Genomic DNA, 144,179 nt, shown 5'->3' with positions numbered 1-144,179 from the left:
GTTTCCAGACCACAGCAAATAGTCCAACTTTGTTCTGCACTTAAGTCTCCCAAAAAGGGAATTCCTGTTCAGAGCATCAGAATGGAAGAAGGATCGGGAGAACTTGAACAGGTTTAGAAAGGTGAGTGAGGATGATCAAGAGATGAGAAACTAAGTCCTACGCAGGGGTATCTATGGGGGAAGTCTCTCATCCTACAAAGGGGGATTGAAGGAGGTGGGCACATTTAGCCTTGAGAAAAGAGCCCACATGAAGACAGGAGGAGGTTCTTCAGACATATCACACTGGAGATTGCCAAGAGCCTCTATCCTTGTTCCAGAATGCAGATATGGAATACAGCCATTAAATTATAGGAAGGAAGAGGCCAAGAGAAAACTTCACCTACAGTAAGTACAGTTTGACTCTGGGGTTCTAAATCCATGATGTTTGTTTATGTGAATCAGATTTATATCCTACTACAGTCATCAAAGTCTGGGAGGCTTGCAATAATAGGCAAAGCACAATAATCGAGCCAGAAAATACATTCCAAAACATCCCACAAATATGGCAAGTCCTTTGCAAATCTGTTGCATGTCTTTTGCTGCTACTCTTTTGCTGGTTACCCATCCCTAACCCTAGAGCGGTGTTTCTCAACCTTAGCAGCCTGAAGATGTGTGGACTTCAACTCTCAGAATTCTGGGAGTTGAAATCCACAGATCTTCAAGTTGCTAAGGATGAGAAACACTGCACTAGAGTATAGCTGTTTGCACTGGCAAGGCTGGATCAGTCTTGAAAGAGGAAGGCCTTAAGGATCAATTATGAAGACTTTTCTGATCTCCTCCTTTCACAATTTGCAGTAGCATTCACTGCATTTCCATTTCATCCTGTAACGATCTGTGAACCAGCACAAATGCATCTGGGGCCAAAACATGAGTGTGCCTGTGTGTGTGTGTGTGTGTGCATGCAGATACAGTATATTACATTGTACAATCTGGGCTTCGAGCCCAAACTGAACACAGCACATCTGAGAATAGATCAAACGTCATCCGTCCCAATCTGACCAACGACGGGTGTGGTTCCCTTCTTCTTTTTGAAGTCGTGCCAGACCCTGATTGTGGCTGTTTATCAGAGAAGTGGAAGTCTGGGTTAATTACAAGCCCTCCCTGTGCCTCCCCACACCCCATGGCCTTGGTGGGGTTTGTAGTGGGTGAACCGACAGAGAAAAGTCCTTTGGTGAGAGAGACGGGTTTCAGGAGCATAATATAACCCAGAGTTTCAGTGTAGATAAGGCACGGGACTTATTTCAGATCTTGTGGTAGGGGTGTTCCCCAAGAAGGGGGAATCAAAAAGCATTGCACATGCACATAGAAAAAGAAGCAAGGGTTCTCTTGCATGGTCCCAGTTGTCACGATGACTTTTTTGACCACTGCCCATCCCCCACCCCCTGCAGATGGCCCTCTCTTGTGGGTTTGGCAAGTGCCTGTGGAGGAGATGGTCAACCTAGAAATGAGAAAGGGGTGGTAGGAGAGCCTTGAAGTGACATGGGCCATCTCACTATGGATGGCAGAGAGGGAGATGCCATTGTTGGAAAAGCCACTGTAATGGTTGCCTGTTCTAAAAAACTATCAGACTCGTGAGCAGGAATTCAAAGATATCTGATTTATTAAAGAATAGTATGCAGGATCACAGAGAAAGCTGAGAATGATGAATGCGTGCCAAATTCAAACTAAAAAACCCCGGTGCAAGTGAAATCCCCCCCGCCTGTAGAATCTTCCCAAGTTCACAATCCCAGGTGTTCCTAACGGCTTCTGATGGTCTGTGGGAAAAGTCCTTGAACAGAGAACATAACCCAAACACATTCCATTGTAATGAACACAGATACAGAGCTTGGTACAAGGTCTCACAGCAGCTCCCTTCCAAACAGAAACGCACGTCAGTGCCATGGCACGTGAAACGTTACGATGTATAAACTACATTGAAACAGTGAACATGACATACTGCCCCCCCAAAAGAAAAACACATTAAGCAGCAGGCTTCAAAGGGTAAGCAAGGTGGAAACAGCGAACTAAATCAGGAGCATTAACATGGGCAGACACCCATTCAGGATGAGGAAAGTGTTTCCATTGGACCAGATACTGAAAGGTGCCTTGAAGCTTGCGAGAATCAACAATATCCTTGACCTCAAAGTGTTGTTGGCCGTCAATCATGATTGGAGCAGGAGGAGGAGGTTGAGGATGCCAGCGTGAGGAGTGGTGCATAGGCTTGAGCAAGCTGCAATGGAAAACAGGGTGCAAGCGTTTCAAATTGTGAGGCAGGTCCAATTTAACAGTAACTGGATTGATAAGATCAACAATAGGGAAAGGACCAATGAACTTGGGAGCAAGTTTTTTAGAGGGTTGTGGTGACTTGATAAATTTAGTAGATAGATACACCTGATCCCCAATCTTGAAGTCGTGTTGTAAGGAACAATGCTTATTGGCTTGGAATTTGTAAGCAGCTTGGGCATCAGCCAAAGCTTGTTGAATCACTGGCCAGCAATCAGACAGCTTAACAGCCCAGTCAGATGCAGAACATGTTTGGGAAGCGAGCTGTGGCAGTTCAGGGATGGGCACAAAGTCGTGACCAGAAACCACACGAAAAGGGGTTTGTCCGGTACTTTGATGGACAGCATTGTTCTAAGCCACTTCAGCAAAAGGTAGTAACTCCACCCAATCGTCCTGATGGTAGTTAATGTATGCTCTAAGAAATTGTTCAAGAGTGGAGTTCAAAATCTCAGTAGAACCGTCAGTCTCAGGATGGGAAGAAGTGGACAGCGCTTGTTTGGTGCCAATCAATTTTAAAAATGATTTCCAAAACTGGGAAGTAAACTGTGTCCCGTGGTCACTGACCAAACAGGAGGGGCTACCGTGGAGGCGGTAGATGAGGAGAAATAGGCGCGCCAATTGTGGGGCTGACAGGATGGATGCACATGGAATGAAATGCGCTTGTTTGGAGAAAAAATCTTTTACAACCCAAATGACAGTTTTCTTCTGACTGGGAGGAAGATCCACAACAAAATCCATAGAAATCTCGTCCCAGGGACGGGACAGGCTGGCCACTGGCTGTAGAAGCCCCTGTGGCTTCCCCCCCTTTCGTTTCGACATGGCACAAACAGGACAGGAAGCAACATAGTCTTTCACATCACGTCTCAAGGTTGGCCACCAAAATTGACGACGAACCAAATGCAAGGTTTTGACAAAACCGAAGTGTCCAGCAAGTTTATCATCATGGGAACGCTGCAAATCATCAGCTCTTAAAGTTTCAGGCACATAAAGGCGGTGTTCCACCCACACCAGACTGTTTTCAAAAGAAACATTGTCTCTATTAGCTAGCAACCAAGTGTCAGATTTCAGTGCCTGGAGAAAGTCCTTCTGTAACTGACAAGGAACTTGCACTTTCTGCTTCCCAGACTGGGCTGGGGGCGGGGTTGCCTGCGCATGGGTCTGGCTCTGAGTGACAGCAACCAAGCCCAGTTGTGGTTCAGTGAGAACAGTCCTAACCACATCTGCCACCTGGTCAAGGTCCTGAGGTAAACGTGACAAAGCATCAGCCAGAAAGTTTTTCTTTCCTGGGATAAATTTTAACTGGAAGTTAAAGCGACTGAAAAATTGAGCCCAGCAAATTTGTTTAGGACTGAGACGGCGGGGTGTGTGGAGGGCTTCCAAATTCCTGTGATCGGCCCAAACCTGAAAAGGGCATTTAGCGCCTTCAAGGAGGTGATGCCAGGCTTCCAAAGCAGCTTTTACAGCAAGCGCCTCCTTTTCCCAAACATGCCAATGGTGTTCGGTTTCAGAAAATTTCATGGACAGATAAGCACAGGGTTTTAAGTGATTTTCAGAATCTCTCTGTAACAAAATAGCCCCAAGTGAGGAGTCAGAAGCATCAACTTGGACCACAAAGGGGCGTTCGGGATCGGGATGCTGTAGAATAGGCTCAGCAGTGAAAAGGGATTTCAGTTTCTCGAACTCTGCCTGGCATTCAGGCATCCAATTCAACACTGCTCCAGGGTGTTTTACCTTGCATGTCTCCCCCAAGCCCTTGGTATGGAGTAAATCAGTGAGGGGCAAGGCAATCTCAGTGAACCCATGGATAAATTGGCGATAATAATTACTGAACCCGAGGAAACTTTGCAATTGCCTCCGGGTGCGGGGACGTTCCCAACTTAAAATTGCCTGAATTTTTCCAGGGTCCATTTCAATGCCCTTGTCAGACACCCGATAGCCCAGATAGTCAAGTTTGGTCTTGTGAAATTCACATTTGGAAAGTTTGGCATAGAGTTCAGCATCTCTAAGCTTGCGTAATACCTGTTTGAGGAGGCGTTTGTGTTCCTCCTCGGTTTCAATATAAATGAGGACATCATCTAAGTAAACCAGGACCCCTTTAAACAAATGAGCATGCAAAACTTCATTAATCAACTGCATGAAGACCCCGGGTGCCCCTGCTAACCCAAAAGGAAGGACTTTGTACTGAAATGAACCCAGTGGGCAATTAAAAGCAGTTTTCCACTCAACCCCAGCTCGTATGCAGATGCGGAAATAGGCTTCGCGAAGATCGAGCTTGGAGAAAATCTTGCCCTTTGACAAATGAGCTAACATGTCCTTCATGAGCGGAAGAGGGTACTTGTTGAAAATTGAGATGGAATTTAACCCTCAATAGTCTGTACAGAGGCGAAGCATGCCATCTTTCTTTTCCCAGAATAGCACAGGGGCCCCAACTGGGGAATTAGCAGGTTCAATAAATCCCCTTGACAGATTTTTGTCAATAAAGTCCCGTAATGCCTCAAGCTCCTTCTGAGTCATTGGATAAATTTTTGGCTTGGGCAATTGAGCATTGGGAACCAACTCTATTGCACAGTCAGTTTTCCGGTGGGGGGCAGCTGATCTGCTTCCATTTCCCCAAATACGTCTGCAAAGTCTTGGTATCGATCGGGCAAGCCTTCTAAATGTGCCAAGTTAGGGCGCGGCATGGTGATCGCAGCCCTTCCAACCCCTGGACGTGCAGCGCTCTCTGCTGTAGGAGCTTGGTAAAACCCATCTTTAAAAGTCACAGTTCTGTGTTCCCAGTTTATATAGGGGCTTCGATAGGTCAACCAGGGGATCCCCAGAATTACCAAGGGATTGCCAACAGGTGCTACAATGAATTTCAAAGTCTCACGGTGGCTGCCCATTTGCATTGCGACAATTCCAGTGAAATGGGTTCCCCCCCCCCCACTGTTGAACCATCCAACTGTGTGAAGATCAAAGGCTGCTGGAGGGGAAAGCTAGGCAGGTCCAAAGCAGCAACCAGATCAGGGCGAATTAAACACCTGGAACACCCACAGTCAACTAAAGCCCAGACCTCTGCAGTTTTCATGCAGGAGCCCAATTTCACTTTTACTGCTAAAGTGGGACAGTCAGCACTCACCATAGCATCTTTGCGCCCATCCTCCTCCACCTGCCCGCAGGCGCTCTTCATGGCAGGTGGCTGGCGTTTCCTGCCGGCTCTTTAGAGTCGTCTTCAGCCTCTCCCTAGAAGTAGAATACTTCCTCAGCATTGGCTGCACCCTTGGCTGCTGTCATCCACTGCAAGGGGTGTGTGTGTGATTTGGCCGGTGGCTTGCCCGCTCGATCTCCAGCCTTGGCTTTTGGGCAGTCAGCTGCTCGATGCGCTTCCTTTCCACATCGGAGACACTGACCCCTCGCGTAGCGCCGATCTCTCTCCTCATCCCAGGCTCTACAGCCTGGCCGGGCAGCAGTCGCAGCACTTCGGGGTCCCTTCATGGTGGTGAATGGTCTTTCAGATCTTCTAGCTTGCATGAAGGTATGCTGAGCATGCTCAGCCTTGCCTGCCAGACAGATCCATTCGTACAATGACTCTGGGTCGTCTCTACACAATGCCCACCGTAGGACGTCCCAGTTGAGTCCCTCTTTAAACCATTCTATTAAGGTTGACTGAGACCAGTCGGGGATTTTCCCAGCTAGTGCCTTAAACTCCAGGGCGTAATCAGCTACAGACAGTTGGCCCTGGGTAAGATCCTTCAGCGCCTTCTTAGCTCTTGCCTTGGCCAGAGGATCCTCAAAATGCAGCTTTAACACCCACATGAAATCATTGAAATAATCAAATGCAGGGGAGTCAGCATCACTTAATTGAACATACCAGTCAGCCACTCGACCCTTCAGCTTGGTGGCAATGGCAGTTATCTTAGCCTCTTCGGAAGGGAAGCATGCTCCAAACTGTCTCATGTAACTTTTGGCATTAGTTAAAAAGAAAGATAACTTGGTTGGATCCCCATCAAACTTGACAGAAAAGTCTCTCACCCCTACTCCAGTTGGAGCGGAATCGGCAGCTACTTGAGTGGTTGGGCCCCAGGTTACAGTAGCTCTCCCTCTTCGGGGTGGGGACACTGGTGTTCGAGCCCTGCAGGGTGGAGATTCATCTCGGAGCCGTCTCCGGCCCCGCTCCGCCAGTGGTCTGGATGGGAGGATGGGGGATGGTTGCGGGAAGCTGGGATCTCCTCCGCGCCTCCCCTGCCCCCCCAATGACAGAGACAGGTTTCTTAGCATGTACTCCATTGATTCTATTTTGGCCTCCATCACTCTTAACCTTTCAGGGGTTTGAGATTCCTCCCTCCCTCACGTGTTCGACTGTCTCTCTGTTGATACCATAGTAGATTCTATGTCTGGGGTCAGTGGGAACTGATACTTCCAGGACACCCGGGACGTCCCTGGCTGGGGTTCTCCCACTTCATCCCAGGTGAATAACTCTGCGGGCGATTCGCTGGGTGCTGGTTGCTCTGGTTCTCCCCCATCGTCAGATTCCTCCACCTCAGGACTGGAACTCGATTCATCCCAGAAATCTGAAGGTTCTGGGGTGAGGTTCAGTTCTCCGCTCTTGACCGTCAACTCGGGCATCAAGCTAGCCGTTTCCTCAAGTCCCCCGGTCGTGAGCTTGGACTCGGCCATCGTTAACTATTTTCCCTCACAAGAAACTAATCTTGGTAGGAGCTAACGGTACAACTTTGGTGATTCTCAGCTTTATGTAATGGTTGCCTATTCTAAAAAAATATCAGACTCATGAGCAGGAATTCAAAGATATGTGATTTATTAAAGAATAGTATGCAGGATCACAGAGAAAGTTGAGAATGATGAAAGCGCACCAAATTCAAACTAAAACCCCTCGGTGCAAATGAAATCCCTCCCCCCATAGAATCTTCTCAAGTTCACAATCCCAGGTGCTCCTAACGGTTTCTGATGGTCTGCGGGAAAAGTCCTTGGACAGATAACATAACCCAAACACATTCCATTGTAATGAATTCAGATACAGAGCTTGGTACAAGGTTTCACAGCAGCTCCCTCCCAAACAGAAACGCGCGTCAGCGCCATGCCATGTGAAACATTACGACGTATAAACTACACTGAAACAGTGAACATGACAGCCACTCCGTGGCTTATGCGCTTAAAAACAAGGGGTGTTTGTGCATCTGGTTGTCAGGGAAGTAGAAGAGATTTGAGCTAATTGGACAAAGGATCTTGGATAGCTAGGAAGTGATGTGGAACCAGAGACTACAGTATGTTCAAATCTTGTGCTAAATCGTTAACCTTGAATTGTGGAATAAATCACAATGTCTAAGCTGTAGTTGTGGCTTATGTACCCCAGTGGCTGGGTTCATGTGATAGGCTGAGCCCAAACCAAGCAAACCACATTACAGGTAGTCCTCGACTTACGACCACAATTGAGACCAGAACTTCCATCGCTAAGCAAGGTGGTTAAGTGAGACATGCCATTTTTTGCTGTGAACATTAAGCAAATCACTGTGGTCGTTAATTAAGTGAATCATGTGGTCATTAGGCGAATCCAGCTTCCCCTATTGTCTTTTCTTGTTCGAAGCTGGCTGGAAAGGTCACAAAGGATGCTGCAACCATCATAAATACAGGCCACTTGCCAAGCGCCTGAATTTTGATCATGTGACTGCAGGGATGCTGCAACGGTTGTTGAGGATTGGTTGTAAGTCACTTTTTTCAGCGCCATCGTAACTTTGAACGGTCGCTAAATGAATGGTCATAAGTTGAGGACTACCTATATGTGAACCAGGTCCAGGACAGCAAACTGCAGCAAACCTGGAAGTAGGGCAGGTGATTCTGGATGTGGGCAAGAACAGGCAGACCAAATGCAGTTTGGACTCTGCAATCAGAGCCAGATGCTTTGCGGAGTGAGGTAGAATGCCAGCAGCTCCCCCTTTCTTATCTCGACTTCTTGGCAATGCAGTAGTGGAATGGAGTTGTTCCCCCTTGCATACTGCAGAGAGGAAAGAGCTTGCATCTTGTGACTAGCTCCACTTCTTTGAAGGTACCAGGAGAGCAAATGCTCCACGATAGAACTTGAGCCAATGCATGGGAACTGCAAGAACATCCATTTGGGCTGTACATTAGGGGAAACATCCGAGGGTAAGATCTCTCAGACAGTGGAACAGAAGACCATTAATATAGTTAGGCACTCCTTTGAGGAGGTTTTCAAGCAAAAGCTGGACAGCTTCCGGTAATGGTGCTGTAACAGATCGTGCACACAGCAGAGGACTGGACCAGATGTCTGGTCTTCCTTTCAGTTCAGTCTAGCTAAGAGAAGCCCAGCGCTAGCTGTGAACAGATCAAGAACAGATCAAGAACCTTACTAGATCAGAGCTAATCCAGGGTTAGAGAACCTCCACGTTTTGCTTACCTACAGCTTCAAGCATCAGCCAGCCTTGCCCAAGCTGGCTGACATTGGTAGGAATTGCAGTGGGACAACTTCTGGAGGATTATGGGTACCCCTTGCTTGATCTAATTTATTGGCCTGTTTCCACTGGGACCCTAGTTGGGTACTTCTGGGAAATCAGTCAAGATACAGTCCTTCGTACTGCTTGCCTGAATAGACCTCAGAGATAGACTGTCTCTAAACGTAGGTGTTCCATGTTGTTGTAATGACTAATAACTGTCAATAGACCTTTTTCACTATGGAAGTCAAAACAGAAGGGGAAGGGTGTTTTAAGCCCTTCCCCTTCCTTTTCCCCTTCCCCTTCCCCTTCTCTTTTCCCTTCCCTTCTCTTCCATTCCCCTTCCCCTTCATCTTTTTCCCTTTTCCCCTCCTTCTCCTCCTCTTTCTTCACCCCTTCCTTTCCCTTCCCTGCCCTGCCCTGCCCTGCCCTGCCCTTCCTCATGTTCCTCTTCCTCTTCCTCTTCCCTTTCCCCTTCCTCTCCTCCTTCTCCTTCTCCTTCTCTCCTTTGTTGCCTTTATATCCTAGTGCATTCAAAAACGACTTTTGGCGGTTTGGACTACGTTCCATAGAAAATCCCCTCCTTTGGGAGGGGGACAAACGATAACTTTGGGAATGGGAGAAGGTGATTTTCCAAGGGTCAAAAAGCAGCAAGCAGGAAGGAATAAATCCCCTCCCCAAATCCCGGTCTAGAACATAGCTTCCCGCTTGTCTATTATCATTAAAAGCCAGCAAGAAACAAATCTTAGTGCGATTTACTAAGTAAGACAAGCATGAATGAATCATAAAATTATACAGTTGGAAACAGACATTTAGGCCACTCAACCCAGCCTCCTGTTTCGTGCAGAAGCTTAAGGTCACCCCCATTCAACAGCTTTTCCAGTATCCTGGGAGTTCCCAGTGTGAGCAGAGCCAGCCACAGAAATGGACAGAGAACTAGGAAAGGTGATCCTCGCGCCTAAGTCACCCCTTGCATTATCAGAGAATTCTGAGCTTTATAGAAATAGGGGAAATGTGTTTCAAAAACTAAGCAGTGGTCATAGAAGTGAGTTTTGATGGCCTGAAAATAACAAAACTGGGGAGAATGGGGACCCTTGAAAAAAGTTCATATGAAGTTCTCTAGGGCAGGATTTTAAAGCCATCTTGAGATGATTCTGTGTTTAACACTAGATGGCACCGTGCCCCAACCTCACTCGAAAATGACATCTCAATTCCCCTCCAGAGACGCAGAGAGGCTGCTGGGTCACTGAACCACAGCTTCATAATTCCATCTACCCCAATTCCCCTTAATTACAAAATTCCCCTTAATTACAAAACAGTTACCAGTCAGCAAAATAAAAAAGAGGTGATTTCCTTTCACAATCTCCAAAACATGAGGCTTTGCGATATTTAACTCATCTATGAAAAAATGCACTTTTTTGGTAAATTAAGAAGAATGACCTGATTACAGACATCAGATTACTTTTAGTGAACCTCCGAAGATCCCCAAATTCCGTTTTGGCCTGTATTACAACTGAGGAGACTTTTAATGCAATTCAAAAGTAAGTTTGGGATGAAAAAAACTGCATTTCCCATTCTGCGTTTTGGGGATGAACCGACCTTCCAAATACCACTGATTGACCTCCATTGCCTTTTCCCAGAATGCCCTCATCCGTGGAGACTTCTGGGAAAACAGAGGTGGCAATTTTGATACCTATATCCTTGCTCCCAAATACACAAACCAATACATACCTTTTGTATATTTTTTTACACGAGCATGTTTACATATATTTTTTTGTTGTGGCTGAAATCTTTGAACTTTTAGAATGGGAAATATTGCTTGTGTAACATGCCAGTTTGAAAAAGTGAGTTTGGTAAGTTCTTATAGAAATGGAAACTGCATGAAATTCTCCCCCTCCTTAATTCTAACTGAGTTCCCCCACTCTCTTCCGAATCAGCCGTACATATAACACAGTTCATTAGTTTATACTTGCAAGGGGTTCAAAGCTGTAAAGTGCTAGCGGTCATGTGATTTGCTTCCTCCGACCCAGTGTTTCTCAACCTGGGCCACTTTAAGATGGGTGGACTTCAACTCCCAGAATTCCCCAGCTGGCTGGGGAATTCTGGGAGTTGAAGTCCACCCATCTTAAAGTGGCCCAGGTTGAGAAACACTGCTCTAACCCCCAGACACTCCCAAGCATGAACGGTCTTCAACTACCATTAGCAGATGAACACGTGGACTTCTCTTCAATTGTGCCTTATGGTGGTACAAAGCAAACAAGCAAAGCAGACAACATCACTACCCCAGTTTGTTTTAATGCCTGCCCACTGCAATTCATCCCAAGGTCCAGGGCTCCACCACCCTTCATATGTCCCATTCCCACAGGGGGGCCCTGTTTTTCTTTTCCTCTAGCGCATCCTCCCACTTTCTCAGCCATTTGATATTATTTGGGCAGTTTCTGAGTCAGCTTGACTTATGGCTTGTCATAAGAGCCTCGCTGGCCAGCATGGAGAGGGCTGTTCTGAGTCCGTGTATTTCTGGGATGACGCTGGCTCCCTCGTCCTCTCAGCTCAAAGCTCCCCTCTTCACCCCAGGGAGCTGTTTCTCCTTCTGAAAAGAGGTGTTGGCAAAATCAGGCAAGAAAGGCAAGGGCCCTGCAGAGGCTGTGATACGATCTATGGATTAGTTAACCCGCTTGCTTCTTGGCAAAAGAATGAGAAGGAGGATTGGGTAAAGCCAGGGTGTACTTTTTATTATAGTATCTCATTGCCCTACATTACCTAATTCTTAAAACTACTTTTGATGGGTTTTCCTAGTGCCACAGTGGTATAACTTCTCATATTCCTTAATCTGCGTGCCACTTTAAAAGAAGTACAAGATGATGGGTTCAAACCTCAAGATCTTACAACCTGAATTTGTCCAAGACCTTGGAGGCTGTTCTCTCTTGTCAGCCCCACTAGGGACACCAGGCCAGGAAATCAACTCCACAGGAAAGCTAAGATGAACAGCTCTAAGAACAGAATCTTGGAAGTCTGATTTTGCTGGACCACCTCCTCCTCCTCCTTATTGTTCAGTGAATTAGGGAGGTGTCTGTCTGAGCCTCTCCTGAATATTATTTGTTGTGGACTTAAAAAAATGCTTCAACCTCTCATTACCCTGGCAATGGCACTTCTATAGTTCCATCAAGGTCATCTTCCTTCTCCCTACAATTTCCTGGTCTGATCTACCTAGTGGGGCTGATATCAATCTTGCAAGGCTGATTGTGCTGTCCCTCCTCCCCCTTCTTATACTCCTGTGAATTCGGGAAGTGTTTGTCTCAGCCTCTTCTGAATGTTTTCTGTCTGTGTGGACTTATGGTATGTTTTACTTCTTGTCACTTTGGTAACAGAGCTTGCATATCTCCATCAAGGTCATCTTCCTTACTCTTTACATCCAGGTCCTAATCTGCCCAGGGGTTGTTCTTGGTCCATTGCCCTCAGAGATAAGAAAGGTGTTGATTTGGACACCCCAGGGCCTTCTCTGGGGTGGCCCCCAGCTTAGTAATGTCTTCCTTCACAAAGCCTATATAAGCTGGCTGGTATACTAGCTGCTTGGTTGGGATGCTGAATAGAAAATATTTCACTAAGCCATTTTGGTATGGATTTCTTGCTTTCGTGGGGTGGTGGTGATGGTGCTGGCAGCTTCCATGGAACCAATAGTAGTGAAACACAAATTGCAATCTGTGTTTCTGTAGTTCAGTTGCCCACCTATCAATCAGAGGAACATATACTGCGGTCTCTTTCTGGTTGTCTTATCACATAGCCGTCCATCAAGGAATTCTTTTTTGAAAAATGCACAACACTTCAGGCATTACCTTTACTCCCTCCACTTTCTGAAGTAGCTCTCCCAGACTGCTCTGACATCCAGCTGCCTCTTTTCAAACTTGACTATCTATGTCACCTATGCTGGTTCCACCTGGTGGAGGAGCAGACTTTGAGAACCTTCATTCTTTTGCCCATGTCTGCATGGGTGCCAGCAAATGGAGTGGTCCACTTTGCATCATGGCTGCCGTGCACAGGACACCATTGTTCTTCTGCAAAGGTGATAAAAAGAGTCAGGATGGGGGCCCCCACCAACTGATTGAAACTCCACCCACAGTCAAGGTCATGGCCATAATCTTGACTTTTCCCCCCTTTTCCCCCAGAGTAGTGTTTCTCAACCTGGGCCACTTTAAGATGTGTGGACTTCAACTCCCAGAATTTCCCAGCCAGCCATGCTGGCTGGGGAATTCTGGGAGTTGAAGTCCACACATCTTAAAGTGGCCCAGGTTGAGAAACACTCTAGGTCATTTCACTGTAAGAGGGCTTTTTTTGTTTTGCTTGTTCTGCTTTTAAAGAGCCTTTGCTGCACAATTGTCCCCCCTTATTCTTGGGATTTCATTTAGGATTGAGACATCCCTGGCTAGCAATGTATCCATTTTTTAAAAAAATTCCTTCTTCCGTCAGTGTATCTTTTTAAAGACAAATCTCTTCCGGAGGAAATAAGATAGAATAATTGCCTAGTTCCTTTGGATATAGGAGTGATATTTTCTGCCTGGAAGCACTCTCCATTGAGCTGATATTTATTTATTTAAATGGTTGCTTGTTTAAATTTCAGGAATATATTTTTAAACATCGAATTAGTTTTGCTGCATGCCCCCTTGAATATGATTTCCCATACAAAGGTGGGTTATGATTGCCAAAAGAAGTAAGCAAACTTTCACAGAATCGTAAAGTTGGAAAGGCAGTTTAGGGTCCAGCTCTCTGCCTACTGCAGGAATCTAAATTAGAGTACATATTCCCAGTAGACTGCTATCTAGTCTTATTTGATTTTGTTTAGGTTTCCATTTAAATGTTATGAAAAGATGGTATGGTGCCCACAGAACTCATTGCCAGATCTTAAATCAGGAATATTTTCATACTTTTAAAATGCTTTGCAAAATCATTTTGGCCCAAACTGGCAAAGAATGAAAGCAGAAATAGTCAAACAAATACGAATTCACACTAACCATAAATTATATAGGATTTAAATTATTGACAGTTCACAGGCAGGGAACATAGTTTTCCTTAAACATATTTTTGGACACCTGATTGATCGTTTGTTTTTTGTATTTGCCTTTTTATTGTCTTCTTTTATTTTATTGCAGTTGCTCCTTCTATTCCCTATAGCTGCTAAGAAGATTAGCATCTTAACAGTGGCCTAAAAGTATGTTTAAATATTAAATCAAGGTCATTTTGGCCAGCCACACCTAAAGGAGGACTGAAATACAAAGCTCTGATAACCTCATCCGAAAGATGATAGGGAGGGGAACAAATAAATATTTGGAGGGAAGGGAATTTCGAAAACCAGACAGCTACAGCAGAAAATAAAGGCCCCATCCCTGGAGCTTGCTAGCACCACTGTTTGCAAAGGTGAGCAGGTGAAAGTGTTGTTCCTTCAGAGTCAACAGGCTGAGTCCATGGTCATTTCATCCAAAAACTTTGGCAGGCCTTCCAGCCTGAATCATCTTCCCTGGTTACTGGAACAGGTGGGAAAGTCCACCCTGGGTCCATTCTCAGCCTTCCAGCTTAGCAAGGTAAAGAAGCCATCCATCGGCAGCCCCTTGCATGGCTATTAGGAGAGGCTCTAGCAAAATCCAGTTGGAGACCAGTCCAACTGATCCTTGTCCCCTGATCAGTCCAACTGATCCTTGTCCAACTGATCCTTGTCCCCTGATCAGTCCAACTGATCCTTGTCCCCTGATCAACTGATTCTTGTCCCCTTTCCCCTGATCCTTGTCCAGGGACAGGGAGAGCTGGCCACCAGGAAACCAGGACCTCCTTCTCTTGGGAATGGGGCCGCAGGGTTGGGGGAGGACCAGACCCTTTCTCTGCTGGGAAATGTGTGAGATTCAACTTATTTCCCCCTCCCCTCCCGCTTTTCTGGACTTTCTCTGGGTTTTTTTTTCACTCCCCCCTCAAGCGGAACTGTTCTCAGAGAAGCATTCCATTTCACAAGGGCTAACGACTTTCTCCTGTGCCCTTGCATTAATGAGTCCGGGGCCCGGCTCTCGTCAGAGAGAAGCCATGCACGAAATTGCTTGAATTTTTAATTCAGGAGGGTTGTGATAGGAGAATCAAAGTCACACACTACAGTCGCCGAAACTGGGGCCGACACGGGCCATTGGCTCGGCCAATTTTCTTTGATTTTCTCCAAATATTTCTTCATTACCACCTCCCCAATCCGCTGCTTCCTTGCCTGTCCTTCCCTTTGGCAGCGTTATGCACCTCGTTTCTTATTTTTAAAAAAACGAGACACCCTCCCAGCCTAGACACAGTGGTTATCCTATCTCTCCCCACCTCCCAGCCCCACCGAGTTTATTCTGCACCTGGACCTGCTGCTGGGTTCTGGGAGACTGCCTCCACTGGTCCACTCCCTCCCTCGGATTCACTTCTATCACCAAGAAGGTGGACGCGCCCAATAGGAAACGGGCCCGAAAAAGGGGACAATTTTCCCTGTGCCTCCCCCGGTGGGGTAGGGGTGGCCTCCTTGGGAAAGAGGAGAACAGAACATCAAGTGAGAAGCCTGTCTGTTTGAAGGGTCACTGGTTGGATCAACGGCCACCACTCTGGTTTGTGGGAAAGGACGTGGAAGGCATGCCAAAGGAGGCGTTGCAAACAACAACAGCAGCAACACCCAGGCATCTTGAACTCACTTGGGGTGCTAGAGCGAAGCGCTTCGGGTCCCAAATTCAGCTGACAGAGCAAACCTGGGAGATTTTCTTGCTGGGAATAGCTTTCCCAAAGGAATCTGAATAATAGGTATATTTTCTTTGTAAGAACTCTAGAATTGAGGCCGCTTAGGATGTTGAGTCCAACGCTGCTCACTGCAGGAATCCACGCTCAGGCATCCCAGGCGGATGGCTATGTAGTCCAGCGATGGCGCACCCAGGACACGCGTGTCAAAGGTGACACACCATGACATTTTGGGTGACACGCCGGCATTCACCAACACCCAGCAACAGCTATTCTCCCTGTTTGAGTTACCAAAGAAACTGAACGAACAAAATACACTGCAACTCCCCCCCATCTCGTCCCCCATCTCTGCCCTTTTGGCCGGCCAAAATTGGATTGTATTTTTTAAAATAAATGAGTACGTAAAGAATTGTTCCTCTTTTGTTCAGGGCATGTGTGAAGTACCAGCAGAGTCAGGTTAGGCATTTTCTGAATTTTTGACACACCGAGCCCAAAAGGTTTGCCATCGCTGATCTAGTCTCTGCTTGACAGAGTAGGGAAAGCAATGGATCCTGCGGTCAAACTGCTGTCACTGTTGGATTTTTTTTTTCTAATGTTCAGTCAAATACTGTCCATCCATTGTTTCATGTCCTGGAGCAACAGTGTCTGGGTAACATCCTTCCGGGGTCCTAATGTATCCATTCAGCATTCTCTCAAGAGTGCACATACCCAACTCTTAAGGTTTAGTTTATACAGGTAGTCCTCACTTAATGACCATTCGTTTAGCGACGGTTCAAACTTATGACAGTGTTGAAAAAACTGACTTGTGACTGGTCCTTGCACTTATGACTGTTGCAGCATCCCCACAGTCATGTAATCGCAATTTGGGCACTTGGCAACTGGTTTGCATTTATGACCATCACAGTGTCCTGCAGTCATGTGATCACCATTTTCAACCTTCCCAGCTGGCTTCCAGCTAGCAAAATCAATGGGAAACCACGTGATTCACTTAGCAACCATGTGGTTTGCTTAATGACTGAGGTGATTCACTTAACAACTGCTGCAAAAAAGGTTGTAAAATTGGGTCAGATTCGCTTAATGACTGCTTCACTTAGCAACCAAAGTTCTGGTCCCAATTGTGGTCGTTAAGTGAGGACTACCTGTAGACCCTTGATCTTCTTAGCTACCCTTCTCTGAAATTGTTCAATTTCTCTAAATCCTTCTAAAATTATGGTGCCCACTTTTCTTGGTGCCACCTAAAAATTCATTTCCCTTTTTTTTTTTTGCAGCCTTGTCACACTGCTCATATCTGGCTTGCAATCACCCACCCAGAGTTTGCACAAGGGTTCAGAATAGATTGCAGAATGATGGTCCTTTAGACAAACAACTCCACTAAGCAGAAGATCCCAATTTTCCTTGGCTGACTGTGTTTCATTTTCAAGGCTTAATTAGAAGTAAATATAGCTGATATGATTTCCTTCCAGCAGTTTATTCCTCACTGGTCACGTGAAATTATAACATCGGTGGTCACTTTGGCAGGTTTCTGAGTCCTAGACTTGTGCGATCAAAGCTTTGCAGAACTGCCATGTTTTTCATCAAAAGAAACCTGAAACATAAATTGGGCAGCTAATAACAAGAACCGCATTGATTTCTTAAACTGCCCTGGTTTATCTAGTCTAGGAACAAATGACCACCAATTAGCCAGGGGTATCCAGGGGGGGACTCGAAAAAGTCAGAATGGCGCTTGTGAGCACATGCTCAGAACTCTGCCCCTTTTTACATGTGTGTCATGACACAGGTAAAAAGGGGGCATGACTTCAGTGTGCAGGTGTGACCTCCATCTTGACTTTTTAAACACCTCCTTCCCCACAGACAATCCTGCACACAAGGATTACAGATAGAAGGCGATGTTGCCTGAGCTGTAGCCACATGAAACTAATAGATTACAACAGAGCCTCAGAAACCTGGAGTTGGAAAGAGGCGTCTAGGGTAACCAGTTCAGGAAATCCAAATTAAAGCATTCTCTGAGAGAGGGACAGGAAGTGCTTTATTCAGACCAGCAGAAGTGTGGGAGCGGGGTTCATTAAAGGAGCCGGAAAAAAATCAGGTCATCCGGCACGACAGAGAAACCATCGTATCTTCTCCTTGCCATCAGCCAAATCTTGGACCCAGATTGCCTTTCAGACTCAACGTATTTGTTACAAACCGCTTTTGCTGGAATAGTCTCTGGATCTGGAAGCCTGCCCACCGTGCCAGGTTGGACATAATTGCCCAGCCGCCACCTCCCATCTGCCCCCAGTTGCTTTCTGCTGATCCCTTCATGCTCCATTACTAATGTTTGGGTGGGAACATTAGCAATGGAGGGGTCTACATCAGCTTCTCAGAGGTGGTTCCTGGGGTTGGAAGTGCCTCGGGCTAGCAATTATATGTTACTCCACCTAGCGACTACTCATCATCCATTTTTCTTTCCTGTTTCCTGATATGACACATCAGTATAATTCCTTCCTTTCTGTAATCTTCTTAAGGTCTGGACCCCAGGCACATTCCTCTGTTCTCTTTTTATTCTGACTCACATAAAGAAAAAAAAATCCATAAGACCAATCTTGCCAAGGACCTTTCCTCTATTTGAAGAGTTGTCTGCTGTCAAAGCCCATTTTAAGATGGACAGACAGACAGACAAGCATTGCCTTCTTCCATCTGTCAGACTACAACTTGATTGGGAATTTGGAGAACTGGAATCTCAGTCTACCTAGGGAGGAATAGGTTAGGGAAGACTGAATTAGCCTATGCAGATTTTATGCAAATCCCCACTAGTTGTCCTCCTTCAGGTACATTTATTTATTTAACAATATTAATAGTCTGCCCCAATCCTGCAGACTGTGGACAGGGTACAATAAAGTCCAAGTCAACAAATAAAACAACATGGTTACGATAATGGCATCAATCATGTTTACATATCATCAGAAGTGCTCACTAATTAAACTAAGGGCCAAAAGCAGGGTTCCTGCTAGTATACAAGGCACCCTGGTGCAGAATTCCACTTTGCACCTCCCAAATATTTTTTAAAATATTCAATATTTATTAAATATAATTATGTGAGGGCTTACTGGGTTGTGAGTACAGGCAGTCCTCACTTACAGTTCAGCAACTTTTTGAGTTATGACAGCACTGACTGAGGGGAACTTACGATAGTTCCTCCTAGTTACAGCCATCACAGCGTCCTGCGGTCACGATTGCCATTTGCACGCTTCATGGCTGGCTTCCGACAAGCAAAGTCAACGGGGAAGCCAGCAGGAAGTCACAAGTCGTGGTGATGATTCGCTTAACAACCACAGCTGGAACTCATGAACTGACATCATAAGTCAGGCACGGTCATGAGACATTCCACTTTATGCTACCACAAGCCAAACCAGAGATGCTGTAGAAGATGCAGCATCTGGAGCTGGGTAGATGCCCGCCAGATGCCCGCCAGCCATGGCACCCTGCTGCTTCTTGAGCAAGAGCAGAGAGTCCAGGAGGACCCTCAAGTCACTTTGGGGGGAATATGACACATTGACCAGATATCTCTTGACAACCAGCAACTCTGTCTTGGCAGGACTTCATCTGGGCTTGATCTGCCCCATCCAGATGCTCCCAGCTTCCAGATCCTGGTTCAGAACTTCTACAGCATCCCTGGTTTGGATTGTGGTAGCGATGGGTGCTGTCAACATATTAATGATACCTCACCCTGAGCCACCAAATGGCCTCCCCCAGCAGTTTCACTGGAGGTTTACATAAAGAAAAGAGTGCCTCTGAACATGGCAAGGCTGCCCAATTCAATTGATTTGCCTCTTCTCTCCATGAAGCTTGGAATAACATTCATTCCTCATTTTCTCTTCATGGCAACTTTCTGAGACAGTTTAAATGGACAGGTAGTGAGTGATTGACCTTGATTCAGCTAATTAACTTTATGATCAGATCAGAAGATTTAAGATTCCTGACCTGTTTATACAGCTATGATTGTATTTAAAGGTTCCTGAGATGCTCAGTCTGTCTTTGGACAATATTGTTTCAGATAGTACCAGAAAGTCATGAGCTAACATTTTTACCAAAAGTAAAAGCAAATCCCTGCAAATAGAAACCTAGCATTTGAAGGAAGAAGACTGAATTAGAATTTGTCTGCATGCTAGGACATATTTTTATATGGACGAGCAGGTACATGAACTTGCACTAATAGTCTGAAATTATATCTCTATGTTATCCCTACCGGTCAGCATGAACATGGTATTGTTCCAAAAATTTATTCTGCATTTTTAAAATTATTCTCCTTCCATTTGATGGGAAGCAAATGGCTTTACATTCTTTCTTTCATGGGGGGCATAGAGGGGGAGGATATGAAAAGTCCCCCTTGTTCTTGTGTAGTCATTTTTAAAGTACAGGTAATTCTCACCATTCGTTTAGTAACAGTTCAGACTTACGACGGTGCTGGAAAAAATGACTTACAACTGGTGCTCACACTTATGACCGTTGCAGCGTCCGCGCGGTCACGTGATCACAATTTGGGCGCTTGGCAACTGGTTTGCATTTATGACCATCGCAGCATCCCATGGTCACGTGATTGCCATTTTGACCTCCCTGGCTGGTTTCTGGCAAGCAAAACCAATGGGGAACCACGTGATTTGCTTAATGACCACTGCAAAAAAGGTAGTAAAATTGGGTTGGATTTGCTTAATGATTGCTTTGCTTAGCAACTGAAATTCTGATCTCAGCTGTGGTTGTTAATGAGGACTGCCTGTAGTCCACAGCCTTTCATTCCAAATTTCAATTAGTCCCAAAGAAAGACATTGAGAGGATATTTATAATGGGAAACGAATATTGTATATGGTATCCATGGCAAGGTTATTGTATGCACAAAGATGGAAGAACAATGGATCATCCACAGTAGAATACTGGGTTATAAAATTGATGGTGTTGGTGGAAATGGCAAAGCTGACCGGTTTGGTCAGGGCAAAAACGATAAAGACTTTTTTTAAAAGACTGGAAGCCTTATATGGACTTTTTGTTGAATGAAGGAAAGACTGAATTGATGATTTATGGATTTGGGGATTAAAAAGGATAAAAGGGGAAGGTGAAAGAGTAAGATGGCAATTATTCAACAAGTAGGGTGGAAGTTATAATTTTATGTTCCCTTCCTTCCTTCCTTCCTTCCATTATTTCTTTTCATTTCTTTTCGTTTCTTCTTTCTCTTCTTTTTCTTCTATGTTCTTTTCCCCCCTTAATCTTTTAATTTTGTATACTTTGATTGTACTGAAAAATTCTAATAAAAATACAAATAAAAAGAGGGTATTTATAATGACTGAGTCTGAAGGGATGTTGACCCACCAGATCCAACCCTTGGCTTGCTGCAGGACTTTACATTAAAGCATCCCTGATGGATGGATGGCTGCTAACCCTTGAAGACACCCAGTAAGAAGCATCAAGCCCTTCTGTATAATGGGTTCCACCATCTATTTGCTCTATTAGGATTCCAGCCCCCACAAACTTCAACCGAGTTCCTCCTGCCTCTGACTGAAGATCATGTTTTCATGTCCTGCTCTGTGAGATGATAAAGAACAGATCTTGATGGCGTTCTGTGTGACCCTGAGTGATATCCACAGTAGAGGAAAGGGGGGGGAAATAAAATAACACCATGCTCAACATGGCATCATTGGGCAAATGATGCAAATAAGTAGGCTGACCGTATTTCCTTGAGACAAAGGAAACGGGACATTGAGATGGCCAAAAGGGGCAGGGCTGGGCGACGGGCTGGATCAGCAGGCAGGAACTTCTCCGGTTTTCTTGGGCTGGGAATCTTCGGATTCCTTCATTTGCAAGGCTGGGCTGGAGAGTCTAGTGAACGGTTGTCCCTGACAAGCCATTCCTCCTCTGCCAGTGCTTTTACATTCTTTTCTTCCCGCCGTTTCAAGGCAGGAGCCAATTGGCTCGCCCTATCAGCTGATCCTGTTTTTTTCTTTTTAGGTTTCCCTCTGGGTTGAGCTCTGTGGCTTTTTTCCCGTTTCTGCTGAGCTCCCCCTCCTTCCACTCAAAGTCAGACTGCATTCTGACCGGTTCGTGGGAACTTTCAAATTTTTAAGTAAGGTTTTTAAGAAAACAGGACAAAATTGACATTTATATTAAAATGACAGGACCGTCTGGAAATGTTAAAAAAATGGGACTGTCCCATTCAAAATGGGACGTATGGTCAGCCTACAAATAAGGTACTTTGCATCAGTTACAGCTGAGGCTGTTGTGATGCCCTTCACATCACTGGGGCTTGTTTTGGCTGCTTAGAGCCCAAAATATCAGAGTGCAGTACTTCTGAGGTACTCGGATTAGTAGTTGAGCAGGGCATCAAGGTATGTTACTGTAGCAAACATACTACAAACAGGAGTGAACAGCACGGATTGATTGTATTTGATTGCAGATGGAGAGGAACATAAGCAGGAAGATTGAGGGAGAGATAATGCATTTACAGGCTGGCAGGCACGCTCTCATCCTCCACCAGCTCTCTGCACCCCGCATTTGATCAACCAGATCTAGCATTCAATGGCTGGCTCTTTCCTGCAAACAGCCCAGCCCCACCCTCCTCCTATCGACCTCATTTCTGAAATGTCTGAGATGGTCAGAACAGCCCAGAGCGATGTTGTGAAATATTTAATTTGGAGTCAGAAGGACAGGAAGCCTGGATATCTCTTCTGTGTATAGCCTTTCCAATCTAATCTGTGCATACAGGGAGCTTATTAATGTTGGGTTTTGCGTTTCTCTGAACTTGGTGGTTTTCCTGCAGACGTTTCAATGCCAGGCTATGTAACATCATCAGGGCAGCCTGGTGATGAAAAGTCTGCAGGAAAACAACCAAGCTCAGAGAACACCAAGAAACCAACCCTGAGCTACAGAGATTCTCTACTCTAGCTTATTAAGTTAGTGCCCAGTTCTAAAAACCTACATTTTCAATTTGCACTCAGCAATTCTTGAAAACGGTGTTAGAACATGGTGGTTCCTTCATAGCCGGGGGGAAGGGTTACTTAAAACTTTTATTCAGAGACACCTAGGAATGCCTAATGTCATCGTTTTGGCTATGTTGGGTTTCCTGCATTTCCAGCCAATAAAATACAGCATCAGAACTGAGGGCACTAGGTTGAGATAGCACAGGCAAAGGGGTTCACACAATTATCTTTCAGGATGTTTGGTTGGAAAGCTGGCCTTGTGGAGCTGGGTCTGTTGGGTAGCTTGGAAATGGCTGTGTCCCTGTGATTTATGGTTTTGATGATTGGACAGGAGAGATTAAAGAAAGAAGAAAGTCATGATGTTACTTTAGAGCGGTGTTTCTCAACCTTGGCAGCTTGAAGATGTGTGGACTTCAACTCCCAGAATTCTGCCAAGGTTGAGAAATGCTGCTTTAGAGACAGGGGTTAAAATATAATGTCTTCTTTATGTAGGCTGACCATATTTCCTTGAGACAAAAATGGGACATTGGGATGGCAAAACGGGACAGGGATGGGCGACGGGCTGGATCAGCAGGCAGAAACTTCTCCAGTTTTCTTGGGCTGGGAATCTTTGGATTCCTTTGTTTGCGAGCAGCAAGGCTGGGCTGGAGAGTCTGGTGAACGGTTGTCCCCGACAAGCCGTTCCTCCTCTGGCCGTGCTTTGACATCCTTTTCTTCCTGCCCTTTCAAGGCAGGAGCCAATTGGCTCGCCCTTTGATCACCGCCTATCAGCTGATCCTGTTTTTTTCTTTTTAGGTTTCCCGCCAGGTTGAGCTCTGTGGCTTTTTTCCCACCATTTCTGCTGAGCTCCCCCTCCTTCCACTCAAAGTCAGACTGCCTTCTGACAGGTTCGTGGGAACTTCCAAATTTTTAAGTAAGGTTTTTAAGAAAACGGGACAAAATGGACATTTATATTAAAACAACAGTATGGTCTGGAAATGTTAAAAAAACGGGACTGTCCCATTCAAAATGACATGTATGGTCAGCCTATCTTTATGTCTTTATATTTCTTTTTATATCTTGGTCTTTCTTTTTCTATTTTCTATTTTTGTTTCTTATTGTACATTTTATCTTTTTATATTTTCTGTCATTCTTTTTCATCTTTTCTGTCCTAATTTAATTTGCTGTAGTTCTTATTATCTAACTTATTATTTAACTTTTAATAAAATTATATATAAAATAAAGGAAATGGGTATGTCTCTTCTTTAAATCTCGTCAAGGCTTTGTATCTGCCTCAAGTGCCATTTTTTTTTTTGCAAGTTACAATACATTCATTCAATTGGATACTTAATACACTACTTCTACCACTTATTTTCACTATTAGAGCGGAAGGTCACACTGTAGTTCGCCACCAGGAGATCCCAAAATGGAGCCGGGGTCTACCTGCTGTCCACACCTCCCAACCCTCGTTCAGAGAAATTCATCTTCTCAGCCACATCTGCATTTCCCCCTAATAACACTGATTTTAGAGCACCAGATTCCTTAGAGTATGTTTCTGGGGAGGCGCCCAACATACTTAACTTTGTTATAGCATTTTCTGGGTTTGCATAACATGTTAAGCAAAAAAGAAAAAGAGGGAGGGAAGGCATGGAGGGAGGGAGGAAAGAAAGGCAGGCAGGGAGGGAGGAAGGAAGGAAAACTAACCAAGGTGACCATGTGGCTCAAATATAGCTACTCAGTCTGTACCTGAACTGGTTGAACATGTTGTATGAAGGTTATAAAGTGAAGTCTCCTGTGAGTGCAACTCAACACCTGGCGATTTAATGTCACATCTAGGGGGGTTTCTTGACAACAGTGTGAATGTAGGTTGCCAGGATGTTTTCTCCAACCTCCCCTGATGATGCAGAGAATTCCTGGTTGTCTTCCCTTCAAATACAGACCAAGTCTAACCCTGCTTAACTTTTTCAGTCCAACTGGGAAGACAGGACCCCCCTAGAGGGGACCAGCATAATATCTGTTTAATATAAGACTTGCATTGGGGGAAAAAAGGCAAGATGAACAAAAATCAAAGTTGTGTGAATGAGAAAGAAAGTCTGTGTAATCCAGCATCCAGTCTCCCACAGCAGCCACGCAGATGTTTTCAGGAAGGCTGGAAGGTGACAGCCAGGGATATCTGCCAGGTGTGGTCAAAAAAGTCCAGATGTGTGATGCCCATAAAAAACAGCTAGAGATTCAATCACATTGTGGTAACTGCCATCTTTACTTTTTTGACTGTACCCTACAGAGATTCCTGGTTAGGGATGAAGACCAAGGGCACAAAAACCAACTGGAGAGATTTGCGGGCTCTGTGGCTACATCGGAACTTTACTAAAATCTGTTTTAGGAAGGCCCTGAGAATTTCAAAAGTCTATCCTGGCTGCCTTGCAGAAATGTGTGCTTTTTTAAGAGAGAGATTTTGAGAACGGGGTGGGAGGGGGGGGGGGGGGAGAGAGAGAAACAGAACTTCTTCTCCAAGGAAAGGTAGGAACTGTCCTGTTTGACTCCTTTTACCTTTTCCTTGGATTCTTTCTTAAATATTAACAGAGAAGCCATTAGATGGGTGTTTAATGGAGCAGAAGGACATACGTTCAAAGTGCAAGTGTCTTGTGCAAGTATCAGTTCCCTTTAGGAAAAAAAAGGGGGTTGTGTGAGCGGGGAGGGGGTTGAATGCTGCAGAAGACGTATTATTTCCTTTTCGGCTCTCATTTTTGAGGCCATAATATCTTCCACAATTACATTGTAGTCCCAAGGACGTTTGATGGGTTATATGTAGACCATTAGCATCTTAATGCTGAACATGGTTTCTGACCCATTTTCTGAGCTTACAAAGTATGGGGAAACATCACTTAACCAGTGGCCTTGAGGAACGCCACCATCTGAGCCCTCAGAGGGCTCCAACCAAGTGGTTAAAGCTAACCAAGCTGTTAGTTGTGCGAATGTAGCTTCTAGAACTGACCTGGTTAAGCTTTCTGGGCCAACACAGTCACTGGATATTAACTCAGATGCGATTCTCCGGTGGACAAGGAGAAGGGGAAGCGGTGCCCACAGGAACAATATTCCATGGAGGTTTTTCTTGACAGCCACCAGGGCTTCTGTGTCTCCGCTCTTGATAATACACTATTATTCTAATTAAAGAGTAAAATAAAATAGGAAACCGACATGCTGAAAAGCATCAGTCCCCAGCATCATTTTGATTTTCAACCCCCTCCCCTGGGGTGTCCACAGGGAGGGGGTCAAAAAAAGTCACGATGGCAGCTGCAACCAGGTGGTTGACGCCCCGCCCCTTTTTTGCCCCATCTTGCACATATAAAACAGTTGTACCATTGTAGCCAGCCTCCTGCCTTTTTTAACCATACACTGCAGACACTCCTGGTCCCACTCTTTGGCAAGAATGAAGTCCTAGGGGACTCAAAGCAGGCTTGAAGATTGCAAAGGTTGCAAAATAAAACCTCCACCACGACAAAAGATGACAAGAAAACAGCTTTACCAATTGTACTTAGGCTTCACTAGACCTGGAATGTGGATTCATTGTTGGGGAAAGCATCAGGAAAAGTCTCATTTCATTCTCTGAAGAGAATTAAAACTGCTCTGGAGCAGACCCCAGTAGAACATTTCTCTGCAGGCGTCCCTTGTTATATCATGTTTACATTTTCTTTTCTTTGTTTAAAATAAGGTGAAGGATGACTATAGATAACATCTTACTTCTCCTGTTTCATCTGTGTCATTCACTCTATTTACTAATATACAATCCCATATTAATGGCGGCAGCAATGTGACTCAACAAATGTATTTCAGTTTTCTACTGAAAATCCTCTGACATTTTCTTTTTAAAAAAAAAAATCCAGAGAAAGTTGAACATAAAGGTGGTTTCCTTTGCTTTCCAAAGGGAAACTTCAAAGTAGCTGTTATTTACCCCTAGACAAAGAAAATCCAGTATTTGTTTGCAAAGTGCTACAGAGACATTAATTACCAGGGCACCAGAAGGCCAAATTATCTGTCTGAGCCTCCTTCTCCAGCCATGCGGGGTCCTTGAATGGGGCCCCTCCTTCAAATACTAGAAGTTTCAGGTCAAAAGATTGCCAGTAGATTCCAAACTGATCCAACTATCACTGTTTGCCATTTTCTCCAACCTGGAGCCCTCACAATGGAGGATACTGCTGCCAGGAGCTTTTAAATGGCTGTTCAGAAAAGGAACTCAGAATGTTTTGCTTGGTCATTATCAATTGCGATAGATATATAAATAACTGTCTAGTGATCTTATGCGCAGTGATGAACATCAGACTTCATAAGTTGATTTTGAAACCCTCAGTCAAACTGGGTTTTAATCAAACACCTTCATCTAGCTGAAGCGCCCAGCTGCAGATTGTCCCTGCCATTGAAAATAGGGCTAGAAACAATGTGTGTTGCAGGTAGATAGATTTTGCTTCAATATAAGGAAAAACTTCCTGATGGTAAGATCTGGACAACAATGGAAAGTCTATTGATGGAGGTTGAGGATTCTCCACCACTTGAGGTTTTTCAGAAGAGGCTGGACAAGCACTTCGCATGGAAGGATCATCTCCTCAAACCTTTTGAGCATTGCAGAGGTTTGAGGAGATAATCCTTCTAACTCTGCAGTTCTGTGATTCATGATTCTGTGAAACGCCACTTTAGACATTAATTTAACTTCAGACTGATAGGAAAGTTATGAAGGAATAGGAAGATGGAAAAATCCCATTCTCAGCCTGATGTTCTTCCTTCCTTTTTCCACATTCACCTGTCACAAATAAAAATAAAAGTTTGGAAGCTTCACATGCCAGAGTGAAGACTTGCTGAGGTCATTATCGTGCTGCTTGAGAAGAAAACATAGGTCTTTCTCAAAAAACAAACATACAAAAAAAAACCCCACCAAAATTCTCCAAAGCTGTATTCTCTTGCATTCCCCATTTTTTATTACTTCCGAGAATACATTTCTAAGTACCAGATGCTAAGGGCAAACAAGCAGTTGTCTACTGTTGGGAAAAGGAAATGTGGAGTGACATTCAAAGCAACTTTGGGTGTCCCCTGAACTTTTCTAAGGCATTTCTGCTGTGAATGTCATATTGTAGCAAGGCCTGCAAAAACCACCTGTTCTAACACAAGACCCCATTTTCATCTGTGATCTTAAACAGTTTAGGATTCTTTTCTTAAAATGCTATTTGTTGCATGGCTGAAATTCGGCCCTTTTGCCACTAAATATTGGTGGCATGATCTGAGGGTGCTGGTGAGGTGTACATGAAGTAGTAGAGATGTCATGCTGGATGCAAATGGCAAGGTGCCCACCCTTTTTCTGGGAATGTGGTGTATACAACATTCTCTCCTCCCCTTTTTCCTCACAACAACCTTAGGAGGTAGATTAGTCATTTGGAGAGTTTCTAAAGTTGTGGATGGCCCTGAATTTATGTCCTTAATCACTACAGCACATTTGGCCCTAGCCTTTAAAAAAAAAGGGTTTTTTTTTTTCAAAACTCTGGTTCCACTGATTGGAAAAAGGTGATGTTCCTGACGTTGCAGGTTTTAGCTCAGTTTTTAGAAGTATGCTGAGCAGTTTTTCAAATGGAAAACGATGTTTGCACTAAACAAGGTCAAAGATTTTTCCAAACTTGCTGAACCACTCTAAAAATACAATAACAATTTTCGCCCTTGGTTTAAGCCTGCCAGGCCCTAATGTTCTTATGCCCACCCCTTCCCCGGTCATATATTGTCCTGCCTGTGCCAAAAAAGGAAAAAAGAAAAGTACAGACTGTGGGAGATTAAGGAGATGCTGGGAAACTTTGATCACTTAAGGAATTGTTCTACACCTGCAACTTGAAAGCGCCTGGGGAAGGTGTTCTGCTGCATTTCCAAATGAAGAGACTAGAACGCCTCCCACATCTTTGGTCTAATTAAAACCATTACTGCAAAAATGTACAAACAGCATTTTAAGGGTTAGGCCTAGGAAGAGCATCCTAAACTGCTGAAGATCACAGCTGAAAATGGGGTTTTGTGTTAGGACTGGTAAGCAGCAGATGGCCTGAGGAAGATTTGGGTTTTAAATTCAGTGGATCTCTCTGGCACAGAATCCCTTTTAAATCAGGCTCAGTCAGGGCATCCCAAACTGATTGTGAAGTTAATTGGCTCTCTACACCTGTAAAATGACATACGAGTAGTTACCTTTTTTAGACTGGGTTAGAGAGATATTACTTATCTTTCAGGGCAGTGCCTATGTAGGCATCCATTTTGATCAAAATGTCTTGAACAAGTGAAGGGGGGGAAAATGACAACACTTGCCAATTCATCCTCTGCTGTTGGTTTATTTTCATTTCCCCCCTTAAAATGTATAAACCAAGACGATCTAAGACATTAATTCAGTCATCATTGTTAGATGCCTAATTTACAGTTGCAAAACACCACTTAAGTTCATTTTTCTTTTGAGCAAAAACATGGGAACTTTGCACTGGCTAAAAAATTGATACAGCTGCAAAGGCAGTTGGTAACTATTGAAATTACTAGCAAAAGGGACCAGATTTGAGGATCTGGTTAAGGACAATTTTATTCAAATCTGGTCCCTATTGCTAGTAATCTTAACAAGGAAAGGTGTTTTTTTTTCCAGCTGTACAAACACCTTCCTGGGTCAAAATATTAAAAATGGACTCTAGGTTGTTTCCTTGGCACCTGCCACATGATTTTCTTATTAATTTCATCTTATTTCACTTCATGTTTTAATTGAAAAATAAATACATGCAAAACTCCAGCTTTTTCCTTTTTCTTTTTCACAACTCTGGTGGATCACCATCAGATGCCGTACACCATACTTAATAGTCTGGGAAAAGACAGAATACATGAGGATAACAAGAGGTGGCCAGGATCAAATAATCAATTTTTATTTTTATTTTTAAAACTTTTATTCCACTCCTCTGGTTGAGTACATATAGCTTAACCTTAGCATGTCTTCTTTTTTTAAGGAATATTTTTTGGGGGTGGGGGATAAGGGTTTTTCTTCTTTTCTTTTCAAAAGTGCAGTATGGGTCAAAAGCTGCAAGATGATGGACCCTGCTGTAGCCCTGCCCCTTTTTTGAATATATGCTGACTCCACCATCTTGCAACTTTCGGCCCCCACAGACACCCCTGGCAGGATATCTGCCTTCAGGGCTCAGAAAAAATACACTTCAAGAACAGATAGTCTACCCCTCAGCAGGGCTGGCTGGGGAATTCTGGGAGTTGAATTCCACACGCCTTTAAATTGCCAAGGTTGAGAAACACTGGTCTAGACCCACCTCAGCACCATACCAAGTTTTAGAAAACATTTCCAAGGAGGCACAGTCCAGGTGTCCAGAAAAATGCCTGAGATCAGAGTGTAAAAAACATGCAGAGTATATGTGACCATCTCCTGTTAGATGCCCACCTTTAGCCCTTTGCTAATGGTTGAGGTTTCAAGACTGGGGTCAAGGAGGCTTGATAAGCCAATGCCAACAAGCCAGGATTTGGTTAATTGATTTCAGTGGATCTACTCCATTTTCCCTAATAGAGTCAGTGGTGTAGTGGTTAAAGGCACCAGGCCAGAAACTGGGAGACGGTAAGTTCTAGTTCTGCCTTGGGCACCAGCTGGGGGACCTTGGGCCAGTCACTCTCTCAGCCCTAGGAAGGAGGCAATGGAAAACCACTTCTGAAAATATTGCCAAGAAAACTGCAGGGGCTTGTCCAGGCAGTCGCCAGGAGTCCAAAACTGACTCAAAAGCACACACACACATTCCATGTTCCCAGCCTGGAATTCTCCAGAATTCCCAGCTGCCGAATCAACAGTCAATGTTTTGCCTTAATATTTGGTATGGCTGGCATTTGTTTGGATGCAGCAATCCTAGCTCCTGCATTTCCATCATCATCATCATCATCATCATCATCATCACCACCACCACCACCACCACCATAGAACCCCGATAACTTCCATCTCATCTTACAGGAAAGGGCCTCCAACATTCCCAGTCCGTAAGAAAACACATTCTTCCTCCTCTGCCCACCCACCGGGGCCTTTCTGCTCCTACTACAGCTCAGACTGTCAATATTAGGACTGAAATTTCCTTCTAGCAAGTGGCAACGTCTCCCAGGTATGCCTGTTGACCGTGCCTGGAGGCCAAAAAGAAGAAGGAGGAGGAGAGAAAAAAAATAAAAGACTAAAAGCACTCCCTCTCTGATGTCGGTTCCTTTCTTAGAAAACCACAGCTTCCCCATCAGCCGAAGGACTCGGGATCAAATGTAGGTCATATTTAGCAAAGGTGGGGATGAAACACAGCGAAGGAGCTGGCCTGCTTACATCACTCTGTGTGTGTGTGTGTGTTGTGTGTGTGTGTGTCTGCATGCACACTTGGGCTGAAGAGGTGGATGGAAAGGGGAAAGCAAAGGCCCTCGCGTTTTGTGGCCGAGGACCAGGTAAGAAATTCCACGGGCATTTTAATGGCCTTGTTTGCGAGCAACACCTCTCACCTACAAGCCAGGAGCGCAGTTTCCAGGAGGCACTGAAGCGTTAAGAGAAATTGTAAAATGGAACCTTTGTTTTCTTTCCATTTTTTTTCCTTTTTTAATGGCGTGTTCCTTCTTTGCCTTCTCGTCCTGGCCGAATGGAAACGAGCGGAGGCTTTTTAATTGCTTGCTTAGGTTCAGCGTGGCTTTCTCGCCACCCCCGGATGCGTTCCCGCAGGAGCTGTTCCCATCGAGAGCTTTGCCAGGGTTTCTGGAAACCAGGGAATCCGGTCTCTCGGCCACCTGGAGGAGGGAGAGGAGGGTCTGGTGGGGTTAGCCGGTGCTATTCACTCACCAGAAGATGGGCTGGCAGCCGCCGCTTTAAATGGCTTGATGGAAAGCCACTGAACAAAGTCTATTAGGAATTGTAGAACCTCAATATACCAAGGCAGTGTATCAGCCTTGGGAACTGCCTCCAAAGAATCTGGCTAGTAACTGTGGCAGAAACAAGATGCGGAGAAGATTGTGTGGTTTGCTGGAGAGCTGTTATTAGCCATTAGGGTTAGACCATTGTTTCTCAACCTTGGCAACTTTAAGACGTGTGGACTTCAACTCCCAGAATTCTGGGAGTTGAAGTCCACACGTCTTAAAGTTGCCAAGGTTGAGAAACACTGGGTTAGACAAAAGTCTTCATATTAACAAGCAATGCAGAGGGTTCCATAATGATCTAAATAACCGCTTTCCACTCTATTTTCACACAACATGCTTAACGTGCTTATCAAATTAATCTATTTTCTAGCTTCACACAGTATTCTGAACTATCAGCTGACCAAACAGGCTGAGTTCACGTAACATGCTAAGCCTCCCACCAAATGAGCCAGGTTTACCACAAACCCTGAGTTAGCATGTTGTGTAAATGCAGCCCCAGTTCTTCATTTTGGAAGGGCAGATTCAGTGTAGGTTGCCCATCAGTATGATCACCCTCCAAGAACATAATAGAATAGGGACAAATTTGATGTGTGAGGGGAAGCCGGCAGAAGAAAGATGGGATTCAAAAATCCAGGTCAGTCCTAGGCTTCCGGAGAAATCCAGAAAAAGTCCAATGGGAAAAGAAGTTGGGTAGCAGCTAGCAAAGTTGGTCATTGCTCCATGCCAGTCCCCTCCGTCTTCCCTCTTCCTTTCTGGTCACATGACCAAGCAGTGAGCATACAGGGAGTCCTAATTTAGCGACCACAATTGGGACTGGCAACTCGGTCATTAAGCGAAGCAGTTGCTAAGTGAAACTGCAGCTGTGCTTACAATCTCACTTCAGCTTTCCTCTACACACCTGCAAAGGTCATAAATGTGAGGATTGGTCGCAAAGTTACTTTTTCATCACCGTTGTAACTGTGAGCAGTCACTAAATGAGGCAGTCACTAAATAAGGACTACCTGTAAGCAGTCCACTCCTTGCTGCCCAGCACACACAGACACACACAGATGCAGCACAAGGCGAAAACAGAAACACACCCATGCTCACACAAATACGATACACTACATTTCTTGGTTACACAAAAGAAAATACCCACATTTCCAGTGGCAACTGCTGCTAAACAGGTTGGAAAGAATTTCAGAAGCCCTGCTCCATGTGTCTCCCCCTGCCTTTTTCTGAACGGATGGTGCCATTCCCAATTAAGGTGGACAGAATAACTCTGTATAGAATTTCTTACATTTCTCTGCCTCTTTTTGAGTCAGATCTCTTCAACGGGCAAAGAAACGGCTCCCCACACATTATACTCAGTCATGGTTTGTTTTAGCCACATTTGTTGAACAAAAGGCTTTGCTCAAACATGACCCTAGATCGTGCAGCAGGGTCAGTAGGTGACCCTAGAACACTTCCCAAACTTTCCAAAGTGGCCAACAAATTGTAATTTGCCATAACACAGAAGGGGGCAATGATTAAATACGTGGAAAGCCATCCCATTTAAATGGGCCAGATTTGGATTTGAATTACATTTAAATGTAAATTAAATCAAACTAAGTTGTTAGCCCTACATCTGCTTCTGGAGTGTAGCCTTTTGTATAGCACTTGCAAGACCAACCCTGGCTCTCGGTCAGAATAAAAGTCGGGCGCCCAGCCATAAACTATAGTGTATAAACGACTCTGGTTGGGTTCACATAGGCAAACAAACCTGCTTGATGCTTGAACACACTCCATGAACCCAGCACAATGGTTATTTTTGTACAAACATTTAACCTGCTTACTGACACAGGTCTTTTTCTGGATTCATCCAATACATTCGTCCCTAACATAGCCAACAAGACGTTTTTGCCCAACATGCAAAGCCACAAAACAAAACAAAATAAAGAAACTCAGGAAAAACTTAAGCTGAGTACAATATGTTCTATAAATCCAAGGGTGACTGCAGATGGGTCAAAAAAGTCAACATGGCTGCCACAACTGTGTGATCAAAGGCCCATCTCTTTTTTTTAATGTGCAATGCCGTGCAGCTATCTTCAGCATTCCTTGGCTTCACACATCTGCAAAGGTCATAAATGTGAGGATTGGTCGTTAAGTTACTTTTTCATCACTGTCATAACTGCACAGTCACTAAACGAGGCAGTTACTAAATGAGGACTACCTGTTAGCAGTCCACCCCTTCCTGCCCAGCACACACACACACACACACACACACAGACTCAGCACAAGGGGAGGATAGAAACACACCCATGCGCACATAAGTGACTTTTTTTACTTTTTTGACTCCCACTCCTTGCAGACACTCCTGAATGCAGCTGCTCCATTTTTACCTGACCTGGTGTTATGTAAATATAATTAGTAAGTGTTTGTCTGAATTAAATTCAAATGCTGATCCTTTCTAGTCCAGGATATGTAGCCCATACCTCCAACTTTACAGGGGACAGTCATTTAAAGAGGAAGAAAGGTGGGCCAAGGGGCCTAGGGTCATCCCACAAATCTTGGCATCTCCTAAGCGTGGACACAGCAAGCAGACATACCTGTGATGCATAAACTTCCCATAAAGGTGAGTGGATTTATTAAGATAAAAGCAAATGTGAATGAAAAGGGCACAATACTCACTTGAGAGCAAGGCTGTCTATACAGAAGGTGAAAAATGTTAAGATGGCATCCGAGACCCTGAAATCAAGGCCCTGCCCCATTTTTAAATGTGCTGCACATGATGCATGTAAAAAGTGGCAGAGCATAGACCATGCAATCATGGTTGCCATCTTGACTTTTTTGACCTTCCCTGCAAATGACCCTGCATCCAAGATCTTGTCCTTTTTTCCTGAAGCACTGAAAAATATTCCAGCCACAACATGGGTAGAATGATTTACAAGACAAAAGGCCCATGTTTTGCACCTGCCCTTTTACAAAGCAATTCCAGTAACTAAATCTAGAAGATGCTGGGAAACTTTGATCAATTCAGATTACTGCCAAATTTCTTCTGGGAAATGGTCTTAGGATGCCGCAGAGGAATGCAATATTTATATTTCCCATACGGTCGTGGGCCAAAGTTGCCCAACTTGATAGCCTTTGGGTGGGTCTGGCTGGAAAGCTTCCTGTTGGCTTCCTTGCAGCCTTGCCCGAATAAACTGTGATCGGCTTACCAAAAATCCCGGTTCTGCTAAAACCCACCAGAGATTGGCTTCTTGCTTCCCATGACCCCCTTTCCAAATCGAGAGAGTTCCTGAGGTCAAAACCTGTGAGAAATAATGGCTTGGCTTGGCTTGGCTCGGCCAACCGGGATGGCCGTGATCTTTGGCTGAGAAGAATTAATGGGTCGTGTAGGACAGTGATCAGGCGCGGGTGGGGGAGGGAAGCCAGCATCTCCCCCACCCTCCCCCACCGCCAGAGGTCCCTTCTGACATCCTGGCTGATTGAGGAGGGGGCCAGGAGGGCTATGCCAAAATGTAGCGGAGGAGAATAGCAATCAGGCAAGAAAACAATATCCCCTTAATTAGCTTTGCATTACCCAAAGTGTGGATCGCGGCCAAGGTCCAGATACCCCAACTGTGACAGAACATTATTCTAATCAAACGCCACGGAATTTGCTCAAAGGCCAAGTCGAGGCAGTCCTTGCTTGCCTTTCAGATGTTCCCCTCTACACATGGCTGCCTTTTTTGCACAGAAAAAGGTCTGCAGAGCCATTAGCTCTTCCTTGGCATTGCATGTGGGTCTGAATCTGCATCTATCTCTATCTCTCTATCTCTCTATCTCTACCTCTCTATCATCTCTCTATCATCTATTTCTATCTATCTATCTATCTATCTATCTATCTATCTATCTATCTATCTATCATGTCTCTATCTATTTCTACCATCTACCTATATATCTACCTATCTATCTCTATCATTTATCTATCTCTATCATCTATCATCTATCTCTTCTATCTATCTATCTATCTATCTATCTATCTATCTATCTATCTATCTATCTATCTATCTATCATCTATTTATATCTATCTATCTATCATTTATCTCTATCATCTTTCTATCATCTATTTCTTTCTTTCTTTCTATCTGTCTGTCTGTCTATCTATCTATCACCTCTATATCATCTCTTTATCAAAGGCTCAGAAATGCAGCCTTAAAAATAGAGATCCTCTATTTTTATTCTTCTATAGAATAACATAGTTTTATTTTTGCAGGATTGACTGTGGGTTTTGGAGAGGGAAGGAGGGAGGAAGAAGGAAAAAGAGTGGTATATGGGAGATGTGAATTACCATCTTTACTGGCCTTTCAGAAAGCTTAAAAAATTGCCTTTTCTGACAGGCATGTAAAAAAGGTGGGATAAAAATCCAACAACAACACTGTCCAGGTCTGCATTTAAAACAAAAATCTGATGTCTTAGCAATTAATAACTTGATTTTATTGTTGTTTTTAATATGCTTGATTTTTGTATATGCCACAGAGACTTTGATCATGGATAGTATAGGAACCAAGTAAGTAAATAAATAATGATTATTTATTTCAGCACCTCTTAGTCAAGCCCCAGAAGCTGTATCTGAAGCTTCAGCTGTGAAAAGTGACTTCTGATTATAGAAGATGGTGTTACAGATACTGCCTTGGCTTCTGCCGGACTCTCTCATTCTAATTCAGAAAAATAAATTGTAAGCTTTTATTTATTTATTTATCAAATTTGTCACCACCCAGCTCCTCCCACGAGAGCTTATCTTCTTCTGCATTGGCCTCTAGCATCCTCACCAGTTTACCTGTTGATAAATGGATGCATTGTGACTGCCACCACCCCATGGCAGCCATTTTGTGAGAACACCCTCAAAATTTCAAATGTGCCCATCAAATGAGCCTGTCCAGCTCCAAAGGCTATCTACTCTCGCTCAACAACCACAACTGAGACCAGAATTTCAGTTGCTAAGCAAAGCGATCATTAAGCGAATCCAACCCGATTTTATTACCTTTTTGGTGGGGGTCATTAAATGAATCACCACAGATGTTAAGTGAACCACATGGTCGTTAAGTGAATCACACTGTTCCCCATTGATTTTGCTTGCCAGAAGCTGGCTGGGAAGGTCGAAAATGGCAATCACATGACCACAGGATGCTGTGATTGGTCATAAATGCAAACCAGTTGCCAAGTGCCCAAATATGATTATGTGACTGTGGGGATGCTGTGATGGTTATAAGTGTGAGCACCGGTTGTAAGTTGGTTTTTTCAGCACCGTCGTAAGTCTGAACCATCATTAAACAAATGGTCATTAAGTGAGGTCTACCTGTACTTACCCTAAGCTTTCTTAATTTCATCCAATGTAGAGCAGGGGGAGAAGGTGCCACTTTGGTTGTGTTCATTGTTGAAGAATTGGGAGCTCAGTATTGGCTACATCCACCGCTTGATTCAAATTTCAACTCCTGGTCAATATGTGGGCTCCTGACCTTTTTTATATAAAGACTGGCCATAGGCTCTTCTGCTTGCCAAGACGACTGTCCCAGTGTCCAGCCCAAATCTTCAAAAAGGACAAGCGGTCTCTGGCTGGTGGAGTTGCTAACCTTCCCAGATTTCAGGTTCCTGTCTCAGGGTGTCCGCAAATTAAATTTTGAAGTAAGAACCCAATCCATCTTATCTGTACTGCTTGTGGTTCCACCTTTTGTTAAGTTGGGTGAGTAAGCCACAGCCTTCATACAGGGACATCCATGGTGTGTGTGTGTGTCAAAAAAGTCACAATGATGGCAGCAACCACGTACTTGAAGCCCCATATACATGCATCACAATGTGCTTCAAAAGGATTCAGGCTTTGACACCTGGTCATGGCTGCCATCTTAATGCTTGTGACACCCCCTCCCCACGGATAATGCTGCCACAGCATCTTTTTTTTTTTCTCCAGTACCAAGAGCCCCCACGATCATTCCCTGAAACTGGCTGGCCAACTGCCAAATTATTGTGGCATGAGTTTCAGGTTTTATCCCCCAAATAAAGAATCAAATAAAGGGGTGAAGCTTCTGATAGGTTTAAGCCATGTGTTTTGCTATGGAGCAGGGTGGAAATAGACAATCCTTTTCCTATGCTGGCTGGGGAATTCTGCGAGCTGAAGCCCCCACAGCTTGAAGATGCCAAGGCTGAGAAACACTGATCCATCTGCTTACCAAAAGAACACTGCTTGTTGCAGAAGACAAAATGCATTTCGAGCAAGTTGTAAAAACTCTCAGCCATAACATGGTTCACTGACATGCTAAACCATGGTTTATTTCCTTGGCGTGTTAACAAGCTGCAATTGGTTATGTCATACACACTAAGCCATCAACCACATCACTGTGCCAAAACCCCACTATACACCATAAGAAGCTGTGAACCCTAAACCCCAAACTAAGATATGGTTTGCTTGATTTGAGGTTGGGGTGCTGGGCGAACTTAAGCCATTTTGTCATGAGGACCTGATAAAAAAGTGGCTACCTGGGCATGTTTAGGAGGAAGTGGGAGAAGGCCTGCTGTATTCGTTGACGCCAGAGAGCTGTGGCTTACCACACTGGTCGTGAATTGAGCAGGGTGTTATCGTATCGCTGTTTGTGAGTCTTGCAGAGATTTCAAAGGACAAAAGGCAATGTATGGAAAGATGCACCAACGGGTTAAAGAAGATGGGTTGCAAGCATTAGATCAGCCTTTCTCAGCCATTTGACCCTGGAGGAACCTTTGAAATATTTTGCAGGCTTCGGGGAACCGCTGCACATTCAGGCTCAAATAGAGGCCAGCCGTTACCAAATTACTTTATTTTTATTTTATTTTATTTATTTGTCAAATTTTGCCACCGCCCATCTCCCCCCAGAGGAGGGGCTCTGGGCGGTTTACAATAGAAGTGAAATGTAAAATACAGTAAAACCATAAATAATTCATTAAATATAAATAGAAGATTTAAAATATAAAATAAAATAAAATCCAGATGGCAATGAAGTTCTAATTCGGTTTGTGTGTATATGACGGCCATTTTAGGGTGCCAGCCATCCCCACGAATGACTGGTCCCCTTCCCTCCCCAAGCGAGGCGGCAGAACCAGGTCTTCAGACTCTTCTGGAAGGCCAGGAGTGATGGGGCCAATCTCACCTCCGGGGGCAGCATGTTCCACAGGGCGGGAGCTGCTGCAGAGAAGGCCCGCCTCCTGGACCCCGCCAAACAAAGTTCTCTTGCAGACGGGGTCCGTAGCATGCCCTCTCTGCATAACTGGGTGGGACAGGTTGATTTAACGGAGATGAGATGGTCCCTCAGGTAACCTGGCTCCATGCCATGTAGGGCTTATTCTATTCATTTCATGGGTAGGCCTGTATAGATGCACGAACAGTGTTCTTAAACTGAAAATAAAGAATGACACTTACCTCTTTCATGGGAAGTTGCCTGGATTTGAAATATTTTTTAAAACAAATTGTGATCTCCCAGGGAACCCCTGCTGACCTCTCGCAGGACCCTGGGGTGCCGCGGAACCCTGGCTGAGAAACCCTGCATGAGATGGTATAAAGAATATGTGATGTTTGTGGAAGCCAGAATTTAGCGCATTGCCGTCTCCTCTCTCTTAACACCCCTCTTGAATTCCTTTGCCTCCTGTTTCTTGCTCCTTTTTCTGTGCCACCCCAATACATCTATTGTACTCACAGGAATATAGGAAAAACAACAAAAAGGTATTCCCTAACTTGGTGCCATCCAGGTGTGAGGATTTCAACTCTGACTGTTCTTTGGGGGGTGGGGGGGTGGGAGAACAATGAGCGTTGGCTTCACGGCCTAGAGGGCACCACATTGGGGAAGAAGGATGGCCTTTCTTAGCTTAACCCACTCCTGACCTGTGTAAACAGCCCTCTGCTATGAATTGGTCCTTGGCTTAAAGCACCAATATTTGCTGACCCTAGGCTGGGGTCTCTTCTTCCCCCCTCCCCAACTTAGTAAGGAGACAGAAAGCCAATCTTGCCCGTTGATCTTGATTAAAAAGGCCTTGCTTTTTTTTCTGGGAGTGCTTTGATTTGATAATTGGGTGGAGAAACAACATGATTCGGAGACTCCATTGTATGGTTATCTCTTAATTTCTCTCTCTCTCTTTTTTTTTTTTCCCTACTCCAAGCTCTAGCTGCCTTGCAAGGACTGGGTGATTTTCAAATCTGTTCCAAACTTTGGGACAAACATTCAATCTCATTTTATTTATATTTTTAAAAAATAAACAAAAGAGGCCCACTTTTGCAGATTTTCTAAAGGTCCTCCCATTTATTTATCCCTCTGCCAGTGTTGAAAGATATACTGTGATTACATGTGGAGGTTCATATTTAATCAGCCTGGCTGGTAATACCTGGTCTTGTTGCTCTGAAATGTAGCTGGACTGTGTCCATTGGCTATATTTTGTTTGGTGGCTAATAGGCTGCTCTGTAAGATTTTACTAACTGGGTTCGTGCAACCCGTTGAACCAATTCAGTTAAAGATTTAGGAGCTGTGTTTGCACAAGGTGCTAAGGTTGGTCAGGGTTAGCCTTCATTTGTGGTCTTTCTTGTTGTTTGTAGTTTAAGAAGCTGCTTGGTTGGCTTCTGGTTCAATGCACTGCGGAAGACCCAAATCCAGTAATCAGGTTGAACAGTTGTGTGACATCAGGCACTATGTCATATGTCTGTATGGCTATTGGTTATTTGCTATGGAATCAGGATGATGTAGCTCAGTGTTTCTCAACCTGGGCCACTTTAAGACATGTGGACTTCAACTCCCAGAATTCCCCAGCCAGCATGCTGGCTGGAGAATTCTGGGAGTTGAAGTCCACTTGTCTTAAAGTTGCCAAATTTGAGAAATACTGATGTGACTCCTCAGTAAATCCCATCTTTACCATTTTCCTCTGCTGACGCCTGTGAGATAAATTGCTCCTAAAAATAGAGGGCCCATTTACTGTATGATTCCTCAATCTGCATCTCTATCTCTATCATCTCTAGATCAGCTGCCCAAAATTAGGAATTACAGGAACTGAAGTCCAACAGATCCAGATAATGCTTGGACATCTCATATTATTGAATAATAACAATAACCCCACACGACATTATAAAATGAGAGCCAGTTTTGTGTAGTGGTTAAGGGATCAGACTAGAAATGGGGAGACCATGAGTTCTAGTCCTGCCTTGGGCACAAAGCCAGCTGGGTGACCTTGGGCCAGTCACTCTCTCTCAGCCCTAGGAAGGAGGCAAGGGCAAACCACTTCTGAAAAACCTTGCCAAGAAAACTCCAGGGACTTGTCCAGGCAGTGTCTGAGAATCGGACATGATTGAATGGATTAAAAAAACCATGATAAACTACGTCAGGCAATTTAGATATAAGCAAACAAACAAACAGGGTCTTGAGCCCCTAGGATCTTGCAATCTCAGTGTTGACGGTAGAGCTGAAGTCCACAGGAAGATGAGGCAACAAAGAAAGAGAGATCTGAAGATCACCTGATAACAAAGCAGAGGGGAAAGGTTTATGCTCTTGTTAATTGAAATGTGTGTTTTCTTCTGCAGACGCTGATCAAGGTACATTTCTCACACTGATTATTCTCTGTTCTGCAAGCTTTCACATTCCACAGAAGTCTTTGTCAAGGAAAAACAATGGGAAGTCTCTACAGGACTTGAAGGGTTTACAGATTGATTATGCCTACTTGTGTGGACTAAAGCCTTTTTCTTCAGAAGTAGGAAATGTTCTGGCTGTTCACCGGGCTCCATGTTTTAGCATTTCAGCTGGGTGTGTGCTTAGGGTTCCTAAGTATGTGAATCTAAAAATACAGTCTCTTTGACTGATTGATTGATTGATATGTGCCATCAAGTTGTTTTTGACTCCTAGCAACCACATAGATTTTCTCCATGAAAATTACCTAAATTACTCGTAAATTATTTGACGAAAATATGCATGTGACAGGCTGAAAGAATTTGCATCTGTGGCTGAGCCACGGTGGCTAGTGGTGACTTCCCATCTGTTGGGAGTATCTTGCTAGACAAGGGTAAGCATTCAAGGGCTCCAGGAAGATTAAAAGTTTTCCGCTAGACACGAAAGTTGAAAACCCACCCAGGCAGGAGGAATGGAAGAAACGATTTTGGCCCTTTTGCCAAAAAAGCAGTGCAGACACTCCTGTGAAGTCACCAGAAATCGAGACAACCCTTAAGGGGACTTTCCCTTTTACATGCAAACATATCAGGAATGTGGCTTATTAACGGGAAACTCATTTTCAAAGTGGGGTCCTTAAGTAGCCCAAACGTTACAGCCCAGGTACGAGGAGGAGATACCACAAGCAAACATGGGGGGGGGGGAGCTCAGAATTTGCAGATTTGGGGAACCCTAAGCAGTCAAGTAAACAAGTATCAGAAGGAGTCTGCTAACACAAAAGCTGTCAGGAAAGCTTCTGCTTTTGAATAACACTTGTTAGTTGGAAAAAGGGCAACCGGACACTGATTTTTTTACTATCATAGACTAACAGCTATCCTCCTAACCTGTAAACAAGTAAACGAGGGGCATGGAATGTTGGTCTGGATCAGTGTTTTTCAACCTTGGGGACTTTAAGATGTGTGGACTTCAACTCCCAGAATTCCCCAGCCAGCCATGCTGGCTGGGGAATTCTGGGAGTTGAAGTCCACACATCTTAAAGTCCCCAAGGTTGAAAAACACTGGTCTGGACTATGGAAAATCTGTGAGGATGGATAAAGGAGTGAATATTCTGAATTGGTTGGTCCCTTGCACAGAAGCACTTTGTGCTGCAATGTTTTCTTGCAAATTCCAACTATTCATTTACAAGGGACAGAACATGTGTCATTTTGCCTACTTTCAAAGAAGAGCCTGGAGAGGGGAGGGGAGGGGAGGGGGAGCAAGCTACAAATGCTGCCTTTTGAATCCAGCCCTAGCTCTCCCAGGATGAGTTTGTGAGCTGAAAAATAAAAATAAGTTAGGAAATCTTTGGTGATTCCCGATCCTAGCCTGATTTGCCCAATGAGCTTGTATCCCTATAAATGGGTACTACATCACTTTGCAGAAGCTCCTCCACCCCCCCACCCAGAGGATTGACCCCCATGCATCGAGTGATCTGCAGAATTCACCAAAGGATTCTGAATTTTTTTTCCCCCTCGACTTTCTTTCCGCTGTATGTTTCCCCACTTCACACTGACAGCAGGGCCTCCTTAATCTTCAGTATTGTTTTCCAAGATCGTTTTTGAACTTGCTTTTCATGTCATTCCACCTTGAAATTGTGACTGTCTACTCTGTGGAGTTAAAACGTGCTTTCTGTGCAGAAAAAGTGGCTGGACAGCTTCAGGATTCGGGCCCTCTTCTTTATTTCATGCTATGCTAAACGGCTTCCTTTCCCACCACCAATTCCTGCCCAGGTCCCCGCCTTCAGATAAACCTGAAGTTAACACTGGAAAGCATTTACACAAACCCGGCTCAGATTCTTTGCTCTGCTTAGATGGCCTTGAAATCAGTTATGCCTACATAATGTCTCTCCCCCTTTTAGGCTAGGTAGGTAAACATACCTGCAGCCAACAGAAATTCATTTGTGGCTTTGAAACTTCGCAGTGATCTGTGTTAGTGAATCTCTGTTAGTGATTTAGGGCAAAAAAAAATCACCAATCCTTTTTTCAATTCTAGAATTGTTATTGTTGTTGTTTTAATTGGGAAACTGAATCTCCTTTCCAAAATTATGTGCATTCTACTTGAAGGCTCTGTGCGTTGCGCTTGGATTTGTCTTTTTCTAAATGTCTCTGGGAACTACAGGTGTTTGTGAGAGGAGAGTCACAGTCCAAAGAACATCCCATTTTGTAAACCAAAGGGCCCAACCACAACAGACTGGGATCAAATCATATTTATTCGTCATCTATCCTTATTTGAGCAAACCGAACGCTGAGGTGGCTGGAATTTTATACAATTTTAAAATACAAAAGAGAAAAAGGAGGATGTGAAAACACAAAGAATCTCCTGCAGTTGTTAACTCCTGGGCAGGTTCCTAAGGGGAAAAGAGAGTTCCTAAGATAATCAGGCCCTAAGCTATTTGGGGCTGTAAAGGTTAACGCTAACCAGTCAGACTGTGCCCAGTAAGAAATAAGATTAGCATCCTGCCTTCTCTTAACCCTAGCTCTATTCCAACTGCAATTTGGAATCTGCAACTTTCTAGGGTACCCAGTTTGGTCTGGTGGTTAAGGCACCAGGCTAGAAACCAGGAGACTGTGAGTTCTAGTCCCGCCTTAGGCAGGAAAGCCGACTGGGTGACCTTGGGCCAGTCACTTTCTCTCAGCCCAGCTGGAGAAAGGAGTATTAGGTATGTTCCTGGCCTATTTATAAAAAAAATAATAATAAAGGAGGGATAAAAAATCTAAAAAAAAAATTGGGATGTAATCAAGCCGTGAATAACAATCACTAAATGTGACCTGCTCAAGGAATGGTTACAGCTGGTACACTAACTGAAATTCTGCAATGCGTTGCTAGCCTTCATTGCCTCCCTTCCCCCCCATCCCCCAGAAAATCTCAGCAGTTGAGGATCAGGGAGTAAAGTGCAGGGCCGCAACTAGGGGGGGCAACTGGGGCATGTGCCCCCCGCGCCATGCTGGGGGGGCGCCAAAATGAGCGCTGGGGGGGGGCAAAATGAGCGGGGGGGCGCCAAAATGGGCACGGAATCCATGTTTGCCCCAGGTGACACAGACCCTAATTGCAGCCCTGGTAAAGTGCAGGCTTGCTCTTTCAGAGGGAAGGTGGTTCCATCCCACGCAGGCTGAATCTCTACCCCAAATAAAATTTCTTATTAATCAACAGCACCCCTGTCCCATCTGGGTTAAATTTCAGCCGGTTCTCCCTTGTCCATCCAGAGCATCCTTGAACATGGCCTCTTGGGAACTGAATGGGAAGGAACAGGAGAGCTGGGTGCATACTGGTGCTTTGAATGGCCTTGCCTTCTTGCTCAGATTCTAAATCTTTCAAAGAAATTGATCCAACATGTTTCGCAGGCATAAGATCCCCTGGCCGTGAGTTCATGCAACACGCTTATCGTTAAACCTAAGTTTACAAAACACAGCAATAAACTGTATTGTGGGTCAGTGTGAGGGCAGGATGCCCCAAACAGGTGAAGGCAACGGCTGAACTACAAATGACTCAGCCTTACTTTAACCTAGCTTAACAGGTTGTGAGAACCCAGCCATTGACATGGGAACAATTTATTTCCCAATAAGTGCACCTGATTACAATAAAAATGTGCAAATATTCACCCAGGACTACAACAACCACACAGAAGAGAAAAACCACCTTTGCTTTTTGTGCATAGAAAGTGCACAGTTGCGTGTATCTGCTAGTGCTTTTATGTTGAAAGAGATATTCTATCCCAGTCAGTACATTTGCTATCCTCCTTAAAAAAAAAAAAGACTTGCTTTTAAGTAATAAACATTTTTCTTTGGGTTTCACAATGAGTATCTGATGCCTTGTTAACTGATTCAGACTCTAAATGTTTGCGTATGTAAAAGTACAGCCTCCATAAGAATTTCTCCTCCTGGTGAATTAAGGGACACATTGACTAGATTTCTTGATAACAATACAAAAATAGATCGCCACTGCCATCTTCCAGGATGTTTCTATATTCTATATTCTATAAATAATCTATTATATTATTTTATATTATATATTGCATATTATACCTATTACATATCATCTTTGGTGTATGATATAGTATATTCACTCCCTTTGGGGGGAGATGGGCGGTGGCAAAATTTGACAAATAAATAAATAAATATAAAATATTCATCGGCAAAAGTTTGCTGCCCAAACTTTATTTGATTTCCTAGTCCTGCAGCAGAATTTACTTTCAAGGAAGGTGTTTTTTTTTTTGAGCGGCTTCAGAGATGAATGTGAAGCCTGTACATAACCTTTAAAAGTAGCTTGGCAGCAGTTCACATGTTGTGGTGAACCTGCTATACACGCCCATCGCCTCTTCACCCCTGGCATGACCCTGCCATCGGTGGCCACATGGAAGGCTGAGCCTTTGATTTATCGCTGTTTTCTAGATAAGCAGCTGAAGTGAACAAAAATAAAGGTCAACAATAATAACAGCAACAGCAACTCAGTAACAACCAAGTTGTTCTTTGGGACACCTTCAGAAAGAAGCAAAGAAGTCTAAAATTACATTGCACAGTCCAATCAAAGTTTAATTATTTTAAGCTTATGTATGCATACACACATACATACACCTTGAATTTCAGTGGAACCCACTGAAACCAGCTGCTTCGGAACAGAGACACACTGATTTTCGCTGTCTCGTTGCTTTCAATAGGAGAAAGTTAACTGACCCAGGATTCTAGCCCAGTTCCATCCTCTTCAGGTTTACTCCCGAGTGACTCAAGGAACTATACAGGTCTTATTTCTAATTACAACCCCGCCCCCTTTCAGGTAGTAAAACCTTTTAACAATTTAAACAGACTGTGACCTGAAATATTTATTAAAAAGAAGAAGAAATCCAGAAGATTAAAATTAAAATGTGCTCAACTGAGAAATATTTTTTCCAGACTGAGAAATATTTTTCTACACATGAGCAAAAAGTGTCATTTTAGGAAAAAACAGGAACGGACGGTCCTCTTCCCGACAACTCTGTTTTAGAGTTGCACCACAAATCCAGTCTGTAGTTTTTAAAAGAAAAAAAAATATCAGTCTGGATAATGAGAAAAGGCTGATATTTGAAATGGTCCAATAAATGAAAACTAGGACCTTTTCAGTCATGCCGTGTGTGATTCATCAGAGTTCAAAGTTTCTGTCTGTAGCCAGGTATATCTCCCACTGTACTGATCTTATCAGATTAAGTCTAATTCTTGATTTTTTTTTCTCTAGAAGGGCGCCCGGAAATTGAAAGAGGGAACGTTAAACACACCAGCAGAAAAAGTTCAATCCCCAATTTGAACCCAAAGAAAGCGAGAAGAGAGAAAGAATCGGAGAGAGGGAGCGAAACGGCGGGCAGTATGGATCAACACAGAAAGTGAAATTAATCAATTCTCTCCGTTAAATCATTTCCCAACTCTCCGTGTGCACACCGACGTCGGATTTAACTCCAGCCCCGCTTTTTAAAGCAGAGTCTTCATAGAATTTGCCTCTTCTTGCATAGCTCGAATCAGTTTTCCGGGGTGGGGGGGAGAGTCGGAAAAGAAGAGGCAATTTAAACCGGCTTAATTCTTCTTTGGTTTCTACGTTTGCGCTCCCCCCCCCCGCACACCTTCCTCTCGCCAGGGACACACAAAGTTCGTCTGGGAGAGCTCCCCCCCCTCCCCAAACCCGCTGCCTAAACAGGTTCAAAGTGCAGCGAAGAAGGAAGGAGGGGGACCCCGGCGATCTCCAGAGACAACCCCCCCCCGCTTCTGACCTGCAGCCTGAACGTCGAGTCCGCATCCCGCCAGGCGAAGGAAGCCCACGCTCTGCAGTCTGGACGCCCCCGCCGCGCCCGTCTTTGCCCTCCCCTCCGGTCCGCTCCCCCCCCCGCCCATCATTTGCATCCTGCGCGAGGGCCCCCGCCTGCCTACTTCATTTGCATATCTTATATGGCCTCCCGGAGAGCATCAAGAGCGAGTAGAGGGCCGCCGAGGCATCTGCAGCGCAGGGCCCGCCGCAGAAACAGGTGTCAGCGGAGGGCTTTGGGGCTTACCCTTGCAAGCCGGACGCGGAGGTTTGGGGAGGGAGGTTTTTTGGGGGGGCTCTCCTTCCCCCCTTCCCTATCCTCCCCCTCCCCCTTTTCTTTTTCTGTCTCTCTTTTTCCTTTCCCTCCCTCCCTCCGGGCTTAAAATGGTGTCCAAACTCAGCGCTTTGCAACACGAGCTCCTCAACGCTCTGCTCACCTCCGGAGTCACCAAAGAGGCCCTGATCCACGCTCTGGAGGAACTGATGCCTTCGGCCAGCGGTACGAATGCTCCAGCAGCCGGCGGCGGCTACGGGGTGAAACTGGAAAACTTGCAGCTGTCTCCCAACGGTGGCGGCGGCGGCGGCGGGACGGAGGCGGACAGCAAGCCCATCTTCCACACCCTCACCAACGGGCACAGCAAAGGCAGGCTGTCGGGGGACGAAGCGTCGGACGACGGGGATGACTTTGACACCCCGCAGATCCTCCGGGAGCTGCAGGCGCTCAACACCGAGGAGGCGGTGGAGCAGAGGGCCGAAGTGGAGAGGATGATCAGGTAAGTGAGGCGGGGGCTTCGGGGGAAAGCGGGCGAGAGGCCCCGCAGGTTCGCAGGGCTCGGAGGAAAGAGAGGGGAGGTTCCCTGAAAGGGGTAGAACGTTCGGAGTGGAACGTTCGAAGCAGAACGTTGCGATGAAAGGAATGGAACGTTCCGGTAAAAAAACTGGATACAACTGTCCAGTGGCTGAATGCTTGAATTCGGTTGCAAAGGTGCGTTTTCGCCGCCCTCCCCGCCTCGGGCTGGTCACCGCTCGCAAAATAATACGTTTAAAAAATATGAGCCACGGGCCAGGTTTATCTCCAAACGTTTTCGCCCGACGCCCCCTTTACTCTGCGCCTTTCCATTAAAAGAATGAATGGCTGTGCGCGCGCGTATGCGTTTGTGTATGTACGTGTGTAATGCAAATCTATACACTCGTTTGCACAACTTTGTCCGGTGTCCCCCCGTCGTTAGGATGACGAGCCACGTGAGAGTTTCAATCAATTTTTATCTCTCTCTCTCTCGCACACCCACAGTCAAGGACAATCGCCAGTTTAAAAGAGTACATAGCGCGGAGATAAATTTCTTTTTAACTGATTAAAATAATCCCAGAAAAACGAAATCAGGGTTTTGGTCTCCCAAGAGCAGCGCAATCCTTTTAAGGAAGGAAGGACTTTTTTGGATTGCAACCAACCCCTGGCAAAGAACGTGCCGCTTTTCATGTCCCCGAACGATAACGCCAGCAGGAGGTTAAATGGCAAAATTAATGCAGTGGCGCTAGAAATGGGTCGTACTATAATGGTTATTTTTACTTCGCCTTTGTTTTATTTTATTAAACGGGAGCAAAAGAGAGTCCTTGCAAGGAAGAGGTGAAGAACCTGGGGGTGAAATACAATTTTGTAGAATTAGCGTTGGACTCGTTTCAGACCCACTAAAAGTTCGCGTTTGCTCCTTTTTTTCCTTATTTTGCTGCTGAGTTGTTTCCGCTTGTTTGTTTTTCCTTAATTTTTTTTGCCTAAACTTAGAATTTTTGTATTGTTATCTTGACACACAAATTTTATTAGAAACTGTCTAAACATTCCCTAAGGTAAAGATTAAATGTGGAGGGAGACCCCTCGGGACAAGGTTTGAAATGCGTGCGGGAAAGATATCTTTCATATAGGTATGCAGAAATGTATAAAAGTTCCGTTATATTTTTTATACAGAAAAAGAAAGTAGGCGGGTAAGTGTGTAAATTATCCCACGCCACAAAACCACTCAAACAGGGGCCGAGCTGATTTTTCCGCTTTGGGGGTGTTCTAACTGCTTCCCCTCCGAGCCCTGATCGATCTTGAGGCTGGCCGAAAGCAATCACGCCTTATTCCACCGTTCAGACGTAACACATGCGAACACGGTTGGTTGCATTGAGGCTTTGACACACATGGGTGAATAATCACCGTGGGTTCAGGCGTTCCCAAAGCTTTTTCAGATATTAACTGGCCACATATTACGGGTGTGTGTGTGTGATGTTTTAATTCTGTAATATCCTCCAGTGTGTGTGCGCGCTTGTGTGTCAAGATTCTTTATTGCACAAGCTCTCTAGGAAGGAATAGCTGTGGCCTCCACGCTTTGGGGGGGGGGGTATCAGAAGGAGGCTCAGGAGGCTTATCTTTTTCCTTCAAATAACAGTTAAAATATAAAGCTGAGGGGGATTTATTTTGTATTCCCATTTTTCTCCCACTTAACAGTTTATTGAGCTGGTGCTAAATAAACAAATAAAATTACACTGATATAAGTTGCAGTGGGGAAAAAAGGGGGTGACTTCAAATGAATATTTTGAGGGCAGGGCTATTCAAACGTCATCTATGGATTCCCCTCCCCCCCTCCAAATATAATCTCTAGCCAAGAAGCCAAGAATCATTTTGTCCAGAGTAGTAGTAGTAGTAGTAATATCCGTCACATATCAATTTCTAGAGATAGGCTTTGTGGAGAGAAAGGTGTGAATTTGATGAAAAGGAATCTAATAATAATTAACTCCGGGAAAACCTTTTCACTTCCTAAGATTATTTCCCCCTCCCTCTAATATCTTTTGTCCAGTAAAAAACTTTCATCGGCTTCTGACTGCCAATAAGAGACATCCTTTTTTTTTTGCTAGTTTAGTTCCTAAACATGTTTGTGTGTGTGCGTGTGTAAAAGCGCTGGCGCACACGCACATACATGCGTGTCTTCCAGCTTAAAGAGTTGAACGGCTTTGACAAGTTGGTTACTAATTATCCCTTCTCGTTTTACGGAGCTTTCCCCCCGTTCCTGCCCTCTTTTAGCAAAATATCAACTAAATAAACTGCTATTTATTAACCTGCCGCTCAGTTTAAAGAGCGGCTGGGGATTTATTCCTGTTTCTTCGCAAGTCAGTTTAGGAAGCCGTCCGCTCAAAAACGGCGCTTTTTTGCGCAATCGAAAGGTAACTTTTCAGGTGTCTCTAGAAGTCTGTTTCCAGACCGATCCTGTTTACAGAAACTCTGATCAAAATAACCGTTGGGGTAGGAAGAGGAAACCCGAACGAATATCTCTTTTCTTAACTCTCCCCATTAAGAAAAAAAAAATCGAACGCTAAGAGGGGTTTTAGGATTCAGCTTGGTGCTCCTAAGCCCCATTAGGAGAGAGTAAATGCTCTTGAATAAAAAAGGGTTTAGCTTCTCAAGAAACATGCTTCGGACTAGGGTGGGTCTTAAACTAAAAGAGATGGTCGGGGGGGAAATCTAATTATTTCCTGAGTTCATTCACTGTAATTAGTTTGCAATCGGCGGGACTTACTTTTCGAGCGGGGGAGGAGGGATTGTTTAGGATCGAAAGTGGCGTTCTTGGGCCGTTTCCTACCGACTTGCTTTCTGGACTCAGCGCGGCCCAGAAGTTTGGCCGGCTGATTTGGGGAGTGCGGGGCGCTTCAGCGCAAACCCGGGCAGGATCGGGGCCTCCCTTTGGGCTCGGGGAAAAGCGGGCGCGAGCGTGTCTATTTGGGAGTCGCAGGCGCGGATTTCCTCGGCTTGGCGCCTGGGGGAGTCTGCCCGCGGCTGCGATCCTGTCGCACGCGTTGAACAGGCGGGCTTCGGGCACTTTCGGCTTAGGGATCCCAAGTCCAGGGCTGGGAACCGGAGGTCTGAAAACCAACCGAAGGAGGGCAGGGAGTGGGCGCCAGCCTCCCGGTTTTCCTTGTTCAGCGCGACGCGACTGGAGGTCTCCGTCCTTCGGAACTGAAAACAGAGGCTGGGCATAGGATCGCCTCCTTATTATAGCTTTGGCTATACTCTTCTGTAATACTACTAATCTTCCTCTTCCTCTTCCTTCTTCGCTCCTGAAAGACTGTGGAAACATTTAGATTTATTTTGTTTTCAAAGCCGGTTGTACTTCAGCAGGGGTGTCTCTCCGTCTCTCTCTCTGACGCTTAAACTGTGTTGCTGAATCTTAAATCGGTTTATTTCAGTGGAGGCAGCCTAATCGTTCAGATAAACTTTTTTCTTGAAGGAAAAATTGCCCAGATTTTAGCGCCCTAAGGTTCCTCGTTCGGGGCGAAGAGAGAATAAAAAAGGAAGGAAAAAAAATAGTAAGTGCCCTTCTCAATCCGGTTTCCTCCGGATCAGTCCAATCACCTTAGACGGAGTGAGGGAATGGACTATAAATCGTCTGGAAGGGCCCCTTGAAATTTTCCAGGGCTTGCCAAATGGAAGACTTCTGAAACGACACACACTCTCTCCTTCCCTACTCACACTTCACATTTCCTCCGTTTACACTGCGCCCTTAAACCGGAAGGTTCCGGAATCCCCGAGAGAGTTCCAAGAAAAAGGTCCGTAGAAATTCATCCCGAGTTCGAATTCAAGGCGACTCGGATCAGCCACACCTTTTTAGGGGTGGACTAACTGGGGAGCCTTCTGGGTGGTTTGGGACTACAGCACCCATCTTCCACTACCGACGCAATCCGTGGCGAGGTGGGAACGGCCCTCTAGTGCATCTGAGACCCTCCGGTCACTTTCCGCTGTGGTCTAATGCAATGAAGTTTCGCCTCGGAATAGATGTAGTGATGGCCGAGTGCAAAAGGGGTGTGCGGGTGTGCGCGCGGGTGTGTTTTTCAGCCACTTTGATGAACTCCCCAACCTTATTCACACGCCTGATTTTCATTCCCTTTATTCCCAAGGGTGCTTTGGCAGCCTCCTCTCTACATTTCAGCACACCCTTAGGTAGGTCAACTCAGAAGTAACCCCATTGAGATCAAAGGGGCTCAAGTATTTGTTTGTGCAGGAGAGTCTGCAACTTAGGATAATAGGATGGAAACCCCCCAGAGGGGTAAATCTAGACTCCTGGGTGGGTAGTGGTCACAAAAGCACTTCAGCCAGGTCCAGTTTGCCCAAGTTTGGTCAGCTTTGACTTTTTAGTTTGGTTTGTCTTTCTGTGGCTTAACGGGTTGTGTGAACCCAGCCGGTTTGGTTTGGCTTCAGTATAAGTTGAAAATGGTGTGTCACAGTTTTAGAGTTGATCTACTGACCTCACTTGATATTAATTATATCTATCCCATTGATTTTATTGTAATTAATCTGGGTTTAACTTATTGGTTTGAATGCTATCTCTCCTTTATAAATCCGTGCAAAGCTATTCTTTAACAATATTCCAACCTGGTACTGCATTTTAAAGCCAAAAATACTTTAAGGGGTTGACTGTAAACCTGCTTTGAATCTTCACACAATCTACAATATGTGCAAAGGATTAACAATCAATTTAATTTCATCTATAGCTGTATCTTGAAATCCCCCTGTTTTGTTTTGTTTTATTATGATTCATCCTATAATTAACTTTGAAGGTTTAAGTCTTCCTTCCCTTTTGCTATTTATAATCCTTAAAAAATACAGACATACAGTAAACATGCTGTTATATGGGGGGGAATAAGTAATATAATGGGTATAAAACTGAGGAATAGGGGGAAAAATAAATAAAAATCAATCTAACATTCCATTAAGGAGTTTTATGCAATTAGACAGCGCGCACCTTTGCCGAAGCATTTTCTTCCTTGGGCACCTTCAATTATATTTTTATTGGGGCATTCAGTACAACTTTTTTTTTTTGCCAACAAACCCATCGACCAAAAAGAGCAAAGTAAAATGTAATAAAATACATATTTGTTTTAAACACTTTAACCCCATTCCTCAGTACTTCGAAAGTCTCCCAAAATGGCATGAGAATGTGCAAAACTGGATAGTTCCTGCCTTCAGGTTTACAATCTCAAAGACTCATCTTGTTGAAAAAGAAGATAAAGTTGGGCGGGGGAAGGGAAGGGGTTCAGGCACTCATTGTTAAAACAAATAAAACACACACCTCTGAAAATCAAAAGGAACCAAGTAAAATAATCATGTTTAAAAAATCATCCAAAACTTAGGGGAGTGTGAACGATTTTGCACTCTGCCTAAAATACTATTGTGGATGAGGCTAGTCCACAAGATTGTCATTTCTGTAATGCTTCTGGCATTCACAGGCCATACTTATCCATAGTTAATTCAACTGTGGTTTACTTAATTAATCCAAACGGTTTCTTTCAAAATCAGAAAAATGGGCAGTAGAGGCTTCTGTTCTGATTCTTGTAGCTTGGCTAATTGCCTAATACAAGTAAGTGTTTAAGAAGTAAATCTGTCCCTTGCATACTTGAACCACGCCATATAAACTTCCAGCACGTGGGACTCTGGCTGTTATTAATTTATTTCTATAAATCATCAACAGAAAGATACACAAGAACTTGTGATTATTTTTTTTAAAAAAAGGTGAACGATTCACTTGCGAAGTTGTAAATCTAAACCAACCAGAAGTTGTATATACACGATGTATGTCTGTCAAAATGTTGGTTGAAAAGGAAAACTCCAAGAAACTTATTTTCCCTTTCTGTCTTAGATAAATAAACAGAAATGTGGTAGTTGTTGGTACTATCCTGTTGGGAATTGCCTCTAATATTGTCTTGGCCTGACATGGGAATCTAGCCATGTTTTCCCAGGACAGAAAAATTAACATGCAATTCATTCTTAATCCAAGTGATAGTAAAGTGCATGCACATATCAGGTCTGGATTGGAATTCAGGGATTTGACAAAAGAAGAATCAACTTCTGGTTTCCAGGGAAATAGGAGAATACTTTAAATAGCAATTGCAAAATCCAAGAATATCAGAAAAGGTTTAGAAAATATTGCAAGCCACAAAGCAAAGAAAGACACCTTGATTCAGACGAGAATTATCCAGAATCCATATGACCAGCTGCTAGGTTAATAAAAATCTAACCTATAGAGGGTAAATTTTTGAGTACTGCAGAACAACTCAACCAGTTAAAGGTGGTTTTTTCACACATACACACATACACTTCCTTCACATTTCATTTAATATCTAGTGTGATGTAGAATTCTGCAAAACTCAAAAGCTTTCTTGTTATGCCAAAAGGTTATGTTGGCCACAGGAAAGGAATTCTGCAATTTGGAGTCCCAACAGATTTAGAAGGTGCCAGGTTGAAGAAGGTAATTACGAACACAAAAGAAAATTTCATATTTTGATTGCTTCCAGTCCTGTGGTTTATTTGATCCTGGCATAGCATAATGTCTGAAGCCAAAGTAAGATCTGTAAACCTGTTGCTCTTGAGATCTGCTTGGCCTGCAAACTCTGGTCATTTCCCTCGCAGAAGGGGAAGAATAGTGGATCTCTTTGCATTCCAGCTTTGTGTCATTTATGTCATAGACTGCGCCTCAAAAATCCATGATACTGTTTAGCATACTATGAAAATCCAGTTTTTGTATTAATGAATCTGGAATAAATGGTGGAAATGCCCTTTGTCTTAAGGGAACATCCTGCCACTTTTAGAAAAGGGGACACTTTCATAGAACAGGGTGAGTTGGGTGTGGTGGGAGCAGGGCCACAACTGGGGGGGGGGCAAGCAGGGCATGTGCCCGGGGCGCCACGCTGGGGAGGCGCCAAAATGAGCACGGGGGGGGGGCAAAATGGGTGCGGAATCCATGTTTGCCCCGGGTGACAGAGACCCTAGTTGCAGGCCTGGTGGGAGCGTAAGGTGCCACGTGTTCATCATGTTGAGGAATGATGGCTTTCGAGCAAGGTGGCCTTTAAATTGGTATCATTTTTCTGGGGTTTCACACATCCCCATCTGCCTAGGGATGCCTGAATAAGGAGTTTTGGACTTTGTGACAAGGCTTGCCCTCTGTGCCTAAGGTACAGCCTTCTCCGTAGCAAAACAGATCGGTGCATTATGTTCTTCCTTTAAAACGCAGACAGAGTGGGACTGATATTTCTTAGGCAGCGACATTTCAAAAAACAAACGTTGCAGAGGAACAGAATAGGAGATTCAGATCAAAGATCGATTTGCCCTGATCTTGATCCTGTTGCTGGCTATTCTTAGACTGACCAAGTTGGCCTTGGTTTGAACCAACCATCAAAAGCCAATGTTCTACTCACAGTTATAAACGTTGATTATTGTTTTCTGTTAGTGGCTTTGAATCAGTGTTTAAGGATACTTGGGATCGCTCTTGCATCTGTATCAGGCAGAGGATGTGTCTCAACCGATGTTATGATAGATTTATTTGCAGAAAAGTTCTCTTGTTTTTCCTTGTGAAAAACCAATCCCAGTGTGGGATAGGAAGACTAAGCAGGTGATCCATTTTCCATCTGAATATTTGAATATTCAGTTGGTTACTTTCCTGGCTACAGTTTCCAAAGAGGTAGTTGTGCTAATCCAGGCGCATACCTGTGCTAAGCCAAGATCTGGCTTGCTTATTTGCAGCTAAATTTTTTGTGGTTTATTCATTCAGTCGCTTCCGACTCTTTGTGACTTCATGGACCAGCCCATGCCAGAGCTTCCTGTCGGTCGTCAACACCCCCAGCTTCCCCAGGGTTGCAGCTGAGTATCCTGTGGTAAACCCAGTTTGATGTGTAACCCTCACAGATTCATTTTTGCTTGGTGTGTTACCTAAACCCAGACAACAGTGGTTTGTTCCATAAATGGTGATTAAATTGAGCGCCATGTGTGATCCAGGTCTTAATTTCGGACATTAGAAAAACTTAGAAAATCTTGTGCGTGTTTGAGGCTGAGAGGAAACTTCTGAGTTTTCTATTTTAGGCAATGCAACTACATAGGATGGCCCCCTAGGAAGCTAGAGGGGATACCTTGTTTGCTGTTCTCGGTTTGTGGACTGCCATTGCTTATCTATAGCCTAGTGTACCTTTTAAAACTTCCTTCCAGTAACTCTGTCAGTTTTTCAGCATGGCGAGGTATTACAGCTTGTGCAGAATTTTAAATCCTAGCAAAGCAAAGGTATGTGGAGGCTTTGCCACCTGACCTGGGAGTCAGAGAGTGGTGTGTTGCCCATAAAATGGCTGTACTGTTCTTGAATAGTATGGTGCTCTCCCGGTGATTGTATTGTATGTTTTTTTTAATTGTTTTAATGTTTTGTATTGCTTGTTCAGTCGCTTTATTTTTTTGGCTTTTTGGTGTCGCTTATGTTTTAATGGTAAGCCACCCTGAGTCACGAATGTGAGATGGGTGGCTGTATAAACTGAATCGGTCAATAAATATTCTCCTCCTTTTACTTCCAATGGAGCGAAATGCAGTTCAGCTCGTGCAGGATTCAGGGAGCGAGCGCCAGTTTGCCCAGCCAAAGGCTGCCCCTCTGATTGGAAAGGCCCCCTCCCCTGCGCATTACACTCAAATCCCCAGCTGGAAATTTACAATAAGACTAGAGCCCTGAGCGTGTTGATTTAACTCCATTGCTTTTAGAAGGATGCATTTCAGAGGAACTACCCTTCAATGTAAGAGATGCGAGTGAAACTTAAGGTAGGGATATTTGTCTGGCAACTGCGTTGTAGAATGGTCCATATGAGACTTGAGAGGGACCTCAGAGCCCATCTAGCCCAACCCCCTACTCAGTGCAGGATGACCAGCACAGGATTCAGTATTATTCCCCCAGAGATAAGGCTGGCCCCCTCCTTGCTCCTTTTCCGGGAGGCCCTGAAGATGTGGTTTTGTCAGTGGGCCTGGTGACCCCAGGCTGCTTCGGAGCAATCAAGTGGCTGATATGAATGGGCTTGCTGCTGCTGGTTGGGTGGTGGTGGTTATATTGTGTTTTTATGGTTTTTAATTCTGCAAGCCACCCGGAGTCACCAAGTGCGAGCTGGGCGGCCTTAGAAATCTGCTTAATAAATAAATAAAAATAAAATAAATCCGTGCTGCCCCTGCTGAGGCTGTCTGGTGCTACTGTCAAATGGTTTGTACCATTTGTGCGTTTCTTCTGATCTTTCGCTGAAAGGGGCTTCCTTCTCATTTCTGCAAGAAGTTGTGATTTGATTGGTTCTGCTGTCTGGACCAACAGAATTCTTTACAGCAATATTATGTTAAAATTATCTCTTCCCCCCGCCCATCCCACTGTAGCTTAATCTTCCTGGTAAACATGTATTTAAAATCCAATAATTCCCACCTTACTTTCAAATCTTTGTAATAATGCCTCCCCCACTCCCCCATAGATAATGTTGTGAGATAAATTGGTTGGGTGAGTCTAGCACAGTGTTCCTCAACCTTGGCCACTTCAAGATGTGTGGACTTCAACTCCCAGAATTCTGGGAATTGAAGCCCACTCATCTTGAAGTGGCCAAGGTTGAGAAACACTGTCTAGCAATTTGTGATTAGGAAAAATTGTCATATATCTGACTTGAATGTACTACTTAGTGAAGCAGGTCCAAGTGGGATTTACTTCCGATCAAAGGCATGCAAGCCTTGGACTGTTGTTTCATGGACTCGGTTGGGAGACATTCTGCAACCTGCATCTAACCCGGTCTGTAAGGTGATCTCCACAAAACACAACTCTATGGCCTGTAGGATTGCATCTCAAGGCTGTGGGATGGTTTAGAGGGGACAAGGGCAGTGGGAGACTTTTGACTGATAAAAGGCCTTTCCTTGAAGTTTAATATCTGCATTTATTTATATACTTGGGCGTTGATCAAGTTAAATGATAAGAGGGATAATCATGCCCGTTTGAAGCGTGTTTTGCATGGAGATTGTTTGGACTGTTGCTTGCTGATTCGCTTCCATTTGTCCCGTCCATTTTTTGAGCATCTATTTGTCTGCCACCTGTGGGAGCAGAGCAGGTGACTTTTTCAGAGTCACATGGCCTAGAGTGGTCATGAACTGGATTGGACTGGAGATGCTGCAGCAACCTGGGGCAGCTGAGTCTCAGAACCAATTCAAGGGCTTGGAAAGGTGGGCGGGGGTCACGTCACCTCTTACGATGGAGCCGTGTTCTCATGGCTCATAAAGCACAGGCCAAAACAGCCAAATCGGCAAGACATCAATAAAACATGAATGCTTGTGATTCAAAAGCCATCCTCAGATGTTCCTTCCTGGCTCTTGAATCACGGAAGTAGAAGAGAACTCCCAAGATAATCCAGACCAATTCCTTACTGATGCTTTTGAAATTGGTCATTTATTTGGGGAGTGGGTGTGACATTACTGTAATAAAAGGAGAGGGCTTGGCCAGTGCAGGTTCCAAGTCTGGAAGGCTTTGAGACAAGACATTTTGACAGACCCATCTTGCGACTATTCTCACAACTCTCTAACCACGGCAGGCATTGAGCCTGCTGATTTGGCAGCTGATAGTGGGTAAGAGATGAAGTCCTATGTATAACCTACTAGGAGTACTAACTTATCATTCAGGAAAAATTGTGGCCTCTTTCTTCCAACTCCTCAACACAGGGATGTCAGACCAAAAGGGTGGACAATGCCCTCATTTGTCACTCATGTGAGCAGGCTGAATGCCATCTAGCTCTCTGCGGGTCTGGATCCTTGGAACCAGGAAGCTCAGAGCAAAGTGTGTTGCTTTGTTGCTCCATTACTGCTAGCATACTTTTTGCACATTGCACATCTGCACCTTGCACCTTGTGCTAGCCATGATACATTTAAATTGGCTATCGTTAGTTCTGGGGTCCCCAGTGTACAGCACAGGGTAGCAATGTGTCCAGGAAGATTTTCAGTGTGACTTCTGTGGCTTTGATTTAATTTGTTTCTGGTGACTCACCTTTCCTTTTGGGAAAAGCCGACCCTGGGAAGCCATGGAAGGACAAGTTAGGAATCCCCCCCATAAATAAATAAATAAATGTAAACTTTGACTTGGTGGTGAGGAGAGGGAAAGAGAAGTCAGAAAGAGAAGAGATGTTTTCCTCAGCCAGAATATCAGGAGGTATCTGATGGCACTTTTTCCAACCAACACATTTTGTTGGAAGGCAGAAGCTTTCATGAATCTTTAGGCAGGGGTCCTCTCTTACTTGACAAGTTCAACCCTTCCCTGCGCAACTGGGGCCTCAGCATGTGCTCGTTCTGGAGATCTGGGGTTCCTGGGCAAAGTTCCTCTCCTGTGCAAACATCAATCATGTCCCTGAAGAGACTTTGCTCCCAGCTTGCTTTAAGAGGGACCATTTCACTAACAGAAGAAGCTAACATGAGACTGGCTTTGCCCACCATCTACTGGGTGTGGAGGAGAAAAGGGGAGAATTTCCGTGCAGTATCCCAAAAGAAATACAGAGGAGGGGAAAGAGACCAGTAAGAATAACAGCAAATGATTAAGAGCAACACATTCAGGAGAACAAGCATTTTGGTAAATAGGCAGGTTGTAAATAGTAATGTTTCCTGGCAATCATTTTAGGAAGAGCCAAGCCAAGCCCCCAACTCAATGGCAGCCATTCTAGGGGGATTCCAAATTTCTAAATGATCCCATTCTGAAAAAATGTGGGAATCTCTGGTCTAGATCCTTTTTTCAGGTATGGATAACTTGGACGGAATGCAAGTTGTATCTCTTGAAGACACAATAATTGTATTTATTGGCAGGATTGATAAGGTGCCACACTCCATATGGGTGGTAGACAACAATTCCTATATACAATGCATTGAAACAATTAAAAATTAATAAACTATCTGGGATGGCTGTCTGAATGCAACTAGGAGCTGATTTAACTTGCTTCAGAAAAGCACAGAGCTGCCCATACTGTACTTCCATAGAGTGGGGCCACCACTGAGAAGACCTGTTGCTTGGTCCACACCTGTAGTAAGCCATGGAGATGACCTTGGAGAAACTATTCAGAGATGGTTACAACAACATGCAAAACATGCATTGAGCCTGGGAAATGGGGGAAGCATTAGAAAGAGATTCAGACTGGCCCTTCCCTGGGGTATAAGCGGTGGGGAAGGGGAAATATAGTCAGCTTGCAAAATTCTGTTACTACAGAATCAATGAAATATAGTTTTCATGCAGGTAGGCCATGATTAGTACATGTTTGAATAATGGATACTTGATTTAGTGCGAATTGTAAATTGATACCAGGTCACGTTTAATGCGACCCAAAATTCAGTTGATGCAAGTTGGTGTGTGTGCAATTGTGGTTGGGGTGTCACTGTATACAGTACCAGGGTTTCTCAAGCTTGGCACCTTTATGCTGGCTGGGGAATTCTGGGAGTTGAAGTCCACACGTCTTAAAGGTGCCAAGTCTGAGAAACCCTGATATACACTGATGGGGCTGCTCTGTCAGCAATCTGCGTTTTCTGCCAACTTCCAGGTTGTCTCCGAGGAAAGTCCCACATGGAATGCCTTACAGTAGCCTTAACTAGGTTTGTTAAAAATTAAGCAGCTCCATGTCCACAATATGCTAAGCCTGGATGGTGTGTTAACTATAGGTGGGTGTGGGTGGAGGGCTTGGTGCTTTAGCATGTTATATCAACATAGCCTTTTGGGTTGATTTACAGTAGGTTCCAAGTATTATCCGAATCTTGAAAATGGGTTAGTTCAGCAACCAGATTGTGAGACTTCAGGCAGCCACCTTATTTGTCCACCACTTGTCTATTATTTATTTATCTACTATTATTAATAACATGGCTACACTTCTCATGAGTGGCTCAAAAGAATAGCCAAAAAAAAAAGCTTCTTAAAATAGACTGGCAGGAAGATAAAAGGGTTGGTTGGTTTCCAATTTTATTCCAGGTATATAAAACCACATGTCTTAAAACGCTGTCTAGAATCTGCTTTCCACTTCTTAACCAACATTCCTTTCTCTGCCACCGTAAATCTGGAAACGGTTTCCATTTCTTATACAGCGATTGTGCTGAAATTAAAAACAGCTTGGGTGGAACAGTTTTAACAAAGGGTGGGGTACGAGGCCATGCATGTATTTATTTTTAAAAAGACACGATTGAGCTTGATGTCCCAACGTCGTTGTTCTTTCCCAGTACTGTGCTTCGGCAAGCATGCTTTCACAGAATTTTATTTGAGAATTCCAGAATTGGTTGTTTAGAATTTATGGACTGCATCCATCAGATTATTCTAAGTGATGGTTATTCAAGAATATAGGAAAGGCCAAGACAGATCAGGCTGTAGGCTTCTCTGGGACAGCATTTGGTCTCCAAAGCAGTTAGTCAGGTATTTTTAATAGGCTTCAGTTATTAATTTTTTTATTACTGATTGATTGATTTAATTTGTATACTGCCCAACTCCCAATGGCTCTGGGAGGTTCACAAATAAAAGTGTTCCTTAGCAACTGTAACTCAGAGGAAAACTGTCCGGATACAGAAAATGTATGTCTTCCTGAATTAAATGGGGTATACTGGATATTGCCAGCACTAGGATTAAGCTTATTTTAGGTATGTCTGCTCAGAGGTAAACCACACTAACTTCAGTAAGGGGCTATATGAATTGCGTCTTCTGCTTGCAAAGATCTTCTTTTTGAAGTTCCACTGAAAGACTATTGCATATGGGGAAAAAAATTCCTTCCTTCCTTCCTTCCTTCCTTCCTTCCTTCCTTCCTTCCTTCCTTCCTTCCTTCCTTCCTCCCTCCCTCCCGAAAAGTTTCTCCCTCTGGTTTTTCTTCATTCAATACCCCGATTGAGAAAGGATTTTATAAAACTAGGAAGTGAATTTATTATTATACAATTTTCAGAAGGTTGTAAGAGAAAGATGATGCTGATGCTAGTTTTGGAATCTATAGTGGACCAATATGCTTGTCTATATATTTGTTTTAAAAAAAAAGATGTAACAAATCTTTTAGCTAGGCTTACACGTTGCCCTAAACTCCTTTGATGATGGTTTGTGAAAGTCATTGTAGCCTAGTTCACACATATTGCAAAGCCATCAAACATGGTTTACAAATCACAAAGCATATTATGGTTGACCTTGATTTGTGAACAATCTCTTGGGTCCTGTAAAGTGTAGAGTCCAAATCTCACGGCACACACAACCTGATTGTTGACTTAACACATTTTGGGAGTTTATATAAATATACTGTACGCTGAAACATACAGCGATCAAATGGCTTGTGTCCATATGCAACAAAATAAGATACAAAAAACAAACCAGGGTTAAAACTAATCAGCATATTGTACAAATACATTTACATGGTCAGATTAAGAATACTGTATTGTGTGAACACAGCCAGTACATTCTGAAATTGTTCTTTCTTCCTCATATGCACAGCATAAATAGCATTCTCTCCCCCCTCACAGACCTACTGCTATAATATCACAACATCCCTGTGAGGTAGGACAAGTTGAGAAATAAGGACAGGTCTAAGTATACCCAGTGGATTAGTTTGCAAAGTGCCAAACTAGGCCAGAATTGATAGTTTGTAGCTCAACATGTTGCAGATACAATTGTATAGGTCTGATTTGGAAACCAGGCATCACATTAAATATATTTATTTGGGCCTAATATTTTATGCAAATACAGCAGCTGCGCTTAGTTAATCTGGGTTTAACACATTTTGTGAACACAGCCATTGTGGTTTTTAAATCATGATTGATGCCTTACCATGATGTATAAACTAAGTAATTATTGTTAATTCAACAACCAGTGGTTCAAATTATGGCTGAATGTGATATGTGCAGGATACTCACATCATGCTTAACCCAAACTAAGCAAATCACACTATTGCTTGGGGCAGGAGATCATATCTACTATCTAATTCCCTTTAACCAGAAGGCAAAATGAGCTTCCTACTACCTTCTCTTGCTTCCTTAGATGCTTTCTGCCACCTCTGATTACCTTTGTCATTTTTTTCCATGCAGGTGAGAACATTTCCAAACTCTGTCCTATATTTTCCCATCCTTTCTAAGGATGCCTCTGTGGTTCACACAAGATGTGCACCCAAAGAAACCATGTTATAGCTTAACGTGTTCTGTGCACCGGTCAGAATCTGGTGGCACAAGGCAGAAGCTAATTTATTTTTGCCTAGATGCATGCAAGTTATGAGGAAGGGAAAATGGGACCCCGAGGGCAGGCAGATGAAGGGGGTAGCCGTGTGGGGCCTGGCAGAATCCCCTTTGTGTGTGTACCAAGAGATACAGATTAGATTGTTTGTTTTCACCAAAGAACTGGGGGGTTTTATAATCCAAGAGAATAAATTCTTGGCATATTTCTTGGAAGGATGTTACTGAGTTTTATTTACCCACTCCAGTGCTGAAGATGGTCAAGTGGAGAGTAGAAGAGGCGACCAGGTAAACTTCCATACCAAAGGGACAATTTTGGACGAATGGATGTCTGTTTTTGTGACACTGAGCATGCAAGCAATCACATGTTTCAGTGATTCAGCAAACATTTAACTTTGATCCGGGAACCTGGGTACACAAGGAAGACAACAACTGCATTTTTTTTAAAGGCACCACTCTAAAGTATGTACACAGTGGCCGCATGAGGTGTTGACCCTTGCTTTATGTTCAGCGATACGATATTTCTTCCCATCTCCCCTCCAAACGCACACATTGCTTAGAGGGGAGCAGCCATATTAATCTGTTGCAAGAGCAGCAACACAAGAATTGTGCGACTCTATCAGTGACTAATATATTCATTGTGACAGGAGGTTTTTGTTTGCTTGTTTTTCTGTGAGGTAGTTGGGAGGTGACAAAGGATGCCAGGGGGTTACTTGAGTTAATTCTTATATGACATAACAGATACTGGGGGTAAATATTTAAATGAGAACAATGCTTAGGAAGCATCTAGTTTGGGAGATAGATAGATGATAGATAGATAGATAGATAGATAGATAGATAGATAGATAGATAGATAGATAGGTGGGTGGGTGGGTGGGTGGGTGGGTGGTTGGATAGCACAGGATTGTTGTGGGGAAAATAGGAGGAGGAAGGAGTGTCAGGTATGTTCGCCACCTGTAGTTATTTATAAAAATAATAAAGGCGGGATAGAAAATAAATAAAATAAATTTATATAGCCGCCCATCTCACTCTGGGCAGCGTACAACACTTAATTAAAAACAATAAATACATAAAAACGGTCACAATTTAAAAAATAACTATAAAAGGCATATGAAACAAGAGGGGATGATATTAACCACCGTAAGGGAGCCATGGCAATATTTTAATAAAATTTAGTAAAATGTACTATTCGGAAAAGGAGCTACGAAAGTCCCCTTGATTTTTTGCCACCACAGACCAACAAGGCTCTCCTCCTACAGTGTCAGGGAAGTTGGGAGTCCCAGAAGTTATGACATCAATGGAGTAAGCAGGACCAACTTTTTGGGTGGCTTGAGGGAGAGAGATTGAGGTGCGAAATTACAGACTTAAGTATCTCCCCGGCTTAGAGCATCCTTCTTGCTCCTTGATCCATGTGCTCCCCCCCGCCAAAAAATAAAAATAATTAAAAAAAAATAGAAAAACTGGGGATGCTTCAGGGATTGTGAAAGGGATGGTGGGGCTTACAGGAGGCCCCGGGATACAGCTTGCCTGCCTGTGCTCCGGTCTACCTGGTCAAGGCTGGAGATCTACGTTTGCCTCGAGTTCCAGTTCAAGGGACTTCAGTAAAAGCTACAAATAAAAAATTCTGGTTTTGTTTGCTCATACTGATATATGCATAGTATTGGGGCTCCTTTCCCTTTCTTCTTTCCTCCCCCTCATGTCTTCCTCCCCTCCCTCCCTTCCTTCCTCTATTTTCACTGATTCAGAGAACTGAAATTTGGCCACCATGGTGTCTGGGACATACTGTACAACAATGATTAGAATATTTACTTTTTAAATAATTAATTTTTCCAAATTTATCATTCCAATTACTCAGGGGACTAAAGGCCTGCTTTTATTTGCGACTGGCAAACAGGTTACGTAAAGGTGTAGATAATGGACAGAGGATTACAAGGAAACGGGGTTATCCTGTATTGAAACTGTGGTATAGAATTCCATATGCCTGTATGAGAAGCCTTATATGTACCATTTTTGTTGTTGCTGTATTGTTCCCCCCGCTTCCCTTTCTTCTTTTTCTTTCTTTTGCTGTTGTTTTATTTGGTTTCTTTATCTTTGTTCTGTTTTATTAAATAGAGGCAAAAAAAAAATGATGCAAACCACCAGGAGTTGTTTTCTGAACCCAGTGCTGTGTACACCCACCCACTGACACCCAGATATCACTGCATCATGACAAAAATTTTTACATTTTTATAACACATGCACACATATATACATACCCAGTATTCACACATATATACACACATATGTACGTATGCATGTTTGTGTGTATGTGTATGTGAGTAGGTATGAGTCTGTGTGTATATGTATATGTGTGTGCGAGAGAGAGAGAGATGGAGTTTGTAAATCCACCCCTTAAATGGTACATGAAGAAAAGCAAAATGGCCGCCCTGAGAACAAATCTTATGCTGCTTCTTTTCCATTGCATCCTCCCTCATTTGAGTTTTTCCTGACTTTATTCAAGTGAGCTCTTAAAACCTGTCTGTTTCTCCAGAGCTTGGCCTCCAGTGGGCCATGGACCCCTTGTGAGATAGTTGTCCTGGTGGTGTTATTTCTGGATGTTTGTTCTTGTCTGATTTTATATTATTCCATTTTAATTCTTTCCTGCTGAACTCCACCCAGAGTCGTGATGGAGTTGGGTGGCCTATCAACTTGACAAATAAGAATTAAGTAATTAATTAATTTTTGGTAGCAGCTGGAGACATGAATCTAAAATCATTTACCGCCTAGCAGTATAATTAAAGACACAAAATTTAATCTACAAGTGACTTTGTGATAGGGCTCACACATTGCACAAAGCCCTAATTTGATTAGCCAGGGCTGATCAATTGTGAGAAATTCAGCTTGCTAAGCCCAAACCAAACCAAAGATGGCTTAGGGTATTGTGTGAAAAAGGACAACCAGTACTATCAAAATGAATTCTTGGTTTATTTTGTCTTTTAATGTCCTGAATTTGCAGATTATAAATCTATCCCTCATGGCTTCTATCACTGATTGACTGATTATGCACCATCAAGTTGATGTCGACTCTTAGCAACTACATAGATCTTCTCATAGATCTTCTCCATGAACTTCCATCATAGTCATTTTCAAATAAATTTTCTTCACACACACACGCATACTTTCATGGGTGGGGGAATAGGAGAAGAAAGCCCAATTCTTCTTCCCAAACCCTTCCTCCTGAATTTCCAGATGTTTTAGATGCTTAAATGTGGCTCCTTCCACATATCCCACCTACCAAAATCTAACTATAATTCTTTCTCTCCTTTTAGTGAAGACCCTTGGCGAGCTGCAAAGATGATCAAGGGTTACATGCAACAACATAACATCCCCCAAAGGGAAGTGGTGGATGTCACAGGACTGAATCAGTCCCACCTTTCTCAGCATCTCAACAAGGGGACGCCTATGAAAACACAGAAACGGGCAGCGCTCTATACGTGGTATGTCCGGAAACAGAGAGAGATCCTCAGGCGTAAGTAATAGTGCAGTCTGAGATGTTGGGATGGATGTTGTATGTACGTGTGGGCGTAGATCACTTGTCAGTATCTTCCAATGGACAAGGGCAGCATTTGTACATCTGTGAATCTGAGACTTTTGTCTTCTGAACATGAACATGGAATGCTTTTCAGTTAAGGAAACTCCAAAGTTGTTTTTATTGAAAAATATCCATAAAAGGTTGAGAGGTGCGGGTATGAGAGACCATGGGATGGACAGGCAGGCAGGCAGATGGACAGATAGAGAGACATGGCTAAATTAAAACTATGAATCAGAATCCAAGGTATATCCAGGAATATAGGATGGTTTTATTAGCTGAGTGAAAGTTGATTTCAGCCTTGTCCACCAGCAACATGCAGCCCCTAACAGAATCCCCTCAAATGAAACACTATATCATATTGATCGGTTTCACATAGCAAGTCTAGGCATAGTTTTATTTACTTATTTAATTCAATTTGTGCACTGTCCAACTCCCATCAACTCTGAGCGGTTTTCATTAGAGTTGGTTCAATAAACTGGAATAGCTGGGTTGGCCCATCATGCCACACCAAAATAAAATCAATCATATGAAGATAACATGTCGAACAAACCCAATTAATTCATTTGGTATGATTTCCCTTGTTAGTAGGACTTCAATCAATTTTTCCCAAGCATACTTGGAAAAGCCAAACATGCATTGTATCGTTGAGCTATGGCCTCTCTAGCATAGATTCTTTTTCCGTTCAAGCTGAGCTCCACTCCCGGTTGCTTCATGGACAATGCTTGTGTAGTTTTCTTGGCAACAGGATAACAGTGAGTTGTCATTCTCTTCTTCTGGGATTTTTATTCTTTCTCGATCTAGCCTAGAAAGTTGGGATTCTCTACAGCAGCCTTTCTCAACCTCTTGACCCTGGAGAAACCCTTGAAATATATTTCAGGCCTCAGGGAACCCCTGCACATTCAGGCTCAAGTTACAAAATGATTATATTTGTTTCATGGGTAGGCCTGTATATATGCATCAACAGTGTTCTTCAACTAAAAATAAAGAATGAAACTTGCCTCTTGAATGTGAAGTTGCCCGAATTTAAAAAATTGTGATCTCCCAGGGAATCCCTAGGGACCTCTCATGGAACCCTAGGATTCCATGGAACCCTGGTGGAGAAACCCTGGTCTAGAGGTTTCCCATGTACTGACCAGGTCTGACTCTGCAAAGGTTGGCTTTGACTAGCTGCTGTAGTTTTGCATGACTCCCTATCAGCAAACTTGCTCTGGTTCTATTTTCAAAGGTGAATCATCACAAACATTCAACCCAAAAGAATCATAACAAATATTCAGGAAGCGGATTGCTTCCATTCTCAGATGGATGGCAACTTCCATCTTGGGGCAAATGGGAGGCACTATTTTAATTCAGAATAAGGTGTACAGTTAAATATATGGGTGTGTATGTGATTGTGCAGGTTAATGTATTATTGATATATTATATGATCATACAATCCCAATCTTCAAATTTTCCAATAACTCTTCAGGACTGTCATGGCTCTGTGTGAGAATTCCACTGGGAATATTCAGTAGTTGTTTAAGGACATTAAAAAGGTGGGCTGAATTAGACTAAAAGCAGTTCTGGTCTTAAATTCTGTTCTTATATAGAGTAACCCCTGGATGTCTAGGTGTAACCCATATGGGGTGCCACACCCCTTGTTCTGCCCATGCCCCCCAACCACTGGTCCTGAAAGGGTCTTCCATAAGGCCTATGTGCCCAAAAACCAAAGGTGCTGAACTTTAATTTATTTCATTAGGTGTAGAGATCAATTTCTTATATGTATTCGTTTACGGATGACAGACATAATCGGTAAAAACAGAAAAATCTAAATAGGTCATAAGCCAGTTTAGCCTCCAAATTTTCTAGCCTCTTGGATTTTACATTTATTTATATTGCATTTTATATTTGTAAATTGTTTTATTTTTATAGGATTTTAATTCTTAATTGTATTGTAAACTGCCCAGAGTCCCTCTTTTGGGGGAGATGGGTGGTAGCAAAATTTGAATAATAAATAAATAAATATTTATTTATTCATCCAATTCGTCCCCGCCCATCTCCTCCCATTGGACAAATAAATAAATACATACATACATAAGCAAACTCCATGCAAGATCCACGGACCATCTAAAGAAGCACAAAGTTTAAACTGCTTGAAATTAAATTATTTGTCCACAAGTCAAACCAAGGCATTATGGCACCATTATCAGAACAAAATGAGCTTATCCTCCCCCTACTTGGCATTTATCAACAGTAGGGTTAGTGGCTGCGATCAATGTACAACAACGGCTGTGATCGTGCACCACACCGAACTATGGTTTGGTTAACTGTGGTTGGTACCCTGTGGCCCCACACAGCATGCATTCCCAAGTCACCTTTTTGTGTTTTGGAGCTCTTTCTCACCGTGACTCTTGAAAAGTGGACATTTTTTCCTACCCTTTTGATACGGGAAGTAGTTGAAAACTGCCGCAAAAAGCCTGAAATAGGCACAGCAGGGTTAAAAATAGAAACGGAAACAACAACAACAATCCACAACTTCCAGGCTGGCTTCATGCTAAGGCTAGAACTCACGGTCTCCTGGTTTCTAGCCTGGTGCCTTAACCTCTACAGCAAACTGACTCTCAATTTCTGCAATTTAGAGATTCTTTATCCCCCATCTCTGGAAGGTGTCATTCTCCCCCCATCCACTTTCCTATTCCTTTTCTTACCGAGGAACAGGAGAAAGAACGAGGTTTCCTCCTCCTTAGAAACTTGCCTCCAAGTTATGGGTAAACTTGAATAGGCTATTGTGTCAAATGCAGCCAGCTCTCCTTGGGGGAACAATGTCACTAGGACAAAGTGATCCAGTTAGATGGCTACAGTCTTGCACATCCAAAGATAAACTTGTTGACTTTTTTTGTTTACGGTGCAGGATTTAAGCTACGTGTGAGATACCAGTAGGTGTTGCATAGTCTAATTATCACTGATTTGATGGATGAGCCTGAGGTAGGACAGAGGTTCCCAACTGCTGCACGTATGAGCTCTCCTCCCCCCACCCAGCTTCCCCCCTCTTTTCCTTGGTAAACCGGCTTCTTGGTTTTTATCAGCAGCAGAAAAGGTGAATTTAGAAATGTAAGCTTTCCCCACTAGTACATTTTCTTGCACAAAAGAGGTTTATCTGTTGAATTTCTGGGGTATTCTTAGGCCAGTTGAGAAGAGGAGGGGAGGGGAGGGGAGGGAAGAGGAGAGGAGGGGACAGGAGAGGAGGGGAGGGGAGGGGAAGAGGGGGAAAGAGGAGAGGAGGGGACAGGAGGGGAAGGGAGGGGAGGAGGGGGAAAGGAGAGGAGGGAGGGGAGGAAGGGAGGAAAAGACAGGAGAGAAGAGGGGAGGGGAGGAGAGAAGAGGAGAGGAGAGGAGGAAAAGAGAGGCAAAGAAGGGAGGGGAGGAAAGGGGAGGGGAGGGGATAAAAGGAAAGGGTTGACTTTAGGCAGTACTGTAGTTGAAATTTAGACTTGACTGAGGATTGGTGACCTAAGCCATTTTTTAAAATCCATTCAATCGTATCCGATTTTCGGAGATTGCCTGGACAAATCTCTGCAGTTTTCTTGGCAAGGTTTTTCGGAAGTGGTTTGTCATTGCCCCCTTCCTAGGGCTGAGAGAGAGTGACTGGCCCAAGATCACTGAGCTGGCTTCATGTCTGAGGCAGGATTAGAACTCAGGTCTCCTGGTTTCTACCCTGATGCCTTTAATCCAGTGTTTTTCAACCTTGGTAACTTTCAGATGTGTGGACTTCAACTCCACATGCTGGCTGGGGAATTCTGGGAGTTGAAGTCCACTCAGATGTGTGCTTGCCAAGTCCACTCAGTTGCCAAGGTTGAGAAACACTGCTTTAACCACTACACCAAACTGGCTCTCTAGCCATTTTACTCTCTCCTTTTTGTTGCCTTAGGAATGATCCTGCCTTGTCCATCACTCACAAAATGTTGTAGAGCATACAGTGCCCTGTTGAACTGTAGGTTGCCATAAAAAGGTCAATCCTGTCTTCATTAGCAATGTGTGCTGATAAAGAGTTACACTCAAGGTGCCTGATGAATTTGGGTGATGATGCCAAACTGGGTCAAGATTCTTTTCCTTTGGGGTGTGATATTGCATGGCAAACGCTGGAGAATCTTGATGCAATCCTACACACAAAGGCTTTTCCTGCCTTTGCCTAATTGTGGCACAGAAATGCCCCAACCACCTTTTTGTTCTGCCATGTGCCCATGATGTAGTCTTCATCTCATCTGCAGGCCAGGAGGGAGACAGCCTTTGATCATCCTTAGCTGTACTGGTGTTAAAGTAGCATTTCCCCCCTTATTTTGATATCTAAGGGCAACGTCAAGGTATGTAGAGAGTCTGTTAGGATTTATCACCAATTTCCTTGGAGGGGACAGCAATGACTAGGAGCAGAGACAAGAGATAGGGGATAGACATCCCCCAAATTTCAAGTTGGAATAGTTTTCTGCCAACGCACAGAAAGGCTTCAGATAGAGGTGTCTGCAAGGTGTGGTCAGAATTGTCAAGATGGCGTCCACAACAGTACAATCAAAGCTCCCACAGTTTTTTATGGGCATTTGGCTTGCGAGTACTGGAACTCAGCAGTGGCAAAAGAGGACAAATGTAGATGAACGGATAGTTTGAAGCTTCTTTGCAGACTTATCCATCTTTTCCCAGTCGTTCCTACTCTGCCATTCATTTTTGTGTGGTGCCTGGGAATGAATAATAATAATAATAATAATTAGTTAATTAAATTTATATGCTTCCCGACTCCCAGTGACTTTGGGCAATTATGAAATGGCACTAGGAACTTCCTGTCCGTAGAAGGGTTTAATTTGCCACCAAGCCAAGGGATTTTCCCTGGTCTCTGTGTCTCTGTTCTATTCAGGAAGCATTCACTGCAACCCTGAGACAGAGAATTACTCTCTCCCAAAAGTATAATTTTGAAGGATTACTGATAAACAGCCATGTTATTTTAAAATAGCTTAGGTTTGAAGTCTGGATGCATCTTCAGGTTGATTAAACAAGGGACATACAAGTTGGCTTTTCACATCACCTTAAACCATAGTTTATTTAAGCATAGTTACTGAATACAGGTAGTCCTTGTTTAATGACCACTTATTCAGTGACTGTTTGAAGTTACAACAGGGCTGAACAAGTAGTATTTACAATTGGTCCTCGAAATTCTGGCCATCGCAGCACTTCCTGGTCACATGATCATAATCTGGGCGCTTGGCAACCAGCTCGCACTTAACAATGGTTGCAGTGCCCTGCGGTCACATGGTTGCCAATTGTGACCTTCCCCACTGGCTTCCCACAAGCAAAGTCAATGGGAAAGCCAGCAGGGAAGGTTGCAAAGTTGCTCCAGTAAGTCGCTTGTGCCCTTCCCTGCCTGGCAGGAGGCACTTACCCACCTGCTGGCCTGCTTGTGAACTGCCTGGGACTCGCTTAATGACCCACCATGCTCACTTAACAACAGCAACAGGGATTGCCGGGATTGCCATCGCTAAACAATGTGGCCATGTGACATCACACTTTATGACCACATCACTTAGCGGCAGAAATTCTGGTCCCAATTACTGTCATTAACCGAGGATTACCTATAAACCACAATTCTTTGGGTATCCACTGCCTACTAAGCCATAAGCTCCCATCTGCAACCATAGCAGTTGGAAACCTGCAACCTTCTAAGTCAAACCATTATGCCTGCGTTATTAGTTCCATTTATTATTTTATTTTTTCCTCCCTATCTCTAGCATCAGACAGGATCTCTGCCTGCACTTAACACTGGCACAAATACTCCTTCCAATGTGAGAGGAAGGCATTTTGATTGTACTATTATAGCCACTCTCTTGACTCTTTTGACACATCCCCTCTGGATGCCCTCGCCTCCTTCTCTCTGGTCCCTGGTCTTCCTCTTTGTCCCACTGTCATCTTCCTAAAGAGCTGCACCAATCTGGGCTATTGCTGGGTCAATGATCCACTGGATTAGTGCAACAGCAGTAGACCACTCTATCTGGTAGTGCTGGTTTTACTGGTTTTGTGCACCAGTGTAATAACATAACAGTAGAAGGTTGGGGCCAACTCTCGCTCCCTTTTGCTTCTAGAACACAATACCTAGGAACCCACGTATAGATGGAGTTCTGTAGAGAAAATAAAGGGAGGGCTTAGAGATCCTAAAGAAACATGCTCCCTAGAGAACCACTATTAGCGGTTCAGCTCTATGATTCTTTCTCCTCCTTGATGCAACTTGACTCTGTTAGGAGAGAACAGAATCTAGGAGAAGGGCAGTCTGGGGGTCAGACTGCCCCGTTTGTGTTGCAGCCCTGTGGTTAGCAGGGGGTTTTCCTGCTGGCCAGTGACGTGCTTGGGAGGAAGGGCAGCAAAGCCGGGCGGCTCAACCAATCCCTTGCCCAGTTATGCATGGCACATGCAACACCAAACCGCAGTTATGTTGTAAGAGACAGAATAGAGGCAAGATAGGGTTAGTCAACAGGGGTGACAAATTGCACATGGGTATAGTTTTTGGTTGACTCAAGGATGGGTGGATAGCATTTTAACTTGGTAACAGGGAAAGCCTTCCATCTGACTTGAATTTATATCAAAACATCTCTTTTCAGTATCTACCTATGTGGTCACTAAGAGTTGACAACGACTTGATGGCACGTAATCAATCCATTTCAATATCTGTTAGTTCCATGTATACATTACTGGTTTTGTATCTCTTCTGGCAGCCAATCACCATTGGGTACCCTCTGTTCATGCTTAATCATGGCTAGAATTCCTCTACAATTTTGTCCTCCCAAAGATCGACATTTCTGCCAATGTTGAGAATTTTCAGTCTGATAATATTACCTCCTTGGTCCTGAGTGGTGCAGTTTGGGCCACATTAGGTGGGATCCTTTTTATTCAAGGAAACAGAATGTTTCACATTAAAAGACAACACGCCCCGAGCTTTGGAAATATCTGAAGAAAGAAGTCCCAACAATGTGGTCACACCTAAGAAGTCTTTCTAGAATTCTAACCTAAAAAATCAAGCAACTTCATTGAGATATCTTCTTATATATCCAAGCCTGCCTGACTCTCATAGTCATCGACGTTATGATTTTTTTTTTTGGTGCCTTTGAGTGAGTGTTGACTCCTGGCAACTGCCTGGATGGGTCCCTGCAGTTTTCTTGACAAGAGTTCAGAAGTGGTTTGCCATTGCCTGCTTCCTAGGGCTGAGAGAGAGTGGCTGGCCCAAGGTCTCCCAGCTGGCTTCGTGCCTAAGGCGGGACTAGAACTCACAGTCTCCCGGTTTCTAGCCTGATGCCTTAACCACTACACCAAACTGGCTCTAAGTTATGATTTGTTGTTTATTCGTTCAGTCGCTTCCGACTCTTCGTGACTTCATGGACCAGCCCACGCCAGAGCTTCCTGTTGGTCGTCAACACCCCCAGCTCCCCCAGGGACGAGTCCGTCACCTCTAGAATATCATCCATCCATCTTGCCCTTGGTCCACCCCTCTTCCTCTTGCCTTCCACTCTCCCTAGCATCAGCGTCTTCTCCAGGGTGTCCTGTCTTCTCATTATGTAGCCAAAGTACTTCAGTTTTGCCTTTAATATCATTCCCTCAAGTGAGCAGTCTGGCTTTATTTCCTGGAGGATGGACTGGTTGGATCTTCTTGCAGTCCAAGGCACTCTCAGAATTTTCCTCCAACACCACAGTTCCAAAGCATCGATCTTCCTTCTCTCAGCCTTCCTTATGGTCCAGCTCTCGCAGCCATATGTTACTACGGGGAACACCATTGCTTTAACTATGCGGACCTTTGTTGTCAGTGTGATGTCTCTGCTCGTCACTATTTTATCGAGATTTGTCATTGCTCTTCTCCCAAGGATTAAGCGTCTTCTGATTTCCTGGCTGCAGTCAGCATCTGCAGTAATCTTCGCACCTAGAAATACAAAGTCTTTCACTGCCTCTATGTTTTCTCCCTCTATTTGCCAGTTATCAGTCAGGCTGGCTGCCATAATCTTGGTTTGTTTTTTTTTATGATTAGAGACAGGATATTCTTCATATGTGGATTTCTTAATGGTACTCCATATATAGGAGCTTGCCTGTTACCACATCTGACGTTCTCCAATGCCTGGTAGAGAACTTTTTATTATTTGTTCAGCATGTCATTGAAAGCAATTTAATCAGTGTGATGTGGTTTTATTGCTTTGCTCTATCATGGTTTTTCCTTTCTCCTTACATTATATACTGCAGATTCTTTGATCATTGTTTTGATTCCTAATATGCCATTCTAAGACTTTTTAACTGGAGAGCAATAAACCAGCTTCCTACATTGAAAACCTAAGAAATCAATAAAATGCACTGTTGAACGTATCTTTGAGCAATAGGCTCCCTTCCTAGTATAGAAGTTTTCCAGAAACATTCTTGCACTGATCGTCTTCAGTGCACTCAGATTTATACCATGGGAAATGTCCATGGAAAAGGTTGCTGCCTTATTTATAAAAATAATAAAGGCAGGATAAAAATAAAACAAAACAAAACAAAAGCTGCTGATGGAAGAATACAAGTGCTAAACCCTTCCCAGCACTTGACTCCAATTGGTGGATTCCTGGCTAGGCCTTGGCTAGTCAAATGCAAAAGAGGGTTGGACCTTGATATCTTTAATAGTTGTGAAGAGGGAAGTTCAGCAAGCTACACAGGACGGAATCTCCTTCTTCTCAGAAGCATTAAACATTCAGTTTTTTTTCAGCTGTGGCCCACCACAGGAGTAACCTGGAGGGAGAACTGGTGGTGTGGATGCAAATTAGCGGGCAGAGAAGAGAATTGGGTTCTTCCTGGTACTTCATTGGCAGTTATGTCCGTTCCTCACTGCAGTGGGTTTAAAGAATCATCATGTGTGTATTATCTATGAGATCTTGCCTGCAAGAATTCAGATAACCAGTAGATGGCAGCAGAGGAATACAAGGGGCCCTTAACTCTTTGCTGCCATCTAGTGGTCATCTGCATTCTGCTTTTCTAAAACCTTAGTGTATTTCCTTAATATTGCAAATCTCATGGAAAGAGAATAATAATGCTTACTGCATAGTGAGCAACTCTAGGTTCTTTGCGCAACTGGATTTTCAAAGGTTAATTTTATGCATGTAAAGAAAGACAAGGCTTTGATCTCATGGTTGTGGATGCCATACTGACTTTTTTGACACCCCCCAGTGGATACTCCTGGTTGCTTCCTGTTTCACATTGTTTCCACTCAGAGAAAGTTATTCCCCCACTGAGGCAACTGCCAATGCCTTTTATCATTGGGCTGCAAAAATGTAAACAACTGCTAGATGAAAAAAAAAGAGAGAGATGTAGAAAACTCTTAACTCTTTGCTCCCATCTTGTGATGGTCCAGATTTTAACACCCCAGATATGATAGCCTTAAAAAATTGGCATTAAAATAGGTCATTATTTGAAGGGATTAAAGATCAAGATTGTTAAAAGTAAAAGGAAGGAATATAAAGTTAGTTTATTTGATCAAGGTTAAAATAGATATGTTGTTATTTCTGGTAACCCTTAATGGACTTTTATTTTTTATTTTCTATCTCACCTTTATTATTTTTATAAATTACTCAAGGAAGCGAACATATCTAACACTCCTTCCTCCTCCTCTTTTCCCCACAACAACGACCCTGTGAGGTGAGTTGGGTTAAGGAGAGGGACTGGCCCAAGGTCACCCAGCTGGCTTTCATGCCTAAGTGGGGACTAGAACTCTCGGTCTCCTGGGTTCTAGCCCATTGCCCCACTATGCCAAACTGGCTCTTTTGCTGATCAGGACTGAGTGACAAGGTTTTATGGATTTGTTTATAGATAAGAGATGAAATATGGGAAGAAGAGATCATTTGTTGTATTTTAAGAGACGGTGATAAGTTACTAAAATTGTTTATACTTGTGATGAAGGGGGAAGTCATTTCTTTATATATTCCTTTTCTTTTTCTTTACTATATTCTTTTTTCTTTCTTTTCTATTTTCTTTTTCTTTTCTGCACCTTCTATTTTTTCTCTTTATTTTTTTTTAGTATGTATTAGTTTTTTATCTTATGCTTAATACAATTACTGTAAAAAGATTGGCATGAAAATGGCTGCCGAGTTGATGGTCAAACCAGCCATGCGCACAAAGAAAACGTGTTCTGGTGCCCCGAGACATTCAACTAAATATCTTAGTCAACTAAATCTCTTCATACAGGTGTCTGTTGCACAACCCTGCCTACAGGCCCAATCAAAATCTACTCCTTTCTCTTTCAGAATTCAACCAGACAGTCCAGGGTTCTGGAAATATGACAGAAAAAGGCAGTCAAGATCAGCTGCTGTTTCTCTTTCCAGAATTTAACCAGCAAAACCAGGGTGTGGGCCAGATAGACGACTCTTGTGCTGAAACACCCAGCAAGAAGATGAGGCGCAACCGCTTCAAATGGGGCCCTGCTTCCCAGCAGATCTTGTACCAGGCCTACGACCGGCAAAAGAACCCCAGCAAGGAAGAAAGGGAAGCCTTGGTAGAGGAGTGCAACAGGTAAAAGCTCTGAAACAGAAACTTGAACAAAACATCTTCCGTTCTGGTGCATTGAATCAACCAAGGGCTTGTTGGCAAAGAGTGGAGCCTTTGTTGTTCCAAACCAAAACCCCTATTGTGTGAAGGGTCTAGCATGTTCTGGGTCAAAGGGAAAAGAACCTGCTATCCTCACCATCTACCTAGGCAAACAACTCTGGGTGTGTGTGTGTAAAAGAGGCCTGCACAATTTGGGACTGAACCTGCCACTGAGGGAAGCATAACCTTCCTCGGGTATTGTCCCTGTGGAAGGCTTAACAAGATTGGGAGAATTATTACTTCTCTGGTTGATTTTGTTCAACTTGGTGGTCACCATCTGTGCAGGCTTTGAGTAGATCACAGACAGTTGGGCAATGTTTTTGGAGTGGAGACACATCTGGGGTTTCGAGAACATGAGGTTGTGCATTACAAGATGGCTGCCTGGGAGACTTGCCTCTTCTCAACTTCACCACCGTGGTGGGCATGGGCAGTTGCAAGACACTATCTGCTAGAAGATTAACTTCTTCCTACAATGCACTTTACCACACTAAATAGGATTTTTGTGGACTGCAAGGACATTCTTGTAAATATGTATGATACTAGAGGCTGGTACTTTGCTTTGTAGCATGCTCTATATAATTTTTAAATTAAAGGTATATTTTTTTTAAAAAATTCAGCTGGAGCAGGGAGTCTGTTCAGTGTCAAGAGAGATGGCAAAGAGGCACACTGGGGGCTGGGGGCCCATATTCCCTATGCTTAAAATAGAAAATCAGCTTAGCATGTTGTAATCAGGTCCAATGAAATAACTGTGCTGTCTTCTTGAATACAGTCCCCACTGTCAATCTCACTGCCCATTTTATTTCTGTAGACCAAGGAATGCCCCTCTCCCCTGACCTGTTTTAGGTGCTTTAGTTGGAGATCTGTAATACATACCTTGTTAATACATTTATTAGCTAATAAAATTAAGTACTTCCTGAATCAGTAGTTGTAACTTAACAGGCTACACTTCTGGGTCCTGCAAGGATCTGGGATCCAGCTTTTCCATCTAAGCACCTATATTTATTTGGTTTAATGCTCTGCATTACCAAGATGACCCTCCCTTGCATTTAACTGCAGCACAAACATGTTCTTACAACCCTTCTTCTTTTTCCTTCTGTGTCCTCATGACATTACTATATGTTCATCTGATTCCCAGCTCATACCTTAGGCAGCCTTAAATTATCCTTAGCTTTGGTGGTGTTAAAGTCAAGTTTCCCCCTTACACCAACACAGGTTTTGCATTGGTTATAATAGAATACAAGAACCAGTTTGGTGTAGTGGTTAAAGGCACTGGGCTAGATTTATTTATTTATTTATAGATTTTTTTTAAATCCCACCTTTATTATTTTTATTAACAACTCAAGGCGGGGAACATACCTAGTACACCTTCCTCCTCCTGTTTTCCTCACAACAACAACCCTGTGAGGTGAGTTGGGCTGAGAGAGAGGGACTGGCCCAAGGTCACCCAGCCAGCTTCCGTGCCTAAGGCGGGACTAGAACTCTCAGTCTCCTGGTTTATAGCCCAGCACCTTAACCACAAGACCAAACTGGATGTCGGGAGACAGTGAATTCTAGCCCTGCCTTAGGCATGAAGCCAGCTGGGGGCTTTTAGGCCAGTTGGTCTCTCTCTCTCAGCCACAGGTGGAAGGCACCAGGAGCTTGAAGGCACTGTATTTCACCAAATATTCTGTGGGTGGCAACATCCAATGGATTTCTAGGAGATAGGATCAGCCTGGCTTCTACTGGCTATTTTATGCTTCTTTCTGATTCCTGCATGCTGTCTTCCAAGGCAGTTCTGCTTGGACAGTGGGAGAGTCAGCTGTCTCCCTCTCTCTATAACATGGGACAGTGCTGAAGGAGAAGGTGAGTTTTGATAGAGGGGTAAACCGGCACAGGATTTATTGCTATTCTAGCATTATTCCAGAACAGCGCTAAACCCGTGTCCCAAGAGAACTTAACTATCAGTCGTTCTTTTAAATCAGATTTTTGTCCTGCACCCAGGAAAACTGCAGCTCTGAAATCTGGATATGCCTGAACTGCAGCTGAGTAGCAGTGGTGGAATGCACATCTGGGTGGGCATGTGAGTCCTGCTTCATGGCACAACTCTCCGTGAACCTGTCAGCTCTTATGCCTGCTGCTTTTGAACTCAGGTTTAGCCCTCTGGGTTCCTTTGGGATGCAGATGGAGGCTTAGCACTATAGTTGATCTCAAAACTCACACTGATGTTGCCCAGCTGTGTTCAAACAGAGCTAAAAGTCAAGTTCCCTTTGGACACTGGTTTAGCTTTTTAGCACTATTTCCAGAATAACAATAAAGCCTGTGCCAGTCTAACTCTCTACTGAAATTCACCTCCTCCTCTAGTTCTATCCCATGATATATATGTGAATGAATGAATGAATGAATGAATGAATGAATGAATGAATGAATGAATGATGGGGGAGCTATTTGCCACCTGGCTGGTGATGTTTAGTGAGAAAGGAAGGAAACTAAATCAGGAGAATCTGCCAATCCATGTCCTTGATGGGTCCTATATAGTAAAAATAAGAACAGTATAATCTGCATGCCTCATTCCTATGGCAGAATCATCTGTGGGGGAGCAGATTTATGCTGATGTAATTTCCTAATTAATATCCATGAGGATGGGCCCTGGATCACCAGACAAGAAATCACTTAATCCAGCTCACTAGAAAGAACAGTGCTGCATAGGACTGCCATCATAAAAACAAGTATTAACCAATAATGGACCACTCAGAATTAAGCCATAACAGGAATCCATCTTTACCAAAAGCCTTTCTTAACACAGTTTCAAAGCTTCTTTTCCAAACTAGCTTTTCAATTACAGTATTTCTCCCATTTTCTTTTACTCCTTCTCTATGTTACGTTGAGGACCTTCAGGCATCTCAACAGAACTTCACTGAGGTGTCTAGATAAAATCTTCTGTATTTTCAGACCAAATCTGAACTCAGCCTTGCAGAGATATAATAGTTCTGAATTCCCAATAACGGCTTTTCAAACCTGCCCAGGATACAGATGTTTATGGTCAGCCCACCCTATCCCATTCCATCACCCAATATGCTACTTTCTCTTAACTGGCCTGGCTTTTCTTTGTATCATCATATCTCCTCCATCATTTCATATCGTGTTTATTCCTTATCAATCCTTTTTTCACTGCCTCTCCTAGATGGTCTGCAAAAACTATACACATGAGTTCACGTGCAATTTAAAGTCAGAATAAAAGTAGTCCAGTAAGAAACGAAAGAGGATAGTAGCTAGGAACATCAAAGGTGTAAAACCAACCAACCAACCATACTTCTGTCTCATATCTCACTCCTAAAAACCAGCAATGAAAGAGAAATACATATCTTGGGTAGAAGATGCTTCCACTTCTTAGAGCAACTGATTGAAAGGTCTTGCTTTAAAAGAAACAGCTAATGTACCATAAACTAAGTGCAGGGTCTGATTAAATGAATTTGACCAGCTCTGATTAAGGCTCCATGCCTTAAACCAGCCTTTCTCAACTTTTTGACCCTGGAGGAACCCTGAAATATTTTTCAGACCTCAGGGAGCCCCTGCACATTCAGGCTCAATGATAGGCCAGAAGATACAAAATGATTATATTCGTTTCATGGGTAGGCCTGTATAGATACATTAACAATGTTCTTAACCTAAAAATAAAGAATGAAACTTGCCTCTTTAATGTGAAATTGCCCAAATTTGAAATAATTTTTAAAATAAATCGTGATCTTCTGTGAGAGGTCACCTCTAGTGACCTCTCATGGAACCCTAGGGTGCCACGGAACCCTGGTTGAGAAACCCTGCCTTAAACAAAGCAAGTTTTCAGGCGCATCTGCAGGGGGAGTCAAAAATGTCAAGATGTTGCCCACAACTATGCAGCTGCCCCCTTCAATATGTGTCACCACGCATGTAAAATGGTGTGCCCCTCAACTGCCTGGTCATAGCTGCCATCTTAACTTTTTATAACATTCCTGTAGAAGCCCTTACAAGTTCTAATTCACAAATTATTTGGCTACAATCTGTTTGAGTTTTCTGGATGTTATTTGTAGTTTCATTTTTAAAAATAAAATCCCTAATTTTGTTTTCGTTGCTTGATAAAACAGCCCTGATGCAAGGATACCAAAACAGTCCAAACTGTTGAGGATAAAAAGTGATTTAGAGTTAAACCTGCTTGGAAATATCCCACATCTTTAGAAAGGATGAAGCTTAAACACAACAGGACAGGACAGAACCAACAGCACACAAAGCAGAGTGTAAATTAAACTCTACACCTTGGTGAACAAACCCATTCCCGAGAGGTTATAGGAATATAGCAGGCAGAAAAAAATCCTTGACTACCTTCTGAAATTTATTACAATATTGGCCTTTTTGTGACTTCCCCCAGTGCTTCAGATGCAAAAGAAATTCAGGAACATTTCTAGTCATGTGTTAGATGCATAAATGTGAATGCCACAGCCAAACTCTAGCAAATTGAACTGGGGCAACATTGCTAATTTCCCCTGTGATGCTAGAGTTAATCAGATACTTGCGATATTTATTTGCAACAATAAATAATTAACATACTTTAATTAGCTTAATGTCTGTGGTCCTCAGTGTCAGAGAAGGCTAGGGTTGCAGAACACACTAGATTAGGCTAAAATGGGATTGGGAGGTTTGCCATTCAGTGTATTGCGGGAATCTGGCCATTATTTGAGCCTGTTGTTAAGCCCTAATTTGGGCGTCACCTATTATTATTATTAATAATAATAATAATAATAATAATAATAATTTATTCAAATTTTTGCCACCACCAATCTCCCCCCACAAGAGGGACTCTGGGTGGTTTACAGTAAAAACTATCAATTAAAACAGCAATCATAAAATATAAATACAAATGTATAAAATATAAATATAGTCATTGCATATAAATATAAAATAAAAATAAAATCCAAGTAGCAGATGATCCAGCCCACTCTTAGCTGAACACACAATTGGGTTTTGCCAACTTGAATTTAGGGTTTAGCCTGGTGGGTGAGTTCAGCTACTGCAGTTGTCATAGCCATAGCATCTGCCCTATTTTTTACCTTTTAAATTTATTATTATTTATTTTTATTTATTTTCTATCCCGCCTTTATTATTTTTAAAAATAACTCAAGGCAGGGAACATACCTCATACTCCTTCCTCCTCTTTTCCCCACAACAACAACCCTGTGAGGTGGGTTGGGCTGTGAGAGAGGGACTGGCCCAAGGTCACCCAGCCGGCTTTCGTGCCTAAGGCGGGACTAGAACTCTCATACAATGCCTGATTGGCTCTTGGGCTGAGAGGGAATGACTGGCCGAAGGTCACCCAGCTGGCTTTCATGCCTGAGGCGGGACTAGAAGTCACAGTCTCCTGGTTTCTAGCCCATTGCCTTAACCACTAGACCAAACTGGCTGTCTTTATCTCCTTAATCTCTTTATCCCCTTAATCTCCTGATTTTTCTGCCACCCAACCAGACTAAAAATCAGAAGGTGTCTTGCAGCATCTTTTGTAACTAACAAATTTTATTAAAAAGCATAAGCTTTCGGGAGCTGCAGCTTGTGCTTTTTAATTAAAAGTATTAACTTTTTTACCTCCATAGACTACCACCTCTCTCCTTCTACAATGTCTCCCCGCACTAAGAATTCTAGAGAACTTGGAAGTCAGTGTGGTCCTACAAACTTTCAGTCTTGCCTGGAAGGCTTTCTCCAAGTAATCTCAAGAGCTGTGCTTTAATGAAGTGCCGTGATTTATTTATTTAAACAAAATAAATTTTAGCTCACCTACCTCAGCTATGGACTGAGGATGGTCATGAAGACACATCAGATAAAAATAGTTGCTGAATTCTGTTGCTGCGGGCAGGGTGATATGAGGACAAGCCCTTAGTGGTGGGGCATATCCTTTGCCTGCAGAGAAGTCCTAATTTGATGCCTACTTTCTTTTTTAGACTTTTCTTTTTTGGCCAGAGATCATAGAGAGTTGCTGCAAATCAGAATTACAGTACTGAGCTGGCTGGATAAATTGCTTCACCTGGTAATGTTCTTAGCAAGTTCTCCTCCTGTCTTAGCCCAACATCCTGTTCCAGCAACCGTTTTCTAGGAATCCTCTTGATTTTCTCCTCTAGGGCAGAATGCCTCCAGCGAGGTGTGTCACCTTCTAAAGCACACGGCTTGGGTTCAAATTTGGTCACGGAAGTCCGCGTCTACAACTGGTTTGCAAACCGGAGGAAAGAGGAAGCTTTTCGGCAGAAACTAGCCATGGACGCCTATAGCACGGGGCAGCCTCACACCATGAACCTCTTGCTGTCCCATGGTTCGCCTCACCATGCTCAACCCAGCTCTTCTCCGCCCAGCAAAATGCCAGGTAAGTCAGTGTTAGAATCTCCTGTTTCCAAAAGAGGTCAAACATGTATAAGTGGCAGTTGCGAGAAAACATTATGGTGTGGAGCACCTCTGCTCAAGCTTCCAGTTACTCCTCTTCATTCTTTCTTGCCGATGTTCTTTTTCCTGCCTCCTAACAGTTAGTCTGCATTCTGTGTCCACTGAGATGTTCACCGATTTGGAACCTCCCCTCTCCCCTTTGGTTTTCCCCTCTAAATACTGTATATTGATGCTTTTCTTCGAAAAATTGTCGCTCTGCTGTCCCCAGTCGGTTTCTGAGGTTTCCCTTCTTGTTTTGGTGATTGATGAAGAAAGAGATCTTGGACTAATGGTAAACAGTTCAATGGAGGTGTCAACACAGGGTGCATCCACTGTAAAAATAGCCAACAGCATGTTAGGGAGAAAAAGAAATGGTATTCAACAGAAGAGAATCTCTGTAGCTCAGGGTTGAACTGTGGAGTCCTTGGTGGTCTCTGAGCTCGGTGGTTGGCTTGAAGACGTTTCATAACCCAACTAGGTAACATCATCAGGGTGAGGGAGTGTGGGGTTTGTTTTCTTCTTGGTATCAGCTATCAGTAGACACATAGAGATGAACCACATTTACACACCATTCAAAAAGAGACAATAAAACAGCTAAGAAGGAAACAAAAAGTTCGGAACACCAAAACCCAGATAAGCAGGGATTAACACCAGACAAACAATCAAGCAGAAACATTACCCTAATCAAGGAACTACCAAGAAGAAAACCACCAACCACCAACCCTGGCAGGGCAAGCTACTGTATATAAACAGGGAGCAAACCCCACATCACTAGCACTGATGATGTTACCTGGTCAGGTAATGAAATGTCAGCAAGCAAACAACTGAGCTCGGAGAGCGCCAAGGACTCCACAAGAAACAGTACTGAAAGCAGAGGTGCCACTATCTTAATGTCCTTATGTGGTATGACTGCATCTGGAATATTGTGTGCAGTTCTGGTTGCTGCACTTCCAAAAGGAGATAGTGAAGCTAGGGAAGGTTCAGAGGAGGGCAACAAAGATGATCAAGGGGCTGGAATAGCTTCCCCATGAGAAAAGGTTGTGACAGTCTAGAATGGAGGTGCATTGAGAAGGGTCATGATGGAGGTGTACAAAATTATGCATGGTGTGGATAAAGTGGACAAGGAGAAGCTATTTTCCCCTTCCCAAAATACTAGAATCAGAGGTCGCCCAGTGAATTGACTCCTGGAAGAATCAGGACAGGCAAAAGGAAATAAGTTTTTTACCTAGTGTGTAATTAAACTTTAGAGTTTGCTACAATAAGATGTGGTGTTGGCTACCAGCTTGGTTGGCTTCAAAAAAGGGTTGGACTAATTCGTAGGAGTTGTGTGGTTCAAGGGCTATTAGCCTTGATGGCGTGGGACTGCCTCTGAAGGCCATCTCCTGGGACGCTAGTGGGCTTCCTGGTGCAGTTGGTTGGCCACTCTGAGAACAGGCTGCTGGATGAGATGGGCCAGGGGTCCAATCCAGCACGCCATGGCTTCAGTTCTTATGTCTGGGTAAAACCATCTATTCATTAAGCAACAGAGCTTACAAATCTGAGCACTGGGAACAGGGGAGGTGAAACACTTTTAAAAATAAATGTCAGGGCACATTTATTTTTCCTTATTCATTTATTTTGCAGTCCTTTTATGCCACCCACTGAGGTCAAACTCCCAGCAGTTTGCAAAATGTAAAAGGAAGGATGGAAAATAACCCAGATAGAAACAATACAATACTGTGGTCACCCACACACTCACTTAAACCATTTAAACCCCAAATACCTGTTCAGTTAAGCTTCGTTGATTTCCTGCAGATGCTTCATTAGCAGGCTAAGTAACATCATCAGTTGTGATATTACATTGATGATGTCACCTAGTCTGGTAATGAAACATGTGCAGGAAAACAACGAAGCTCAAAGAACACCAAGAACCCAACAGTTCAACCCTGAGCTGCAGATGTTATCTACAGGGGTGAAATAACACTATTTTAGCTAACTTGCAGTAGCTAAGGGGGAGGTTGCTAGGTGAATCCCCAAGGGTAAGATTTCCAAGGCATGGGGGCCACCACAGAGAAGAACCACTATCAAGCCCATGGTCCTTTGTATTCATGCTGAAATAGGACATGGGCAACCCCTCCCTGCATGCATACCTGGGGATGAGCACCATGAGAGTAATATAAGAAAAAAAAGCAGACAGTTTTTTATTTATTTATTTTATTTATTTATCAAATTTTTATCACCACCCATCTCCCCCTCAAAGGAGGGATTCCGGGCAGTTCCTGTCTACAGTCATTTTACAATCCAAACAATGGGGAAATAAGAAGGAACAGAGAAAGTTTGCATTGTTATTTCTTTGTAATGATTATTTATCTTGTTATCTCCCACTTTCAAGGAGCTTAATGACATATATCGTCTTCCACTCACTCTATTTCATCCTATGACAGCTTGGAGAGGTGGGTGAGGTGTGAGATGCAGGCCCTCTTCCCACAGCACACACAATCCTGTCATTCCCTAACCAGCCACACTTCCTTCCTGCTGGTTGTGACTGCACACAATCACACAAACCAAGCAAAGAACTACAAGTCTGGAAATAAAAGTCCTCCATTTCTAGGAAATGCCTACCCTTAAGGCTGTAGGCTACAAAAACTTAGGCAATCAAAACTGGTAGCAAGAATTATGAGTTTTCCAGATCTCTTTGCTGCCATGTAGTGATTGTCTGAATTTTTGTAGCTCTGCCTGGCATCTAGTGAGCCCTTGTACCACGAGACTCCTGGTAAGACTTCATGATGTCACTAGCTCCATTCTTACTGGCCAAGCAGCCAGCAGTGGGTGGTACTTGGCCACTGCAGCCAATCAGTGTTGGCAGTCAGTGTCTCTGTAGCACAGGTGCTGGAGAAGCGCATGCTCTGTTTGTGTGTATCCAGAGTCACAGGCGCATCTTCCTCTCCAAGTAGGGAATCTTCAATGACACACTTGAGGGGAGCGTGTGACATCTGCCCTTTGGTGTTTAGGTACTCTGAATTTAGTTAGGCGTGCCAGAGGCATGCCATAGTACCTGTTGGAATAAAATCTCTCTCTCCTTTTCGGCATAAGCACTCTTCTTTTCCTTCCAGAGGAAAATGAAATTTATTATTTCATGTATTCTTTTTTCTCATTTAGACCCATGAGGATTGTCTCAAAGCCATGCTGGCCAAGCTAAATTAGATACAGTAAAAGGAACAAAGACAGAGCTGAGCTTAATCTGGAGAGAAGCTATCTGGAGGGAGTGGTGTGGAGCACTGAGCATTGTTGGGGAAAACAATCCCCATTGTTCTCCTACCTGTAATCTACACACCAAAGTCCCTGAGCAAAAGGAAAATCAGTCCTATGACAAGCACTAGGGTCGCGTTGGGGTCAGTGTGGGGTCACCAGCCTTTTTATGTTGGGTTTCATCGCTGGTTCCTTAAACAATGAAGCATCCTCTGTGCCCCTCACCCCTTTAAAAGCAGTGGAGGGAGAGACCAACCCCATCTTAGAACAGGAGGCTGCCAGACAGAAAGGAAGAGTGGCAGAGTCCCTGGCAGTGTGATTGTCCTCAAATAAGAAAGAAGGATGAAAGGAGCTTGACTTTTTGTGAATTGCAGCCCAGGCACAGCTGATGTGCTCTTGGGAGCCAAAGGCCAGTACCTAATGCCTGTTTCCATAGCCAAGAGTGACAGCTTAACTCAATCATTGTAGAACGAGTGCCATGTTCATCTATGGTAGCAGAAAATCAGGAGTCCGGTAGCACCTTTTCTGACTAACAATTTTATTAAAAGGCAGAAGATTCTAATTCTAGCTTAATTCAAAGAAACACAGGCACTGCCAGTAACTGTATATGGAAAGGAAGCCCTTGTTTTTCTCTCCAAACTGCACTTCCTGGCATCCTATGGATGAAGGCAGGTCAACGAGATGCTAAATTAATTGTGGCATAAGGTTTTATGGATAAAACCTATTTCGTTGGAGGACACCTACATAGAACATGAACTTAGATCCAAGCAGCCCATCTCGCCATTTGACTTTAGGTATTTCCACTGATGAATGAAGTGTTCTCCACTCACCCACGAGTCCGCCGAAAACAATACTATCATGAAAAAATGTGCTGTCCCCATTGTCGATCCTTATCCGTCCTCTGTTGCCTTTGTTCCCACTCAGTTCTGATCATCTGACTTCCCTCCAAGTAATGGGTGATGAAGTCTACAGATTTTATTCACCTTGAGGTTGCCCTTGGTTGATGTCAGAATGAGTGAGAAAAGAATATTTAACTTCCAATACAGCTCAGGATTCCATATGCCTCTCTCACTTATGATCTGGAATGAGAAGAAAGCAACATCATGGCGACATGCAGAACAAAGGTGTAGCCAGAACAAAGGCCCTTGATATAAATAACCATGATGAATAGCAGTTCTCCAAATTTTAGCTTTAGTTATTCTTTTTTTAATGTCATATCTTGCTTTTCAAAAGATGTCCAGAATGGCTTATTGTTCAGTAGAACAAGCAAATCTTATAATTTTGGAGAGGACAACACAGCAGGAAAAAGGCCAAGAGAGGAAAGGGGAAATAGGCACCATCTCTTAACCGAAAGACAGAATTCAGAATTTCTTGCATGCAAAGTATGTGTAATGGTTGCCTATTCTAAAACGCTATCAGACTCATGAGCAGGAATTCAAAGATATCTGATTTATTAAAGAATAGTGTGCAGGATCACAGAGAAAGCTGAGAATGATAAAAGCGCACCAAATGCAAACTAAAAACCCTTGATGCAAATGAGATCCCTCCCCCCATAGAATCTTCCCAAGTTCACAATCCCAGGTGCTCCTAATTGTTTCTGATGGTCAGCGGGAAAAGTCCTTGAGCAGAGCACATAACCCAAACACATTCCATTGTAATGAACACAGATACAGAGCTTGGTACAAGGTTTCACAGCAGCTCCCTCCCAAACAGAAACGCGCATCAGCACCATGGCATGTGAAACGTTACAATGTATGCTGTACATTGAAACAGTGAACATGACATACTGCCCCCCCAAAAGAAAGAAAACACTAAGCAGCAGGCTTCAAAGGGTAAGCAAGGTGGAAACAGCGAACTAAATCAGGAGCATTAAAATGGCGAGCAGACACCCATTCAGGATGAGGAAAGTGTTTCCATCGGACCAGATACTGGAGGGTGCCTCGAAGCTTGCGAGAACCAACGACCTCCTTGACCTCAAAGTGCTGTTGGCCGTCAATCATGATCGGAGCAGGAGGAGGAGGTTGGGGATGCCAGCGGGAGGAGTGGTGGACAGGCTTGAGCAAGCTGCAATGGAAAACAGGGTGCAAGCGTTTCAAATTGTGAGGCAGGTCCAATTTAAGAGTAACTGGATTGATAAGACCAACAATAGGGAAAGGACCAATGAATTTGGGAGCAAATTTTTTAGAGGGTTGTGGTGACTTGATAAATTTGGTAGATAGATACACCTGATCCCCAGTCTTGAAGTTGTGTTGCAAGGAATGATGCTTATCGGCTTGAAACTTGTAAGCAGCCTGGGCATCAGCCAAATCTTGTTGAATCACTGGCCAGGAATCAGCCAGCTTAACAGCCCAGTCAGAGGCAGAACATGTTTGGGAAGAGGGTTGTGGTAGTTCAGGGATGGGAACAAAGTCGTGACCAGAAACCGCACGAAAAGGGGTTTGCCCGGTACTTTGATGGACAGCATTGTTGTAAGTCACTTCAGCAAAAGGTAGTAACTCCATCCAATCGTCCTGATGGTAGTTAATGTATGCTCTAAGAAATTGTTCAAGAGTGGAGTTCAAAATCTCAGTAGAACCGTCAGTCTCAGGATGGGAAGACGTGGATAGCACTTGTTTGGTGCCAATCAATTTTAAAAATGATTTCCAAAACTGGGAAGTAAACTGCATTCCGCGGTCACTGACCAAATGGGAGGGGCTACCGTGGAAGTGGTAGATGTGGATGAGAAATAGGCGCGCCAATTGTGGGGCTGACAGGATGGATGCACATGGAATTAAATGTGCCTGTTTGGAGAAAAAATCTTTTACAACCCAAATGACAGTTTTCTTCTGACTGGGAGGAAGATCCACAATAAAATCCATAGAAATCTTGTCCCAGGGATGGGACGGGCTGGCCACTGGCTGTAGAAGCCCCTGTGGTTTCCCCCCCCTTACGTTTTGACATTGCACAAACAGGACAGGAAGCCACATAGTCTTTTATATCGCGTCTCAAGGTAGGCCACCAGAATTGACGACGAACCAAATGTAATGTTTTGACAAAACCAAAGTGCCCAGCAAGTTTATCATCATGGGAACTCTGTAAAATCTCAGCTCTTAAAGTTTATGGTACATAAAGGCGGTGTTCCACCCACACCAGACCGTTTTCAAAAGAAACAGTGTCTTTATTGGCTAGCAACCAAGTGTCAGATTTCAGTGCCTGGAGAAAGTCCTTCTGTAACTGACAAGGAACTTGCACTTTCCGCTTCCCAGACTGGGCTGGGGGCGGGGTCGCTTGCACACGGGTCTGGCTCCGAGTGACAGCAACCAAACCCAGTTGTGGTTCAGTGAGAACAGTCCCAACTACATCTGCCCCCTGGTCAAAATCCTGAGGTAAACGTGACAAAGCATCGGCCAGAAAGTTTTTCTTTCCTGGGATAAATTTTAACTGGAGTTGGAACGACTAAAAAACCGAGCCCAGCAAATTTGTTTAGGACTGAGACGCCGGGGTGTGTGGAGGGCTTCCAAATTCCTGTGATCGGTCCAAACCTGAAAAGGGCATTTAGCGCCTTCAAGGAGGTGATGCCAGGCTTCCAAAGCGGCTTTTACAGCAAACGCCTCCTTTTCCCAAACATGCCACCGGCGTTCGGTTTCAGAAAATTTTCTGGACAGATAAGTGCAGGGTTTTAAGTGATTTTCAGAATCTCTCTGTAACAATATAGCCCCAACTGAGGAGTCAGAAGCATCAACTTGGACCACAAAGGGGCGTTCAGGATCGGGGTGCTGTAGAATAGGCTCAGCAGTGAAAAGGGTTTTTAATTTCTCAAATGCTGCCTGGCATTCAGGCGTCCAATTCAGCACTGCCCCAGGGTTTTTTACTTTGCATGTCTCCCCCAAGCCCTTGGTATGGAGTAAATCAGTGAGGGGCAAGGCAATCTCAGTGAACCCCTGGATAAATTGGCTATAGTAATTACTGAACCCGAGGAAACTTTGCAATTGCCTCCGGGTACAGGGATGTTCCCAACTTAAAATCGCCTGAATTTTTGCAGGGTCCATTTCAATGCCCTTGTCAGACACCCTATAGCCCAGATAGTCAAGTTTGGTCTTGTGAAATTCACATTTGGAAAGTTTGGCATAGAGTTTGGCATCTCTAAGTTTGCGTAACACCTGTCCGAGGAGGCATTCGTGTTCCTCCTCGGTTTCAGTGTAAATGAGAACATCTAAATAAACCAGGACCCCTTTAAACAAATGATCATGTAATACTTCATTAATCAATTGCATGAAGACTCCGGGCACCCCTGCCAACCCAAAAGGGAGGACTTTGTACTGAAATGAACCCAGTGGGCAATTAAAAGCGGTTTTCCACTCAACTCCAGCTCGTATGCAGATGAGGAAATAGGCTTCACAAAGATCGAGCTTGGAGAAAATCTTGCCCTTAGACAAATGAGCTAACATGTCCTTCATGAGCAGAAGAGGGTACTTGTTGAAAATTGAGACGGAATTTAACCCTCGATAGTCCGTACAGAGGCGAAGCATGCCATCTTTCTTTTCCCGGAATAGCACAGTGGCCCCAACTGGGGAATTAGCAGGTTCAATAAATCCCCTTGACAGATTTTTGTCAATAAAGTCCCGTAATGCCTCAAGCTCCTTCTGAGTCATTGGATAAATTTTTGGCTTGGGCAATTGAGCATTGGGAACCAACTCTATTGCACAGTCAGTTTTCCAGTGGGGGGGCAGCTGATCTGCTTCCATTTCCCCAAATACGTCTGCAAAGTCTTGGTATCGATCGGGCAAGCCTTCTAAATGTGCCAAGTTAGGGCGCGGCATGGCGATCGCAGCCCTTCCAACCCCCGGGCGTGCAGCGCTCTCTGCTGTAGGAGCTTGGTAAAACCCATCTTTAAAAGTCACAGTTCTGTGTTCCCAGTTTATATAGGGGCTTCAATAGGTCAACCAGGGGATCCCCAGAATTACCAAGGGATTGCCAACAGGTGCTACAATGAATTTCAAAGTCTCACGGTGGCTGCCCATTTGCATTGCGACAATTCCAGTGAAATGGGTTGCCGCCCCCCCCACTATTGAACCATCCAACTGTGTGAAGATCAAAGGCTGCTGGAGGGGAAAGCTAGGCAGGTCCAAAGCAGCAACCAGATCAGGGTGAATTAAACACCTGGAACACCCACAGTCAACCAAAGCCCAGACCTCTGTAGTTTTTGTGCTGGAGCCCAATTTCACTTTTACTGCTAAAGTGGGACAGTCAGCACTCACCATAGCATCCTCGCGCTCATCCTCCTCCACCTGCCCACAGGCGCTCTTCATGGCAGGTGGCTGGCATTTCCCACCGGCTCCTTAGAGTCGTCTTCAGCCTCTCCCGAGGAGTAGAATACTTCCTCAGCATCGGCTGCACCCTTGGCTGCTGTCATCCGCCACAAGGGGGGGGTGATTTGTCCGGCGGCTTGCCCGCTCGATCTCCAGCCTTGGCTTTTGGGCAATCAGCTGCTCGATGCACTTCCTTTCCGCATCGGAGACACTGACCCCACGCGTAGCGCCGATCTCTCTCCTCATCCCAGGCTCTATAGCCTGGCCGGGCAGCAGTCGCAGTGCTTCGGGGTCCCCTCATGGTGGCTGGTGGTTTTTCAGGTCTTCTGGTTTGCATGAAGGTATGCTGAGCATGCTCAGCCTTGCCTGCCAGACAGATCCATTCGTACAATGACTCTGGGTCGTCCCTACACAACGCCCACCGTAGGACGTCCCGGTTGAGTCCCTCTTTAAACCGTTCTATTAAGGTTGACTGAGACCAGTCGGGGATTTTCCCAGCTAGAGCCTTAAACTCCAGGGCGTAATCAGCTACAGACAGTTGGCCCTGGGTAAGATCCTTCAGTGCCTTCTTAGCTCTTGCCTTGGCCAGAGGATCCTCAAAATGTAGCTTTAATGCCCACATGAAGTCCTCAAAATAATCAAGTGCAGGGGAGTCAGCCTCACTTAATTGAACATACCAGTCAGCCACTCGACCCTTCAGCTTGGTGGCAATGGCAGTTATCTTAGCCTCTTCGGAAGGGAAGCATGCTCCAAACTCATGTAACTTTTAGCATTAGTTAGAAAGAAAGATAACTTGGTTGGATCCCCATCAAACTTGACAGAAAAGTCTCTCACCCCCGCTCCTGTTGGAGCGGAATCGGCGGCTGCTTGAGTGGTTGGGCCCCAGGTTACAGTAGCTCTCCCTCTTCGGGGTGGGGACACTGGTGGTCGAGCCCTGCGGGGTGGAGCTTCATCCCGGAGCCAACTCTGGCCCCGCTCCGCCGGCGGTCTGGATGGGAGGATGGGGGATGGTTGCGTGAAGTTGGGATCTCCTCTGCGCCTCCCCTGCCCCCCCAATGACAGAGACAGGTTTCTTAGCATGTACTCCATTGATTCTATTTTGGCCTCCATCACTCTTAGCCTTTCAGGGGTTTGAGATTCCTCCTGCCCTCGCGTGTTAGGCTGTCTCTCTGTTGATACCATGGTAGATTCTACGTCTGGGGTCAGCGGGAACCGATACTTCCAGGACGCCTGGCTGGGGTTCTCCCACTTCATCCCAGGTGATCAACTCTGCGGGCGATTTGCTGGGTGCCGGTTGCTCTGGTTCTCCCCCATCGTCAGATTCCTCCACCTCAGGACTGGAACTCGATTCCTCCCGGAAATCTGAAGGTTCTGGGGTGAGGCTCAGTTCTCTGCTCTTGACCGTCAACTCGGGCATCAAGCTAGCCATCTCCTCAAGTCCCCCGGTCGTGAGCTTGGACTTGGCCATTGTTAACTATTTTCCCTCACAAGAAACTAATCTTGGTAGGAGCTAACGGTACAACTTTGGTGATTCTCAGCTTTATGTAATGGTTGCCTATTCTAAAACACTATCAGACTCATGAGCAGGAATTCAAAGATATCTGATTTATTAAAGAATAGTATGCAGGATCACAAAGAAAGCTGAGAATGATGAAAGCGCGCCAAATGCAAACTAAAAACCCTCGGTGCAAATGAGATCCCTCCCCCCGTAGAATCTTCCCAGGCTCACAATCCCAGGTGCTCCTAACGGCTTCTGCTGGTCCGCGGGAAAAGTCCTTGAGCAGAGCACATAATCCAGACACATTCCATTGAAATGAACACAGATACAGAGCTTGGCACAAGGTTTCACAGCAGCTCCCTCCCAAACAGAAACGCGCGTCAGCGCCATGGCATGTGAAACGTTACGATGTACAGTGCACTTTGAAACAGTGAACATGACAGTATGTGCTGTCACCTTAAGTTACTGCTCTTCTTAATTCAGATATTTCATTATTATTATTATTATTTTAAAAATGACTATTTCTTGTATCATAAGTCTCTAACTATTGTCTTTCAGAGTATGAATGCATATTGTCTTTATAGGGTGGGTTGTTGTTGTTGTTTTTGGTGTTCCAGTGATTGAAAATTCAAGACGGTACTTGTTCTTCTAAGGCAGAGATACGTTAGGAAAAATGCTCTTGTAGTTTGAAGTACAGTAAATACTTCTGAATCTGCTGCTTATACAGTGATGGGCTGTAAGTAACTGTTTGATGCTTATGGCTCATGTGCAAGGTTCCTCAGAAGTCAGTTCCATTAATTTCAATAGAATTTACTCCCATGTAAAGTTTACATGGAATCCTTCTCCGTCCAGTGTGTTGGGTCTGCCTACCCCAGAACTGTATGCATTACCACTGGCCTTAGTAAGAATTCTAGGACAGAGACCCAACACATGTGGAGGTACCAGTCTAGAGAAGACTAGCATGCAAGACTATTAGCTCAGGATGCATGGACATTAATTTGTAGGCATGTGTGCTAGAGACTAGAGCAGTCCTTCTCAACCTTTTGACCCTGGAGGAACCCTTGGAGTATTTTTCAGGCCTCGGGGAACCCCTGCACATTCAGGCTCAAAAGTTGGCCGGAAGTTACAAAATTATTTACTAGTTTCATTTGTAGGCCTGTATAGATGCATTAACTGTGTTCTTAAACTGAAAATAAAGAGTGAAACTTAACTCTTTAATGTGAAGTTGCCCACATTCAAAACAACTTTTTAAATAAATCATGATCTCCCAGGGAACCCCTAGGGACCTCTCGTGGAACCCAAGGGTGCCACGGAGCCCTGGCTGAGGAACCCTGGACTAAAGGCAATGATCCAATATCAGGGCAATCTAATATTCCTTCTCAAGACTCTGGAAAAACAGCAAAAGAATAAGCTAGGAAATGCAAACTGCCTGGCCTAATTCTTAGCAAGACATTTTCCAAATGACAAATAGGTCTTGTGATTTATCAGGGACTGGCAAATGCACACAAAAGTCAGGCCGGCTCATTTAGAGCAGAAACAGCAGCAACATAAACATCTGAATGTGCTTTCCAGCAGTTGTCTTCATCTGCCTCACTCTTCCCACTGACCACGAGGTGACCCTTGAGGTGGAATGTCCTAACAATGCGAGTGGCTGAGTGGGGAGCCTGCCCTTCTGTCGTGGCCTGATTGCTTACAAGATGCCCTACGAGCACATTGTCAGCAAAATCAGCTGTTTTCAGTGTTTTCTCCCGCCTGGCTTTACAATAATACACCAGCATGGAGTCTGGGGGTTGTCATGGAATTGTTTTCCTCCTATTCCCAGTTATGCATCCTTAACTGACAATTAAAAAGGGGCTTTGAAGCATCCTGGGTGACTTTGATGTGCCCTCTGCGTTCCTCCAGCATCTACCGAGTTATCCTATGATGCTCTTTTGTTTTCCTCTATTAGAGGCTGCTGGGATTGCCCTAACCCATGTCCATTTTATTCAGAGGGGGTAGAAAGGGCATTAAGATTGGGCCTTTGGGTCCATTTTCCAACTGGAGCTGACATTTCAAGAAAAGACGTAGCCATTACTGTAGTCTTCCTCTGGGAAATCAGGACATTGCCTTATATTGTGCCAAAGGACCATTGGTTTATCTAGCTTCATATTGTGTCTTTTTTTTTTAATCCATTAAATCATGTCCGATTCTTGGAGACTACCTGGACAAGTCCCTGCAGTTTTCTTGGCGAGGTTTTTCAGGAGTGGTTTGCCATTGCCTCCTTCCTAGGGCTGAGGGAGAGTGACTGGCCCAAGGTCACCCAGCTGGCTTTGTGCCCAAGGCAGGACTAGAACTCACCATCTCCCAGTTTTTAGCCCAGTGCCTTAACCACTGCGCCAAACTGGCTCTAACATTGTGTCTAGTGTCTGCTAAACATCCCACACCTACCCAGAGATCCACAAATACATGTGTTTCAGAAATTTCTTAATTTCCTAATGCCAGGAATTAAATATGGAATGTTTTGCAAGCAAAATGTGCTCTACCATGAGCTACAGCAATTTTCTCTCCCTACCCCCCATTCTTAGTAATCAATTAATTTTGTGCTGGCCCTTCCACTGAATATTACCCACGAAATAATTTTAACACCATGCATGATACGTTAATGCACTTACTTGGCCGCACCCCTGTCCTTGATATCCTGCAAAATGAGGTGCAATGCGCAACAGAAGGACACATGTGTGTTGCCTTATCTAGAACATGGGAAGACAACCAACACGGCACACACTTGGGATTACTATATCATGTTGTGCGGGCTCTCACCAAATGACAAAAGAGCAAGGCCAGTAAGAAACCCTTTTGTAGCAGAAGGACACCAGTGAGCTTGCTCCCAGCCTCTTATTATATTTCAGAATAAAACTTACTTGTTCTTTTTTGAACAGGTATAAATTGTGCTGAAAGCACAGTATGATTTTATTGTCTAAACCTGTCTACAGGGTCCATACAGTGGATGTCCTGGGGTAGTTATTTCAATGTACCACCCCTTCTTGCTCTCTTCTTTTGTAGTATGCCAGCATCCTATTTGCTTATTTTTAATTAAAATAATCTTTAAAGCAAAGTAAATTCTTGTCTAGGGTTGGCGAGGGGGGTAGTCCGTGCTAGTGTGCTAGAAGTTACCAGGAAAAAAAGAAACGAAAGATCAGCTATGGATACTCTGCATTTCTAATATCTAGTTTTGCCCTGAAAAGGAAAAAAGGGAGGTCACCAGGAATGGTTATGAACTGCTGGCTGTGGAACAGTGGCTAAAATTTTGGAGCTGAACTGAGGGTTGGTGGCAATTACTAATATGATGTAAAAAGCTGCATTATGCAGACTCTGTTTCATCTAGCTGGTTTTTTATTATTATTATTTTATTGTATTTGTTTAACTGGAGACATCAGGAAGTTGTATTTGTTGAACCTAGAATATTCGGAATGCAAAGCAGCAGTGTTCTGCCAGTAAATGGCAGGCGTTCCCCATAATGGGTACATAGCCTGTGAAAGCCATCACAAGATGAGTTTTATGTTTACGTGTATGAGATTTGCTGCCATAGGATATGAAGATCCTAACTCAGGTGGCTTTAAAAGAGAATTAGATACATCAGTGAATAAAGCAGGTTATCTTTTAAGTTAACATTCATTAAGTGGTACCTGCCAGATGTGCCAGGATATTCTCATAAGAATGTTGAGACTTGCAATTTGAATACATCTGGAGGGCAGCAGGTTGGCAAACGTTGCTTTAGGTTGTGTCCATCTGAATGTTGCAATATGGTTCTCTGTTCAAAAGAGAATCCCAAACTTGCATATGAAAGTGCGTACCTTGACATGAAGTGCACATAAATGTGCATTTTAGAATAAAATGTGTACAGCAATGTATATTTTCCTTAATTTCAAATTTTGCTGCACACGAGAAAAGGGCATAGCCTTTGCCACACAAGCTGCAAATAAAAGGATCCACTGAACCCTATGCAATGAGAGGAGTGAATGGGACAGATCCTTGGCCTAATGCTCCAAAATGCAGGCCCAGTTCTCTGCACTAGGCATGCACAATTTCCGTAGCAGAAAAACTGAGGTTCAGGAGATCTCAGTGTGGATGCTCTAAAACCCATTTCTTCAGCATCTCCATTGGAAATGTATTACCCCAGCTTTAATATCCTCGCGTGCACCATGTGAGGCAGAGTTGATTGGGTGAGGGGTATGTTGAAGTTGCAGCTCCCCACACCGGCTGTTTTCTGACCCCACTGATGATTCTCCATGCTGGGATTTGAACTGTCCTTGCACTGTTTTTGTAGTTTTTTGTCTGGAGCACTAAATTCCTTAACTGTTTAATAGCATGCCTCAAACAGTAGGTTGGCAGGTCTCTCCACCCACTTTCGTTCCTAACAATTGCAACTCATTAAAAGTTATCTGCATTGGCAGGACCCGGAACGATTTTAATCGGAGGAGAAACTTTAGAACGTTTTTATTGATACATACTTAATACATTTTTGTGGCATCCTCCTGAACAGGAAAAAAAGAAGGGCGTCATTTATTTACTGCAAAGGCAATCTGGCAATCTTTATTGTATTTATCATCCCAATGGCCACAGTGCATTACAGACTTAGTTTTACAGACAGGGAAATAAGGATCCAGAGGTTCCAAGGTAGGAATGCAGATCTCACCTAAGATACCTTGTGCCAGATGGCATCTTGTGTTTTCATGTGCGCTATTTATCATGACATGCAATCCCTAATACATATTTTATACCTTTAAATCACAGTTTCTCAAACGGGGTTCCGTGGAACCCTAGGGTTCCACGAGAGGTCCTGAGGGGTTCCCTGGGAGATCACAATTTATTTTAAAAAAATTATTTCAAATGCGGGCAACTTCACATTGAAGAGGTAAAGTTTCATTCTTTTTAGTTTAAGAACGCTGTTAATGCATATACTGTATACAGGCCTACACATGAAACAAGTGTGATAATTTTGTAACTTCCGGCCTATATTTGAGCCTGAATGTGCAGGGGTTCCCTGAGGCCTGAAAAATACTCCAAGGGTTCCTCCAGGGTCAAAAGGTTGAGAAAGGCTGATTTAAATGCATAAGTTCCTACATTTAAAAAGGTTTAGGAGAAAGACCTTTCCAGGAAATCAGGCTGGTGGATCACATTGGCTCAGTCTCCCTGACATTGTTGAAGGCATTCAGAAGCCTACAGCAGTGTTCCTCAATCTGGGGTAGTCTCCAGCTGTGTTGGGGCTACAGCAACCAGAAGTCACTTGTAATCACTGAGTAGATGAGGAAATTTCAGTATGATTTGTAAGATTGCCCTGATCTGAGATGTATCATTTCACAATGCAGATGGGGGTTGTAATAATTAAAGGGTCCTGCAGGGTGTGGAAGAACAGTACAAACCTCTTTGTATGTTACAGGAGTAGCTAGCCTAGAGTCATCTTTATGGAAGAGTTTTCTTCCATTCATTTCATGCAACCTCCCATGATATATTTGGATGGCAAGCCCAGGCATATCTTTACCAGAGCAATAAGAACCCCAAAAGGCTTAACTGTTTTGGAATGTTTGTTATGCCCTATTTGCCTTCAAGATCATGAAAAAGTCAGTATATTTAACAATGGATCAAACATTGTTGTGTTTCAGCTTCTATTTGCCTTGGGTGGTATGGCCAATGGTGAGAAATTATGAGGGTCACATCCAAAAACATCTGGAGGCCCACATGTTTCCCCTTTTTGCAGTAGAAGACACAAATTCCTTTGTATCTGTTGTCTTGATTATGTCCCCATATATTAGCCCAGTGCAAAGCTCCACGCATTCTACTCTATTATTAGATGTATTTGACTCTCCAGCCAAAAAGATGACCCTAACATCTTGCAGACATGCAATAACAAATCCATCTTTGCTTGCAGGTGTATGATCTTTACACATACACACACACACACACAGAAAAAGGGACAGGAAGGGAGGGAGGGAGGGAAGGAGGAAGGAAGAAAGGAAATGGAGATAAGTTTTTATAATGATCTGATGTTATGGAAATAGAGAGAAGAGGAATCAGATGGAGCCAGTTTTGCTGAAAAGCTGGTAGAATGGGGATGCTCTCCATTGTCTTCTATTGCAGCTTCCTTCTTCCACTTGATTTTTCATTCTGTGGCCACCTAGTCCCCAATGAGCTACTTTGAGGATCACCTGCATGATTGTTTTTGTAATCCTTGAGGTTCCTATTAAGCCTATTAATACTTCTTTCTTGTGGTGCAGTAATGGTGTTTGGGCTGTACCATCCATAGCCTAAAGCAGTGTTTCTCAACCTCAGCAACTTGATGTGTGGACTTCAAGTCCCAGAATTCCCAGGAGTTGGCTGGGGAATTCTGGGAGTTGAAGTCCACACATCTTAAAGTTGCTGAGGTTGAGAAACACTGGCTTAAAGGTTGGAAATAAGGAGATTAATTACAATGATGATGATGAAAGCCACTGGGAAAAATAGTGTCTTGCTGAAAACATCCTAATGAGCTCACCAAAGGTAACAAAGAACAAAAAGACTTGTGACACCTTTAAAAAATGAACCCACTTATTTGCACATAAGCTTTTGCGGATCAGAGCCCCCGTCATCAGAAGAATCTGCTTTTGTGAATCACGTTCTACTTGTGCATCAAAGCTCTTTGTTATGTATGAATTCAGGACAAGCATTAAGATTGGAATCAGGCCTTCTGTAAATTGTAGCTCTCTCAATCTCTCTTGATAATCTGAGATGTCCTTGATTTGAACTGAACCATTCAGCTCTGATTTTTAATGCATCACGCACCCTTGTCCCTGCAAGCCCTTTCACTGCAGTGGTCCACTTTCTATGCGCAGTTTGTATAAGATAAGAAGAGATACAGGGACTCCCTGAAGAAATACAAAGTGTGCTCTTTCTTCCTCTTCCTCCTCTTCCTCCTCCTCCTCCAACACAGACGAATTAGAAAATGCTCAGGGACACCATAAGGTAAAGGTAAAGGTTTCCCTTGACGTAAAGTCCAGTCGTGTCCGACTCTAGGGGGCGGTGCTCATCTCCGTTTCAAAGCCTTGGAGCCGGCGTTGTCATAGACACTTCCGGGTCATGTGGCCAGCATGACGACTCGGAACGCCGTTACCTTCCCGCCGAAGCGGTACCTATTGATCTACTCACATTTGCATGTTTTCGAACTGCTAGGTGAGCAGGAGCTGGGATTAACAACGGGAGCTCACCCCGCCGCGCGGTTTCGAACCGCCGACCTTCCGATCGACAGCTCAGCGGTTTAACCCGCAGCGCCACCGCGTCCCTAGGGACACCATAGTTAAGGGAAAAATTTTCAGGTGTTTCCCTATAGAGATCAACCCTGCCATCTCTCTCATTCTCTCTCTCTCTCTCTCAATGAAGCCATAGTGACCACCAAAATATAGCAGCTAAGAGCTTTCCACCTAGCTCATTCAACCTCTCCATGATGAAGCAGCACAAACATATTATGATGTGGTTCTCAAGTCTCAGATTTTCATATCCCTGGGAGACAGGCAGTGAGGTTGGACTTGAGGGCATTCACTATGGCTTTCTCATTCTGATGCCAGGGGGGTAAAAGAATGCCAGATTCAAATACACAGTGGGACCAGGCTCATCACATTTTCTATTTTATGCTTTCTTACTCATTATTGTGTTCTATCAGGCCAACAGGTTGTTTAGGGACGTTTTCTCTTTTTATTGGGGATAATTAGAGCTTTATGGCATCATCTGAATGGCTGCAGGGGGGCAAGGGGCAGTCACAATAAACTGGTTTATAATAGACATAAACGATTCACCATACAGCCAAAGGACATTAACACTTTCGAGCACTTTTGACAGGCAGCTCTTGTGCCTCTGTAAAATCCATCTGTTGGGTGGGGGGTGGGCGGTAGGTTCTGAAATGAGATTTTAAGAAGATAGAAAGTTTGTTTCACCAACTTCCTTTTGAGGTGCAAAGGGTTTGTCTCCCACCAGACAAGAGTAGTGACTTGGAAGAACGTGTTGTTCCCTGCCAAGTATTATTTCCAAACTGAACAACAACAACAAAAACAGGCTGTATTTTTTAAGGGATTAAAAATAACCCCAGTTACTTTAATGCCTTTAATTAAACCTGGGGTGAGGAGTCACACTAAGTTTTAATTTCACTATCCCCGAATGGACATGAAATAGATAAGAAAGAAGATCAGGTCTGAGTTTAAACTCCATTTGACTATGAAATACCAGGCTAAGGCCATTACAAATTTTCAGGCAAGGTTCATAACAACATGGCAAGCCATGGTTTGTTTAATCCTGATTTTTTGGTAAAGTCACTGTTGGGTGGGTTCATACAATACCCTAAGCCAAATCCTAATAAACTGTATTTATGCCATAGTGTATTGCATAAACTAACTCTTAAGTCTCATCTACCTCAACAGGTGTTGGGAGGCTAAAATGGTGTGGGGAAGGATGGTATATGCTGCCATAAACTTTTGTGAATAAAGGTAGGATCTAAATGACAAATAAATAAGCAAACTAAAGAGCGGACTGATGAACTGCTCAAATTTATCATGCAATGAGCCAGTTTGGGGTAGTGGTTAAGGCACTAGGCTAGAAACCGGAAGAAGGTGAGTTCTAGTCCCACCTGGGGCACGAAGCCAGCTGGATGACCTTGGGCCAGTCTCTTTCTTTCAGCCCCAGGAAGGAGGCAATGGCAAGCCATTTCTGAAGAAACCTTGCCAAGAAAACTGCAGGGATTTGTCCAGGCATTCTCCGAGAATCAGACACCAATTGAACAGATTAAAAAAAAAACACCATGCAATACATGGTGTGAGGAAATGGAGGCAGAAAACTTTGCCTTCCACTCTCAGAATACTAGAACTTAAGATCATCCAGCTGTATGGATGGACAGTAGATTCCAAAGTGGTCCCCCAGAATTAGGTTATCAAACTGGCAGCCAACAATATGGATATGATCATTTTTGTAAATTGAATTATGACTAAAATGGAGCCAGACCTGGTATGATGCCACAGGGTTATTTGAATAGGGAGGAAAAGACATTTTACTGATGGCCAGAGAATCTCTTTCCCTTTCCATGCAGACATGGCCTTCCATGGAAAGCTGTTTGGAACGAGACATCTCATGGCATGCTCTTCTAACCTGTGCTAAAATGAAGCAATTGTTCTCTCAGTCAAATATGAAGCCAGCATGATGATGTGACTGCTAAACAAACAACTGTAATTTAGGCTACATCACTGGAAGTAGGATTTCCAAAGAATGGGCAGTAGTAATAAAGTAGTAATAAAGTAGCAGATTGAGAGAAACCAGAATAAGTGCAGAAAAGGAGAACTAGGAGGACCAGCAGAATGGAAGGTTGATTTCTGAGGAAGGAGTGAAGGAATAGGGTGGGCTTACTCTCAACCGCAGTGTTTTTCAAGTACCTGAACATGAAATAATGGGCTCTTCTTCAATGGATGTGTCCAAGAGAGGTTGGACAGAAATTTGGATTTCCACACTGACCAAAAGGTTGGGGTCAGTGGCCTATGGATCCTTCCCATCATATGATTCATGAAGACTGAATTGTTTCAGGGTTTGGCAACCGTGTGAAGTTTCACTCTAATGTTGAGCCCCACCTCTAATCCAGTTTGAGATTAATTTTCTCTCTCAAAGTTGTCAGTTCAGCCCACGTGGTCTGGAACTGGCATCTCCTGCGCTTTCGCTGAAAATGGCAGAAAGAAAAAGAAAAAGAGGGAGGGAGGGAGGGAAGGAAAGGCAGGCAGGCATTTGTGGGCTCTGCTGTCCAGTGTCAAAAACAATTGGGCAGGTCCCATAAACAAACTTTTTATGTTCTGTTAGTAACTCTAGTAAAACTGTCTTTGTGAACCATGGCACAGTCAGGCTGTAAGCTTCCAAGAGGCTGGGTTGCTATTAGCTCAAGCCATCCCCGCTTAATGGGAGGTGAACCCAAGACTACTTCTTTACACCCATACTGCCTCAAGTAAGGGAAGAGGGCGCACAATGAGGCTGGCTTTTTCAATTTGCTCAGCTTCTCCATAAACCACAGAAAGTGTCTTTTGCACTACACATCATCCCAAAGCGCTCAGCAGCAAGGAAAATGTTTGCCTTCTTGTCTGGCTGGCATAGCTTTTCAGTTTTTCTGAGTCAAATGTAGCACCAAATGTTTAAGGCACCCTTTTTCAACCTTTCGACCCTGGTGGAACCCTTGAAATACTTTTCAGGTCTCGGAGAACCCCTGCACGTTCAGGCTCAAGTATAGGCCGGAAGTTAACAAAATTATTATATTTGTTTTATGTGTGGGCCTGTATATAGGCATTAACGGTGTTCTTAAACCAGGAACAAACAATGAAACTTGCCTTTTTAATGTGAAGTTGCCCGAATTTGAAATAATTTTTTAAATAAATTGTGATCTGCCAGGGAACCCCTTAGGACCTCTCGTGGAACCCTGGTTGAGACACCCTGGTTTAAGGCATTCTGGTATTTAATCCACTGCATTTTGTGGTGGTTCTTGTTGCTAAAGCAAGTCCTCTGGCTAGCCAAAAGGAAACTATGCATGACAGTAAAACTATCACAGGACCTTTCAGTTACATTTGTAAGATGCATAATCTCATCTTGTTCTAAAACATAACCCCAGTTTTGTTTTGTTTTTAAAAAATCTTTCTCTGCAGGCAATGGGGGGAAACAATTAGATAAAAACAAATCTGCACCTCCCCCACCCCCATCCAATGGTTAAAAGATAAAATCTATGCATAAACTGAGAACTACAAATTATCTGTTAAGGACTCCTCAAAATATATGGCTGTATGCAGGCTGGATAGCTAGTTACACAGCCCTAGGCCTAAATACAGGCAGTTTTAATATTATTCATCCGTATTAAATGTTGTTGCGTTTTCAGATTGTACCATGGATATTTTAACAGTATTATTTATTCTGGATAAGCTGCCAAGAGTCTTTTTTGAGCACAGGCATAGAAATATGATTAACATTGAAATAAATAAAACAAAATAAACCATTAAAATATCCTGCCTTTAAGGATTTTTCTTCATCTAGCACTAACATCCCTTAAACGCTGGAACATCCAGTTTTGAAGACAAAACTGTATGCGAATGCTGGAGAGAAGCAAAATGAAGCAATCATTTATTTACGTTTCTGTTTAAAAAAAAGAAAAAAGGCAGGCCCTCAAAAACCGACTCCTTTGTTCTTATAATCTTCCCTCCCATTGTTCAAACAATGTTTCAGCTTTTCTGATCTGCCCCGAGCCTGGGCACCCTTTGCATGAGTTGAGGAATACAGTTCAAGAATGTGGTGACAATGTTTTAAGTTGAGCAATGTGTACCCTGTTCATGTCTGCGACGTCCACTTCTCCTGGCCAGACTCCATTTTTCAAAGAGTGTTCTTCCATTAGAAGGGATGGGAAAACAGAGGGAGCCAAAGACATCTTCAGAAGAAAGCAGCTTTAGACCTTTGAGCTTTTGAAGCTGGGTCTGTGCACACAGTCATAGCTCCTGGATGGAACTCCATGCAGTGAAATTCTAGGGCAGGAGTGATTCAGCCAGCATTACTAAATGTAGGGTTGGGTCCTCTCAAGAAGCCAACAAACACGACCATTACTCCTGATGATCACTTGATACCATTGCTGGGCCCTTAGTAGTATGCTTGGGGTGGTTACTTTGCCACAGGCTGAATACACAGCCCTCATGTCAGGTTTAAGCTACCATGGGAAGCAAACAAGAATGGGGGGTGGGGGGGAGGGAAGGGATTTGTATTAGGTGCAACAGTGAGGGGTGGGGTGAGGTACCCCTTACTGGCCAACAGATGAGCCCTGATTAGCTGAGACGTCTCTGTGCTCAATTCTTGGCCAGAAAGGGAAAGTTGCAATTGTGCCAATGCAACTTAGGGGTTAAAATGTTGATATAGGAGGTTTAAGTCTGTCCTCAACCATGAAAACTCACTGTCTGACCTTGGGCCAGCCTGCCTCTTTTATCTTCATCTACCTTGCAGGACTGTTTGGGGGATGGAGGAATAAAATGAAGAGGATCCCCATGTAAGCCATTTTGTGCTCCTGGAGAAAAAGCAGGCTATAATTTAACAAATACACAGATAGATGGACGTTGGCTCTTTGCAAACATGGCAGACCCATAAACAAGTGAAAATGCTTGTTTTGTTGCTTCCTGACATCCAAAAATGATATCAGGGCTACTTTATTTTAATTGTGATATCAGGTGACTTGGAAGAAGGACCATGGTGACACTTCCCCAGAAAATAATTCCTAGTGCAATCCAACCAGTGGTCTGTTTCTGCTTCCTGGTTTGTAACCTGGTTTTGCTGGGCTCAAAATGGATGAGTGTGGTGGATGGGCAATGTGCTGTTTTTAGCTTACTTCCACACAGCTCTTAACTTAATTTCAAAATCCCTTTTCAAGCATGCAGTCCCAGCTTCTGGCAATTGCAGTGTGTATCTTTTGCATGGAGTGGAATAATTGGGGGGGGGGGGTTGGAGGGAGAGAAAAAAGGGAGGCAGAAAGAGAAAGATGAAAGAGGTTAGTCCTGACCTGTTTTCTACTCTGGCTCACTGCCAGCATACAATCCCCAGAAAATTAAACCCAAGAGAATGTGGCATTCAATAAAAATGAAATATTATCCCTCTGTCTTAATGGATGGCTACTACTATACATAACTGAACAGCAGTAGGGAACACTGAAAGGTTTGAGGAATTATGATGGACACACTCGTGGGAAACCTTTGATTATTCCTGAAAGTGTTGAGATAGAATAATAGAATGGAAGTTTTGGAAGGAATGTTGGAGATCAAAGGTCATGAAAAGTATTGATTTAAAAAATGAGTGCAGTCCCATTTACCAGGTAGCAACTGATGAGGTTGCTCCTTACCTTTTCCTTCATCTAGGATTGGCATATCTTGGCTGCAGAAATATAGCTGACTGCTAGAGGGCAGCAAGATGTACAGAAAAATCTAGCTCTTTACTGACATCTGGTGGTTGCCTGTGTTTTGCAGCTCAAATATGGCAACCCTGCGTGAGCCCCACAGGAGGCTTTCAACCACCCTACCTTACTTTCAAGCTAAACATAGTGGTACAACCAGCCCCCATTTTTATTTCTGATTATCTGGGGCCCAGAGGCATTCTTGGAAATTAAGGGGATGCATCCTTGGGGGAAGATGGGCAGTGATAAACTTGATTAATAAATAAATAAATAAATAATTTTAAAGCCATCTAGATTCCATCACATTTTTATTTTTATTGTATTTATTGTATCTGTAATTGTTTTGAATTTTTTGTTTTTATTGTAAACCGCCCAGAGTCCCTCCTTGGGAGGGAGATGGGCAGTGATAAAGTTTGATAAATAAATAAATAAATAAATTTTTTTTATTCAGATAATCTAAACCCAAATTTTAAAGTCAGAGCAGACAGCCTCGTGGGAGACAGAGGACCCCAACTCTCCTTGCCTCTCAGAGTGCTGTGAAGACATGGTTCTTCCCCCAAGCATTGGGGCTAGGATGTTAGATATTGGAGCTGTGGCACGAATGTATGTGTGTTTTCTTGAGGTTTTCTTGAGGTTTTCTTGTGGCCTTGATTTGGTTTCTTTTTTGGTGTTATGGATATTCTGATTTTATTTGTTCACTGCCCAGAGTTTCCTTGGATAGATGGGCAGCTATAAAAATTGGACAAAGGAAGGAAAGGTGTCTAGGGCTTCACTGTGATCTGTAGATGTAACACTGCTACTTGTGTAACAAAGAAATGCTGAGCTTAAGTTCAAATCTCGTTTGGAGACCACGGAAGAACAGCAGAGCTAATGGTTTGAAGGTATTCAGTCCAGGATCAAGCCTTGGCCTTTCCTGCTAAAAGGATTGTGTAGAGGGTATGGTGGGAAAGACACACAACGCAAAGCCACTGAGACAGAGTAGATAATATTGAGCCACCTAACCAACTTTGATCCCTAAGCATGATCAGATGTTAGTACTTGGATGAGGCTTTGCCAGGAGATACCAGGGATATAGTCTAGATTGGAAAATTGAATAACCATCCCAGCAGGTGGCAATGAGCAAGTAATTCCATATTGTTGCCAAGAAAATGACATGGCTGTGCCCATGAAGTCACCAGGAGCTGAGCTTGACCTGAAGGAGGCTTTGTCCAAGATGGACCTATTGCTGTCTGCAGGGATGGGAGTCAAGAAGGGGCAGAATGACAAAAGCAGCGTCGCAGTGTAAGCCCCCCCCCACTTTTTGTAAGTGCATTACAACATCCCGTGCATGTGCAAAAAGAGTGAAGCTTGTGGCACAATGGTGCTTTCATCATCTGGACAAAAGCAGGAAGCTTCTGCAGATGCCCACAGAACGGCTGTGATTGCTTTGCCCGCTTAGATACAACCGATGATTCTTTTCCACGGTTATTTTATTTTGCTTCCTTTTATATTTTCATGAATTGTTAGCAGAGGTGGGCGGAGTTATAAAATAGACAGACAAGCATTTTTGCTTGATGGTAGATGGCAATTTATAACAAATCACTTTTGAATCCCAGGACTGATAATAGGGATTTTGTTTCCCAGCTGGGCTTCTTGGTTAATTATTTCTGATCTGCTAAATGTGCTTCCCAGTATGGCATCCAGCAAGTTCTGTGGTTGTCTCTGAAGGCTTGGAACATTTATTTTTAACTAAGTTAAACACCTCTGCAATGAATCATTTCATACCTACTTTGGGGCACCTGTTGAACAACAGGCAATATCTATTTTTCTTCTCAATTGCTAGTGGGTGCAGTGAGCAATCAGCTTAAGAATGCTGGATTGCAGAACCTTAATTTTTATTTGACGAGAAACACCAAATAGATAAAATAAACGTCCACAATGGTGGAATGGGAAGAGAAGAGGTGTCTATGCATTACGTAAGTTAAACAAACAAACACAAGGACATAAATTTGACATTTTTCAGAACATTCTGCTTCTACTCAGCATCTGGTGAGGGAAACACCAGCTGGTGACAGTGTCTTCCAGTTTAGGTGGTGACATTTTTCTTGAGCCTGTCTTAAGATTCACTAAGTAGTGCCTGGTGAAAGAGCTTGGCAATTTTTTCAGGCCTGGGTCCCCATAATACACTTTTGCAGAATAACCAGGCTCTTTTCAAAACTGCTAAATCTCAAAGGGATTTGGGTGAGATCCTGCAAGATTTCAGCATGAGATCACCACTGTAGGACCTGTGTACTGTAAAATGTTTTCCAGTTTTTATAGGATGAAAATAACTCCTTTGGTAGTGTAGATATGTCAAATGTGTATATAGATGTGTGAATATTCACTTTTTCAACCTTATTTAGAGCTACTGCTTCCCCTTCTTGCTAGTGCTTTAACACTGTATTTTCCCTACATGTTTGAATTTGTTATGTAAGTGATCCTCTCCAACAAAGTATATTAGTAAAATAGCAATAGTAAGTTGTTTGATCTTTCATGCACCTAAAACTCAGCAGAGTTCAAAATACCACCTGTGGTAGTAGCTGTTCTTGTTTGATTTTTCAAGGGAAAGGGTTGGCAAAAAAGTAGCTGAAAAAGGAAAGAGAAAGACAGAAGCCCTATTTAGATAATACAAAAGGTTAAATTCACCAGATAAACAGTCCCTCCCAAGCATCAGCTAAACTCATGGAGCAGTTGGAAGATGCCATGAAGTTAAATTAACCATTCAGACTGAACTGCAGGATGCCATGAGCGAGGACAAATGATGGCAATTGATGCTAAAAATCCCTGGTTTGGGGATTAGTTACAGAAGGAGAAAGAAAGAGATTAATTTAGGCATATATATTGAAATATATGGTGGTGAGAAAGCAAAGTATACAATGATTATAAATAAGCAATGGTAAAATATAAAATTTTAAGTAGTTTTTTTTTTTAAAAAAAAACACCACATTGCAGGATAGCCTACCTGAAAAGGCAGGAACGCCTCAAAAGCATGTTGAAAAAGATAAGATGAAAAAGTCAAGAGAGAGCCACAGGGATCTATGCATGTAGCAAATAAGGAATAAATAACCTTGGTGGGTATTTTTCTCAAGAAGGTGTAAACATTTGATATTCAAAACATGAAAGTTGTGATCTCTGCGGCAAACTTAAACTTAGAATTTTCAAAACACTGAAGATGTAGTTGGTTCTGGTATTAGATGGTACAGCAAAGGAAGTTTCAGAATGGTACATAACCTCATAAGACTTAACTCTGACTCAATTGGTAAAATATATATACAACCGATCTCCCTCCCTCCCCCCCCCTCCAAATATTTTTCAGAGTTAGGTACTGCTCTTAAAAGTGGCAGATTTATGCTGTTGGCTTCCCATCCCATTATGAGGAACTGTTTCCTGATCCATCAGGAACCAAGTGGGTGAATAGAAACATTCCAGGACAAGGGGTTTTTTTCTTTAGCAGTCAAAGCAAGATGATGGACCACCAATGTCTTTTCTGTAGAGCAAAGATGCTAAGACCCATTGAAAATAGGCCAGTGTTACTGTCCCCGGGGTAGAGGGCCGGGACTGAGCGTGTCTTAGAAGAAGCAACTGTAATGTGTTCAAACAGAGATTAGATTGTACCGAAGATTTCTTGATTCAGAGCTGAGGTTCTAATAGGGCCTTCAGCTGTTTGTCTCCCACGTGTAACCAGCTGGAAATGAAGTTGATTGGAAAAAATTCTTCTTCCCCTTTGGCCACGCTGATGGCCGATTTTCCATCCAGACCCTACATACCACGGCCCCTGATCGGAGGATTCTCCTGCTGTCCCATCTGGGCCAAGAAATCAAGCACCGGTCTCCTTCTTTTCCATGGTGGCTTCTTTGCCATTGAGTGAAATGCAACTGCAAGAGTTTGACAGTTATTTCAGCTAGAAGGAGAAACCGGCAGAACTCTTGACAGTTTAAACTGGTTAAAAAACAAAAATCAGGCCCACCCTTTCCCTGCTCTACTCTTTCACCAGTGAATTTGTAAACACACACACACACACACACACACACCCTTAACCTGTCACTATTTTATTGGTGTAGTTATGGAGCAACAAAACACTCAGCCAACAAAAAACAGACTTTTATTGGTCTGTTGGTGAAGCAAGCAAGCAAGCAAGCAAAGAAAGAGGTTCAGTCTTTTCCATTCAGAAGAGAACAGGCAGCTCATCAGCCCAAGATGAAAGGACAAGGAAGAGGTGACCAAAGGGGAGGGGCATTCCTGCCACAGCACACAATAGCCAATCGGAGGAAAGGCATTTGACTACAACAGAATCAAGTGCGACAGACAAACTAGACACCACCGTTTGTGCTGGAACAAGTGGGAAAACACTACTTTTGATGCATAGCAAGAAATGACTGGTAAAAGTTGCCTTCCCAGGGGGCTGAAGGTGGGTAATATTGTGCATTCCTGCCCTTGGAAATCATCGATGGCCTGTATGCACCCTGGGACAAGCTGGCCATGCAGATCAGCCCTTATCTTCAGCTATGAATGTGTCATATGATTCTGAGATTTAATGGAGTGTTGTTAGCAAACCTGTTGGGATTTTGCAGGGCTGTTTTTCTTTCAAAAGCATATTAGTGTTTTATTATGCAATATCAACTGGGAAAGGAAAAGAAAGAAAAAGAGGGGGAAATTGCAATGCATGGAGTAACCAGAGTGTTGCACATGCCAATTAGAGAGGGCTTTTAACGTGCTCAGTGAAGTTGCTCAGAGCTGGAACTTCAGCCAAGGGAACCAACAGTCATTGCCCTTAGAAGGGTTCACATTAAAGCTGTATGGGACAGTAGTGCAGCATAAATCCATTTCTGTAAGGTCACACTGTGGGGGCAGCAAGATTCGGGGTGGATTTCCTGCTAGCTCTGGATTGGGAGGGGAATACAGCAAAGTAGCTGTATGGATGTGGCTTAACTTGCAGAGAAGCTGGTAACCAAGCATGATATGCAAATACTGACATTGGGTCTTTAGCTGACTTGTTTAAATGTCTCCAATGAACACAGTCAATTCACCTCTGCTAAGAGTCTGCTCTATTTTCAGAGTTTGGGGTGACTATCAATGCATATGTAGCCAAAACGGCAGCTCCTCTAGACTAGAGGGAGGTCCAGGGGGAGTTTCAGAATTTACTGCAGTATCAACAACAACAACCATCTTTCCTTTAGGAGAGGAAAACCCTAAGAGGGAGCATCATTTAACCAACCCAATACTCTTTGGCCAAAAATGCTACCTGGCTGGGTTTGCACAGCATTTAGTGACTGACTTAACTAATTTTCTGGGTTTATATATGACACTGAATCATGAAATAATAAATGGATGGGTTTGCCCAAAAAAGGTGCAGGGGAAAAAAAGCATAGCTTATAAATTAACCATGCTTGTATTGTATGCTATGTGAGTACAGCCAGTAGGTTTTTAACTGATTAAGTTAAGCATGTTGTATGAACATAGCTAGGAGAATTAGAGTGGAGGAATTTAACTGGAGTCCTTGGTGGTCTCTGAGCTTGGTGGCTTGCTTGCAGACGTTTCATTACCCAACTAGGTAACATCATCAGTGCAAGGGAGTGTGGGGCTTGCTGCCTGTTTACATATAGTAGCTTGCCCTGCTAGTTTGGTGGGGGTGTAATTTCCTCCTTGGTGGTTCCTTGATGAGGGTATTGTTTTCTGCCTAATTGCTTATCTGGTGTTAGTCTGATTTAAATGGAGCAGTGGGGCAGTCAATAGGAGTACTCGCTCTAGAAAATGATGTTGTAGGTCCACTGATATCCTTATCATTCTAGACAATTGCCTTCTCTCTTTGTGACACTGGGTGCATTGACTGCTATATGTTGAACTAGGACCTTGGAGATCTTGGTTTCAGCAGAGTGTCCCTGAATTCCAGGAATGGTTGCAAGAGCACTCTTGTGCACTCCTAAATAACTTTTGAGGGACTGAATCCAAAACACTGGAGGACCCTAAGGTTTTGCATAATCAGTTGTGCAATGATTTGATTTGGAAAGGGTACTTTGGAATTCATCTCAGTGTGACCATACTGCCTGTTAGCAGCTTGATTAAAGCAGCAATGTCTTTTCCTTTTTCCTGCAATAACGTATACTTTTACACAGCAGAAAATCAGTGGTCAAAAGCCAAACTTTCTTGGCTCCGCTTATTGTTGTTGTTGTTTATTTAAATGCATTGCTGCCCAACTCCAACTTGACTACAGTATAAATTGACATCCATGCAGAGCACTTGAGTTCATTTGCATTCTGGATATGCCCTGCTTCTATATATTGTAATGGTGTAAGGAAAAATAACCCTTAATTTACACCTTCACATAATCCTGTCATCACTGTTCCGATCTCTTAGCCATTAAGTTTACTGGGTTACCATAGCTTTGAGCAATCCCTAGCTTCCACAATTCCCTATCTCATAGGAGTGTTTTAAGCATCAAAGAGGGATCTGCAGGATTCTCTTTCTGCCTCTTTCATACTTGTGCGCAATGTCCCAACACACATACAAAAGATGGTGGCCTGACAGCGCAACACAGCATTTGTCATTTGAGACGTACCTGACTGCAGACACTTCTGGGAATAGACAACATACTGGGCTTTTAACTCCCTTGGAAAGGTGGGAACAATATCAACACACTTCTGCATTTATACTAATCTATGTTTGAAAATGGTATGATTCCTTCTACGGTGATTGCATTCTGCACAGGGGTCCGCTACAGCCATCCAGGTGGCAATGAAGTGACTTCCTCTACTACCATCAGCCATCATGGTAACAACTCGATGGTGACCACCAGCCAGCCAATTCTCCAGCCTGTATCTCCAGCCAGTTTGGACCCAGGTCACAGCCACAGCCTGCTGTCCCCGGACGGTAAAATGGTGAGCACACCTGGGCTATTGTAGCTCAGGTGCTGATAAGATAAGTTGGCCCAGGAGGTAAAAAGCAAACAAAACTTTCTTTTTTTCTACATCTTTAAAACTCTCCTTTTTTTTTTCACACGACCTGCATTAAACAATGAAGTGCTTGTAGACGTGAGGAGGGGAAAGGTCTGAATGCTGTCATGAAAAAATAGCCCTCTGACCTTCTCTTTCCCTGCCTAGGCATTGAAACATGCCAATAAAAACTGTTCTCAGTGTATTGATCGAATGCCTCCTGAATTGGGACAACAGGGTGGATCACTGTTTATTCTTCACTGCTGATGACATTCCCCATGATTTAAAAAAAAACACCACTAAAAACCTAATTAAGTCATCCCAGACTCCACTTATCTCTTTGAACTTTATAATTTTATTTAGTGAGCTTCAACAATCCTTTTTTTCCCCCTTTAGTTCTACAAAATGGACATTAGCAGGAGTAAAGGATAATCACAATGCTTTTATCAATATAGTATATTGATACTTGAGCATTTGCTGTAATATTGGAATGGAGTTTCTTGGCTGGGAGACATCCCAGCTTGGTGCCTGATTTACAGCTGCAATGGCAGACATTTATTAGGGTTCTTCTGAAGAACTACATAAACAGGAAACAAACAGACAAATAATATTTGGTTATTGGGCAGATGAAAAGTATAAATTGTTTTCTTCTTCTTTTTGCCACTTTGCCAGGCGTACCTCCCTTTCTCTTGCTGCTTGTTTTCAGGAGCAAAGCATATACAGGTAGTCCTTGCTTAACAACCTCAACTGGGACCAGAATTTCAGTTGCTAAGCGAAGTGGTCATTAAGTGAATCTGACTTGTTTTTACTACCTATTTTGCAGTGGTTGTTAAGCGAATCACTGCAGGTATTATGCAAACCACGTGGTCGTTAAGCGAATCACACGGTTCCCCATTGATTTTGCTTGCCAGAAGCCGGCCAGGAAGGTCAAAAATGGTGATCACATGACCACGTGATACTGCAACAGTCATGTGATAACCAGTCGTAAATCAGGCTTTTCAGTACTATCATAAGTCCGAACTGTCACTAAACAAATGGTCATTAAGCAAGGACCACCTGTATGTTGGTTTATACTCTTGCTGGTGTCTTAATAATAATGTTAAAGGATTAAAAAGAAACAAAAATCAAGCACAAAATGATTCCAGAGATTACTCATCAATTAGTTTTCCCTGTTCATAATCCCAATCTGAATCAGGGTTTCTGCTTTTCCTGTATGTATTTGAAATGGAAAGACCTTTCCTACAATATTATTCCCCTGACCTGGCTGAGGGAAAAGTGCACATGCACTTTTTATTTATGATCACAAACAGGCTAAGAATGTGCACAGGGCTTTACACCACAGTCCTGTGCACACTCAACTAAGATTAGAGTCATTAGGGCTTGCTTCTAAGCAAATAGGGTTAGGGCTGTACTATCAGGATAGCAAAACACAAGCTATCTTTTAAAATGTGTTCCTGGTCCAAGAGCAGGTAAAAGTGAAAATAAATCAAAATTTGCACTGGAATTTGACATATGAATTATTCCAGGGTTTAATTCCTAGCACATCTCAGGGGGCCATCATCCCCAAGAATGCCGTAGTGGGTTGGTCTTTTATCACAGGGTTTAAATTCTTTCCCAGTCAAGTGATTCTCCCTCCCTTGGCCTTATTCATTCATTTTTTTGGTCCTAATTGTTTTTCCAAGATGAGCTGGGGCCTTATGCTGGCTTTTTGCAAATAGGTTTTTTTTAAAAAAAAATTATTATGTATGCATGCCTGGCTAAGGCAAGCTGAGGAATGTCCCCTTCCTTGGGGAAAGAATAGAAGGCACAGTGTCCAGTGCTGAGAAATGTTTTTATTCTCTTTATATTTTACGGGAAGCTTAGGGTGTAAAATATGAATGTCTGATCCCTGGTCAGGAGCTTTTAACCTTGTTCTGCTGAACAGGACAGTTTCTAGGGAGCAAGGACAGCTCTATCACACTGGGCATAGGGAAACAACCAGCTCCCTTTGTAAATGGTGGAGATCACATCTGCAGTCTCCTGGCTGCTCAGCTGTTCTCCTTGGACAGCACTAAGTCCCTAAACAGCCAGAGGTGGTTGAAGGCTCTCTTCCGTCAACAACCTTTGTGCCCATGGACAAGCAGCACCATCTTGTCTATTGCTGTTGGCAGCAAGATGTCTTGCATCAATCCTGCTTAGAGGATTCTTTGAAGTTGATATGCGGGTAGGGTTACCAGATATCTGAACAGGCAAAAGAGGACATGGACTATTGGGAAGGAGGACAAATGGGGGGAAAGGAGGACACCCGAACCATTTAACTTTCTTAGCATCCGCAACAAAAATTATGGCAAAAAACTGCCAAAAAAAAGAGTACCTAGGCGTACATATTTATGAAATTACCTTTTCCAGCATCAGAAAGACTAGTTTTTCAGTTGCAATATTTTTCCGACCAATCTTTATTTTCAAGAGCATATGTTAGCAATAATACAGAATCGACAGTTTCCAAATTTCACCATAGAAACATATGACAAGTCATGCAATCTCCAGACTCCAGTGATAATAGATCTGAAGGGGCTGGATTGAAGCTGATGGCTAGAATCAGGAAATAACTTAAATCTAGGCTGTTGAGTCTGTTGACAGACGAGGGAAAGAAAGAAGCAGACAATTTACAAGATCACAATACACAAAAGTTTGAATGATTACTGTTGTGAAAACAGTTCCCATCCACCCCCAAAAATAGAAACTCAAAAAGCTGGACAATATTTGAGGTTAAGGCTATGCTTGCCTGGTGGAGGACATCAGGACAAAAAGGAGGACATGTCCTCTTTTTGCCAAGTACCTGGTAACCCTATATGAGTATGTCAACCAGAGCTTCTCCCTGTCCTCCAATGTATTTCTATGCAAAGGTGGGAACACGTAATTGGCCATGATGAACGTCAAGCCCCGTTCATCCAACTGTTCTTTCTACCCTGTCTTTGTGGGGACAGTGCAGATAATGGAAATGCCTACTGCCTAATAGAAAGGGGAATCTGAGGCAATGGGGTTGGTGGCAGCAGGCTTGATGAACTTCTCTAGAAAACAGTTTGCCTACCATTGTTGATCTTCCCATCAGCGTGTTGGCAAGAAGAAGGGAGACCCATCCTTGACCAATGCCCCCTGTGTGAACAAAATATGTACTTTCAAAATACGAGGATGCCACATTACCAGACTGTTAGTATTGACGACAAAAACAGTCAATGCTCTGATGGCCTGAAAACCTTTCCCATGAACAAACTTGGCAAAATACAGTCAATTTCAAACATCTAGCACTTCGTCTGAAGCCTGTCTATATTTATTTTCTTTAACTCCTTTGTACTATTGTATCTGTTTTCTTCCTCTTTGTTTGGGCTCTGCCAGCCCTCGGTGGCAGAAGACTGAGAATATTTTAGCAATTCTTCTGGTGGGGTTATTTTTCTTGGCCTAGCTTGACTGATTCATGTCACACTGGATGGTTTTTATTGCCTTTCTTTCTCTCTCTCCCTTGGTTGGGGATGCATAGTTCTTGACTGAGACAGCCTAGTCTTCCATCCAGAAAGTCATTTTTGACTCTCTCAGCCAGGGTCATGCAGGCCTCCAGACAGAAGGTTGCCAAGGATTCCCACCACCCCCTTTAAGTGAAACGTGAGGCATATTTTCAAGACAGTCTCTTTTCTCAAGTGAAACATTTGTAGGAGTTGAAGTTGAAGGAATTTAGAATCATGCTTAGCAATGTATCTCAGGGATTGGGGGAAGTTGTGCTGGGCTTCACTTAACACAAAATGCAAGCCAGGCTTGAATGGCCTTGTTCAGTTGAAACAACTACTTTAGTGCAAGAGGCAAAGGACAAGGTGGCACTCCTTCCATTCTATATACAGAAGGCAAGCGACAGGGCTGGAAGCTGAAATTTACCCCAGCTAGAAATGGAGTAGGATCTTCTGCCTTCATTGATGGCTTCAAGCTAGTTGGTGTAGGACAAGCATTGTCCTCCATAGGTGAGGAATAGCCTGAGCACCAGAAGAGACAGCTAGACAGTGATCCTAGCTATTCCCATCATCTTCTACTTGGGACAGTTGTTCACCTTGCCTAACAGTAGGGTCAACCATGATAGGGCAAAGATGGCATTGCACAGTTCTGTGAACAATCTGAAGGCCATGGGCATGCTATGAATATTTTGGATAAATAAATAAAATATTTGTTGATTAAAAACTTTTGAATGTTGCTACTCTGCCTCAACAAGAGTGACAGAAGATGAAGAATGCTGTGTGGTTGACGGTCCATGCCTTAGTTCTGACTTGTTCATTCTTCCTTCCCTTGACAGATTACAGTTTCTGGTGGTGGGCTCCCTCCGGTCAGTACCCTTACCAACATCCACAGCTTTTCCCATCACAATCCACAACAATCCCAGAATCTTATTATGGCGCCTTTATCAGGAGTCATGGCTATCACGCAAAGTAAGTGCGTTATTAGTTAGACAAAAGTTTTCTTGTTCTTATAATTATTCATGATGACCCCTTTCCTTACATAGCACCATCAGGAAGCATGGAGCTTTACAGAGTCCAAGAGGGCAGGATCCTGTCCCAGCAATTTTGCAGAATATTTACCATATCTTCCTTTCTTCTTCCTGCAATTGTTGCTGACTACCGTAGCATTGTATTGGCTTTAATCAGTGCTACTCTCCAACTGCTCAGTAAATATTAAAAGAGAGGAATATTGATTTTTGTGTTTTTTGAGGAGAGGGAAATTGGGATTAAAAAGATGAATCAATGATGGGTTCCAAAGAGGCTTTGTGAAGAAGGAAGAGGGGGGAAGCGAGAGACTGAGGCAATACTGTTTGCACACCTCTGCCATCAACCCAAAAGGGGCAGCCCCATCCCCAGCATGAGGGTGTCCTGCAGGGGGGTCTGTGAGGGGAGGGGTCAAAAAAGTCAAAATGGTGGCCCCATCTCAGTGATGAAAGCCCCACCCCTTTTTTTACATTGCAAAAAGGGGACAGAGCTCCGATCATGTCATGGAAGTTATGTTAAGTTTTTTTACACCCCCGCCCCAGCAGACACCCCTGGGCAAGACCCTTTGGCGGGGCTGCGTGACATTGGCCTCACCAGTCCTCTAGACTGGGCAAGAACAGAAAAGCCATTTATCCAAGGGCTTAACCTCAAAGCTTCCACTTTAGACAGTTCCTTTTTTTAAAAAAAAAGGTTAAAAATACTTAGAAGATCCAGTTTGTGTGTGTGGGGGCGATACTTTATTTTTCATATGCTATCATTTTTAAAACTTTTATTATAAATAGGGGCCTTAACATCAGGATATGGCCTCTCTGAATCTCTGAGAAGGGCTGAATCTGAGTTTCCCCCAAAAGGTGGTAGGTAGAGTTTCCACTTCCCATCATATGTATACATGCCTATATCAGCACAAGAGGAAAAGATGGTGTGAGATGGCATCTCGACAAGAAAGGATCTTCTGGGTCCGGGTCCATCTGCTCCAATATTTCCCCAGCAACTGCAGATGTTGCACCAAGCCAGATCCCAGATGCAAAACATAATTGAAGATAAAATGGATATTTAAGATCGTATTTGCTGTTCATAAAAAACAGAGTTGGCCCTGCTATTATAGTAGCAGCAGCAGTAGAGTAATAGCAACAGCAATTTTAAAAGTAGTAGCAATCCCTGACCGACCTTGGTTGATACTGGAAGTTAAATGAAGTGGGATCTGGTTAGTTGGATGGGGAAGAACCTTTTTTAAATATGCTTGGAAGATCTGGCTCTTGCCCCAGATTCTGGGCTGTGGGGCTGTGGGATCCCTTTGTGGGGGCTTTATGGATTTTAGTGGACATTTGTTCCACCACAGTGGCCAGCTCCCTTTTCTGGTTTGCGTGGTGTTGCATACCCTTCTTTTTCATTCTGTATGCTGCCCAGAGTCATTGATGAGTTGGGCAGCCTTAAAAATGTGAATTATAAATGAACAAATAAACAAGCAAACCACTTTGGTATTGCTGTCAGCAAGACAGCTTGGATGTCAAGCTTGGTTTAAAGGTGTCTTTTCCTTTTTTTTTTTTTAGTAGAAATAAGGGTATCCCACCATTTCTTAGTACAGGTAGTCCTTGCTTAACGACTACATTTGGGACCAGAAATTCCATTGCTAAGTAATGCAGTTGTTAAGTGAGAGATCATGTGACCATAGTGGGCTTATGACTTCACTTCTGCCATGGTTGTTAAGCAAATCACCTGTGGTCATTAAGCAAAACATCATGTGACTATGAGTTGCAACTTCCTGTGGGCTTCCCCATTGACTTCGCTTGCCAGAAGCCAGCTGTGAAGGTCACAAATGGTGATCCCATGACCACGGGGATGTGGCAATGGTTATAAATGTGAGGACTAGTCATAGTTACTTTTTCAACGCCGTCGTAACTTCAAACAGTCACTAAACAGGGCTGTTTGTTAAGAGTATCACACCATTGTTCAAAAACAATGTGTGCAAGCCTGTGTTTTAATTATCTTTAGCCAAAGGCAACTGAACATCTTAACTGATGCAACAAAAAGACAATCACACTCCAATTAAAAAATAATGCCCTGGAAAATCAGGTTCTGGACTATGGAAAAAGAGTTGAGAAATTTCGCCTGGGAAGTTGTAGGGATGCTGTGGGTCCTACAGGGGAGACCTGAAGGGTCTGGGCCTCTGATTGTCTTTCTCTCTTTCAGGCCTAAACAGTTCGCAGGCACAGAGCGTCCCCGTTATCAACAGCGTCGCCCTGCAGCCAGTCCAGTTCTCCCAACAGCTGCACAGTCCACACCAGCAGTCAATCATGCAGCAGTCGACCAATCCGATGGCTCAACAGCCGTTCATGGCTGCAGTGACACAGCTGCAGAATTCACACAGTAAGGATCTTGCCGGGGATTTGCTGGGACAGAAAGATGGTGGCTGGGAGAAACGACAGCAGCAGAGGCCAAACATATGGCAAGGCGTTTGCCTCTGTCTCAGTCGGGACGGTGGCCACAATCGTGCCATTCCAGCCCCATCTCTTTTTCACAAGTATTGCAAGGCGTGGGTAAAGGGCTTCAATGGCACGGTTGCACCTGCCATCTTGACTTTTTTGGAACAACCCCCCCCCCGCCACACACACACACACGTACACACACACGTACACACATGCACCTCTAATTTCAATTGCTGGTTAAAAACACAAGGGTGAACTCTTCCCATGTAACCATTGACAGCATCCTCTGTTCCCAGAAAACAAACCTGCAGAAGCTGATCCCTGATTTCAAACCCAACAGAGTAATCACATCTGCCCTTCCCAGCTACATTCAAGGCTATTTGCTTTTTAAGTAAGGGAGAATTAAAAAAAAAAAAAAAGAACACCTCTGCAGCAAGGGAGTCCAAACGGTACAGCAAGAAAATTCAGATCTGCAGATGGAAATTTGTTATGCCAGTTATGCTGAATGTGCCTTATTTGTTTAATAATAATAATAATTTATTAAATGTATATGCTGCCTGACTCCCAGTGATGTTGGGTAGTTTATTTACTTCTACTTATAAACATCCAGCATCCATAGATCCCTGGTAGTTTACAACAGCAAAAACACGAAACGAGACAGATGAAAGCAAATAAGCAAATAAAAACTCTATTTAACAATCATCCGAGGGTGCCAATCAGCATCTGGTAACCTCAGCTTGCAATGCCCCGTCAGAATAGGGTGGTCTTAACTGCTTTTCCAAACCGATCTATTTACCAGAAAAAGGCTGTTTGTAAGCTAACAGCATCATACCATTTTTGAAGCCAGGATTCTGCAATGTTTAGTTCTGCATAACTTATACTTTATGAGGAGAAACAGAGAAGTTTGAAGTTAGCAAAGTATTACAGGTAGTCCTCATTTAATGAGCATTCATTTAGTGATGGTTCAGAATTACAACAGTGCTGAAAAAAATGACTTACAACCGGTGCTCACACTTACGACTGTCGCAGCATCCCTGCGGTTACGTGATCATGATTTGGGCACTTGGCAACTGGTTCACATTTATGACCATCGCAGCATCCCATGGTCATGTGATCGCCATTTTTGACCTTCCCAGACAGCTTCTGGTAAGCAAAATCAATGGGGAACCGTGTGATTCACTTAATGACCACAGTGATTCACTTAATGACTGCTGCAAAAAACGTAAAATTGGGTCGGATTCACTTAATGACTGCTTTGCTTAGCAACTGAAATGCCAGTCTCAATTGTGGTTATTAAACGAGGACTACATGTATTGAGTACCTTAGTTATACATGATGTCTTAGGGAATCATGTAGGCAAAACTAAGCAGCTTATGATTTAAATCGTAACAGTGGGTAGAGAATACAGGAAGGCAAACTTGGCAGGAAACAGTGGCTTTCTTCAACCTAAATCGTATCTCTGAATAAAACCAACTATTATTTTTGGGTAAGGAGGACAGGAGTTGTAGTCTAAAACATCTGTACGGGAAGGACTCAACGAAGGCTAGATCAGAGTAATACACTTAACCAAGGAGACCCAGGTTCCAGTCTTTATTCAGCCCCCAAGTTTACAAAAGGACACACAAAACAGTTGCTATTTTTAAGCCTAACCAACATCAGAGTCAGTGCAAAGGAGTATGGCAATATCAAGTGGGCCAACCTGGATTATTTGGAGGAAAGATGAGCTAAAAATTACAATGACATTTCAGTGGCAGCCCTGATCTGAGCCTAAGTCTTGCTTAGCTATTTAATTAGCATAAAGGCCTCTGAGGATGGACTTAGAATCACAGGATTATAACGTTGGAAGGGAAGTTGAAGGTCTTCTAATCCAACCCCTTGCCCAGGTCAGAAAGCCCTAGGTAGAAAGGAAGGAAAAACTCCTTTTGCAGGACATCCAGCATTTCATGATCAGGAAAGTAACATTCGCAGTCCCATTTCTGTTTTATTCTTTTTTTTAATAATAACTTTATTAAGTTTTTAAACAAGAAAGTTAAAAACTAACAGAAACTAGTATTTGAGATGAGGGAAAGAGAAAAAGTACAGAAAGAAAGAACAAAGCCAAAAGTGAAGAAAAAAAGAAAAAAAGAAATGACTTCCAACTTTTTTTTACAACAGTTATAGGTATAAATTTAAATTAAACACTTATTCTATAGTTGCAATGTAACTTTCATTTTTTTATTGTCTGCTATATTTTTCTAATCTTCAAACCCATATATCATGATCTTGTTTTTTTCTGTTTCATGCCGAAAGTCCAAAAAGGGCCATTTGTGTTTTATTCTAATTACGTAGGATGAGGCTTTTAAAAGTTGCTGATTTTAAAGTTGCCGACTTACCTCTTGAAGGTTCTAGCAATTTGGTTCTGTAATGCTTGGAATGAGATGTTCGGTGGGAGAGCAATTTATAGTTGTACAGGCATACCTCGGAGATATTGCGGGTCTGGTTCCAGACTACCACAACAAAGCAAATACCGCAATAAAGCAAGTCACACAAATTTTTTGGTTTCCCAGTGCATATAAAAGTTGTGTGTACACTAGTTATGTAATCTATTAAGTGTATTTAAGTCTATTAAGTTATGTAGTCTATTAAGTGTGCAATAGCATTGTGCCTAAAAAAAAAGGTACATACCTTAATTAAAAAATGCTTTATTGCTAACAAAAATGCTAATCATCATCTGAGCCTTCAGCAAGTCATAATCTTTTTGCTGGTGGAGCTTCTTATTATAAAAACAAAATATCTGCAAAGCGCAATAAAGCAAAGTGCAATAAAACGAGGTATGCCTGTACTCTAAAATGGTTGCTGTTCTTTCTATCCATCTCACTTTCTCTCTCTCTTCCACACACACACACGCGCACACACACCAGAATGACTGTCGGCCTTTTTCCACAGTGTACGCGCACAAGCAGGAACCTCCTCAGTATTCGCACACATCACGGTTCCCCTCAGCCATGGTGGTCACGGATACCAGCAGCATCAGTTCATTAACCAATATGTCTTCCAATAAACAGGTAACAGGCTCAGCATTATTGGGGGAAATCAGTACTCTTGGCCAGGGGCACACAGAGTTTTCAAACTGAGGTCCACTCTTGCAGCAGTCTATGGTTGTGTGAAGGCCCTCTAGAAATTGGGCAAGACCAGGACTAAAATGGAAATGGATTTAAATTAAACTAAACTAAATTAAATGCAGTTGCATGATTGAAAGGTGATGGTGAAAGGGGAAAGGTCCCCGGTGCAAGCACCAAGTCATGTCTGACCCTTTGGGAGGACGCCACTTTTGCGACGTTTTCTTGGCAGACTATAGAGCGGGGTGGTTTGCCGTTGCCTTCCACGGTCGTCACCTTCCCCAGCCAGCTGGGTACTCATTTTGCTGACCTCGGAAGGATGGAGGGCTGAGTCGACCTGAGCTGGCTACCCGAGAATCCAGCTTCCTCTGGGATCAAACTGAGATCGTGGGGAGAGTTTCAGTTGCAATACTTCCACCCACCACTCTGCGCCACATGAGGCTCAGTTACATGATTACCCCTTGTCAATTGAACAATTCAAATTAACTGCAACTTTAAAAGGGTCCTGGGGGCTGCATCCAGAGCTAAGTGTTCAAAGCATTGTCTGGGGTGATCTAGACCAGTGTTTCTCAATCTTTTTTTTGCCCCAGGCCCCCCTCCAACCTTGTTTTTCTCCTGTGGCCCCCTCTCCAAGTCCCATTACTGGATACAGACATGAGACAGTAACTGGTGCATTTTCTGGTGTCAGCAAGACAGTATTTGCAGTATAATACACTTTGTTTTTCTGTGGCCCCCTTGGCACGTGTTTTTCACCTGTGGCCCCCTTGAGATATCCTAGGGCCCCCAGGAGGCCATGTGGTCGCCGATTGAGAACCATTGATCTAGACTTTTGACAGTTGATAACAGTGCCTTCAGCCTTCGAAATGAGAGTGGTAGCATACATCTAGGGCATCATTTCTCAACTTTGGCAGCATGAAGATGCGTGGACTTCAACTCCCAGAATTCCCCAGAATTCCTCACTGATCTAGGGTATAAGGTGAAGTTCAAGAGCTAAGGTATTCTTTATGGATGAAGCTGGGTGGGAGTGGATGAGACATGGCTGATAAGAAGCTCACTTTGCTGTGCTGGTTCCCCAGGTCTGAATAAGGTAGGTTTAAAGGGGGGCAAGTGAGAAGAACTAAAGAGAGCTGGTTTGGTGCAGTGGTGAAGGTGCTGAACTAGAAACCAGGAGACCATGAGTTCTAATCCTGCCTTAGTATGAAAGCCGGTGGAGTGACCTTGGGCCAGTCCCCCTCTCTCAGCCCAAGAGCCAATCAGGCATGGTAGGAGAGTTCTAGTCCCGCCTTAGGCACGAAAGCCGGCTGGGTGACCTTGGGCCAGTCACTCTCTCTCAGCCCAACCCACCTGACAGGGTTGTTGTTGCAGAGAAAACAGGAGGCAGGATTATGATTTATGCTGTTTTCATAGCACAAAATAAAAGTGGGATATAAATCTAAATAATAACAAGAATGACTTCACAGAAAAAGGGGACATTTCAGAGAGGTTGGTTCTGAACAAGCAGCTGTATTTTTTCTCAGCAATCTCAGAGAAAACTACCAAAATTTACACAAAGCAAAAAATACATGAAGGCATTGTGGTCTTTAAATGCCTCGCTATTATAGAACTTTAGTGCTTCTATGAAAAATAAACCCCCAGAGTCCTTTTGTGTAAACCTGTCTGATCCTTTTTGTGATGAAAAATCGTTCTAGAGCAGACAAAAAGGCCTCTTTTCTTCCTTTCTTTCATTTTTCAAAGGCAGCTTTGCAGACTGTGGGAAATATGTGGCCTCTATCGATTGCTAGATAGTTAGAAGAGAAAACCTTGAACTTCTCAGCAGATAAGCTGGCATGCCTTCCCCCCCCCCCTTTAGAGTCCTGTGCCAAAAATAATAACAGGGTGTGTTCACCAAGGTTTGGAATGCCCATTTGGATTCTGACACAAGTCCAGTGCTTCCTGACATGGGTTAAAAACTCAGGAGCTCAGTGAAGAGACCTTTGTAGACCCATCAAACTAGGTTCTACACAACAGAAGCATCAAATCAATATTTTCTTAAGCCATTACAGCAATGTGCCGTATAACCAAACACAGGTCCTTGTCATTCGGTGAGAAAAGTGTAAAACTTTGGCCTTTATTTATTTATGCATTTTTAAAAAAAATTAAGCCATTTATCTGCTACCTCAGTCCTTATGTTCTTCCCCCCAAATTGATCAGATATTTTCAATGCAGATAACAAAAAATAACCTTCAACCCTTTTGCCCAAATTCAACAACCCGGAGATACCTAAAACACACGTGTATATTGCAAGGCATGTTGTCTGTCTTGTGAATGTGTGTTTGGCTCTTCTAGAAATTGAGAAAGACCCTCCCGTTTTCACTTCAGGTTTCACCGGAGTTAAAACGTTGAAAGGAATGGGCATTGGTGAAGGCAAGCAGAATGTCACTGGGGAACCCTTACGATTTGAATAGTTATAGCAGGTAGCAGTACCTTGTCAATTCTGACTAATCTTGAAAAAGCTAAACAGTGTCAGATCTGGATGGGAACCTATCAGGAACTCCCAAGAATACATGGGAAACCATTCTGTATTTTTGCCAAGAAAACAACATGGATGTGTCCATGTTGTCCTCACGAGTTCAGCTTGACTCAAGCGAGGCTTCTCTTGACTTATAATTTAAATTATAGTTGGGGTGAAAGGACCTTGATTTCTCCATTATTTGTGATGTCCCCCTAGAACTGTGAGGGCCATGATTTATTTAAAATGGACAGTGGAGAACCAGAGGATGGGCTTTCCAATTTCACATGGAAGATCCTTCCCCTCTTTTCCTGTAAATGCGAGATGATCCATAGCGAGATTTCAAAGTGTGTCATTTTTCCAGACAGGGAATAATTTACCCCACATGACTCATGATGGGGTACATATAACCACTGTTTGCTGAAAAAGCCATAAGTGGCTGGGACCTCAAATCATTGCTAAATAGGATTGTGCACAAAACAAGAAATACAAATCTGGAAGAAGCCATCATGTTCTATACTGGAAGCCTGCATCACTGTTTTGTACTGGCTATGATTCAACAGAAATAGAAACAACCAGCTTTTTGGGTTGTTCCAGGTTTGGACAAAACAAAACAGCATATGGAGATACCCAGTATGATATTATAGGATGAGTAGGCTACACTGGAATGAAACAGCTCCATTTTTTGTCATGTAGAAACCCAAACATCCAAAATACATATTTTGCTTCTGCCATGGAGCATCCTAAACCAGTGGTTTCATGCACAGAACCATTCACACACAGAATGCTTTGTGCATCCCTCATGATTAGCCAAGCGTCCTAGGATAGAAAGCAAAGGGGACATGTTCACAAAAGTTGCAAAACTAAAACCAAACAAGACTTATTAAGGCTTAGAGCACTGGCTAGGGAATTCTGGGGGTTGAAGTCTACATATCTTAAAGTTGCCAAGGTTTTAAAACACTGGCTTAGAGTGAGGCATGAACCCAGCCTTTTTTTAAAAAATTACTATTAGATGCTTTAAAGTAGTTATATAAACAGGCATTAAAAAGAAACAAGAAAAAGATAAAGGAATAAAGTACAAATGAATAAATGAGGAATGAAAAAATACTATAGAGATTCTTTTTTTCCAGGATATCATTCATTAATTATGAATAACTGAATGTGTTGTATCATTTTCAAAGATTAAAAATGGCTGTTAAGCTCTAAGTTAAACATGAATATCAAGTGCCATGATCAACGTGGTATAACTCACAAAGTAACATTATGTAGTACAATAAATGCAATCCATGTTACTAAGGATCTGTTTTAATTCAGATACCCTGTAAATTAATTCTGATACAGAATTCAGTTTAAACTGGATTACAACTTAATATATCCAATGGTAGAGAATGTAGCTCAAGGTTGAACTGTGGAGTCCTTGGTGCTCTCTGAACTTGGTTGTTTTCTTGCAAACGTTTTGTTACCAGGCTAGGTAACAACATCCGTGTGAGGGGGAGTTGGATTTGCTGGGGTATGGAAGATATCATTGGGGTATGGTTTCTTCCTTGCTGAAGGAAGCAAAACACACACAAAAACAGGCAGAGCTTCAATTGCACCCCTATGGCCAATGCTCCTGAGAGTTTTTTTAGGAATGTGGATTTTCACTATCCTGGGTAATTTGGTTATCTGGGCCCCCATCTCCTCCAGGGGTTGGGAGGGTAGAGATGAGACTTTGGAAGAACAATTGAACACACTATGTTAAAAAGCCAAAAGTTTTTCTCAAGGCCCGTTATTCCCGCTGGATTTTTCGATATGGATATGGATATGGATAAAGAAATACAGTTTGGTGTAGTAGTTTAGGCACCAGGCTAGAAACCGGGAGACCGTGAGTTCTAGTCCTGCCTCAGGCACAAAGCCAGCTGGGTGACTTTGGGCCAGTCCCTCTCTCTCAGCCCTACGAAGGAAGCAAGGGCAAACCACTTCTGAATTCTTGCCAAGAAAACTGCAGGGACTTGTCCAGGCAGTCACCAGGAGACTTTTGTGACTCAAAGGGACAAAAATATAGACTCTGGGCAGCTTACAGTGTCCAGTAAATACAATATCCAGTATTTGCACCCTATGTATGGAGCAGTAGAAACCTCTAACGTGCCTATCTCCATCAGTCAAGCAATCAGGCGCATCCAGGCTCCGGGAGGAGATCATTTCCTTGGAACTGTTGATTCATCTAGCATGCACTCAACCCTAACTTTGCCCTTGATAGATGATTCTGTCTTGCCCTCCCGTTAACTTTGATGCTGGCTTGTTGAAACAAGCCTGCCTTGATTCAGGAAGCATTTCCTTCATCAGAACTTAGCAGGGTACAACTTGTTTGGGCTTTGCTGGTGAACTGAATGAAGTTCCTGAGTAGCAGGGAAGAAACTCCTTCTTTAAAAAGAGTTACAGGTAGTCCTCACTTAACAACCATTTGTTTAGTGATGATTTGGACTTATGACGGTGCTGGAAAAACCAACTTATGATCGGACTTGTACTTACGACTGTTACAGTGTCCCCACAATTACATGATCACAATTTGGGTGCTTGGCAACTGGTTCGCATTTATGGCTGTTGTGGTGTCCTGCTGTCCATGATTGCTATATTTGACCTTCACAGCTGGCTTCCAGCAAGCAAAATCAATGGGGAACCACGTGATTTGTTTAATGACCACATGGTTTGCTTAACAACTACTGCAAAAAAGGTTGTAAAATCAGGTCAGATTCACTTAATGACCATTTTGCTTAGCAACCAAACTTCCGGTCTCAATTGTAGTTGTTAAGTGAGGACTACCTGTACTGGTCATTATCATGGTGGTCATCATTTGGGCATTTCTGCTTTGAGGTTCACCAGATAGGCTTCCAGTCAGCTTAGAGCTAAATCTCTGCACGCAGGTTTACAATCTAAAAAAAATGTAATAGCGGAACAGGAAAAGGAAAGATGAGGAGGGAAAAAGAAGCAAATACCTGAATTACTTCTTAAAACATTTCTGGTTCCCATCACTAAATCTACTTGCTGGTTCTTATCAGCACTAAGTAAGGGAGTCCTCAAAGCAGATATGCCTGGCTTGGCCCAAAGTAAAATTTGGGCAGTGGGTTGATAAATCTCCATTCCCTTTCAGTGCTAAACAACTTAATTTCAAACTTTCAAATAAGGAATTGGGACATAGTAATAGTATCCTAGGACTTCCCTTGTTTGGGATCAAAGTTGTTGGAAGGGCTTCTTTTGATTATTGTTAGAGAGGGGACTGTGCCCTCTCCAGGACCCCAACATGATTTGATACCTAATTAATGAGACCTTCTTAAATGAATCCATTTGGAAGTGAGTTGAAAAGATTCACAGGGACTTGTTGTTGTAGTTTATTCATTTAGTCGCTTCCGACTCTTCGTGACTTCATGGACCAGCCCACGCCAGAGCTTCCTGTTGGTCGTCAACACCCCCAGCTCCTCCAGGGACAAGTCCGTCACCTCTAGAATGTCATCCATCCACCTTGCCCTTGGTCGGCCCCTCTTCCTTTTGCCCTCCACTCTCCCTAGCATCAGCATCTTCTCCAGGGTGTCCTGTCTTCTCATTATGTGGCCAAAGTATTTCAGTTTTGCCTTTAATATCATTCCCTCAAGTGAGCAGTCTGGCTTTATTTCCTGGAGGATGGACTGCTTTGATCTTCTTGCAGTCCAAGGCACTCTCAGGATTTTCCTCCAACACCACAGTTCAAAAGCATCTATCTTCCTTCTCTCAGCCTTCCTTATGGTCCAGCTCTCACAGCCATATGTTACTACGGGGAACACCATTGCTTTAACTATGTGGACCTTTGTTGTCAGTGTGATGTCTCTGCTCGTCACTATTTTATCGAGATTTGTCATTGCTCCTCTCCCAAGGATTAAGCGTCTTCTGATTTCCTGACTGCAGTCAGCATCTGCAGTAATCTTCGCACCTAGAAGTACAAAGTCTTTCACTGCTTCTACATTTTCTCCCTCTATTTGCCAGTTATCAATCAAGCTGGTTGCCATAATCTTGGTTTTTTTGAGGTTTAGCTGCAAGCCAGCTTTTGCACTTTCTTCTTTCACCTTCATCATAAGGCTCCTCAGTTCCTCTTCGCTTTCAGCCATCAAAGTGGTATCATATGCATATCTGAGATTGTTAATGTTTCTTCCAGCGATTTTAACTACAGCCTTGGATTCCTCAAGCCCAGCATGTCGCATGATGTGTTCTGCATACAAATTGAATAGCTAGGGTGAGAGTATACAGCCCTGCCGTACTCCTTTCCCAATCTTAAACCAGTCCGTTGTTCCGTGGTCTGTTCTTACTGTTGCTACTTGGTCGTTATACAGAGTCTTCAGGAGGCAGACAAGATGACTTGGTATCCCCATACCACTAAGAACTTGCCACAGTTTGTTATGGTCCACACAGTCAATGGCTTTAGAATAGTCAATAAAACAGAAATAGATGTTTTTCTGAAACACCCTGGCTTTTTCCATTATCCAGCGGTAATTGGCAATTTGGTCCCTAGTTCCTCTGCCTTTTCTAAACCCAGCTTGTACATCTGGCAATTCTCGCTCCATGAATTGCTGAAGTCTGCCTTGCAGGATCTTGAGCATTACCTTACTGGCATGTGAAATGAGTGCCACTGTTCGATAGTTTGAACATTCTTTAGTGTTTCTCTTTTTTGGTATGGGGATATAAGTTGATTTTTTCCAGTCTGATGGCCATTCTTGTGTTTTCCAAATTTGCTGGCATATAGCATGCATTACCATGACAGCATCATCTTGCAAGATTTTGAACAGTTCAGCTGGGATGCCGTCGTCTCCTGCTGCCTTGTTATTAGCAATGCTTCTTAAGGCCCATTCAACCTCACTCTTCAGGATATCTGGCTCTAGCTCACTGACCGCACCGTCAAAGCTATCCCCGATATTGTTATCCTTCCTATACAGGTCTTCTGTATATTCTTGCCACCTTTTCTTGATCTCTTCTTCTTCTGTTAGGTCCTTGCCATCTTTGTTTTTGATCATACCCATCTTGGCCTGGAATTTACCTCCGATGTTTCTAATTTTCTGGAAGAGGTCTCTTATCCTTCCTATTCTATTGTCTTCTTCCACTTCCATGCATTGTTTGTTTAAAAATAATTCCTTATCTCTTCTGGCTAACCTCTGGAATTTTGCATTTAATTGGGCATATCTCCCCCTATCGCCGTTGCCTTTTGCTTTCCTTCTTTCTTGGGCTACTTCTAATGTCTCAGCAGACAGCCATTTTGCCTTCTCGGTTTTCTCTTTCTTTGGGATGTATTTTGTTGCCGCCTCCTGGACAATGTTGCGAACTTCTGTCCATAGTTCTTCCGGGACCCTATCTACTAAGTCCAGTCCCTTAAATCTATTCTTCACCTCCACTGTATATTCCTTAGGAATATTAGTGAGCTCATATCTAGCTGATCTGTGGGTCTTCCCTAATCTCTTTAGTCTGATCCTAAATTGTGCAAGAAGAAGTTCATGATCGGAACTACAGTCAGCTCCAGGTCTTGTTTTTACCGACTGTATAGATGTCCGCCACCTTTGGCTGCAAAGGATGTAGTCAATCTGATTTCGGTGTTGTCCATCTGGTGAAGTCCATGTATAAAGCCGTCTCTTAGGTTGTTGGAAGAGAGTGTTTGTTATGCAGAGTGAGTTGTCTTGGCAAAATTCTATCAGTCTATGTCCTGCTTCGTTTTGTTCTGTAATCCCAGGTGTCATTTGACTGCCCACCTTAGCATTCCAGTCTCCTGTGATGAAAATAACATCTCTTTTAGGTGTGTTATCCAGTAGGTGCTGCAGATCCTCACAGAACTGCTCTACTTCAGCTTCTTCAGCATCTGTGGTTGGGGCGTATATTTGGATCACGGTGATGTTAGATGGCTTGCCCTGAATTCGAATTGAGATCATTCTATCGTTTTTTGGATTGTATCCAAGCACCGCTTTAGCCACTTTACTATTAATTATGAAGGCTACTCCATTTCTTCTGTGGTCCTCTTGTCCACAGTAGTAGATCTGGTGGTCATTTGATGTGAAGTGGCCCTTTCCAGTCCATTTCAGTTCACTGACGCCCAGAATGTCTGTCTTTAATCTTGACATCTCACCAATAACCACCTCCAATTTGCCCTGGCTCATAGATCTTACATTCCAGGTTCCAATGGTGTGTTGATCCTTAGAACATCGGATTCGCCGTTCACCACCAGCACCGTCGGCCGCTAGCCGTCCTTTCGGCTTTGAGCTAGCTGCGTCATCGCGTCTGGGGCTAGTTGAACTCATCCTTGGTTCCTCCCCAGTAGCATTTTGACCGTCTTCCGACCTGGGGGTCTCATCTTCCGATGGTATACCGACATATCTCTGGTTGTACTGATCCATTTAGTTTTCACGGCAAGAATACTGGGGTGGGTTGCCATTACCTTCCCCAGGGATCGCATTTAGTCTGACCTCTCTGTCATGACCTTCCCTTCTTGGGTGGCCTTTCACGGTTTAGCTCATGGCATCATTGAGGTGCTCAAGCTCCAGCACTACGACAAGGTAACGATCCTTTGCTGAAGTCACAGGGACTGGAGCCCCTTAATTTTTCCAAAGCTTCTGGAAGCATTGCTTCCCACTCCCACAACATAACCATGGAACAAACATGTTCCAGCAATCGCTAGTGTCCATCTCGCCCTCAGTCCATAGCTGAGGTAGCATAACGTAATTCTCCTGTTATAATAGTGCTTTCACCTTTAAGCAGGCAAGAAACTAAAATTGGATTCACTTCACCAAGCATTTGTGAGTCCCCCATTGGGGGAGATGGGCAGTGATACAAATTTAAATCAGCAAACAAACAAACAAATAAATTTGATCGATGTCATAGTCAAGTGACCATTAAGGGTTGGGGTCTGTTGTTTGCTGCTTGGTTGATTGCCTGAGTTAATAGTTCCTTGATTAGGGTGTATTGTGCTGTTTGATGGTTCCTCTGGTGTTAATCCTAGTGTTGATTTTTGCATATCTGGGTGTTGATTGCTGGCAAGGGAGTGTCCTGGTCTTTTGGCTTTTCTATTGTCTCTTTTGAATGGTATGTAAATGCTGTTTACCTCTATGTGTCTGTTGATGGCTGCTTTGTCTGAGTGCCAGGCTTCCAGGAATCCTCTGGCGTTTTTGGATTTGACTTGGTTTAGGATGCTCACAGCTCACAACACATGGACAGACTCAACCATAGTTTCAACTGGGAAACTGCAAGCATTTCCCAGAACTGGGAACTATCAACTCAGGCAATCAACCAAGCAGCAAACAACAGCCCAATCAAAGAACTCCCAAGGAGAGAACACCCCCCCTACCAACACAAGCAGGGCAAGCCATGGTATATAATCAGAGAGCAAGGCCCACTCCCTCTTTGCACTGAAGATGTTGCCTAGTCTGGCAATGAAACGTCTGCAAGAAAACAACAAGGCTCAGAGAGCACCAAGGACTCCACAGTGTATATTATGTTAGAGCAGTGTTTCTCGACCTCGGCAGCTTGAAGATGTGTGGACTTCAACTCCCAGAATTCTGGGAGTTGAAGTCCACACATCTTTAAGCTGCCGAGGTCGAGAAACACTGTGTTAGAGCTTTTATTTCAGTTTTGTGTTTCCTGCCTCAAAATGATGGGAACCCAGTCATTTCAGAGGATGTCTGATGAGTTACAGGCACCCCAAAGGCTTGGGCTGTCCATCCTGACGTAAGACACTACCTCACATTCTAATCTCTGTAACCTTCTTCCCCTTTTTCCAGTGTCCACTACAAGCCTGGTGATACTCCACCCAGATCCCTGTGCATTTAGCAGCTGGAAATTATTCTTCCACAACATCCTGCCTGACAGTGATAAGATCTTGGGGCTGCTGTAGCAAAGCCTGAGCAGCTGGCTTCGCATGATCCCAAAGAGATCCTGCTCAGCCTGGAGAGAGGATTTGAAGTTTCAGAAGACGGCGGCTGGTGTGACTTGCTCTAAAGGGTCCTGAAGAGTGTCTGCCAGACTGAGCCTTTCCCATAGTATTTTCCAAGACTTATTGTCTTAAGGATGTCAAAGTATTTTGCTTCTTGAGGATACTTGTTTCTTACAAATGCAAGAACAAAATGGATACTGAATGAGAAGCTTGGAAAGAACGTAAAGCTGGAGATCAACCATATTTATAAAGTTACATTCTTCTACTGAGGAGGACTGGAGAGAGGACTTGGGGCTGTTACGTCAGGTTGCAAAGGAGGAGCCATCTGTGCTGTTGAACTGAACCAACTGAGCTGTATATAGAGGAACTCCATATTCTGACTCTTCCCTCCCCTCCCCAATGCCTATCCACAGAGATTTATATTAAAGAAAAGTCAATGTTGTTTAATGGATGTATTAAGAAATTAAGTGCAATGCCCCCCACCCCACCTGTACATAGGATCACAAAGCCTCTTTGTTTTTGTAAGGACAGGATTTAAGTTGCAATGTTCCTTGGTTTTGGATTAACAAATCAGAAGAATGAAAGAAAAAAAAATCACTTGGAAACCAGCGTTGCTTTATCAGCATTTCATAAATTTGAGCCATGAGTCAGGGCGTTTTTGCAGTTATGGGCTGGCTGATTTCAAAAGGAGGACAAGAACCAGAATTTGGATGTTTGGAAAGGAGGCACAAGTATTTAATGGCTGCATTCATACAGATCACTTATCCTGGTTATGGAATTAATCCATTTTCTGGGTGTGCATAACATAAGCTAAGCAAATAGGTTGAGTTGATCCATGTAAGCCACAAAGCTAAGCAACTAACCCCAGCTTAGCATATTTGCCTACTGTATCTATCATGCCTTTACTTAAATGTATTGTCTAAACACAAGCAATGAATTGGTTCACACTTTGCACTAAACCATAGTTTGCTTATCCATTGTTTATTGCATAATCTATCTGTTGATTGTGGCTTTATATATTAAGCCACAAGCCATGTTTCCAAACTCTACACAATAAGCTAAAACCCAACCCAACTTGTTACGGCTTAGTGTGTTGTGTTAACCAGCTCCTAAAAAATACCAGCCCCTATTTTAGCAATCAGTGCTGTTGTCTTCTAAAAACAGATGTGAAAAAGGCTGCATCAGAAGATGGGTTCATATGATCCTTCCTGTGAGGGGGTCGAAATCTTGGCTTTGGGTTTATGAATAATACTCCTGTTTTACAAAAAAAGACCCAAATCCTGGTTGACAGATAACAGAATCCTGTGGCTGAAAACTCCAAGACAATTTGGCCTGACTCTGACACCTACAAATCTGCTCCCACAAGGCATTTTACGGGTGTTCATCCTTCTGTCCTCTCGCTGATGGAAGGAATAGATTAGGTGGCAATTTTAGGGCACTTATTTTTGGCTCAGTTGCGGTGTTCTTCATCCATCAATGGAGAAAAATATAAGATGGTATAGATTTGCTCTCCCCATTGTCTCTGTTCTGGCTTGCAGCTGGAGGAGAGTATCTTCACATCCAGGCAGGGCATTTGCTCAATGCCACCAGCATTGCTGTAATCAGCAATAGTTTTGAAACATGGGTAGACCCACAGATTTAGCCATCTGTCAGAAATTGCACTCTGTTTACCCACCATCTCTCCAGCCTAGAACTCAGCTGCCTGGGTTTGGAGAGGAGACCCTCTACCTACCAGGTCTTCAAGCCAATTCCTAGAGACCAGGATCATCCCAAACCGTGATAGACCAAACCATGGCTGACAGGTAGGTGAGCTGGCTCTCTTCCATTTCAAAGCACAGTTCCCAACGATACCTATCAGATGTGCTTCAGGTTGCTTTTGAACATGGGTTTAGTGCTGTTTCAGAAGAGGGCTAAAACTGTGTTCAAAAGCAGCCTGAACAACCATTGAGCAACGCAGAGGGGTTGTCCCACTCCACCACCACCACCAAACAACTATTACTTTGAACTGATGCTGGTCTTCAAGCTAGGAGTCAGCTTGGAGACGTGGCATGTACAAGGCCAGAGCAAAGTTTGAAAGATACAGACTTTCCCATTGCCTGAAGTAGAATGGCCCTAGAGGATAGAGCCAGAGGAGGCAGTGTTTCCACATCAGCTTAAATTGGTCAGTATGTGCCAGGCTGATCATTCTCCTATGGTCATCTGACAGGCCCATTGACAAAATGGGTTGGTGAACTGCATCAGGTTATACCCACAGTAACATTGCCACAGCTGGTTGGTGTCAGCCCTTCAAGGTAGATCAGACTAGGAAACCAAAGTCATGCAAATACTCCTTTAATTACAAGGTTATAGTAGCAGAATCTTGCAAGTCTGAATGCGCTCCCCCCCCCCATCTCTTTATCCCCATGAAAACTAGGGAGGGTTTTGCCTGAGATACTTTCTCAGGTTACATTTCTGCCCCAGACTCAGGATTCTTTTATCTGACTAATATTTTGGTAGCAGCTCTTCCTCCAGTCCCTGAAGGCCATTCCCTCTTCCCACTACACTTGGCTGCTTAAAAGGGAGAATGCTACTTTACTACCAGAACAAATAAGAATGACTTAAAGCTGATTTAAAGAGGGACTGGGAATGACATAAAACCAGCATCATGGATATATGGCCAGTAAAAATGGTTATCAGGTCCCATTTGTATCGTTGTTAAATGCAAGTGAGGAAAGGCCCTTACCAAGACAACAGGAGTCCACCAAGGCATGGATCCATCTTTTCACAGTCTTCAAGAAGAGGGTGGAGTTTGGAGAAACACTTCACTGGAGTTGAAACTGTTGCTGAACAAGTGATTATCAAGCAAACTCTAGCCCAATGTCTGCATGTAAGTCAATCTGAAACCATCTGTTCTCATTTAAAATCATGATGACCATGCAGGCTCCTCACTAGATCTCTTGCCTGCTTTGGAAGGAGCAACTCCGTCCGAAGAAGGAAAATCTAGAGAATCCCAGCAGAGAATCCTCAAACCTAAAGGACCAGCTAGAGTCTATGGTTGTAGATCAAGAATCTTGTTTCTTCCTCTCTAACTTTTAGTAAACCGTTCCTGACGTAGGAGGCTGAGGAGCCATTGGTTGCTCCTGGTGGGACAGGAATGGCAGTGGGGAAAGTGGGTCATAGCATGAAGTCACTTTTCCAGATTTATTTATTTATTTTATTTATTAATCAAATTTATCACGGCCCATCTCCCAAAAGGGACTCTAGGCGGTTTACAATAAAACTTTTGAAAGCTTTAGATGCTTTAGAAATGAAACCACTCTTCTTAGTCTTTAAAGCAGTGTTTCTCAACCTTGGCAACTTGAAGGTGTAAGGACTGAATTCCTGGCTGGGGAATTCTGGGAGTTGAAGTCCTCACACCTTCAAGTTGCCAAGGTTGAGAAACCCTGCTTTAAATCATATTTGGCCCTGGAAATCTAGATCCATCATTCAACAGCCATTCAAATAAATCCAGGAGAGGTGAGCTTTGGAAACCAGGAGCTATTTTATTTTATTTTATTTTATTTATATTTTTTGTTATTGCTCGTTTTACAATTTCCTTGGCCATGGAGAACCACAGTTGCAACCTAGACTGGCTCTGATGTCATGGAGAGACACAGTTACATTTTAATGGGGTCCTTGCTCTTTCGAAAGCAAACCAGTGGGGTCCTTTAAAAAAAAAAAGGAAGACAATAACTCTACTCTTATGCCACAACTTACCACAGAGTTTTGGTGTCATATTGATCCTGGAAACCACCAAGAAGCTCCTGGGGTTTATATGTTGCTTGCAACCATATCTTGCTCCAGCAGGTTGTCTCCTCTGGCTAGAATCACCACACCACCAAACTTTCAGAGATGTTCCCAGAATGGGGATCTTCTCTGAGAACCATCAAAACAGATGGACAACAACCTCAGAGGTCTCCCTGTTGCTCTTCAATGATTGTGGTGGCGATGCCACTGCCACAGGTGCAGTAACCTTGCTATGACCCATTTGATCTGCCAATCTCACCCCTGCTCTTGCCAAACAAACACTAGAGCTGTTGACAAAGGGGATTTGACAGACTGAACAGGTGTGGACTGTCCCTTGCTTTCTCCTAGGGATAGCGAGCGAGTAAAATCAAATAAGAGGTAGTCCGTACATATTTTCTTGGCTTATGTAAGCCTTTGTTTCCTTTTCTCCCTTGGAAGGGGAGTAGCATTTACTGTAAAGAGTCCATTATTTGACCTATCACGATACCAGTATTATCACTGGGAGTCTCTGGCCCCTGTACCAAAAGTAGGTGACTGGCTGCTTCCATGCATTACTTCTATGAAAAGGAGCACTGGGGAATTTCTCAGCATCGATTCAGGAAAAGAAGATAGGGATTGATAGGGAGTTTCCCAGTGTGCATTGCAAAGAGAGATGAAACCATGGGGAATTTTTACGAAGTATATGGCAGACAGTGACAATTGTTTTGTTTGTTTGCTTGCTTTAGCTTCCATTTCATTGAAGCAGCAAGAAAACAACCTAAGAGACCCCTACAAAATTGCAAAACCGAAAACCATGAAAAAAGTTACAAAAATTAAAACTGTAAAAAAAGTTACCGAGGTTCAACTTCATAAAAAGCCACAAAAGTTAAAACCATAAAATAGGATCCCGACAGCAATGACAGAACACAATAACTAAAGTGACCATAAATTCAGCCATAAGCTTAGATGAAATGCTAGATACTGAAACTGCACTATGTCAACTGTGACTGGGCAGTGAAGAACACCCATAATTGCCGGACCTGGATTCGATTTGCCACAATAGGATTATCTGGCAAACGCAGCATCTTTTGAAAGAGCGACGGGAAATTTCCCACCGTGCATTGCATAATTTCAGCAATGACACTAGACTCTCCCACAATGCATTGCAAGTAGAGATGCTCCTTGTAGAGCACCAGGTAGTTTCCCAGCATGCCTTGCAGGGAAAGAGGATATTTGAAGTTCAGCAGGGAGAAGCTATATTTATTTGTTTGTTTGTTTGTTTATCAGATTTCTCTGCTGCCCATCTTGTACCCAACAACTCTGGGTGGCTTACTGATAATAAAATAACAATCAGTAAAAACAGTACAATATGAAATCAGTACAATATAAATATACATAAACAGCAATAAAAATATAAAAATACCGAATATAAAATGTAAAATTCAAGATGGTAATAGTTTTGTACTTGGCACAATCACAGTACCAGCCACTCCCAAGACTGACTACCCCCCCTCTGATCCCAAATGAGGTAGCATAGCCATGTTTTCACCCACTTCCAGAAGGCTGGGAGAGTGGGGGCCTGTCTTACCTCCGGGGGCCACAGCAGAGAAGGCCCTCCTCCTGGATCCTGCCAATCGGCAATCCCTCATGGACAGGGTCTGTAGCGTGCCCTCTCTGCCTGGGTGGGACGGGTTGATGTGATGGGGGTGAGGCGGTCCCTCAAGTAGCCTGGCCCCATGCCATGTAGGGCTTTAAAGGTGATAACCAATACGTTGAATTGGACCCAGAAGCAGACTGGCACCCAATGCTATATGTGCCCTCCTTGGGGCTCCCAAGACTGCTCACGCAGCCACGTTCTGGACCAGCTGCAGCTTCTGAATGCTCTTCAAGGGTAGCCCCATGTAGAGCGCATTACAGTAGTCTATACGGAAGGTGACCAGGGCATGAGTGACTGTTCGGAGGGACTCCCGATCCAGGAAGGGGCGGAGCTGCTGCACAACACAAAATTGTGCAAAGGCCCTCCTGGCCACGGCTGCCACCTGCTCTTTAAGCAGGAGCCGTGAGTCCAGGAGAACCCCCAGGTTCCACACCGAGTCTGTCTGGGCCAGTGCAACCCGATCCAGAGCCAAAGATGGTAAGTTCCCAGATACCCAGGAGCCCCTGACCCACAGCCACTCCTCTTTAAGGAGCTCCTTTGAATATCTTTGAGGACAGCCAATATTGAAGCATTTCTAGGAAGTTATGTCCAGTTCTACTTTCCCGCTTCTCTGTCACATGTAGCTAAATGGAGCATCAGAGTTTGATGAGAAAAGGCAATGTGACTCTACAGCAGACAGCGCAAATCTACCTTCCTTGGAATTTGGTGGGGAGCATTGCTTAGTCTGATCCTCTACTTTTCTGCGCCATGCCAAGAGGTATTCAGAAGAAGTGCTTACCAAGACTGGCCTCCATTTAAATGCAGTCTTGGTAGGGTCTTGGATCATAAATTAATAAATAGTAAATACCATATGCATTGCTATCTGTGTAGATGTTGGGGTCTGCCAAGATCCCACCTGCCACACATGTGGGATAGACTGTTTTACCTGGTTCATCCTGATTCTAGCTCATGTTGTCTTGATGGCTTAATTGAACTTAATTAATTACTTGAATGTAATGGCTAAGCCATTAGTTCCAGCAAGTGACAGCAGAGACCTGGCAGCGACTCAGCAACCCTTGAAGGCCTATTCCCTTGGGCACAACCGCAACCATGGCTGTCTTCCCTTAGCATGCTAAGTAAGTCAAGGCTTGCTTAATCATACTTTGTTTCGTACCCCACGGTTAACTGGACCCACAAATGCTAAACCACAATCCAGTATTTACAATACAGAGAATACCTCTCTGCATGGCATGGCAAAGTAGAGGAATAAGCTAGGAATAAGCAGAGAATATTTGGGACAGTGTTTTGTGCAAACCTGGCCTGTCTCTGGATTTCTCCAAACTCTATGGGCCTCATTTTTTTTTTTGGTGCTCCCCTAATGGTCCAAAGAAGAGCCAGTTTGGTGTAATTGTTAAGGCACCAGGCTGGGAGACCTTGGGCCAGTCACTCTCTCTCAGCCCTAGGAAGGAGGCAATGGCAAACCACTTCCAAAAAAAAAGCTTGCCAAGAAAACTGCAGAGACTCATCCAGGCAGGCTCCAAGAATTGGACACGATTGAATGGATTTTAAAAAAAAATGGTCCAAAGGCATCTGTCTCTCATCTTTGGCCAGCTCCCAACTTCCTTCTTCCCTGGGGACACTTAAGCTTTGTTTTATTATATCGCAAAATTGCAACTCAGACTTTCTGGGTAAACCTTGTAAACCTTTTCTCACCAATCTCTTCTGTTTACATGTTAAGGATGGTCTGGATTTACTCCAGGATGACCACCTATTTTCCTCCACTTACTCCTGGGACTGCTAACTGGGCCAGATTTCTACCCCAGATTAGCAGGACGAGACAAGCCTTCTCTCTTTAAGGGACTGCTTTTCAAACCCTCCGGTTTAATTGTTTGACAAGTTTATGCTAATGAACAAGGCATCTCTAAAAGGGGTGATTCTCCGGGATGGGTTGATAAGAAAAGGAGGCACTTCAAAGTTCTACTGAAAGGGAAACTGTACAAGTGGGGAAGAAGAAGAAAATGTATTTTGGACAGTCTGGGAGAGGAGTGCCTATACAGCCCCTCAGCCATCAAGCTCAGTGAGAACCATCAACTCTGGGGCAGGATTCATACAATATGCTAAACCTGGGTTAGCAAAGCAGAATTGCAGGGTTCGCGTGTCATGCTTTGCCTAAAATCATGGCTTAATGTGACAAATGTGCTAAGGCAAAGGCTGCTTCTCATGATACACAAACTATCCCACCTTATTTTAGTCTAGCCAACCATTTGTGGGAACCCAGTGTTTGTATAATTTACCTCACAGAGGGGTGGTGAGGATAGTAAAAAGGAGGCAGCCCATTTATGATGCTTTCTCTTGCAGAAAAGCCCAAATGTATTTAATAAATAGCATACCTACCCTAGTAGAAGTCTTCTAAAATGAGCAATTTCCTGTTTTCATGTCCCCAAGAGCTGTCGGATGCTAGCACAGTGCAAACTTGGAGCTTAGAGAAAATGAGATTTAATGGTGAGCGTCTTCAAGCACAAAAGGAGGAGAAAAATCTGCTTGAAACTTTGTTGATGCTGGCAAGAGTGAGCTATATCAACTAACAGTTGACACAGGACATAATTCTATTCGGGGGCAAATATGTGTTTTCTTTTCCACAAGGGGAAACATTTTTAAGAGGACGGCTACCTCCAGAGGTGTCCGCACATAAAAATGGGCAGAGGTTCAAAGATTCAGTTGCACCATCACAGCCATCCTCTTGACTTTTCCACCCTATCCCTACATCAGAGGCTTAGTTGCAGCAGCTGGCTAAGCAAGAGTGATACCATTTTGCAGCCTAACAGACTTCAGCACATTTTCCAATCAGCACCACCAGGTTGGGAAAGGAGGAGAAAACGAAGGACACATTGGATTGAAGTAGTTAGCGGCCTCCCCTTTTTCTCTCTTCTTTTCAACATGTTTGAGCTGAATGTGCCATTTCAGCAACAGCAGTCATTCACAAGAATCCACAGCCATTTTTAATTTGCCCAACAAAAATGGCAAAACCAGACAAGAGACATCCCCACATGACTCAGAAGATTCAAGTCAGGTCTTCAAGTCCTTCTGAAACACTGGTAGGGAAGGAACCACCTAGATCTTGGGGAGAACCTAATTCCAGAGGCCAGATGTGTGACAGTATTATTAACTTCCTGGGAAAAACCTAATGGCCTGCTCTCTGCTTCTCCAGAGAGCTGGACTGGACTCAAAAGTCTGCATTCCCAAATTACCCTAACCATGATTAACCAATCTTCACAGTTTGGGCCAACCCAGCTGGCATGGTTTACTTAGGGTTCAGTGTGTTGTTCAGACCCAGAAAATTGGTTAATCGAGTCCCAAAGGGGGAAATTAATCAAGGTTGCACCTTGTGCGAGCACAGCAGTGGAGTTAAGGATGTTTTGGACAAACATGAGGAGAATGAGCTGGAGAGCAAGAACAGAGGGACCTGGAACCCATAATGGGGAGGGTTCCTAACCTCACAGTGGGGTTTCAAAGAGAAGCTGGACATCTAACAGATCTTCTGTTGCTGGATTTTTTAAAACAGAATTGAGGGATGGAGCAGGAGGTCTCTTGGATTCGTTCCCGTCCTTCCCTTATCTGACCTTATTGTATTCCTAATCTCATTTACAACCCTGGCCAGGGGACCTTAGTAAGGGATAGAATCTAAATCTTGGGAAGCTTCAGGTCTCTTCAAGTGGGGAGGAAGGATACTTCATCATTCCTCTTTTGTGTTTTCTACTCTTCTATGCTATGCACTGCTGGAGACAGGCAATGTAGATCTCCCTGGTTTTAAGCCATGCTTCTTGTGAAAAAAGGCCCCTGTCTTTCTTTCTTGCCAACCTCAGCACTTACTCAACAGATTTCTTTGGGGCTCAGGAAAGTGGCGTAGAAGCAGGGCTGTGTTTTTTAGATGACTACGCAAATCCTTTGTCCCCCTGCTTCCCCAAAAGCCTCAAAGCCCCTCTGGGGTTCCTTTGAATTCCTCAGGGATTTTTACACGAGCTTTGCTTTGTCTTCACCATACAGAGAGCCTTTTAGAGTCGAAGCAAGTCTAAGCTTTCTGGGGCAAGGATCTGCCTTCTGTTATTCTGCACCCCGATTTAGCACTGTTCAGACATGATCCTGGTGCTTTGTGTTGAATTGTTCATTGCCATGGCCCCTTTCCCCTGAAGAAGCTTTATTTGGCATGGTTTATATATATGCTTGCCTAGGTCTGGAAGATAAGCAAGGCAAGTTAGTAATTGGATGGGGGACCACCAAAATATCCCAGGACCATAGGACAGTGTCTATGAAGTCACACTCAGTTTGAACAAGAGAGAAAGAGAGGGAGGGAAATGAGAAAGCTCCTGATGATAAGGTCTATACAACAGTGAAAGAGTCTATCTGCAGAGGTTTTGGGTTCTCCACCTCTGAAGGTTTTTAAGGATTGGTTGGACAGCTACTGCTTGAGGATGAGTTTCTTGCACGTTGCTGAGGGTTAGCAAGTATCTCAGTATCTGAGATGATACTAAGGAAGGACAATTTTTGGAAGATGACACTTTTCCCAATGTACAATAAAACATAAAAATATTAATGATAACAAAAAGCAATAAGGATGGGCCATTAAAAATCAGATATTCTTATTCCATTCTCATTTTAATTAGGAAGGAAGGAAGGAAGGAAGGAAGGAAGGAAGGAAGGAAGGAAGGAAGGAAGGAAGGAAGGAAGGAAATTTTGGAGTGATAAGAGCAAACGATGCTTTGAAAAGGGAATTGGGGCAGCTGAAAAAAAGAGCAGCGGAACAGTCTCTCCCCCCTCCCCCACTCCCCGAGGAACAGTGAAGCCGATCATGAGCCCCTCCGGAGAGGACAGGAGGTCAAGAAGTAGCAAGATGGGTTAGCAAGACGGGAAACAGCAGGGCAAGACAAAGGGCATCGAGTGGAAGGAGGGGGTGGCGAATGCGGGCAGCATGTTTCTTTGCCAAGAAGAGAATGGGAGTGACATCAATACACATCGAGGGCCAAGAACCAGGGACCAGTAAAGAGATCGGGGGCACAGCAGGGGTCAGAGGTCACCAGGGCAATAATGGAGATGAATTAACAGACTGATAACAATTGAGGGGGTGGGGTGGGCAGCGAAAGCAGGATGGTGACAAAGGTTGG

The 144,179-nt window shown here is 43.5% G+C and overlaps 1 protein-coding gene across 2 annotated transcripts; it reads left to right on the top strand.

The window, feature by feature from the left end:
• Positions 1–46,869: 46,869 nt before the first annotated feature.
• On the top strand, positions 46,870–134,599 carry HNF1B (HNF1 homeobox B). Of its 2 annotated transcripts, none has more exons than XM_063296906.1 (9): positions 46,870–47,505; positions 66,035–66,234; positions 76,638–76,824; positions 83,016–83,254; positions 112,988–113,157; positions 117,527–117,659; positions 119,904–120,080; positions 123,065–123,183; positions 133,489–134,599. In XM_063296906.1, the coding sequence occupies exons 1-9, from the start codon at positions 47,117–47,119 to the stop codon at positions 133,507–133,509; spliced, it is 1,635 nt and encodes a 544-aa protein (XP_063152976.1). In that variant the 5' UTR covers positions 46,870–47,116; the 3' UTR covers positions 133,510–134,599. The 2 variants fall into 2 exon arrangements, with proteins under 2 accessions (XP_063152976.1, XP_063152965.1); XM_063296895.1 differs by having other exon boundaries at positions 46,871–47,505; positions 76,560–76,824.
• Positions 134,600–144,179: the final 9,580 nt, after the last annotated feature.

The sequence above is a fragment of the Candoia aspera genome, chromosome 1, assembly GCF_035149785.1.
Source record: "Candoia aspera isolate rCanAsp1 chromosome 1, rCanAsp1.hap2, whole genome shotgun sequence".
In the NCBI taxonomy this organism is placed as follows: domain Eukaryota; kingdom Metazoa; phylum Chordata; class Lepidosauria; order Squamata; family Boidae; genus Candoia; species Candoia aspera.
This window is presented reverse-complemented; position numbering and strand designations above follow the sequence as displayed.

Coding starts and splice junctions, on each gene's coding strand:
- HNF1B (XM_063296895.1), top strand. CDS start 47,117: ATGGTGTCCAAACTCAGCGCTTTGCAACACGAGCTCCTCAACGCTCTG. Junction 47,506..66,034: donor GAAGTGGAGAGGATGATCAG/GTAAGTGAGGCG, acceptor CTCTCCTTTTAG/TGAAGACCCTTGGCGAGCTG. Junction 76,825..83,015: donor TTGGTAGAGGAGTGCAACAG/GTAAAAGCTCTG, acceptor TTTCTCCTCTAG/GGCAGAATGCCTCCAGCGAG.